Below are 123874 nucleotides of genomic sequence, written 5' to 3'. Positions count from 1 at the left end.
ATGTTCTATAGAAATAAAATTTTGACAAAATTTTCTATAGAAATAAAATTTTGTCAAAATTTTCTATATGTTAGAAATAAATTTTGACAAAATTTTCTATAGAAATAAAATTTTGACAAAATTTTTTTAGAAGTATAATTTTAATAAAATTTTCTATAGTAATAAAATTTTGACAAAATTTTCTATAGAAATAAAATTTTGTCAAAATTTTTTATAGCAATAAAATTTTGACAACATTTTCTATAGAAATAAAATTTTGACAAAATTTTCTATAGCAATAAAATTTTGACAAAATTTTCTATAGCAATAAAATTTTGACAAAATTTTCTAAAGAAATAATATTTTGACAAAATTTTCTATAGAAATAAAATTTTGACAAATTTTTCTTAGAAATAAAATTTTGACAAAATTTTCAATAGAAATAAAATTTTGATAAAATTTTCTATAGAAACAACATTTTGACAAAATTTTCTATATGTTAGAAATAAATTTTGACAAAATTTTCTATAGAAATAAAATTTTGACAAATTTTTCTATAGCAATAAAATTTTGACAAAATTTTCTATAACAATAAAATTTTGACAAAATTTTCTTAGAAATAAAATTTTGACAAAATTTTCTATAGAAATAAAATTTTGACAAAATTTTCTATAGTAATAAAATTTTGATAAAATTTTCTATAGTAATAAAATTTTGACAAAATTTTATACAGAAATAAAATTTTGACAAAATTTTATATAGAAATAAAATTTTGACAAAACTTTATATAGAAATAAAATGTTGACAAGTTTTCTATAGCAATAAAATTTTGACAAAGTTTTCTATAGAAATAAAATTTTGACAAAATTTTCTATAGAAATAAATCTTGACAAAATGTTCTATAGATATAAAATTTTGACAAAATTTCTTATAGAAGTAAAATTTTGACAAAATTTTCAATAGTCATAAAATTTTGGCAAAATTTTCTATAGCAATAGAATTTTGACAAAATTTTCTATACAAATACAATTTTGACAAAATTTTCTATACAAATACAATTTTGACAAAATTTTCTATGGTAATAAAATTTTGACAACATTTTCTATAGAAATAAAAGTTTGACAAAATTTTCTATAGAAATGACAGCATTTTCTATAAAAATAAAATTTTATATCAAAATTTTCTATAGAAATCAAACTTTCCCAAAATTTACTATAAAGATACAATTTTGTCAAATTTTTTTAAGAAATAAAAAAAATTTTCTATAGAAATTAAATTTTGACACAATTTTCTATAGGAATAAAATTTAAAAAAAAATTTCTATAAAAATAAAATTTTGACAAAATTTTCTATAGAAATAAAATTTTGACAAAATTTTGTATAGAACTAAAATGTTGACAAATTTTTTCTGAAGAAATAAAATGTTCACCAAATTTTCTAGAGAAATAAAATTATTTTACCAAATTTTCTAGAGAAATAAAATTTTGAGAAAATTTTCTAGAGAAATAAAATCTTGACAAATTTTTCTATAGAAATAAATTTTGACAAAATTTTCTATAGAAATAAATTTGACAAAATTTTCTATAGAAATAAAATTTTGACAAACTTTTTTTTAGAAGTAAAATTTTGATAAAATGTTCTATAGAAATAAAATTTTGTCAAAATTTTCTATATGTTAGAAATAAATTTTGACAAAATTTTCTATAGAAATAAAATTTTGACAAAATTTTTTTAGAAGTAAAATTTTGATAAAATTTTCTATAGTAATACAATTTTGACAAAATTTTCTATAGAAATAAAATTTTGTCAAAATTTTCTATAGCAATAAAATTTTGACAAAATTTTCTATAGAAATAAAATTTTGACAAAATTTTCTATAGCAATAAAATGTTGACAAAATTTTCTATAGAAATAAAATTTTGACAAAATTTTCTATAGCAATAAAATTTTGACAAAATTTTCTAAAGAAATAATATTTTGACAAAATTTTCTATAGAAATAAAATTTTGACATAATTTTCTTAGAAATAAAATTTTGACAAAATTTTCAATAGAAATAAAATTTTGATAAAATTTTCTATAGAAACAAAATTTTGACAAAATTTTCTATAGAAATAAAATTTTGACAATTTTTCTATAGTAATAATATTTGGCAAAATTTTCTATAGCAATAAAATTTTGACAAAATTTTGTTAGAAATAAAATTTTGACAAAATTTCCTATAGAAATAAAATTTTGAAAAAATTTTCTATAGTAATAAAATTGTGATAAAATGTTCTATAGTAATAAAATTTTGACAAAATTTTATATAGAAATAAAATTTTGACAAAATTTTATATAGAAATAAAATTTTGACAAAATTTTATATAGAAATAAAGTTTTGACAAAGTTTTCTATAGCAATAAAATTTTGACAATGTTTTCTATAGAAATCAAATTTTGACATAATTTTCTATAGAAATAAATTTTGACAAAATTTCTTATAGAAGTAAAATTTTGACAAAATTTTCAATAGTCATAAAATTTTGGCAAAATTTTCTATAGCAATAGAATTTTGACAAAATTTTCTATAGAAATACAATTTTGACAAAATTTTCTATGGTAATAAAATTTTGACAACATTTTCTATAGAAATAAAAGTTTGACAAAATTTGATGTTGATTTTTTTTTTTCACAAAATTTTAATAATTTGTACCATTTTGTTAATTCTTATTCTGTTTTTAACCCATTTGAAACAAAAAAAAAATAAAATTGCCTCATGAAATTATGAAAAAGGGAGTTATAAAAAAATTAATTAAAAAAACTTCCTGCGTAGGTAAAATAAAGAACGTCTTTGGAAGGACATTTTTGGAAATTATATTAAAGTTGGCCTTTGGAACAACTTCCAAATTGTTTTGCTAGGATATGTTTGGGTTCCTTTTCTTGGTAATACATGCTGATATTCGTGTTTCACAGAAACGAACATTATGCTTAGTACATAACATGAAACAAAACTCTTGCAGCTTTATGGAATAAAATTATCATTTTCTTTTGTCTCGCAAATATTTTCCAATTTATTTTTTCTTCTTTTCTATTCTTCAACAGCTAAATAGATAGACAACTTTAAATTCAGCTGTTGATCAGGAGCAACAGAGAATGGTATATCAATGTATGATATCCTTCTCAAACTATTTTACAGGATGAGTACAAGCAATATGTAAATTAGCCAAATATTAGATATTTCTCTTCTGTTATACACATCAGTACGGGAACACAATGATTTAGGCAAAGTATTTTTCCAGCCTAGTACTAAGATTACATTTTCGTACGGCATATCATTTCGCACAAATAAGTAAACAACCCTGTTTTGAAACCTCATTCACAGTGATAAATGCTGATATCAGGGATGGATAATGCAGTACTATAGTACTTTAGAACCTTTTCTGTATACGGTTTTGAGCCGATATCACATTTATGGAACAATAGTGTTGACAAAACATTTTAATATTTGAAAGTCTTTAACAAACTTATTGGATAATGGTCTTTTACAAATTTGGCAAAACAGACAAGTTCATGCGGGAAGATTTTGTAAAAGCCAGTGTTAGAAAATTCTATCTATATAGAAAATTTTGTCAAAATTTTTTGTCAGTAGAAAATTTTGTCAAAATTTTATTTCTATAAAAATTTTTGTCAAAATTTTATTTCTATAGAAAATTTTGTTCAAATTTTATTTCTGTAGAAAATTTATCAAAATTTTATTTTTATAGTAAATTTTTTCAAAATTTTATTTCTATGGAACAGTTTGTCAAAATTTTATTTCTATAGAAGATTTTGTCAAAATTCTATTTCTATAGTAAATTTTTTCAAAATTTTATTTCTATAGAAAATTTTGTCAAAATTCTATTTCTATAGAAAATTTTGTCAAAATTTTATTTCTATTTCTCTAGAAAATTTGGTAAAAAAAAAATTATTTCTCTAGAAAATTTGGAGAACATTTTATTTCTCTAGAAAAATTTGTCAACATTTTATTTCTATAGAAAATGTTGTCAAACTGTCATTTCTATAGAAAATTTTGTCAAAATTTTACTTCTATAGAAAATTTTGTCAACATTTTATTTCTGTAGAAAATTTTGTCAAAATTTTATTTCTGTAGAAAATTTTGTCAAAATTTTATTTCTATAGAAAATTTTTTCAAAATTTTATTTCTATAAAAAATTTTTTCAAAATTTTATTTCTGTAGAAAATTTTGCCAAAATTTTATTTCTATAAAAAATTTTGTAAAAATTTTTGTCTATAGAAAATTTTGTCAAAATTTTTTATCAGTAGAAAATTTTGTTAAAATTTTATTTCTTTAGAATATTTTGTCAAAATTTTATTTCTATAAAAAATTTTGTCAAAATTGTATATCTATAGAAAATTTGTCAAAATTTTATTTCTATAGTAAATTTTATTTCTATAGAAATTTAGTCAAAATTTTATTTCTATAGAAAATTTTGTCAAAATTTTATTTCTATAGAACATTTTGTCAAAATTTTATTTCTATAGAAAATTTAGTCAAAATTTTATTTCTATAGAAAATTTTGTCAAAATTTTATTTCTCTAGAAAATTTTGTCAAAATTTTATTTCTATAGACAATTTTGTCAAATTTTATTTCTATAGAAAATTTGTCAAAATTTTATTTCTATAGTAAATTTTGTCAAAATTTTATTTCTATAGAAAATTTTGTCAAAAATTTATTTCTATAGAAAATTTTGTCAAAATTTTATTTCTATAGACAATTTTGTCAAAATTTTATTTCTATAGAAAATTTTGTCAAAAATTTATTTCTACAGAAAATTTTGTCAAATTTTTTTTATCAGAAAAAAATTTTGTTAAAATTTTATTTCTTTAGAATATTTTGTCAAAATTTTATTTCTATACAAAATTTTGTCAAAATTTTATTTCTATAAAAAATTTTGTCAAAATTTTATTTCTATAGAACATTTTGTTCAAATTTTATTTCTATAGAATATTTTGTTCAAATTTTATTTCTATAGAACATTTTGTTCAAATTTTATTTCTATAGAAAATTTTGTCAAAATTTTATTTCTATGGACAATTTTGTCAAAATTTTATTTCTATAGAAAATTTGTCAAAATTTTATTTCTATAGTAAATTTTGTCAAAATTTTATTTCTATAGAAAATTTTGTCAAAATTTTATTTCTATAGAAAATTTTGTCAAAATTTTATTTCTATAGAAAATTTTGTCAAAATTTTATTTCTATAAAAATTTTTGTCAAAATTTTATTTCTATAGAAAATTTTGTCAAAAATTTATTTCTACAGAAAATATTGTCAAAATTTTTTATCAGAAAAAAATTTTGTTAAAATTTTATTTCTTTAGAATATTTTGTCAAAATTTTACTTCTATAAAAAATTTTGTCAAAATTTTATTTCTATAAAAAATTTTGTCAAAATTTTATTTCTATAGAACATTTTGTTCAAATTTTATTTCTATAGAAAATTTTATTCATATAGAAAATTTTATTCACATAGAAAAGTTTATGAAAATTGTATTCCTATAGAAAATTTTGTCAAAATTTTATTTCTATAGAAAATTTTGTCAAAATTTTATATCAATAGAAAATTTTTTAAAAATGTTATTTCAATAGAAAATTTTGTCAAAATTTTATTTCTATAGATAATTTTGTCAAAATTTTATATCTATAGAAAATTTTGTCAAAATTTTATATCTATAGAAAATTTTGTCAAAATTTTATATCTATAGAAAATTTTGTCAAAATTTTAGATCTGTAGAAAATTTTTTAAAAATGTTATTTCTAAGAAAATTTTGTCAAAATTTTATTTCTATAGAAAATTTTGTCAAAATTTTATTTCTATATAAAATTTTGTCAAAATTTTATTTCTATAAAAAATGTTGTCAAAATTTTATTTCTATAGAAAATGTTGTCAAAATTTTTTGTCTATAGAATATTTTGTCAAAATTTTATTCCTATAGACAATTTTGTCAAAACTTTATTTCTATAGACAATTTTGTCAACATTTTATTTCTATAGAAAATTTTGTCAAAATTTTATTTCTATAGAAAATTTTGTCAAAACTTTATTTCTATAGACAATTTTGTCAACATTTTATTTTTATAGAAAATTTTGTCAAAATATTATTTTCGCAGAAACTCTCTTAATACCAGGCAATAGATGTAAAAAGTCGCTATGATTGTGTTTAGATGCTCAGTTCAACATAGTTTTTTAACTGTTTCCAATTTCTTAAGGAGCGTAAATACGATCAAAATATTTAATATCATCATGTTTGATGTACATAACCGTTATACTTCACTTTCCTATATAACAAAGTTAATGTAAAACATCTTGTGCGAATACTTATTTCTGATCATATATGCCCTGTTCCTCTTGGGGAAAGGAATCCTGGTAACATACAACATAACTCTCCCTCTTCTATCGAACTATCCTCAATTAATTTAAACTTATTTTCCAAATTGCTTGTTAACATCCAGCAAAAGAGATATGCTGAGTTTTAATTATTTTTTTTTTATATCGAGATTTAGGCAGTATATGCGCATTAATCTAGCATTTGGTTTTCTTTGTTGGACACATGGGTTAGACAATAGTGTCTATCAGTGGATGTTGTTGGTCAATGACTAAATTTTCTTCTTTTGTTTTTATGAATTGGACTGCAAGATATATCATCATTAAGTTATTCAAACAAGCTGCTTTCTTTCGACATCATTAATATATGTATTGTATGTATTAACAGATTTAATAATCGTCAAGATCAACATCTTCCAAGGGTTCATCGGCTTGCAATGATTGAAAGTCAACTTTATATCGTAAAATTCCTAAAAGAAGAGACGAAAAATTAATGAATTATGAAAAATGTTGGGGACATTATGACCTACCTCCAATACCACCAAAACCTCGTACAAATTGACTACCCTCCTGGGATTTGTCGGTAATAATTTCAAGTGTAGCCCCAAACATTTTATAATTGTTCGCCAGCCATTCCAACAGCGGTTGCGACTCAATAAGTTCCATTTCAACACCAGTCTAAGGGAGAGATATCGAAAGGATTATTTTCTAATTTAGATATAATAAAAATATATAAGATTTCGAAAGGATTATTTTCTAATTTAGAAATAATAAAATAATATTATATTCTTTATTTTAAGAGCTTTCAACAGATTAAGATTTATTCAAGTGCAGCCCTGGATACGTTATGCACTGTAAATGACAACGCCCCATCAAGATTTAGTTCCTTGGCATCGCCTCGTAGATGATTTATTATCGACTACTGCCCGATTCTATGTGACAAGGTACCTACTTTTTATAGCCGAGTTCGAATGGCGTTCCATATTTCGGCGAAACCACTTAGAGAAGCTTTCAAACACACAGAAATGTCACCAGCGTTACTGAGAGGGTATAATCCACCGCTGAAAAGCTTTTTGGTGTTCGGTGGAAACTGGGGTTGAACCCACGACCCTATGTATGCAAGTTCCCAGAAGAAAGCCCACATGGGTTCCATTTTCATTTGGCTGAAAAAAGTTTCCGTGATGCGGAAGTCAATCCATGACTTCTGCCTTCACAGAGTCAGAGGACCAAATCAATCGGAGGAATATTATAAGTACCATCGGACTAAAACTCCTAAACCCAGAATTAAAGAATTGAATCTTGAGATCAATAAAAAAGTTGGCGAACACAAGCTGATCTCGTAGCTGTTTTGGCTGATATGTTTTAAAATTTTGATTAAAAGATCATACAGAACAAAGGTCTTCAATGAATTCTCTCTATTTTAACGGTCCTTAGCCAACGCTTTGACTTGGTTCCAGGTCATGTTACGAGATGTAAGGCTGAATGGCTTTAACCATCCGAATGCTGGTATTCCGAGGCCGTTCAGGATTTCTATGTCCCTGGGGATTCCATCCAAGGGCATACCTGGCAATATCATCGCATGGTCTTCTCAGAATATGCCCAATCCATGTTCATTTACGTCGTCGGATATCGGCTTCAATTGGCATACGTTTGGCTATCGTTAATAGTTGGTCGTTTGTGATGGAATTTGCCAGAAGGTTTTAGGTTAGGTGGCAGTCCGATGTATCAGGCTCACTTAGACTATTCAGTCCATTGTGATACCACATTGGTGAATTTCTTTCTTATCACTGAGTGCTGCCCGATTCCATGACAAGGGACCTCCTTTTTATAGCCGAGTCCGAACGGCGTTCCACATTGCAGTGAAACCATTTAGAGAAGCTTTGAAACCCTCAGAAATGTCACCAGCATTACTGAGGTGGGATAATCCACCGCTGAAAAATTTTTTGGTGTTCGGCCGAAGCAGGAATCGAACCCACCACCTTGTGTATGCAGGGCGGGCATTCTAACCATTGCACCACGGTGGCTCCCTAGAAGATTTTAAGTAAGGCTTTCTGCGGGTGTTTTGTGCAGTACTCCAAGTAATGCAGTCGTATAGAAAGACCGAATTAACGCTACTGTTGAATATTCTCAGTTTTAAATCTGTCCAGATGTTATTTGCACGCCAAACTCTGTGCAACGAATGAAAAGCATTTCTGTCCTTATTTATTCTGCCCTATATATCATCGTGTGAACCTCCATATTTGGTAATGGTGCTACCCAGGTATGAGAAATTTTCAACATCTTCGATTATTTGGGCATCGAGTGTGAGTAGTGAGTCGATATTGCTTCCAATTCTCATCAACTTTGTTTTGCTGCATTGATCTTCAGCCCAACAGCCTTGACATTAGTTGATAGGACATGGAGTTTCTTTTCAATAATCGAATTGAAATCCTTTCATATTCCAGCGTATGCCATATGGTGCTTCGAAATTTTTCTGGTGCTTTACACAGTCTAGGTGTAAGAGAAATCAGATCGGTGATAGGACGCAACGCTGTATGACGGCTCATTCTGTCTCGAATTATTCACATTCTTCTCCTTCATAGCGTACTTTGCATTTTGCAGCTCTATACAGTTCCCGTATTAAGTTCACTATTTTCGGCGGTATTCCATTGATACTTAGAGCATCCCATAGTACTTGACGGAATTCTCTAGGTATTAAAGGGATGAAGAGGTGCGAGAAGTTTTAAGGCATCGCCTGGTATTTTAGATGACGTTTCCCAGTTTATTTACTTCCCACTTACATACTATATCAACCAGAATAAAGGTTCCATGTTCATTTGTCTGAAAGGAGTTGCAGAAGCCGATCGATTCATACTGACAAATGAGCATAGTAAGACCCAACGGACTAATTCAGCCGATCCCAGTCTCCAGGAAAAAAATCTCGCAGACAAATAGGAAAATAACCATCGGAATAATCCTACTGATCCTACAGTCAAAGAAATGAATTATCAGCGGGTTTTGTAGACGAATCACATGGATGACGAGATTTCAACCAGCTTTGGCTGATCTGAAGAGGTGCGCGAAGTTTTTATGCATCGCCTGATGTTTTAGGTAACACAACCTTCCGATTTATTCAACCAGAAGAAAGCTCACAGGCCTTACATCTTCATATTGTTAAAAGGAATTTCCGCAATGTAGCCGGTCGATTAATCCACGCAGATGAAGATAAAACGAGAATCAAACAAACAAACACGATAAGAACCGTCGCAGTAATCTTGCTGTCGCAGAGCCGGGGAATTAAATCTTGCGATCAATAAGAAAATTTACGAACGTAGCGGCCTGCCATGTTCATGTAGCTGAAGGGAATTTCCGAGAAGAAGCCACTCGATTCATACTCGCAGACGAACTTAAGAACCATCGGACTAATCTACTGATCCCAGAATCAGGTAATTCATTCTGGGATCAGACGAATATGAGCGGATTTCATGGCTGGAGTACCGGAAGCAATGAACCATTGGTGTAGATAATATCTACCAAACCTCACGATGCCAAGATTTGCATGCTATTTCAGCATATATAAATAGGGGACTCAATCAGCCCAAGGCGTGTCACAAGACGGTCCTCGTGGCGCTTGACCTATGGAAGACATTCGATAAGGTCAACCATGCCAGACTTTTCGAGGACAACGAGAACACGTCCCTACCGGCAGGAACCAAGCGTTGGGTTACTAATTATCTGTGCGCGCGCCAGTCGTACGTGGATTTTTGGGATAGGAAATTAAGACCCCGTAGAGTGAAACAGGGAGTTCCCCAGGGTGGGGTGATATCTCCGTCACTGTTTAACCTCTACCTATCCTCTATTCCACCACCTCCTGACGGCGTCGAGATTGTATCGTACGCAAACGAGTGTACAATAATGGCATCTGGACCCAATGTTGATGACATTTGCGATCGATTAAACGTCTACCACACTAATCCTACCAGTTATTTCTCTGCGAGAAATTTGAGCATATCCCCCACCAAATCCTCAGCCACTCTATTCACTAAATGGACGACAGAAGTGCGACAAATTACCCCAAGATACTCGGGGCCATATTCGACAGCCTTTTCAGGTCGTCTGCCCATGCCACTGCAATTTGTAATAAGCTCCGCGGTAGAAATAAGGTCCTCAAGTCACTTGTCATCAGTACTTGGGGTACGGACAAAGAAACCTTGTTAACTACCTATAAGGCAATTGGCCAGTCAGTGGTAAACTATGCAGCGCCAGTGTGGACACCGCAGACCAGTAATACTCAATGGAATAACATACAGACCTGCCAGAACGCTGTCCTAGAACTGTGACTGGGTGTCTCCACAGCACACCCCGGGATCACCTTTATGTGGAGACAAAGTTCATCCCTGTGCGTAGACACATGGTTGGATGATTATCGCAGTAATCCTCCAAACCACCATCTCATGGATACACAACCACCACCCAGGAACGTTAGAGTTGATATACATCATATAGAGCGAGAGATCCAGCGCTACAAAAGAAAGACTCTAGATCAGACATCATACCAGACAGGTCTGAACAGGATTCATGAGGATAATGCAGCTGTAGCGATGAGAAGCTACAAGGTTTATCCTGTTCTCGGAGTCCGACCACCGCCCATACCACCGGAGGAAAGATACCTCCCACGGTAGACTAGGGTAGTTTTAGCCCAATTAAGATCAGGCAAATTCGTACCTATCAGTGATTGATAGCAGCGTAGCTGACTTATGTTCAATTTGCAACCAAGGGCCACATGACACACGTCATATTTTCTCTTTCCCAGCTAAATCAACCCGACTTACCACCAGATCACTCTGGACACACCCCACTTTAGTCACAGGGTTCATCGATCTGGCTACAAGCTGAAGAACCAAAGCGTATAACACAAAAATGGATGAAATCACAATAAACTGTTAAAAAGATTTCAGCCAACATTAGCTGATCTGAAAAGGTGCGCTAAGGTTTCCAACCATCCCCGATCGAAAGATACGGTACAGTTGATCCTCATGTGTAGTTAGAGATGGCATCAATAGCTCCACGACAGAGCGACTCTAAGAACTTCCTCAATTTCCTCCAGGATTTTTTCATATACACCTTTCCTGGAGAATGGATAAAATAAGAGTAGCAGAGACAATAGTCCTACGAAGCCAGAGATAGAAGAGGTATCGTGTCACTAACCCTGCTGAAGACTATTGTAGGGTCAATGGTGGAATTCATTCTGAAGTAAGATCATTTCTCTACCGGAACGAACGTAATATTGTGACTTGAAATGGGACGTGTATATGCGATCAGAATATAATCCCCCTTTTTATTCCAGAGATTTCTTCTATCCACTTACCTCTTTATCCGTAAAATGCGATTTATCTTTTTCTTGTTCCGGCGTTAGATGCAATACCGTAGTTGCCGTTGAATTTGCATGATTTTTCAGAACATATCTTTGTATATCCAAATTTTCCCAACAAATCAAGGTCTCAACTGAACCCAATTCTAAAGCACGCAATGTATCCTCGACTCCAAAACAATATTTGCCCGTATCCTAGAAAATAAAACAATAATTAATTACGTGTAGAATATGCATGTAGAATCTGTTTCAAACCTGAGAGATTTCATCAAAATAACGGCCAATTAATTTCTTCTCCTGTATAAATTTAACATTTTGTAATGATTCGGCGGCCAGTTCAATTGCCTGATTGAAACCATTTTCTCCGCCATATGAGACATCCACAAGTTTGATAATTTTTGATTGTAATCTCTGTAAGGGAGAAAAAGAGAGAGTAAGCAAAATTCGCATAAAGTTTAAATTCTACTATATCATATGTTTGGCGAGAAAGCAATATTTTTGCGACAACTATATTCAATGTTCCCGGTTAAAAAGGAACATTATTCTCTTATGCGTTTTACAGACTATCAGTTATTCCTGACGGAATGTCGGTGTTTGTAAAGAATCTTACAGTGTGTCGGATAGATACGACTTGTCAGCGATGGCTAAATAATCGGTAAATGTGTTATCGATCCCATAAGCATGCAGCAGTATCGATTATGACTTCGGACTTAACTTATAATGTGCAGAATATATAGGATATGTTCGACACGAGCACTGTCGTCCGGAATAACTGATAGTCTGTAAAGCGCATTAAAACATGTTTAACGTGATCATATCCCTTCTCTGCGTATAGAGAAGATTTGAAGCACTCGGAAATGTCACCATAAATAGGACAATAAAATTGTCTTGAGAGAATTTTACCCGTGTAGTTTTCCATGATGTACGAGAGAAGCATTTCTCATGCCAATCGAACTACTGGCAACACAGTGTTAACAACCCCTTTTATACAAGCTTTCATAACGATGTTGCCATCCCTGGCATCCATTAGATTGAAAAGTGCTGCCATTTTTCTCTTTAAAATTACCAGCGATGAGTCTGATTCTCTGCTATCCTTTTACCATATAGCAAGATCTCTAACTCGTGAAAGATGGACAGCGAATATTACATATTCCCCAAGATGTCCTAATCGTCACTACAATCCCTATAACGAGATCCGCCTCTACTCCTATTAGACACAGGGGTGCTATCAATATTCGGTGACAGTAATGAATGCCACGGTCCTCCAGGGAATTCAGGGAAAAGAAGTCAAACACCCGTGTAGTTAAACAGAGAGTTCCCCAGGGTGGGGTGATATCTCCGGCACTGTTCAATCTCTACCTGTCCTCGATTCCACCCCCTCCTGAAGGCGTCGACATTGTATCATATGCGGACGATTGTACAATCATGGCATCCGGGCCCATTGTTGCTGACATATGCGATCGATTGAATGTCCACCTTGCTGATCTTACCAATTAATTTCACTGAAGAAATTTGAGGATATCTCCCACCATATCCTCAGCCACACTATTCACTACATGGATTGCGGAAGTACGCAGGCAGTTGACTGGCAGAGTCGACGGCGAAGTAATTCCGACCACAAATTACCCCAAAATTCTCGGGGTCACATCCGACAGCCCATGCCACTGCAATTTGGGATACGCTCCGCGGTAGAAACAAGGTCCTCAAGTCGCTTGCCGGCAGCACTTGGTGTGCGGACAAAGAATCGTTGTTGACTAAATATAAGGCGATTGGCTGGTAAGTGGTAAACTTTGCAGCGCCAGTGTGGTCGCCTCAAACGAGCGACACGCAGTGGAATACCATACAGACCTATCATAACGCTGCCCCTAGAACTGCAACAGGATGTCTCCGCAGTACACCCCTGGATCACCTTTATGCGGAGACCAAGATTCTCCCAGTGCGTCGACACAATTACATGTTGTCAAAGATGTACCTCTTGGGTGGCTATCGAAGTTGTCATCTAACTCACCATCTTGTGGATAAGTAACCTCCACCCAGGAATATAAGGGTTGATCTTTACCGTCTAGAACGCGAGATCCAGCGTTATAAAAGACAGCCTTTAGATCTGGTTGCATGCCAGACAGGTCTGAGCAAGATTCATAAGGATACTGTAGCTGAAGCGGTGTGAAGCTACAAGGTTAATCCTGTTCTCGGAGCTCGACCACCGCCCATAGCACCGGAGGAGAGAGAGAGAGAGCTCCCACGGCAGACAAGGATAGTTTTGGCCCAACTAAACTCAGCCAAGTGCAACCGCGTCAATTCCTACTTCTCAGTGGTTGATAGCAGCGTATATGTCGTGTGTCCCATCTATAATCAAGGACCACATGGCACTCGTCACCTTTTCGCTTGACATGCTAAGCCTACCCGTCTCACCACCAGATCAATCTGGACACAACCCATCCTTGTTGCAGAGTTCCTGGATCTGGATACTAATTGAACTACCAAAGCATAGAGCAAAATGGATGAAACTTCATTAAAAACTGTTACAAAAACAACAATGGCCCTATCTCAATTGGCGAGAACTATTGCATCGAGGGAATCTGAGACACAAGAATAACGGGATGAACGTCTACGCTCCCTACTGATAAGGACGCCGGTATTGCGAGCGAAAGGCTTAGGAGCGAAATGGTTCGAAGATTTACTACTAGAGCTGCAGAACGACATGAAGATCGAACGGAGCGTCTTGATTATAATCGACAGCGAAAAGTACGATCCAGATCTAACTCATCTCTTCAAGGAATTGCTTTCCATTATGAAATGGTTCGAAGATTTACTACCAGAGCTGCAGAAAGACATGAAGATCGAATGGAGCGTCTTGATCAGAATCGACAACGAACATCACAATCCAGATCTAACTCATCTCTTCAAGGAATTGCTTTCCATTATACACCAGACACGGATTTTTCTCAGAATCGGCTGGCAGCAATTGGAGCCATGGATCAATTATGTCCTTATTGTAATGCCTATAAATATAAAAACTAACGACTCGGAGCGAAATGGTTCGAAGATTTACTACCAGAGCTGCAGAAAGACATGAAGATCGAATGGAGCGTCTTGATCAGAATCGACAACGAACAGCGCAATCCAGATCTAACTCATCTCTTCAAGGAATTGCTTTCCATTATACACCAGACACGGATTTTTCTCAGAATCCGCTGGCAGCAATTGGAGCCATGGCAGCAATTGGAGCCAATTTCCAGGAACCATAATCACCATAATCCAGGAACGAGTTGTACAAAACTTACAAGTCATGCTTCACATATCTCCCGATCTTCCGATTTAATTTCATAGACTTCTAGACATCGCAATTTGTATCCGATTTTCCTTAAATTTGAAAACTCGCGGGTATTTCATATTCACAAAGAGATGAGAGGTCTTTGGTTTATAACGGATGGCTTCATTCTCTCATTGTCTTTCTGGAGAGCTATCTATTGCTCTGCTTTTATGAGAAATAGAGCCCACCAAATCAGAAAAGAAGTGATTCGAGACCTGCTTCAGATAAGAAACAGGGACTGGGCATAGAGAGAAAGTAGTCCGAAAATTTGTGGGAATTATAACCGAACACGTACAGAACTCACCTTTGCCGAATAGAATAAAGGAAGGATGAGACGCTGAAGAACTATATATCGCTCTGCTTTAATTTGATAAGGGGTCCACTAAATCGGACAAGAGGTGTTTGAACCTGCCCCAGCTTGGAAACAGAGACTGGGAACTGGCATAGTGTAAAAGCTGGAGACCATGGAGTATGTATAATAGAGGGGAAATTAAGGAGACCTTGGAGCACTACCTCTCTGCTCTGCTTTCATTAGATATAGAGCTCATAAATCGGGCAAGAAGTGATTCGAGACCTGGCCCAGCTTGGCAACATGTGTTGGAAACTGAAGTGGAAGTACAAAAAAGTCTCAGAGACGCTTGGCTAAAAAGAGAGCAGGGATAGGCAAATTTATAAAATGGGTCCTCCCTTAAAATGATACTCGGTATATATTAAAGAGACTTCGAAAACGGTATTGGTAATTAGACCTATAACATAGAAGTAAATACCAAAAGATGCGATTAGATTAACCCTAGACAGCTAATCTACGTTTGAGAGATGTATGCCTTTTTTGTACCCTCCACCATAGGATGGGGGGTATATTAACTTTGTCATTCCGTTTGTAACACATCGAAATATTGCTCTAAGACCCCATAATATATGGGTCGTGGTGAAATTCTGAGGCGATCTAAGCATGTCCGTCCGTCCGTCTGTTGAAATCACGCTAACTTCCGAACGAAACAAGCTATCGACTTCAAACTTGTCATAAGTAGTTGTTATTGATGTAGGTCGGATGGTATTGCAAATGGGCCATATTGCACCACTTTTACGTATAGCCCCCATATAAACCGACCCCTAGATTTGGCTTAGAGAAGCAAATTTCACCTAATCCGGTTGAAATTTGGTACATGGTGTTAGTATATGGTCTCTATAACTACGCAAAATACGTCCATATGGGTCCATAATTATATATAGCCCCCATATTAACCGATCCCCAGATTTGACTTCCGGAGCCTCCTGGAGGAGCAAATTTCGCCCGATTCAGTTGAAATTTGGCACATTGTACTAGTATATGGCCGTTAACAACCACCTCAAACTAGGTCAATATCATTCTATAGTTATATATAGCCCCAGATAATCCGATCCCCAATCACACAAAAATTGGTCCATATCAGTTCATAATTGTATACAGACCCCATATAAAGCGACCCCCAGACCCCCTATATACCATATACAGGCCATTAACTGAATTATATACGTACGAGGATTTAATATGTTTTTATTTTTATTTGTCTAATATATACCACGTATGGACTAACTTACAATTTAGAAGACGATGTTTAGAAGTTTTAAGATACCTTGCCATCGGTAAGTATTACCACAACCCAAGTAATTCGATTGTGGATGACAGACTTTCGTAGAAGTTTCTACGCAATCCATGGTGGAAGGTACATAAGATTCGGCCTGGCCGAACTTACGGCCTGTGTTGTTTTGAGATAGATATATTTAGTAACAACTTACCGGATCAAACATATCCGATTGACTCAGTTCAGTTTTAAAATCAGCACTACCGGCCAATATAAGACCAGCAATATTCGGCTTATCGTTGGTAATGAACAACTGCGTGGCCACTTCAGCAACTTTTCGCACATAATTATGACGTTTCTCCATACGCAGACGTGCAAAACGCAAAGCAGATTGACCACCACGCCCATGCTTCTTCGGCAAATCTACAGTGAATTTGTGTAGAACTTCTCGAGTGTTACCCTGTAAGGTGCCAAATAAGGCACCATTACCATCCATAACAATAAAACCAAATTTATTGTCATCGGCCAGGAGAGCAGTTAAAGCTTCAGTATGGAACTTATTGTCGCACAGATACAATGATGTATTAATGGGCTTAAATGGCTCGAAATCGATGTTGACTTTCTTCTCTTTACCCTCCTCGGTGACAATTGTACCACAGTAAATGACCAAACCATTTGGAGGCACTAGAAATAAAACAAATTGTTGTTGAGGATTTTGAGCTTAATGGATGGTCTGGGACGTTAGATATATATCATACCTTTGGTGTACAATTTTAATCTATGCTGTACCGATGTAATTGCACCCAGAACCGATAGACGATTCACTCGAGATTTAATATTGGATGCTGTACCAAATTCGTCGGCTAGCATTTTGCTTACACGTGATATTTGATCCTTTGGTGGTATTATCAAGGATATCATACTGGTCCCATTGCTGAAATTTTTAAATATATTACAAGATGGATTAAAGAACTATATAATTATGAAACTATATGCCATGTGGTATTGTATGCTGAGAGTGATTCTCTTGGATGGCTTGGAAAGGACAAGGCTTCAGAAAGACCTCATCTGACAATTACTTAAGATTAATATCAGGAAAGAGGTATTTCGAGACCGGCATCAACTTGGAAACAGCGACTGAGAACTGACATAGAGGGAAAGATGTCCGGAAATTCGTGGGAATCATAATGTACGTAGAATTAAGAGATCACGTTTGCTAATTGGGGCAACGATAAAGGAAAGGAGAATATCTTGGAGGACTATCTATTGCTCCACTTTTAAGTGAAATAGGGCCCACAAAAACTGAGAAGAAGTGATTCGAAACATATCCCAGCTTCGATCAGGGACTGGAAACTGGAATAGAGGAAAAGGAGTTCGGAAATTCGTTTGTATCATAACCGAGCACATAGAGCTAAGAGCTCACATTTTCCGAATAGGAGTAGCGAAAGATGGCGTATGTTGGATAGAAGGAAGCAGGAGGCCTTGGAACACTACATATATATAGCTGCTCTCATAATATATTGTGCCCACTAAAACAGAGAAGAGGTGATTCGTGACCTGCCCTACCTTGGAACCAGGGGAAGTAAAGTTAAGCGCCCACATTTGCCAAAACGGAGCAGCAAATGATGGTGTATGCAGGATAGAGGGGAGGAGAAGACTTTGGAGCACTACCTATTACTCTGCTTTCATTAGATATAGGGTCTACCATATCAGGAAAGAGGTGATTCGAGACCTGTCCCAGCTTGAAAACAGGGACTGGTACTAACATAGAGGAAAAGGAGCCCGGAAATTCGTTGGAATCGTAACCCAGCACGTAGAGTTGAGCGCTCACATTTGCCAAATAGAAACAGCGAATGATGGTGTATGTAGGATAGAGACAAGGAGAAGACTTTGGAGCACTACCTATTGGTCCGCTTTCATGAGAAATAGAGCCCACCAAATCGGGGAAGAAGTGATTCGAGACCCTGCCCCCAGCTTGAAAACAGGGACTGGGACTGACATAGCCGTGAAGGAGCCTAGAAATTTGTGGGAATCATAACCCAGCTCGTAATGTTAAACGCTCACCTTTGCCAAATAGGAGCAGCAAATGATTATGTATGTAGGATAGAGTGAGGAAGGAGACCTTGGAGCACTATCTATTGCTCTGCTATCATAAGAAAAAGAGCTCACCAAATCGGGAAAGAGGTTATTCGAGACCTGCCCCAGCTTGAAAACAGGGACTGGGACTGACATAGAGGTAAAGGAGCCTGGAAATTTGTGGGAATCATAACCCAGCTCGTAAAGTTAAACGCTCACCTTTGCCAAATAGGAGCAGCAAATGATGGTGTATATAGGATAGAGTGCGGAAGGAGAACTTGGAACATTATCTATTGCTCTGCTATCATAAGAAAAAGAACCCACCAAATCGGGAAAGAGGTTATTCGAGACCTGTCCAGCTTGAAAAGAGGAACTGGGACTGACATAAAGGAAAAGGAGCCCGGGAATTTGTGGGAATAATAACCAAGCACGTACAGTTAATAGCTCACCTTTCACGAATAGGAGCAGCAAATAATCGTGTATATAGGATAGAGGGAGTAAGGAGACCATGGAGCACTATTGCTTCGCTTTCATTAGATATAGGGACCACCAAAACAAGGAAGAGGTGATTCGAGTGTTGCTACAGCTTGGAAATAAAGAATGGAAACTGGCATAGAGGGAAAGGAATTCGGAAATTCGTGGAAATCATAACCTAGCACGTAGAGAACAGAGGGAAAAGAAGGAGGACCCTGGAGCACTATCTATTGCTATGATTTCATGAAATATACATCATACGAAATCGGGTGATTCGAGACCTGTCCCAGCTTTGCAACAGGTGCTGGAAACAGAATTACCACATTATGGAAAGGACTGAAAAGACTCACAGACGCTTTTTTCTATAAGCTGAGTACTATGTTCAGTTTTCAAGCTGAAAACCAGCTTATTTTCACGGTTACTTTTTTAATCAATTAATTTCGAAATATTAAATTGTTCGCAACTAATACATTGGACCTTTTCCATCCATAATTTGAAGAGACTTGATAAAAATGTTATCGTCTTCATATATATTTTTGCACTTATAATTTAGTGTTTTGGTGAAAAACTCGAACATAGTACTCACATATAGGAATAAAATGTTGACAAAATTTTCTATGGGAATAAAATTAAAAAAAAATTACATGAGAATAAAATTTTGAAAAAAAATTCTATGGGAATAGAATTTTGACAAAATTTTCTCTAGGAATAAAATTTTGACAACATTTTCTCTGAGAATAGAATTTTGACAAAATTTTCTATAGGAATAAAATTTTGACAAAATTTGCTTTAGGAATACAAGTTTGACAAAATTTTCTCTAGGAATACAAGTTTGACAAAATTTTCTCTAGGAATACAATTTTGACAAAATTTTCTATAGGAATAAAATTTTGACAAACTTTTCTATAGGAAAAAATTTTGACAAAATTTTCTATGGGAATAAAATTTTGACAAATTTGTCTATAGGAAAAAAATTTTGATAAAAATTTCTCTAGGTACAATGTTGGCAAAATGTTCTATAGAAATAAATTTTTGACAAAATTTGCTTTGGGAATAACATTTTGAGATAGTTTTCTATAGGACTAAAATTTTGACAAAATTTGCTTTAGAAATAGAATTTTGACAAAATTTGCTTTGGGAATAATAGGAATAAAAATTTGACAAAATTTTCTCTAGAAATATATAGAAATAGAATTTTGAAAAAATTTTGTATAGGAATAAAATGTTAACAACATTTTCTATAGGAATAATATTTTAAGAAAGTTTTCTTTAGGAATAAAATTTTGACAAAATTTTCTATAGGCATAAAATTTTGAGAAAGTTTTCTATAGGAATAAAATTTTGACAATATTTTCTCTAGAAATAGAAATTTGATAAAGTAAAATTTTGACAATATTTTCTCTAGGAATAAAATTTTGACAAAATTTTCTATAGGAATAAAATTTTGAGAAAATTTTTATCTAGAAATAGAATTTTGACAACATTTTCTATAGGAATAAAATTTTGTCAAAATTTTATCTAGGAACAATTTTGACAAAATTTGTTTTGGGAATAAAATTTTGTCAAAATATTCTCTCGTAATAAAATTTTGATAAAATTTTCTCTAGGAATAAAATTTTGACAAAGTTTTCTATAGGAATAAAATTTTGACAAAATTGTCTATAGGAATAAAATTTTGACACAATTTTCTATAGGAATAAAATGATGACAAAGTTTTCTCTAGGAATAAAATTTTAACAACATTTTCAATAGGAATAAAATTGTGACAACCTTTTCTCTAGAAATAAAATTTTGATACAATTTTCTCTAGGAATAAAATGTTGACAAAATTTTCTCTAGGAATAAAATTTTAAAAACATTTTCAATAGGAATAAAATTGTGACAACCTTTTCTCTAGAAATAAGATTTTGATACAATTTTCTCTAGGAATAAAATGTTGACAAAATTTTCTCTAGGAATAAAATTTTGACAAATTTTCTATAGTAATACAATTTTGACAACGTTTTCTCTAGAAATAGAATTTTGACAAAATTTTACAGTGTGTCGGATCGATACGAGTTGTCGTCGATGACTAAATAATCGGTAAATGTGTTATCGATCACTTAACTTATATTGTGCACCATATATGGGATATGTTCGACACGAGCACTGTCGTCCGGAATAACTGATAGTCTGTAAAGCGCATTACGCATTATGTGAGTAAAACTATCTACTTCGCAATTAAATTAATTTAGAATACAATCGCGAATATCGAAGAAGAATGAACATTTTACTATATTATCAACTTTTTGGTCGACTTGCAAGAACGGTGGCTCATCGTATAAATTACAACCTACATTTAAGGCCATTCACAATTATCGCACATGCGAAATGACACATTCATTTCACAATCGACACGAAACCATGCAAAAAAGTAAAACGTCACTATTTTCGTCATTATTAAAGGCAGAAGTAGCGACAGCGGAACGCACTTTCATCATGGTCAAACCCGACGGTGCCCAAAGAGGACTCGTGGGCAAAATCATCGAGCGCTTTGAACAGAAGGGCTTCAAACTGGTTGCCATGAAATTCATGTTGGTAAGTTGAACAAATCCATATTCCATGGGGACGAGCACCACCACACTAATTCGATTAGAAATTTACGGTGACATACACCCAGAGAAGGAATATGATCACCTCAAACATGTTTTAAGAGCAAAATGTTATTTTTGGGTGGTGATCATGTAACATGGTTTTCGCAACCATGTTATTTTCTCGGAAATCATGTATCTGATTTCGGCAAGCAGGTTATATTTGACGAGAAAATAACATTTTAGTGACAAACATGTAACATGGTCACCATACAAAAATAACATTTTGATCTTGAAACATGTTTGAAGTGATCATATTCCTTCTCTGCGTGTGACCTTGAAAATATGCAGTAATATTAATGTTGGCAGTTTATTTGTTAGGTTATGTCTTTCTGCGAAAATGACATGTGTTGGCTGGCGACGCTGTTCTAAATGTAACAAACGTCAGTGAAAGTAACTGTAGCTAAATTTTGTGTGTTTCTTTACTTCCAAGGAATTGTTGGAGCAAGATTATGCTGATTTGTCGGCTCGTCCCTTCTTCCCCGGATTGGTGAGCTACATGTCATCTGGCCCTGTTGTACACATGGTTTGGGAAGGTTTGAATGTTTTTAAGACCGGCCGTCAAATGTTGGGTGCCACTAACGAGCAGCAATTCAAGGCAAACTGGCTTTCTGCGGCGAAGAAGGTGGACAAGGTGGCTGTACAAAATCTGATGGCAGGGGTCAAGCGTGAGGCCCGGCAATTCGGATTTGGAAAAGCAAAAGCCTAACTAAATATTTTTCCTGAATTTTATACTAATTAAACTTGAAATATAATATAATATAATATAAAATATAATTTTGAGACAATTTTCTATAGGAATAAAATTTTGACAACATTTTCTCTAGGAATAAAGTTTTAACAAAATTTTCTATAGGAATAAAATTCTGAGAAAATTTTTCTCTAGAAATAGAATTTTGACAACATTTTCTATAGGAATAAAATGTTGTCAAAATTTTCTCTAGGTACAATTTTAACAAAATTTGCTTTGGGAATAAAATTTTGTCAAAATATTCTCTCGCAAGGCATATTAAAGAGGTAAAGTCATGCAATCAGGTGACTAATATCGACATTCATCTTGTCAAAGGCTTTGTTTACGTTTAGTAGGTTTGTTTACATTCTTTGTGTACATAAATATTACAATACAACAACACTACACATACACAAAATGTCAACTTAAGAGACCTGCCATTTTAGTTTGACTTTCTAAATATCATGCGGTGTACACACGTTTGCTCGTGACTTTACCTTTAATTAATATGCCTTGATTCTCTCGCAATAAAATTTTGATAAAACTTTCTCTAGGAATAAAATTTTGACAAACTTTTCTATAGGAGTAAAATTTTGACAAAGTTTTCTATAGGAATAAAATTTTGACAAAATTGTCTATAGGAATAAAATTTTGACACAATTTTCTATAGGAATAAAATGATGACAAAGTTTTCTCTAGGAATAAAATTTTAACAACATTTCCAATAGGAATGTGACAACCTTTTCTCTAGAAATAAAATTTTGATACAATTTAAGTTAAGGGTGATACGGTCAAAATTTGGTCAAGGGAAAACGCGTGTAAATCGGTGAAATCGTTTATTTAAAAAATCAAATTAAATTTCTTTTTCAAGTTCAATTAGTATAAAATTCAGGACAACTATTCAGTTAGGCTTTCGCTTTTCCAAATCCGAATTGCCGGGCCTCACGCTTGACACCTGCCATCAGATTTTGTACAGCCACCTTGTCCACCTTCTTCGCCGCATAAAAGCCAGTTTACCTTGAACTGCTGCTCGTCCTTAGCAGTTTTTTGGTCTTCTTTAGGTTCCGCTTGACAATAGCCCAGTATTTCTCAATTGGGCGGAGCTCTGACGGTAAGTAAGTTGGCGGTTTGGAAGTAAAATTCTTGACTTATTGGAAAATATTAATTGAAGTTTTCGAAATTCGTTTTATCAGTTAAAATAACACGAAAAGAATATATGGCTTCTTCCTTTGAAGAAAGTGAAAAATTTAACTGATTTCTTAAAAACGTTTGCATTTGAAAAAATTTGCATTGGGTGTAGATGGGAGCTATAATTTAAAGCATCATATGGATCACGTCTCATGCGAATAGTATGAATAATAATGTCGTTGACTTCAGCTGGTTCAATCCAATTGTTTTCAGAGAAGGTACCCAAGCTTAAGGCCGGTACTATGTTCATTCTTGCGAAACATTTTTATGGAAACCATTATTTCGCACATAGAAAGCGGCGTTTTTTTAGGTAGCTTGGAGCGCTATTATACAGGGAGCGATATTGGATTAAGTTGGTGGTTGTTGCTTGTTTTTACAAAATAACATTTTATTTTTCCTTGGACAATTGATCTGCTATTCCTTTGATCCTTTGTATAGTTTCGGAACAAAAATATGGTCCGTGTTTGATTTATAAACCCGCACAAATAGTTTTTAATAAATAAATTATTTCTTAATTCACATTGCAAATGGCGCCGTGCTATAAACGTCAGTTTTTCAACACGAAAAAACAAAGTATCACAAATGGAATAAATTTCGCAAATTTTTCGCATTTTTTGGTTTTGTATGGAGTTTCAACGCGAAAACCGAACAGAGTACCGGCCTTTATTCAAAAACCCTTGGAAAATTTCAACATTGGGTCTCACGATAAAAATGATCGCTTAATATTTTCATCCACTGTCAATGGTGGATTTAAAAAGTTGGCAAATTGCAAGCATCAGTAATACACAATGTCATTTAGATATACCCTGACGAAAAAATACCAAATAGTGAATACGAAATTGGCTCTAAAAATTTGAATGATTGGTGAAAATCTTTTTCTAACGAGACCCATATATCTACAACACCACATTTTATAACACTAGAATAAAACTGGATAATGTAATTTGCTTTTCTATACTGTTTTTAAATTTAAAAAAGAGGAAGATATTATTAAAAAGTGCCCACAATGTCTTTTTTAATTTTTTTTTATAAAAGTAACGAGTAGTAACGAGTACTCAATTCAAAAGTAACGAGTAGTAACGAGTAGTCAAAAGTAATCAAAATTTACAACACTACTTGGAAACCACCTGCACGTTGTTAGCGGCGTACCACTCCATGGCCTTTTTACCGTAATGGCAAGATGCCAAATCCGGCCAAAACAGTACGGAACAACCGTGTTTCTTCAGGAAAGGCAGCAGACGTTTATTCAAACACTCTTTAACGTAAATTTCTTGGTTGACAGTCCCGGAAGCTATGAAAATGCTGCTTTTCAAGCCACAGGTACAGATGGCTTGCCAAACCAGATATTTCTTTGCGAACTTTGACAGTTTTATGTGCTTGAAAATATCTGCTACCTTTCTCCTTCCTTTTGCCGTATAAAACTCCTGTCCCGGAAGCTGCTTGTAGTCGGCTTTAACGTAGGTTTCGTCGTCCATTACCACGCAGTCAAACTTCGTCAGCATCGTCGTGTACAGCCTCCGGGATCGCGCTTTAGCCGTCGTATTTTGTTTATCATCGCGATTTGGAGTCACTACCTTCTTGTAAGTCGATAGTCCGGCTCGTTTTTTGGCTCGATGCACGGTTGTAGACGATACACCCAGCTTATTTGCGGCATCTCGGAGAGAGAGGTTAGGGTTTCGCTTGAAACTACTGGCAACTCTCTTTGTCGTCTCAGCGGCTTCCGGTTTTCGATTTCCCCCCGATCCAGACTTCCTGGCTGTCGACAAACGTTCCCCAAACACTTTAATTACATTTGTAACGGTTGATTTGGCAACTTTTAGCGATTTTGCCAGCTTTGCGCGCGAGTAGCTCGGATTTTCGCGATGCGCGAGCAAAATTTTGATACGCTGCTCTTCTTGCTTGGACGGCATTTTGAGAACTGAAGAGTGTATTCCAAAATCAAAATAGGAGCAACATTCTACACACACACCTTCAAAATGAGGGGTGTTCAGGTTTTTTAAATGCAAAATTGAAAGAAATACGTCAAGTTTATATTGACCAAATTTTGACCGTATCACCCTTTAGCCCACCTGTTTCCAACTATTTTTTTTATATTTATTAACCGTGAATTGTTTTCCTTGCAGTAATCCCTGGATACCGATTTTACGCCGTCAAGATGGCAGTGTAGATTTCAATCGTAATTGGACCGATTATAAGAACGGATTTGGAGATGTTAATGGAGAATTTTTTATTGGTCTTGCGAAACTTCACAAAATGACCAGCCAAAGAGCTTTTGATAATTTTAATAGATTTTGGAATCGATTTGCACTATGCGATATACGATCAATTCCAAATTGCTGAAGAATCGGAGAAATATACTTTGACAGAGTTAGGTGAATATTCAGGCAATACTGGAGACAGTTTACGTATGCATAAAAGATCAAAATTTTCAACGAAAGACCAACAGAATTCAGCATATCCTATAAATTGTGCAACACTTTTTTATGGAGGTTGGTGGTTTATGACCAGAGAATGAAGCCGCCGAGTCGAGCCGCCGATTTTAGCCGTCGCCGACCCGTTTTTAGCAGTCGACGCCGCCGCCGAATATGTCGACTCATCTCGACTCAAATTTAGCCGCCAATTAATCTAAAATATTGATTTATATCAGAAAAATTAAATAATATTTGCTATAGTTTTTGCCAAAATTTTGAACTTTCCACCTTCAATCAATTAGTATCAAGTTGATGTAATAGTTTTATAAAAATTTAGCTCAAAAAATTTGAATGTAATGTAAATTTCATTGTAAGATTGGTTGTACAACTAATCTCATTACAATTCGGAAAACTTCAAATTGATTTTATAATAGATAATTTTGCGCCGCCGAATAGACAATTTTTTATCGGCTTAGCCGGCAAGTCGTCTCCGCCGGAGGCAAAAAATTAGTGTCAGCCGCCGCCGACAAAAATGGGTCGGCTTCATTCTCTGTTTATGACTGACTATTGTTATAATTCGTAAGTTTGCGATATAGAATATACAGTGCGACCTCTAAGTATTGGACATTCATGGTCCCCACATTTTTTTCCAAATTTAATGTGATACGAGAAGTATAGTAAAAGTCTCAATAAAAGTGGCCATTTTTTGAGAGGTGTCCACGTTTTAGAGTGTCCAGGTTTAAGAGGTTTCACTGTAATTAAAAATTCTTTATACATTCCATCAAATTTCTTTCATATTGTATTTACAGATTTCTTAGTGGCATCTACAAAACTGAAAAAGGAGATGGTGGTATTATGTGGACTGATTTGAAATATGGCAACTCCATGGCTTATGCTGAAATGTTAATTCGATCGAGTTTGAAATAAATGTTATATACATTGTAACCAAAATAAGATACGAAGTTATAATATTGTAAAGAAAATACAAGGTGGCTGATATAAAATGCAGCAATGTAATTGATTAATTTTCGGAACTACTGTTGCCACAGTTGGTAGAATGCTAGATTTTTTACTGTTTGGTAGAATTCTTGATGTTTTGCTAGATTTTGCGAAATGTTTCTCTCCAACTAAGAGATACTTCAATTCTCTATAGAAAGAAATTGTTGAAAAAAATTTTAATAGGAATAAAATTTTGACAACATTTTCTATAGAAAAAAAACAAGTAAGGAAAGTCTAAAGTCGGGCGGGGCCGACTATATTATACCCTGCACCACTTTGTAGATCTAACTTTTCGATACCATATCCAGCGTTGCCAGAATTGTGAATAATGAATACCAACAGTGAGAAAGCAAAAAGAATTTGTGTAGTGGTGAGGAAGTTGAGCTCCCGATAAAGAACGCCATTGTAGAGGGGGAGGAAGAATTTATAACAACTGACCGGCATCGAAAGCGGAAGAAAATAAAGAAAAAAAGATCTTCTAGTGGGGAGTCAAAATCTCCATATGACGCATTTAAACTGGAGTTAACAATTGAAAGTCTGAAGGAGGTTATAAAGAAACATGAGGAAGAAAAGAAAATTCTAATAGCCAGAATGGTGGCTTTGGAAGAAATAATCAAAAAAAGTGAGAGAAAAATGAACATAGAAAATTGTTTCCACAAATAAAGAAAACTGGTCTGCCGAAGTAGCCGAAGACTTCGGTACAGCGATGTTGAAGAGTAATAATGGAAATGGAAATACGAATATTGAATTGGAAAACAATAAGCAAGACAATGGTGCCTTGAACATAAAGAAAAAGCCAGTAAGTGAAGAGCCAAGAGTAAAAGCAAAATCTGTAAAAGAAGGAAATAGTGCTGTGGAAAATGTTAAAGAAAAAACAAAGGAAAAATCCCCCCGGCAAAATCTGTAAAAGAAGGAAATAGTGCTGTGGAAAATGTTAAAGAAAAAACAAAGGAAAAATCCCCCCGGCAATTACGATCCATGGAGCCGTTAAAGAAATTGGAGATATGATGAGGGCATCATTCAACAAGAGCCAGTTTGTAATCAAAATGGTGAAAAAAGGTATAATTTCTTTGAGGGTAAAAGAGTTAGGAATTTTTGGTAGGATTAAAAAATTGTTGATAGATAGGGGATATAGGTTTGATACCCATACCCCGAAAGAACTATTATCATATGGACTGATAATTGAGGGTTTATCTAGTGACTATGACATACAAGAAGTGAAGGATTTCTTCAAAAATGAAATTCAATTTAAAGTAGAAATTACAATCTGGCCCCTTTGTCAGAAAATCTATGGATGTTGAAGTGTAGTAAATCGTCTGATTTATTTAAATTGTATAAGGTTGGTAGGATTTTAGACTGTGTAGTTCACCTTCGTAAGGATAAATTATGTAGTATAGCGCAATGCTTCAACTGCCAAAGATTTGGCCATGTTTCCTCTAATTGCAACATGCAATATAGATGCGTCAAATGCGCACAATCACATGGCCCTGGAAATTGTTTAATTAAATCAAATGAATCAACAAATTGTGAGGCTTCGGCTGTAGTAGAGCAGCCAAACTACCATTGTGCCAACTGCAATGTGGATGGACACTCTGCCAATTCCAAAGAATGCCCACGTAGGATTGCCATGAAGCAAAAATTGGAAGAAAAAAAGGAAGCTTTAAGGGCAAAAATGATAGAAGAGGCTGCAAGGTTTACCCAACGTGGGGTTTCTTACGCTTCTGTGGCTGCCCCAGCCCAGAGGACTGTATTTAGACCTTCTGTGAATGGTAATAGAACTTTGTCTACAGGAAGGGACATTAACAATGAATGTTTAGAATACTATGGTAAAAGTATTATAGAAATGGTTAAAGACATTGATTCTTTTGCACCCCAATTCCAGGCGATACAATCAAAAGAGGGTAGGGCAAGTGCAATCCTAGGATTGTTACTTTATATGAAGGGCCTATAAATGTTGAAATGCATAGCAATAAATGTAAATTCAGTCGTTTCTTTAAGGAGACGACATTTTTTAGACCTTTTTATAAAGGAAAATAATCCGGATGTCGTTTTTATAGTGGAACATAAACTAACGTCGAGGCATAATTTTAGTATAGATGGCTACAAAATATTTAGGGTAAATAGATCAGATGGTAGGAATGGTGGTGGTACAGCAATACTAATTAGGGATAGTATTAAATGTGAATTTGTGCCACTAGATTGTTGTGTAATGGAGATGTGTGCTGTTAAGGTATGAAATAATAATGGTAGGCAAATATTTTTCATTGCGATTTATTTTCCTCCTGGTGAAATATTTCGTGAAACACATTTCAATAGTATTTTGCACTTATGTCCGCAAGGGGACATCTTAATAGGGGGTGATTTTAATGCAAAACACCCATCATGGGGTGGTGGAGTGACAGATAGTCGAGGGCGAAAACTGTCTCAATTTATTTTAGGCTGTCCGGACCTAATGGCAGTAGGTGCAGATAAAGCAACGAGGCCAGCTCCTGGTTCAGGCGCATTTATCGACCTCTTTATTAAATCTGCAGGTGTTGAACTTCGAGGACCGTTGTGTAGGACATTGGACTATGAATCCGACCATAGGGCTATAGAGGTTATAGTTGAAACTCGAGGTGTTCATACGTCTGAGGTTCGAACCATATTCGACTTTGGACGAATGAAAACTAATCGATTTAAAACTATACTTCAAAATGGACTTGATAGTCACATGCTACCAGCGGATAGAAATGTTGATTGTGGAGAGGTCGATAGATGCGTTGAAGGGCTAGGCTCTGTGTATCGACAAGCTATAGAGGCATCTGTGCCTTGTTTTGAGGTTCGAGATAGGTCTCTGATTAAATTGCCGGACAGAATAAATAGGTTTATTAGGGAAAGGAGGAGACTTTGTCGCACACTATACCGATGTTGTGACAGAGGGCGTATTCCACTATTAAGGGCAATAATTCGGAATCTGGATGTTATAATAGAAAATTCCATTTCAAATTGCGAAAGGAATAATCTAATTAATAAATTAGGGAAAATCAAAGTGGATAACAAAATGTATAGGAACATACGGAAAACTGCTGGTTTGGCTCATAGAGCCCCTGTAGGTACATTGGTTGGACCCGATGGTTTGATGATTGGTGACGACCAAAGTAAAGCTGAATTTCTAGCTGATCATGTCCACAATGCACATCGAGCTAATGGATTTATCGACGATTTGTTTCGTTGTGCTGTAGAAAGTGCAACGGAGGGAATTGCCGATAATACGCCAGTGGCTTCTTTTAGTGCTGAATTTAGAGCTGATGCCTCTCAAATTGAGAACTTAGAATTATGGAATGCGTCAGGCTTTATAAGGCCTACAGCAATTGGTTCAGCGCTTAAAAGAAGACCAGCAAAAATGTCTTGTGGACTTGATAAAATACCGGATGTGGCACTAAAGAGAGCAGGGAATGTGTTGTATGGTTTCCTTGCGATACTATACAACCATTGCCTGAACTTAGGGTATTTTCCAAAAAGTTGGAAAGAAGCTTTGGTCGTACCAGTTGGCAAACCTGGGTCTGACCCAACACAGGGAAGTAGCTATAGGCCAATTTCATTATTGTCCCCATTTGGGAAGTTATTAGAATTTTCAACAACACATGCATTAACTGCCTTTTCAAATTATATAGTGAAAGGCCTTAACAATAGAAAAGGGACAATTGCAGCTGCCCTAGATTTTTCAAAGGCATTTGACACTGTTTGGCAAAGAGGTCTACTATACAAAATGCAATCAATTGGCTTTCCTATACAAATCCTTAAAATTGTCTCGAGTTTTCTTAGTGACCGAACTCTAAGGGTCAAAGTGGGCGATAATGTCTCTCAACAACGCTTGGTACTAGCAGGTGTGCCTCAGGGCTCCTTGCTAGGACCGGTGTTGTAAAGGGTGATTCTTTTGAGGTTAGGATTTTCATGCATTAGTATTTGACAGATCACGTGGGATTTCAGACATGGTGTCAAAGAGAAAGATGCTCAGTATGCTTTGACATTTCATCATGAATAGCCGAACGATCTGCCACAACGTCGAATTTTCAGTGAATGGGCCCTAGAAAAGTTGGCAGAAAATCCGCTTTTTTATCGACAAATTTTGTTCAGCGATGAGGCTCATTTCTGGTTGAATGGCTACGTAAATAAGCAAAATTGCCGCATTTGGAGTGAAGAGCGACCAGAAGCCGTTCAAGAACTGCCCATGCATCCCGAAAAATGCACTGTTTGGTGTGGTTTGTACGCTGGTGGAATCATTGGACTGTATTTTTTCAAAGATGCTGTTGGACGCAACGTTACGGTGAATGGCGATCGCTATCGTTCGATGCTAACAAACTTTTTGTTGCCAAAAATGGAAGAACTGAACTTGGTTGACATGTGGTTTCAACAAGATGGCGCTACATGCCACATAGCTCGCGATTCTATGGCCATTTTGAGGGAAAACTTCGGAGAACAATTCATCTCAAGAAATGGACCGGTAAGTTGGCCACCAAGATCATGCGATTTGACGCCTTTAGACTATTTTTTGTGGGGCTACGTCATATCTAAAGTCTACAGAAATAAGCCAGCAACTATTCCAGCTTTGGAAGACAACATTTCCGAAGAAATTCGGGCTATTCCGGCCGAAATGCTCGAAAAAGTTGCCCAAAATTGGACTTTCCGAATGGACCACCTAAGACGCAGCCGCGGTCAACATTTAAATGAAATTATCTTCAAAAAGTAAATGTCATGGACCAATCTAACGTTTCAAATAAAGAACCGATGAGATTTTGCAAATTTTATGCGTTTTTTTTTAAAAAAAAGTTATCAAGCTCTTAACAAATCACCCTTTATAATATATTTGTTAGTGACACTCCAGGGCCTCCTTCTGGAGGATTACTACTTATGTATGCTGATGACGTTTTAATCGTCTACTCTGGCCCCAATGCTAGATTAGCTGAATCACGATTAAATAATTATCTATCATCTCTAAGCACATATTTTAAAATGTGGGGAATGAAGTTAAATGTGAGCAAATGTATTGTAACCAAATTTACAGGCAAACATGGCCAGGTTTACCCCAATTTAGAGCGATATGTCCCTAATCTAATAGTAGAAGGCAATGCAATTCCGGTATCAGATGAACTGAAATATTTAGGAGTAATTTTTGATAGGAGGCTAACATTCCAGCGATATGTGGACTACATTTTGAAAAAATCAAAAAAATTCATACCATGGATATAGTAAGGTGCTAAGACTTCGAGATGGTTTGCCAATGAGGGCAAAACTTCTTATTTATAAGCAAATTATAAGACCCATAATGGCCTATGCCTTTCCAGTCTTGTTTTCGATATCATCGAACCAGATGGAAAGGCTTAGGCTATGGGAAAGAAGAATTTTGGCAACTTGTTTAGGCATACGTGGCAGAATAGGTGACGATGGTATTTATAGATATCCCCCTAATGCTCTACTATATGAACGCGCTAATTGTGCAAGAATTGACGTTTACATGGTTAAAAATGCATTGAAATTTTTACAAAACAGCCGAAGCCACACGAACAGAATAATACGCGACGTATTTGGTCATAATGACAATTTAAGGAACTTAAATGCCCAAAATTATCTGGCACCTATTGATTTAATTTATCTTGATGAAGGTGGACTACTTTTTATGGATAATAAACTACTTTTCTATCATCACAGGAAGGGTACATTAAATATAATTAACACTGTATACAATACGATACAATAGATTAACAAGCTGTAACAGTCAATAATTTGTAAATAGTAGGTTAAGTTTTTAGTTTGTAAGTCTTTAGTATTTAAGTTTCTTTACCTCTCTATAGATTTGCCTGTTTTTATATAGTTCTTTTTTGGGGCAATTTTTGAATAGAATTTTGATAAATGATATATGATTTGATTGCTGCATCGGCAATATTTACATATAATTATGTACACTTAATTACTTTAAGTATTTTAATTTATTGTTATGATTTTAGAGTAAGCCACCTCTATATGTATGTAATTTAATGTAATATGAACTTTTAAAAAATGGAAATAAATAAATCTGCTAAATCCGAACCCCCCGATCCAGACTTCCTGGCTGTCGACAAATGTTCCCCAAACACTTTAATTACATTTGTAACGGTTGATTTGGCAACTTTTAGCGATTTTGTCAGCTTTGCGTGCGAGTAGCTCGGATTTTCGCGATGCGCGAGCAAAATTTTGATACGCTGCTTTTCTTGCTTGAACGGCATTTTGACAACTGAAGAGTGAATTCCAAAATCAAAATAGGAGCAACATTCTACACACACCTTCAAAATGAGGGGTGTTCAGGTTTTTTAAATGCAAAATTGAAAGAAATACGTCAAGTTTATATTGACCAAATTTTGACCGTATCACCCTTTAATACAATTTTGACAACGTTTTCTCTAGAAATAGAATTTTGACACAATTTTCTCCAGAAATAGAATTTTGACAAAATTTTCTATAGGAATAACATTTTGAGATAGTTTTCTATAGAAATAAAATTTTGAAAAAAAAAATTCTTTAGAAATAGAATTCTCTCGATAAAATTTCCTTTGGGAATATATAGGAATAAAATTATGACAAAATTTTCTCTAGGTAAAATTTTGACAAAATTTGCTTTGGGAATATATAGAAATATAATTTTGAGACAATTTTCTATACACGGATGAAAAAGACTGTTTTTCATATGTTTGGCTATAAACATTATATGTTTGGAACACAAATTTTTAAACACAATATTTTTGAGTGCAAGCATATAATGTTCATAAACTAGCATAACATGTTTGGGACATATATGTTAATATGTTAGAACATATTATGTTTGGGACATAAAATGTTTGTAAATATAATATGCTTGGATGCAAACATATATTAATTTAGAAATAGCCTATAAACATATATGTGTTTAGTAGCTTGGAGCGCTATTTAACAGGGAGCGATATTGAATTAAGTTGGTGGTTGTTGCTTGTTATTACAAAATTAACATTTTATTTTCCCTTGGGCAATTGATCAGCTACTTCTTTGATCCTTACAAACTATGTGGTCCGCTGTTCGAATCCCCGTCCGGCAAAAGGTAAAATTAAAATAAAAAAATCATAAAATTGAATAATTTCTTCTACAATGTTCGTATTACAGAAAAAGGTGCTAAGACTAAAAAATCTCGTGGAAGTGAGAAAGATGTGAGGGAATATACAATTAGGCAGAAACAAAATTTTGAGCATTCAGGTCGAAAACCTATGTTGTTAGCACCTATATTACCTGTTTATTTTCATAATTCATTATGATTGTAAATATATAAATAAATAAATAAAATTTTGAGCACAATATTGTTTGGGAGAATTTTTTTAAGCATGTAATATTTTTGGGTGCAAAATGCTTTCATATTATCTGTTCACATAATAACATATTGTTTTTTGGAAGACAACATTATTGAATTTGGATGCAAAAATACAAAATGTTTGGAACTTAGACTACCCAAACATATATTGTTTAGACCAATATGCTTTCAAACATATTATATATTGGAAGAGATCAAACATATAAATGTTTGGGCAATACCCAAAAATGTATATGCTTGAAGCAAAATATGTTTGGGAGTATATGTTACAGAAGCTATTTTTTGTGAGGGTGTAGGAATAACATTTTGAGAACATTTTCTCTAGAAATAGAATTTTGACAACAGGAATAAAATTTTGTCAATATTTTCCCTAGGTACAATTTTGATGTATTGAAATAGAATTTTGAACAAAATTGTATAGGAATAAAATGTTAACAACATTTTCTATAGGAATAAAATTTTGACAGCATTTTCTATATGCATAAAATTTTGAGAATTTTGACAAATTTTTCTCTAGAAATAGAAATTGATAACGTAAAATTTTGACGATATTTTCTCTAGGAATAAAATTTTGACAAAATTTTCAATACACCCAAAGAAATTTGTTAGTAGGGACAGCAGAAAAGTCTGCTAAAACAGCAGAAAGTCTGCTGAAAAAGGGACAGCAGTCACTGTTTGCTGAAATAGCAAACATTTCCTGCTATTTTTAAGCTCGATAACACTAAAACATGTTTTATTTTGGCTAAAACAAATAAAAATTTCAACTTAGGAGCTATCCTAGCATAATTAAAACAATATTTTATGAATATCTATAGTATTTGACCAAAAATCTGAATATTTATCGAATTGAGACATAAAAGCAAACAAAATGTTTGCTGATCGTATTTAGGAACTTGTAAATATATTACAGTGCAAAATATACCAAAAACTACTTTTGGTTCTTAAATATGCTTTGGGGGGAAATTTATAACCTAAAAATTTTATAATTTGTTGTTCATTTGGCCCTGAAGTATAAAAAATATAACAGCAGACATCGACTGTTGTTTTTAGCAGACTTTTCTATAGTGTAGGAATAAAATTTTGACAAAATTTTCTATAGGAATAACATTTTGAGAACATTTTCTCTAGAAATAGAATTTTGACAACATTTTCTATAGGAATAAAATTGTGTCAATATGTTCTCTAGGTACAATTTTGACAAAATTTTGCTTTGGGAATAAAATTTTGTCAAAATATTCTCTGGTTATAAAATTTTGATAAAACTTTCTCTAGGAATAAAATTTTGACAAACTTTTCTATAGGAGTAAAATTTTGACAAAGTTTTCTCTAGGAATAAAAATTTGACAAAATGTTCTCTAGGAATAAAATTTTGACAACATTTTCTATAGTAATAGAATTTTGACAACGTTTTCTCTAAAAATAGAATTTTGACAAAAATTTTCTCTAGAAGTAGAACTTTGACAAAATTTTCTATACACCCAGAAAAAAGTGCCTTCGAAACTAAAGGAAAAAATTTTCATCAATATAGTTTATCCATTTTATTTCCATTAAGGTAAATTTTTGTGAAAAATAATAAAATTTACTCGTTTCAGTAAAAAAATCCTAAACTGTAAGCAGTTACACTGTTAGAAAAATATGTTTTTCATATGTTCCGATATAAACAAAATGTGTTTCGGGCACAATTTTGAAACACAATATATTTAAGTGCAAAATATAATGTTCCTAAACTAACACTAAATGTTTGGGACATCTATGTTAATATGTTAGAATATATTATGTTTGGGGCATGAATGCTTCATAAAAATCATATGTGTGAATGCAAACATATACACCCAGAAAAAAGTGACCCCTTCTTTAAGTTAAAATGAACTTATTGTGAAGAAAGTTGAACTTCGTATAGCGCCAAAGACATTTTTATTTGTTTGAACGATGTGATTTTCGTAGAAATTAGGAATAATGCATTCCATATATTAGTTAACATTTTCCTATATTTATATACCACTATACTACAGAATGAAAAAATTTAACTAATTTGAATTCATATATGGAATGATTTTATTGACATTTTTTCATTCATTTCGACAAATCTTACACATTTGTGGTAAAACTTTTACTTCATAATTAGAACTGCTTACCTTCGTTTTTAAATACAATTTTATTTATTTCTATAAGCAATTTTATCTTCATTAAAAGACATGTTTTATTAATATATTGAATATATTTATTAAGAATCAACAGCATCGAATCTCTTTGAAATATTAGTTTATTATTCCACTATTTCCAATTTCCGTGTGATATTATCAACTGTAAAACGCACTTTTTCTTCTTCTTGTACTTTTCACTTTTAATAAGTTGCTGCCTAACGATTTTGTCCTCCTTTTACAATTTCAATACCTACAAATATAAAAAATCATAAAACATTTTTGTTGCAAAACGTTAGCGTCACTGAATATTACCTGATAATTGAAGATTCCAAAATGAAGACAAATGAAAGGGTTGTTATTCTGCTGGTGTTTTCTTTCTTTATATACTATCACGAACATTGATAGATTTATTTAAAAAAACGAAAATTTTTCTCACTAATTTAAAATAACAAATATTTTATATATTTTATTTGTTATTTATTATATTATTTTACCATATTATTTTTTAACAATCTCTCCGTATACCAAAACAACGCGATTCCAACTAAAAAAACAACCGACGCGCAAATATATCGATTACACCCACGCGCAAACACATCGATTACGATGACAGGTATCGATTACAGGTAGACAATAGAAATTTAGGAAAATTTCCTATATTCTAACAAGTGTGTTTCCTTAAGTTTTGAAAGGATTGCATATTTCTTAGTACGAATGAACTAAAATATTTTTCTATGCCAAGTGTTGTTCGTATGTATGAAAAACTTTCTATTATAAAGGAAGTCGCAATTATCATTTTATAAGAAATTTTACTAATTTTGAGGAAACTTGGTTTTAGTTCGGTTTTTGTTTATTTTTACGAATGCTTTGTTATCGGTGAATAAAATTTTCTTTTTCAGTAGTAAATTCTTATACCCAGCGAAGAAAATAGTATGAGTAAAATTCCATGCCTTATTATAGTTAATGAACTATTCCTAACTGCTTACAGTTTAGGATTTTTTTACTGAAACGAGTAAATTTTATTATTTTTCACAAAAATTTACCTTAATGGAAATAAAATGGATAAACTATATTGATGAAAATTTTTTCCTTTAGTTTCGAAGGCACTTTTTTCTGGGTGTATATATTTACAAATTTCGACTAAACATACATATGTTGTGATATTTTATTCAAAGCGACAGAGAGAGTATAGAGAAAGAAATAGAGATGGAAACCGGGAGAGTTGACGACACAGCGAATGAATCAAAAGACAACAATTTCTGTGAAACCGCTTGTATGTTGTTTCGGAAAACTGTTTTATGATCAGGCCAAAAATTTTATATGCTTAGGTCTAAATATTATTTAATTTGAATAAAGAGAATAGACATTCGGAACCAAGAGAATAGACATTTGAAAAACAAACAGCATATGTTTTCGCCTTGAGAGCAGCATTTTATGTATGTGTGGACATGTGTTTTGTTTATCACTTTGGCATTATGGGCATAATTTTTCGTTAAAAGAAATCAGGGGTCTTTATAAAAATAACGAAAGGGCACTATAGTCTTTTTAGAGTTGGGACAGTAAAATGAAATAAGGAGGAAATAGTGAAAAATTACACAGTATTACACTCAAAAAAAAGTGAACTCTCTATTTCACTAAAGCCAATTTAACTTTATATTAGTTCATAGAATCATTATGTTTGGAAAAAGTTTACTTTACTCAAATAATTTTTTGCGTACGTTAGTTAAATGAACTAAAACACAGGAAAAAATTATACAAAAATAAAGCATAAAGGTTTCCTAATTTCGTATTTCTCACAAAATAGTTCATTATTTCTTTAAATTTGTAAATTTTACCACAAATGTGTCCATCATGAACTTCGTATGGCACTAAAGACATTCTTGCAATTTTGAACTCCAAGATTTCTCTTAAAACTACAAAATTTTCTTAAACAAGTGCAAAAACTTAGTTATGTCTAATAAATTTTCTTGAATTTGTCGAAAAATATTTACTTATTTTTACCATATCGGAGTGATGCCAGCGCTTGTAATACTGTTTAGTTAAAATTTTCTAAAAAAATTCAAAATTTTCTAAAATTAATCGAAAGTTATCTTTCCTGGTGGGTTCACTGTTTTTTCAGTGTATGTATAAAAACAAAGTTTATTTCCTCCTTATTAATAAGTAGTCCACGAAGAGTTGACGGACACCTTCAAATATAAAAGCGGGCATTAAGTTCGAGTTTTGCAGCTAAAACAATTTAAAAAGTTTATTTTCTTTAAAATGAATTATTAAAGAAAAATAAAAGGCATTTTAGAGCAATGGTGTTAAATGCTAGTAAAAAACTGTTCACGCCTAAATAAATTTATGTTTATATTATAAAATTATTTATGTATGTTAATACTCGACTCCACATTCTTCTTTTGTTAGAGTTTTTGAATTCCTTCCAACAGTTTTTGTTACAAAATTGTTATTTTTGCAATAAAAAAGTAATATTTTATCCAAAAATCAGTCAATTTCGTTTATATCAAGCACTGTTACTGACTATAAATCTTTAATAACCTCATTTCGAAGTTTCATTATAAAAATTGAATATAGTATAAATATAAATGTGTAAAAAAAACAAAAAAAAGTGTTCGGTCGGAGTAGGGATTGAACCCACGACCCTTTGCATGCAAGGCAGACATGCTAACCACTGCTCCACGTGGCAAACAAATGTATGTTTCTGTTAAATAATGTTATGTTTGCATGGGCTCGTGGGCGCTGCAAACTATGCTATATAAATGTAACTTATAACGATAATTATCTACACCCAGAAAAAAGTGCCTTCGAAACTAAAGGAAAAAATTTTCATCAATATAGTTTATCCATTTTATTTCCATTAAGGTAAATTTTTGTGAAAAATAATAAAATTTACTCATTTCAGTAAAAAAATCCTAAACTGTAAGCAGTTAGGATTAGTTCATTAACTAGAATAAGGCATGGAATTTTACTCATACTATTTTCTTCGCTGGGTATAAGAATTTACTACTGAAAAAGAAAATTTTATTCACCGATAACAAAGCATTCGTAAAAATAAACAAAAACCGAACTAAAACCAAGTTTCCTCAAAATTAGTAAAATTTCTTATAAAATGATAATTGCGACTTCCTTTATAATAGAAAGTTTTTCATACATACGAACAACACTTGGCATAGAAAAATATTTTAGTTCATTCGTACTAAGAAGTATGCAATCCTTTCAAAACTTAAGGAAAAACACTTGTTAGAATATAGGAAATTTTCCTACATTTCTATTGTCTACCTGTAATCGATACCTGTCATCGTAATCGATGTGTTTGCGCGTGGGTGTAATCGATATATTTGCGCGTCGGTTGTTTTTTTAGTTGGAATCGCGTTGTTTTGGTATACGGAGAGATTGTTAAAAAATAATATGGTAAAATAATGTAATAAATAACAAATAAAATATATAAAATATTTGTTATTTTAAATTAGTGAGAAAAATTTTCGTTTTTTTAAATAAATCTATCTCGTGATAGTGTATAAAGAAAGAAAACACCAGCAGAATAACAACCCTTTCATTTGTCTTCATTTTGGAATCTTCAATTATCAGGTAATATTCAGTGACGCTAACCTTTTGCAACAAAAATGTTTTATGATTTTTTATATTTGTAGGTATTGAAATTGTAAAAGGAGGAAAAAATCGTTAGGCAGCAACTTATTAAAAGTGAAAAGTACAAGAAGAAGAAAAAGTGCGTTTTACAGTTGATAATATCACACGGAAATTGGAAATAGTGGAATAATAAACTAATATTTCAAAGAGATTCGATTCTGTTGATTCTTAATAAATATATTCAATATATTAATAAAACATGTATTTTATTGAAGATAAAATTGCTTATAGAAATAAATAAATTTGTATTTAAAAACGAAGGTAAGCAGTTCTAATTATGAAGTAAAAGTTTTACCACAAATGTGTAAGATTTGTCGAAATGAATGAAAAAATTTCAATAAAATCATTCCATATATGAATTCAAATTAGTTAAATTTTTTCATTCTGTAGTATAGTGGTATATAAATATAGGAAAATGTTAACTAATATATGGAATGCATTATTCCTAATTTCTACGAAAATCACATTGTTCAAACAAATAAAAATGTCTTTGGCGCTATACGAAGTTCAACTTTCTTCACAATGAGTTCATTTTAACTTAAAGAAGGGGTCACTTTTTTCTGGGTGTTTATTTATTTATTTATGTTTATGCTCCACTCCACGTTCTTCTTTCGTTAGAGTTTTTGAATTCCTTCCAAAATTTCAAACTTTTATATAAAACAGTTTTTTATTATAAAATTGTTATTTATGCAATAAAAAATAATATTTTATCCAAAAGATCAGTCCATTTCGTTTATATCAAGCACTGTTTCTGACTGTAAATCTTTAATAATCCACATCTCGAAGTTTCATTATAAAAATTTAATATAGTATAAATATAAATGTGTAAATTAAAAAAAATTGGTTCGGTCGGAGCAGGGATTGAACCCACAACCCTTTGCATGCAAGTCAGACATGCTAACCACTGCTTCAAGTGGCCAACAAATGTATGTTTCTTTTAAATAATGTTATGTTTGCATGGTCTCGTGGGCGCTGCAAACTATGCTATATAAATGTAACTTATAACGATAATTGTCTACTGGTGACTGTTACAGCTTACAAATTGCATGGTTCCCGGTTCGATTCTCCGTCAAAGCGAAAGGTAAAATTTTAAAAAATTATAAAATTGAATAATTTCTTCAACATTATTTGTATTACAGAAACAGGTGCCAAGAACCAAAAAAATGCATGGAAGTGAAAATTATCTGAGGGAATGACCACAATCTTCTTTGGGAGAAAAGTCTTCCAAGCATATAATATTTTTGGGCTCAAAACGCTTCCAAACATATAATAAGTTCACATAAAACAAACATATTAATGTTTCGGTAGTATCCAATAATATACATATGTGCTTCCTGCAAAATATGTTTGGAACATATGTTAGAGAAGCGATTTTTTTTGAGGGTGTAGAAAAAAAAATTTGACAAGGTTTTCTATAGGATGAAAATTTTGACAAAATTTTCTCTAGGAATAAAATTTTGTCAAAATTTTCTCTCGGAATAAAATGATGATACAATTTCCTTTATCTATAAAAATGTTGACTAAATTATCTATAGTCAACATTAAGTCAACATTCAATATGTTGTTTGCTAGTCCATGAAGTACAAAACTATAACAGCAGGTACCGATTGCTGTTTTTTGTAGACTTTCTTTTATGAGTGTACGAAAAATCAAAACCATCAAATAACAAGTAAGTAAAGTAGAAAGTCGGGCGGGGCCGACTATATCACCTAAACCACCATTACAGAATTAGTAATCATAAGCATTTGTGGGGTAACATATAGGTCTGGGAGATAAACCGCAGTTGCATATTTATGAAAATTAAGGGGTACATGTCTATGGGTGCTTTGTGTCAATCTGACTATATCTCATAGTCAGCGTTGCCAGGGAAAATGTTCGGTTTACCCTACAAGGTCAAAAAAAGTTTCCTACTTTCCCAAACAATTTTCCCTACTATATTTTTCGTTAAATTTAAAAAATTTTACAAAACAAAAATGGTTCTAAATACTTTATTATCTTAAAACATGAATATGCAACGTATACAACTTAGAATATAAATTTGTATAGTTGGTAGAATTCTACCCAAATTAGTAATCTTTTTTGTTAGATCTCTATAAAAATAAAATTTTGGAAAAAGTTTCTATAAACAAATTTTTGTGAGAAATTTTTCTATAGAAATAACATTTTGACAATAAATTCTATAGAAATAAAATTTTGAGAAAAACTTCCACAGAAATAAAATTTTGAGAAATTTTTTATAGAAACAATATTTTGAAAAAAATTTCTATAGAAATACAATTTTGACAAAATGTTCTATAGAAATAAAATGTTGACAAATTTTTCTACAGGAATAAAGTTTACCACACATTGTTAAAGATCAAGCCTTGCCGGCTTCTAATTTCCTCCTCTAGAGCCACCAAAATGTAAAAATTATTACAAATTGAAATGTCCCTACATTGTGGTCCAACGTGCGTACAAGACGCTAAATATTAGAAAAACCCTATATATAGGGAATTTCCCCTACTTCTAGCAACACTGGCTGTAGTTGATATTGCACCTACGGAGTTAGTATGCCACCAATATTGAGCCCATTATTAAAAAAAGAGAAAATCGTTCAATTAGTGTGGGAAATAAATCCAAATTTGTAAAAATCGAGTAATATTCTTATGTAAGTGCTACAAGTACGTATAAGTACGATCGGCTAGTACATCAAAATTTGAAATTTGAGTAACATTGGATAATAAATAAGACTTCTATGGCCAAATTTGGGAAAATCGAGCGATGTATATATATGGAAGCTATATCTAAATCTGAACCAATTTGCATAATATTTTGCGGGTTTAATACCACAAAAGGTTACCTTGTGCAAGATTTGAGTAAGGTCAGTTAAGAAATGAGGCCTGTATGGTCAAACATAAGGTTATTAGGGGCGAATTTTTCAAAATCGGGTGATACATATATGGGAGCTATATCTACATCTGAACCGATTTCGATGAAATTTTGCACATATAGTTAGTACTATAGAGGACTGGATCTAGCCAACTTTGAGTAAGATCGGTTAATAAATAAGGGTTCTATGGCCAAATTTGGGAAAATCGGGCGATGCATATATATGGGAGCTATATCTAAATCTGAACCGATTTCGATGATTTTTTGCACATATAGTTAGTGCTATAGAAGATTATATTTAGCCAACTTTGATCGGTAAGATCGGTTGATAAATAAAGGTTTTGTGGCCAAATTTGGGAAAATCGGGCGATACATATATATGAGAGCTATATCTAAATCTGAACCGATTTGGATGAAATTTTGCAGACTTGAAGGGCGATGGAAAAGATTACCTTTTGCCAAATTTGGTGACGATCCGTTTGAAAAAACGCGCAACGTGACCCCATTTGTCGAAATCGGGCGATACATATATATGGGAGCTATATCTAAATTTGATCCGATTTCTTCCAAATTTAATAGCGTTCGTCCTCGTGCCCAAAAAACTCCCTGTACCAAATTTCATCAAAATCGGTTAATAATTGCGACCGGAATCCTGTGAACAACAAATACATGGACAGACGGACGGGCGGACGGACACCAAGCGCTAGATCGACTCAGGAGGTGATTCTGAGTCGATCGGTATATATTTTATGGGGTCTAAAATCAATATTTCTGGTAGGCACATTTTTTGGCCGATCAAACTTATTATACCCTGACCACTATGTGGTTTAGGGTATAAAAATGGGAAGGACATTTTCTAAATATTTTACTCAATTTAAAAATTCGTAATACTTTGAAGCATTCCCGCTTTCGTATTTTTACAAAGGAATTGGCATAAATTTGAATTGTCCTTTTAGCAGACAATCACTGCATTCCCATTTCAGCATAATGTTTTTTTGCTGTTACTACAAACATAATACTTTGCGTATAATGCGTAATATATTTCTGCCACCATTAGTCTTGCAACAACGTCTCAATGGGTAACATCTATAATTGTACGACTTACTCTACCCAATTTCTATGGTTATTAAATTCCCTCACAAAAAAATTAGGGTCTAGGGGTCATAGTTGTTTATTCATAAAAGCTACCAAATTTTCGAAATTACTCAAATAGGCCATTATAATTACTAGCATACCATGGATTCCAATGAAATCACCAAATTGTAAATGAAATGCATACCGCCCCCTTAGCTTCTATAACCTCTTTTTCTTGTCTTTCCCAAATAAATGATGAGAATGCTTATAAACCTATAACAACATATGGCTATTATTTTAGACCTGTTTTTCATACTTTGGTGCATGGAAATTGGCACATTTAGGTTTTGGGGAGGAGCCTCTGGATGGGGCGAGAACCCCCCTTGCATACTAATATGAATTTACTTCAATCCACTCACCCTCGGGCCATCTCAAGACTTTTAATTAATTTCTTAATTTTCCAGATTTCCACATTACGGTCAGCTGATGTTTCTTCTCCCGACATTATAGGGCTTTGGTTAGTTGGCTAGTTCTGGAGCAGACGATTCCCTCTTAGGTGTTGGCAACAGCAATACAAAGAAAATTTTGTTTGCTGATTAATATTCGCTTCGCTTTTTTTTATTCTCTGCTCTGAACAAAGGCTTCCTTGGGAGTTCTGACAACACAAAAGCCCTTGGATTCAGATGGCCACCACTAAATGCTTTTCTTAATTCACATATATAGTTTAAATGTAGACATATAGAATTGTTGATTTGAAAATGAATTTTCTTTTAATATTTCTATATAACAATAAAATGTCCACACGTGTGGATTTTTTCTAATCGAACGTCCTTCTTTCTTACTGTAATTTTGAAATGGAAAACAAATTGTATGCAAAGAGAAAAAATTGATTGTGCGCAAGTCTATCTTTGGCTTTTTTTTTCTTCTGGTTACAGAGGAGATAAGGGGATATACTTAATTGTTCGCTCCCAGAGATGGTTATACGAAATCATAGATAAACCACCCTCTATAAGGGGGTGGTTTTGTTATGCATTCGTAATATTTGCCAATATTGGTTGGAGATATGCAAAATCAGAGAATGAAGCCGACCCAGTTTTGTATGGCGGCGAATGAAACAAAATTTCTATCATAGGAGCCGGCAGCTTGACATCTGAACCGATACTCGGCATTGGGGTTTTACCCATATAAAGGTAAGTACTATGTTCGCTTTTCGAGTTGAAGCAGTATGAAGCAGACAAATTAACTCAATTGATGCGCAGTTTCTTGTTCCCCTAGATTTCGGCAAGACTTTACAGGAATATTTTAGTTTTAATTTATAATTTTGATTATTTCAGGAAAAGTAATCGCGAAAACAAAGTGATTTTCAACTCGAAAACCGAACATAGTACCCACCTTAAGGTGGGTATTAAGTTCGAGTTTAGCCGCTAAAAACGTAATTTTTTCACGATTACTTTTCTTTAATAATCCATTTTAAGGAATACAAACTTTGTGAAAATTTGCTTTGGGCTTTTCCCCATCAAGTTATAATAAAATTTGCCACAAATACGTATAATTTCATGCATTTTTCTTACTGATTTAGTTTTCACTTTAGCGATTTTAGCGGCTAAACTCGAACTTAATCCTCACCTATAAACAAAAATAAAAATTAAGGTTATCCCAAAAGTTATGATATTAATTGTACAATTAATCATATAATTAAATTTACAATATTAAGGTAAGTACTATGTTCGCTTTTCGAGTTGAAATTTTCGCGGTTACTCTATTAAAACAGTTCAATATAAAGCAGATAAATTAACTCAATTGATGCGCAGTTTCTTGTTCCTCTAAATTTCGGCAAGACATTATGGGAATATGTTTGTTTTCATTTATAATTTTGATTATTTAAGGAAAAGTAATCGCGAAAATAAAGTGGTTTTCAACTCGAAAACCGAACATAGTACCTACCCTTACACACAAAAAAAAAACATTTGTCTTCATTCACGAAATTTTAAATTAATTAGATCAATTCAATTAATTTTTAATTGAAATGTCTTCAACCACAAAAATGATCAAGTATCAATGAAAAAATTAATTGAAAGTCAATTAAAAATTAATTGATCCAATCAAAAAAATTAATTGATACAACATATTAATTTTTGTTATCGATTTTTGTTTCAATTAAACAATTTTTTGAATCAATTAAAATTTTAATTGAATAGTTTTTAAAACTCTATTAAGACTTTATTTGGAAAAATTTTCGGAATAAAATTTTGACAAAAATTCCTATAGGAATAAAATTTTGACAAAATTTTCTATAGGAATAAAATTTTGACAACATTTTCTAAGAATAAAATTTTTGATGAAATTGAAAATTTGATGAAAAAAAATTGGACAAAATTTTCTATTGCAATAAAATTTTGATAAAATTTTCTCTAGGCATAAAGTGAAATTTTTTTCTGTGTATTGATGCTATGCCACCCAGCAAAAAAAGAGCTTCCAAAAAGTAGTTTGGATCCCCAATCTGTGATCCGGAAGTAGTGCAAACTTGGATCATCTCCAATGAATTTTACATGGGCTTGTCATAGGACAGAAGTACTCCCTTTTTGGATCCTTTGCATTGCTTTAGAAATTGTGCCCTGGAAGTTAATTTGAATCAAGAAATTTAAAAAGCGAAAAAAAAATTTTTTTTCAACCAATTTCCCTTTTTCTTTTATCCATATGTTTTTATTACACTATTATTTTTCTATTATCTAATTTTTACAATTTGAAAAACTTTTTCGCTCCGACCAGGGATTGAACCTGGGTTTGCTGGCACCATAATAGAACGCCTTAGCACACTCAGCCACAAACGCCATTGAACATAAAGCGTCGAAAGGTCAATTCAAATGTCTGTGATATGATCGTAATACGACACCAAGGAATAACATTCTAATTGCTTCTCGAGATGTTCTTTATTAGTAATAAGAAACGAAAAAATAAGAAACGCAGGTTCAAATCTCACCAGCGGCAATTTTTTATCAAATATTTTTCTAAAAGAATTTTTTTTATGCTATGCATCGTTTTTATTTTCGGCATATATTTTCGTATAAATATATTTTTTCCATTAACCCTTATACTACGTTGGGGTCATTTGATGACCCATATCGTACACCCATTCAACACCACATATCTTACTGTTCGAATATAATTAACAATTTCTATCACTCAGTGCATTAATTGGTAACAAATGCTGAATTCATGCTGAGTAGTAAGAACTTTTAATTATAATCCAAAAGTAAGAAATTCGGTGATGAAAAATACGACCTAATACCCAACGTAGTATAAGGGTTAAAAATCAACAAAAAACAAGTATACACGGCCGTAAGTTCGGCCAGGCCGAATCTTATGTACCCTCCACCATGGATTGCGTAGAAACTTCTACGAAAGACTGTGATCCACAAATTTCAACTCACTCGGATGAAATTTGCTCCTCCAAGAGGCTCCAAAACCAAATCTCGGGATCGGTTTATATGGGGGCTATAAATGATTATGGACTGATATGGACCACATTTGGCATGGTTGTTAAATATCATATACTACCACCACTTACCAAATTTCAACCAGATCGGATGAATGTTGCATCTCCAAAAGGCATCGGAGGTCAAATCTGGCGATCGGTTTATATGGGAGCTATATATAATTATGGACTGATAGGAACCAATTCCTGCATGATTGTTGGATACCATATACTAACATCACGTACCAAATTTCAACCGAATGGGAAGAATTTTGCTCTTCATTTTTGGTCAAATCTGGGGATCGGTTTATATGGGGCCTATATATAATTATGGACCGATATCGACCAATTTTTGCATGGGTGTTTGAGGCCTTATATTAACATTACGTACCAAATTTCAACTGAATCAGATGAATTTTGGTCTTCCAAAAGGCTCCGGAGGTCAAATCTGGTGATCGGTTTATATGGGGGCTATATATAATTATGGACCGATATGGACCAATTTTTGCATGGTCATTAGAGACCATATACTAACATCATGTACCGGATCGGATGGAATTTGCCTCTCTTAGAGGGTCCGCAAGCCAAATCGGGGGATCGGTTTATATGGGGGCTATATATAATTATGGACCGATGTAAACCAATTTTGGCATGGTTGTTAGAGACCATATACTAACACCATGTACCAAATTTCAGCCGGATCGGATGAAATTTGTTTCTCTTAGAGGCTCTGCAAGTCAAATCGGGGGATCGGTTTATATGGGGGCTATATATAATTATGGACCGATGTGAACCAATTTTTGCAAAGTTGTTAGAGACCATATAGTAACACCATGTACCAAATTTCAGCCGGATCGGATGAAATTTGCTTCGTTTATATGGGGGCTATACGTAAAAATGGACCGATATGGCCCATTTGCAATACCATCCGACCTACATCAATAACAACTACTTGTGCCAAGTTTCAAGTCGATAGCTTGTTTCGTTCGGAAGTTAGCGTGATTTCAACAGACGGACGGACGGACATGCTCAGATCGACTCAGAATTTCACCACGACGCAGAATATATATACTTTATGGGGTCTTAGATCAATATTTCGATGTGTTACAAACGGAATGACAAAGTTAATATACCCCCCATCCTATGGTGGAGGGTATAAAAATTAAAAATTCTCGTAATTTGCAAAATCTTCTCAAAAGAATTTCCATGGAAGCGAAAAAGTCAAACGACACAGGTTCAAATCCCAACGGAGATAGAATTTATTTTTTTTTACTTTTTTATTAATTTTCTATTTTTTTATTAGTTTTCCATTATTTTGTAAAATTTAATTGTCCAAAATTTGCACTTAAAATAGCCTGATTGCGTTCTTCTAATACTTGTCCACAAAGACTGCATCGGAAGTAGAAAAAAATCATTGGGGGATCCCAAGATGCGCTTTAGAAGAAATGTTTGTGTACTTGTCCAAAAGGACTGCATCGGATGTGAAAAAAAATCATTGGGGGATCCCACGATGCTCTTTAGAAGAAATGTTTGTGGACTTGTCCAAAAGGGCTGCATCGGAAGTTGGAAAAACTCGATGGGGGATTCTGGGATGGGCTTTAAAAGAAATGTCTGTGTTAAGGTCCTGTATTTAACATCATATTTTAACAACAATTCGAGGAGAAAAACACATTTATACAGAAATACTCGTAAGGAAGCGTTAAATCCATTAATATTCCTTCCAAAGAGGCGCATTTCCTTCTCTCGAAATTTCAGCCCATTTTGGTGATTTTTTAATTAGCCCCCTATACACAATTTTATACATATTTAACCTACCTACGGGAAATGGATCAACCACATGACTGGTGTGCATGGACAAGTCCTAGTTCTGGTCAAAACGTATGGAGGGGACCGGTCACTTTAACATAGGTTTGTCATAGACGGGGTAAATTTACACTTTAGGACACGTCTTGGACTCGTTCCTAAGGACACGTCTTGGGGGCACTCCATAGACAGGTCCTCATGAACCAGTCTCGGACAAACTCTTAGAAATCTGTTTCAGTTTGGTAATCCGAATCGCACCAGAAATGAAAAACTTTTGAAACATGTTGAACAAGAGATTATTCTGGTAATTCTACTTCACTAAATGTGTAGATCCAATAAGATTTTTTTATCAAGCGAGTATGGAATCATTATCTAAATCATCATTAAATTATCACTATTTAAAAACTGCGACAAAGTGGATCACCGATACCAGTCCTGTTATAGGTCCGTCAGTGGCAATTTGCACCAATTTCCCGTAGGGTATCTACAAGAATTATTTAAGCAAAGAAAAAACCATTGACTATAAATTTGATCCTCACAGTAATGGAATATTGGTTTTATTTCATAGTTGAAATACTTAAAAAATTAAATATACAAAAAATTAATTGAGATTTGAAGCATCACAGGAAGTGCCTCTTGAAATATTATCTATTCTAAACTAACTACATTACAAATATAATTAATATGAAGGCCGTAATAAAGAACAATTAAATATATTCTATATTTAATAACATCATAACAAGTTCACCAGTCAGTTGAATACAGCAAAGTATGGAATATATCTAAAAATTAAAATTAAAACAAAAATAAGAGAGTCTTCTTATTCCATTTAAAACTCGAACTTCTAAAAAAATATTTTCTAACCGAGGTAAATTTTGTCTGCAATTTACGTTTTTCCATTGGATACATTTGTAGTTTTACTATTGTTTATATTTTTGGGCATTTTATCGCGAATCATATCGACAAAGGAATTCATTACCAATGTATGATGTTCCATAGCAATTGCTTGACGTCGCACAGCAACAGTTTGTCTTTCCATAGCAACCAACTGTTGCTCCATCAAACGGGACATATTTGACGATGCTTGTGATACTTGTTCTAACAATCTTGTTTGTTGGACAATTTGGCTTTTTAAAATGTTTAAAATTTCTTGATTAAAATCTGTTTCATTTTGTTGTTGTCCAAAATTATTTAAAAACATTTGCGGCTTCGATGGAGAAACCGATTGTGTTTGTATTTGTGGCTGTGAAGGAGTTGTAATGGTATATGTCAACGTGGGAGGACATCTATACAGTGGAGGTAATGGTAATTCTTTATGCGATGTCGATGGCTCATCGTCATTATTCGTTTGTGGATTTGAATTCGAGGAACTATACAATGAAAATGGTGTAACCGAATCATCCAAATTCGCATCATCACCATCATAGGAATGTTGTGAAGATTCATTTTGATAATCATCTATATCATTAAATCTGCTAGCATCATCATCGATTGCATCGTCTTGCCCTTCCATATAATCAATTGGTTCCTCTTTGGGTTTTTTGATAGATAGAAGCAATAGTTCTCGACGTTTACGACTACGCTGACAATCATTCCACACCTTTTTGGGGTAAAATAGAAAAAAACATAGGCTAGATTAATTCAATTCAGTTCATTGAGTATAGTCAAAAATATTTACCTTTTTCCATTCTGTTATGTTGCGGGTGGGTGGTCCCAGACCATTTAATTTATCCCTTAATTCACACCAGAATAGAAAATGTTCTCCTTTACTTTTCGATTGAGGATCCGACAGATGTTTGGCAATTTCACGTATCATTACATTATATTGCTTATTAGTGGTCTTTTTATAGGCTTTGCCTCGTGATCTGAAAAAGATTAAAAAAGAGAAAAATAAAAATCAGTATGTCTATTTGACCTCTAAAATATGATCGCTTGCTTTGATTTTCTTGGATCCAAAATTTATCAACTAATTTTCGAAATTAGCTGTATGCTGTCTTCAAGATTTCATTTTGTTAAATTGAAAAAGCGAGTTTGGATTACAAACACCAAAGGCTAAAATTAGTCGAAAATCGTACTGGTAATGTTTGAATTCAAATTTTTTTATTAGTACATAATACTTTAAGATGTTACATATTATACATATCCACAATTAAAAAATCTGATTTTTTTTTAAATTACATTATTTGAATCATTTTTTATATTATTTGAAAGCTCATTATATAGTTGCAATCCTTTATAGAAGAGTGATCGTTGCATGCTGATTGTTCTTACTCTCTGTATACGAAAATTGTTTGATGTACGCAGGTTATAGGGTTGCGAATAGAGTGATAAAAAAACCGGTTTTTTGAAAGTCCGGTTTTCTCAGTTCTAAAAAACTGGATTATTTTTTAAAACCGGTGGACGGCGTTTTTAAAACTAAATAACCGGCATAACCGGTCCAACCGGTTTTTTTTCCAAAAGTAGCAAAAAAGCTTAATTTAATATAAATGAACGAAAAATATTTCAATGCATTAAGGTGGGTATTAAGTTCGAGTTTAGCCGCTAAAATTGCCATATATTCACGATTACTTTTCTTTAATAGTCCATTTTATACCCTGCGCCACACTGTGGAACAGGGTATTATAAGTTAGTGCATATATTTGCAACACCCAGAAGGAGACGAGATAGACACATGGTGTCTTTGGCAAAAATGCTCAGGGTGGGCTCCTGAGTCGATATAGCCATGTCCGTCTGTCTGTGAACAAATTTTTGTAATCAAAGTCTAGGTCGCAGTTTTAGTCCAATCGACTTCAAATTTGGCACAAGTATGTGTTTTGGCTCAGAATAGAACCCTATTGATTTTGGAAGAAATCGGTTCAGATTTAGATATAGCTCCCATATATAACATATATTTCGCCCGATATGGACATATTTGGCCACAGAAGCCAGAGTTTTAACCTAATTTGCTTAAAATTTTGCACAAGAAGAACAATTAGTAGTATAGTAAAGTGTGTCAAATTTTATTGAAATCGGTTCAGATTTAGATATAGCTCCCATATATATATTTCGCCCGATATGGACTAATACGGTCCCAGAAGCCAGAGTTTTACCCCAATTTTGTTGAAATTTTGCACAAGAAGAACAATTAGTACTATAGTAAAGTGTGCCAAATTTTATTGAAATCGTTTCAGATTTAGATATAGCTCCCATATATATGTTTTTCTGATTTCGACAAAAATTGTCAAAATACCAACATTTTCCTCTTAAAATCGCGACTGCTTAGTCGAAAAGTTGTAAAATTGACTCTAATTTTACTAAACTTCTAACACATATATATCGAGCGACAAATCGTAAAGTTTCCTTAAAATTGCTTCAGATTTAAATGTTTCCCATATTTTTTACTAACATTGTTTTCCACCCTAGTGCATTAGCCGACTTACATTTTGAGTCTATAGATTTTGTAGAAGTCTATCAAATTCTGTCCAGATCGAGTGATATTTAAATGTATGTATTTGGGACAAACCTTTATATATAGCACCCAACACATTTGATGGATGTGATATGGTATCTACTAAGTGGTACTCGAACTTAGTACCCACCTTTAATGTTAAATTAAATTCCTTGGCTGTAAAATGTTGGATTTTTTAGCTGTTGGTCCCACTTGCTTTTTGTGAATATTTCTTTAATGTTACATTGAATATGATGTGGAAGAATCTCGAAAACTAAAATTTTTCTTGTTTTGGAACATTTGTTTAAGGCACAAATTCTTGAGGTTGTGGTTTTCTCGGATAGTCAGTATGCCTTTCGTCATGGGCATAATGCTACTTCAATGTTGTTAAGAATGACTGATGTAATAAGATGTAGTTTGAATGAACGTAGATTGTGTTCCGTTGTTGCATTGGATATAGCGAAAGCATTCAATAGTGTTGATTAGAGTAGACTTTTGCTAAAGCTTAACAATCAATTTGGATTTTCAGTGTCGGCATGCAGGCTTATTTTTTCTTATGTAGCAGGACGCACACAATATGTTAATGTGGGTGATAAATCGTCATCGCTACGAGCTCTTTATTCGGGTGTCCCTCAAGGTTCCGTATTGGGTCCTCTTTTGTTCATTTTATATATGGATGATTTCCATCACAGTTTACCAAATAGACAATGCGAAATTTTCTGTTTTGCTGATAATGTTTTTCTTTTATTTTCTGCAAGTCGGGAATCTCCACAGTTGTTGGTAGACAACATTAATGCATCGTTGGAACGGGTGGTAGATTGGACCACGAATAATTCTTTAAATATCAATTCTTCTAAAGCGAAGGCAATGTTGTTTGGATACCCTGAGCGAAATGATTTGTCATTTAATATATCTATTTCTAATAGTAATATTGAGATTGTGGAGAGGATGAAATGTCTTGGTATTGTGATTGACTACAAACTTTCATTTAGTGCACATATTGACATGATTTGTGGTAGGGTGTGGAGTACTTTGAGACGAATTTATTCGGCTAATATTTATATGCCTCTTTTTGTCAGGCGAACTGTTGCACATTCGCTATTGATGTCGCAGATTTTATATGGCCTGGAGATTTTCTCTGGCACTAATGAGAATTTTGTATTGACTATTAAAAGGCTGGTGAATACAGTTGTTCTTTTGTATACACGGTGCGTCGAAGGAACCATGTACGTTAAGAAGTTTTTGGGTTGTTCTTTTTCTGACTTTGTGAATATTCGTTTATTTCGACTATTCTATTGTACTATAAAAAGTGGAATCCCTGCAGAACTTTACCGTAGCTTTACCTTTAGTAGATCTACTCGCAATCCTCAAATATTTATTCCGAGAATTCGGAATTCAGTCTATGCGAAATCTTTTGTTGTGAGAATTGCGAGATGCTGGAACTATTTACCACATTATCTACGCATTTTTTCCCATACGAATAATGTTTTCCGTCTTAAGTTAGTTGAACATTATAATACCTTAGCATCATAATATATGGATATCTGAGAATGAACTATCTGGACCTTTTACTATTAGTTCTTGTAGATTTATATCTAGAAATTTTAGGTGCTGTTACTTGTTTGTTGTTGGTTGGGGAACCAAAACTGAATCTATCACTTATTGATTTATTTGTATATAAATTTATATATTTATATATTTTTTTTTTTTTTTGTTATACAAGGAATTGTTATTTTATATTACTTAGGTATATAGTTGCTTTGTAATACGTTATTGGCCAATAGGCTTTTTTTTATAATGAATAAATAAATAAAAAAAAAATATGCTGCATTTTGCCTTCGAAGACTCATTTTATTATTTTTCAAAATATTAACAAGCAGAGTTCATTTTCTACAGAAAAGTACACCAAATTAAGTCAAATAATAATAACGTAAGTAATATCATAGATTTTGTTGACAAAATATACGTTCCTAATTGAACAAATACGAATTGTTTATATTTCATTGTATTATCTCTGGGATTTCTTTAGAAAACTAACATATTTTACTTGACAGTTTGGAAGAATACTATGTTGTAAGTGGTCAGAAAAAAGTTAGAAGTGCGCAGAAAACACTTTTGTTATTTAAGTTTACATTGAAAATAAATAACCGAAACCCAGTTTTTTTTATATTAAAAATACCGGTTCTATCGGTCCACCGAAAATGTGATTTTATACAAAACCGACAATCGGTGCAAAACGAAAAACCGGTCCACCGGTTTTCACCGACCGGTTTCGATCACTCTAGTTTCGAATCCCGAACATATTCCACTCGTTCAAGTAGATATTCCGGAGATTTACCACATTTTATTTTATGAACGAAAGACAATGTATTTATAGTTATAGTCTTTGTTTTATATTTAACCATTTTAATGTGTCTAGCATACTTCTGATTGGTGTGTATCTATTCCATTGCAATATTATTCTCATTAATTTGTTTTGTAATTTGTGAAGTCTTTGATTTGGTCATCTTTACAGCAAGTATATAATATTGTCGATCCATGTTCGAAATGGTGCTTGATTATGGTGTTATGAATATTGACTGCAGTTATGGGCAAAATATTTCTAATTCGTCTAAAGAAACAGATTTTCTTTGAAATTTTCTTACAGTCGAAATTATTTTTTATTTTATCTTATCCACTTTTTTATAATTTTTTCATTTATTTCGAAGTTTATTTGAGTTGTTATATTTATTTCTAATTACGTAAAATTTCTATATTTCTGATATCGTAAGATAATTTATCGTAACATTTAGAATCGTTGGCGCCTTCAACATATATAAGGGTATCGTCTGCATACATATATGTATTTTATTATAATAATTTCACAGTATCTAAATATATTTTGAACATCATTTATGTATATAATAAATAGTAGAGCCCCAAGGATAGAACCCTGTGAAACACCTAAACCATTTTCAATAATTATTAAATGAAATAAATAAAAAAAAAATGCGGCATTAAATACCCTCAGAAATAAAATCGGAGGACTGATATTCACTACATAATTTTATGGCAACAATGAGCTTTATAAGATAATGTAGAGATATATGTCTACTATCGAGCTCAATTCGCTATATTTATACATTATGTACACTCAAAAAATCTTTTGGTTGCTGAAAAAAGGATATCAGTGGCATATAGTTATTTCAGCAAACATCAGTCAGTTGGAACAGCTAACATTTTTCTCGGCAGAAAGAGCAAACAAATGGTGCTGAATTAGCAAACGTGTGTGCTAAAAGCTTTTGGCAATTATTGATGCTAAAATGGCAAACTGCTTTCGTTGAAATAGCTGATCTTTCTTCTGCTATAACAACTGCAAAGGTTTGTCGTACTACACAGAAACAATTTCACGAACATTTTTCCAATTAAAGTCTTAATTGAGTTTTAAAAAATATTCAATTAAATTAATTGATTCAACAAATTTAATTGAAAAAAAACATCAATCACAAAAATTAATAGTACCAATTACTTTTTTAATAGACTTTCAATTAATTTTTTAATTGATACTATCATTTCTGTGATTAAAGACAATTCAATTAAAAAATAATTGAATTAATTAATTTCGTGATTGAAGACAAAAAATATTTTTTTGTGTGTAGCAAAAAACTTTGACAATTTTTATAATATTTCAAAATAAATGTCTTTTATTTATTCGGATCAGCAGAAAATTTCAGCAATCTACTGATTTGTCTGCAGTATGTCTGCTGTTCCAAAATAGCATATTCTTTGCTATTTTAGCAAAAAACAAGTACATACGGCCGCAAGTTCGGCCAGGCCGAATCTTATGTACCCACCACCATGGATTGCGTAGAAACTTCTACGAAAGACTGTGATTTAGTCCATACATGGTATATATGAGACAATAAAGTTATGTATAGTTAAGTCTACAAATAATTACGAATCGATATGGACTTTTTGTACGTAGAGAGCAAGAATTGAAATATGGGGGTCGCATATATGGGGGCTATATACAATTATGAACTTGATATGGACCAATTTTTGTTTCATTGGCGATCGATTTATCTGAGGGCCATATATAACTATAGACCGATATGGACCTAGTTAGGCATGGTTGTTAACGGCCATATACTAGCACAATGTACCATATACTAGCACAATGACTCGGATGAAATTTCCTCCTCCAAGTGGCTCCAAAACCAAATCTCGGGATCGGTTCATATGGGGGGCTATATATGATTATGGACTGATATGGACCACTTTTGCCATGATTGTTAAATATCATATACAACCACCACGTACCAAATTTCAAGCAGATCGGATGAATTTTGCTTCTCCAAAAGGCACCGGAGGTCAAATCTGGGGATGGGTTTATATGGGAGCTATATATAATTATGGACTGACAGGAACCAATTCCTGCATGGTTGTTGGATACCATATACTAACATCACGTACCAAATTTCAACCGAATGGCAAGAATTTTGCTCTTCCAAGGGGCTCTGGAGGTCAAATCTGGGGATCGGTTTATATGGGGCCTATATATAATTATGGACCGATATCGACCAATTTTTGCATAGGAGTTTGAGGCCATATATTAACACCACATACCAAATTTCAACTGAATCAGATGAATTTTGGTCTTCCAATAGGTTCCGGAGGTCAAATCTGGTGATCGGTTTATATGGGGGTTATATATAATTATGAACCGATGTGGACCAATTTTTGCATGGTTGTTATAGACCATATACTAACATCACGTACAAAATTTCAGCCGGATCGGATGAAATTTGCTTCTCTTAGCGGCCTCACAAGCCAAATCGGGGGATCGGTTTATATGGGGGCTATATATAATTATGGACCGATGTCGACCAATTTTTGCATGGTTGTTAGAGACCATATACTAACACCATGTACCAAATTTCAGCCGGATCGGATGAAATTTGTTTCTCTTAGGGGCCTCGCAAGCCAAATCGGGGGATCGGTTTATATGGGGGCTATATATAATTATGGACCGATGTGGACCAATTTTTGCATGGTTGTTAGAGACCATAGACTAACACCATGTACCAAATTTCAGCCGGATCGGATGAAATTTGCTTCTTTTAGAGGCCTCGCAAGCCAAATTTTGGGGTCCGTTTATATGGGGGCTATACGTAAAAGTGGACCGATATGGCCCATTTGCAATACCATCCGACCTACATCAATAACAACTACTTGTGCCAAGTTTCAAGTCGATAGCTTGTTTCGTTCGGAAGTTAGCGTGATTTCAACAGACGGACGGACGGACGGACATGCTCAGATCGACTCAGAATTTCACCACGACCCAGAATATATATACTTTATGGGGTCTTAGAGCAATATTTCGATGTGTTACAAACGGAATGACAAAGTTAATATACCCCCCATCCTATGGTGGTGGGTATAAAAAAAAACTGTTAAAACACAATCAGTGTTAGCTATTAACATCAGTGATTTCTATAAGTGTAGTCGGAATTTCAAGCTATCCACTTAAAGGAGCGCTAGAAGAAATTTTCACAAAAAATGCATGTTCTTTTGAAATGTTTAATAGCAAATCATTGTATTTTTATACCCACCACCATAGAATGGAGATGGGGTACAATAAGTTTGTCATCCCGTTTGTAACACATCGAAATATAGATTTCCGACTATATAAAGTATATATATTCTCGATCAGGGAGAAATTCTAAGACGATATAAGCATGTCCGTCTGTATGTCTGTCTGTTCAACTTTGAAAAAAATATTCATATAATCTCATGTGTAGAAAATTTTATTTATGCATAGGTATGTATACAATATTTTTATAATATTAAATTGAGCCGACGGGCTTTTTGGGCAGCAAATAAATCAATGATTTCTTCAGTCGGCACATTTATTCGGCGATGAACCGACATTAATGCCAATCCATTGAGTCTACTCTCGCTAGCCGAATTTCTAAGATACGTCTTTAATCTCTTCATTGTTGAAAATGAACATTCGGATGAGCACGTACACACAAACAAATTTCACGAAAATTTTTCCAATTAAAATTTTAATTGAGTTTTAAAAAATATTCAATTAAAAATTTAATTGATTTAACAAATTTTTTAATTGAAACAAAAATCAATCACAAAAATAATAGTATCAACTAATTTTTTAATTGGATCAATTAACTTTTTAATTGATACTATCATTTCTGTGATTGAAGACATTTCAATTAAAAATTAATTGGATCAATTAATTTCGTGATTGAATCAGAAAAAAAAAATTTTTGTGTGTAGTAACTGCAGGGATGGAAAATGCAGTACGAAAGTACTTTTTTCAATACTTTTTCACCCCGGTCAGTACCGTAGTACCCCCGCGAATGATTTAGTACCTTTTGTGTAGACATTTTTGAGTCGATATCAGATTTATGGTACAATAGCTTTGACAAAATATTTTAATATTTTGAGAAAGTCTTCATCAACTAATAATCTTTTACAAATATGGCAAAACAGACATGTTCATGTGGAAAGAAAATCTCGATTTTGTAAAAGACAGTCAAATACAGGATTTTATTGAACTTCAAGAATGTTTTAGTCGAAAAAAGAATGCGATTCTATATTATCGATTTTTTATTTCGGTAGAAAATGTTGTCAAAATTTTATTTCTATATAGAATTTTTGCAAAATTGTATTTTTTAGAAAATTTTGTGAAAATTTTATTTCAATTGAAAAGTTTGTAAAAATGTTATTTCTATAGGAAAATTTTGCAAAATTTTTTTCTATAGAATTTTTTTGCAAAATTTTATTTCTATAGAAAATTTTTGCAAAATTTTATTTATATAGAAAATTTTGTCAAAAATTTATTTTCTTTAAAATTCAGTCTCTTGACAATAATCTTCCAGTGAAATTTTTGTTGAAATTTAGTAAAAAGTACCTTTCCGCGCAAAAAATACCTTTTTTGTACTTTCTTAAAAATTGTATTTTCCATCCCTGAGTAACTGGCAAAGTGACCAAAATTTTTAAAAGAATATGCACGTTTGGAAATATCTCTTTATTGCACTCCAAGTGCTTCCATCGCTGAATTAGGCAGGTTCTTTTCGCAGGTTTTGCGCCATTTCATTTACACATGTGTGTTTGGCTGTTTCGTTGTTGTTGCTATGACCAAACAAAGCGAGTCATGTTCACAAAAAGAACAACAAACACACATAAAAAGCAGAAATACATTTTCCAAAAATGAAATTTGTGGTGCGAGAACAAAAACAATTTGTTTTTTTCGACCGTCGTTTGACGGGCTTTTCAACTAGTATTCTATGATTTGTGCAAGTTTTATGGGTAAGCGTTTTTCAAAATAAAACCTATGCAGCTAAAAATATATATTTCTTTATATAAAAATATTCATTCATTTCGGGGGGGGTTTGATCCCCCTCACCCCCCCCCCCTGAATACGGCCTTGTATGTATGTATTTATCTCAAATAGACCGATCTCCAGATTTGACTTTTTAAGTGTGTAGGTTAGGTTAGGTTAGGTGGCAGCCCGATGTATCAGGCTCACTTAGACTATTCAGTCCATTGTGATACCACATTGGTGAACTTCTCTCTTATCACTGAGTGCTGCCCGATTCCATGTTAAGCTCAATGACAAGGGAGCTCCTTTTTATAGCCGAGTCCGAACGGCGTTCCACATTGCAGTGAAACCACTTAGAGAAGCTTTGAAACCCTCAGAAATGTCACCAGCATTACTGAGGTGGGATAATCCACCGCTGAAAAACTTTTTGGTGTTCGGTCGAAGCAGGAATCGAACCCACGACCTTGTGTATGCAAGGCGGACATGCTAACCATTGCACCACGGTGGCTCCCAAAGTGTAGAAATCCCAATTTTTATGAGATTTGGCTGAAATTCAAAATCAAGAGGTATTTTGGGTGCACACATATCGATCGATTTTCATATATACCCCATATAGATCGATCTCCCGATTTAAATTCGAGACAACGCAGTTTTTATCCGATTTGCCTGAAAATTAAAATTTAGAGGTATTTTCGGTCCGTATAGCGAATATAGATCGGTCCACCATTTAGAATCCAAATATTCCAATCGGACATGGATCCATTGATTCATTACACCACTTTTCTTATTCGAATGCAATTCACGCAACGAAGTACGTTCGGACCTCATAAAAAATAGCCATAGCCCAAAAGCCAACACATAAAAGAGATTCATTAGTGATTCTTTATCTTGCAAAGTACTATACGCAAGCGCTATTACACTATTAACTTCAAAACCAACTAGAACCCATATATTCCAATCCAACACGGATCATTAAATTGCTCCCAGCTATTTTACTCAGTACTTTTCAATTACTTTCTACCGAATGTTTAATCATGATTTCATGTCTTAGCGCAACGAATAAATAACTGACTTCGCAAAAGATAGGAGATAGCGACAGCATAAAATTCCAACACACGAAAAAAATATTAATTTTCTATACTTACGATCTTCGATTCATGGCTCTTTTGCATACGACTACGATATTATTGTGAATATTAACATAAGTACGAATGTGTATTTTTATTGCAATAGTAGTAATTGGTTGTGTACAAATAAATACTCGATCAAATATTTGTTTATTACTTCGTCAACCAAAACTGTATTTGTTTTCACGCAAATGCAACGAAGAAGAAGATCATCTTCATTCACTTACAAATTCACTGTTTACTTTGTTGTTATTTTTCGCTTGTGACGTTACCAGATTATTTAAACAGTGTGCTGGTTCAGGCGGCCCACAATAAGGGCGGTTTGACGAAATACCAACAACAGAGAAATACTATGTTCGGTTTTCCCATCGAAAAGTAGTTTTGCTTCCCTTTTCTGTTTTGAATGAAGTCATTTCCAAAGAAAAACTTGAAAATGTTGGCGAAATTAAATATATTTTTATTTGCCTATATGTATATTTTTCGATATTGATTTAGGGGTTTGTTGCAAAAGTTCGATTTCATAGGTAAAGGCAACTAATGTGCTCGATTTTCCAACAAAAATTTAAATTAAACGTTCAAGCCCTCAGAAATGTCACCAGCATTACTGAGGTGGGATAATCCACCGCTGAAAAACTTTTTGGTGTTCGGTCGTAGCAGGAATCGAACCCACGACCTTGTGTATGCAAGGCGGGTATGCTAACCATTGCACCACGGTGGCTTAAAGTAACAGTAAGAACAAGCTGATTTTCGGCACGGAAACCGAATAAAAGTAAACGTCCAGCGGGATAATTTTAAATTACATACTATTATCAATCTACAGGTCCATAGGGATTATGGAAAGGACTTTGGACCTATGTGCAATACAAACTGATATGGAACGAGCAATCTAAACTGATGTGGAACGATCAGAGCTGCAAGAACTATGACTTTCTGATGGCGACACATAGAAATCAAATTTTGACAAAATTTTCTGAATTTTCTAGAAATAAAATGTTTGACTAAATTTTCCATAGAAATAAAATTTTGACAAAAAAAAAAATAAAATGTTGACACAATTTTCTATAGAAATAAAATTTTGACAAAATTTACTAGAGAAATAAAATTTTGACAAAATTTTCTAGAGAAATAAAATTTTTGAATAAATTTTCTATAGAAATAAAATTTTGACAAAATTTTCTAAAGAACTAAAATTTTGACAAAACCTTCTAAAGAAATGAAATTTTAACAAAATTTTCTATAGCAATAAAATATTGGAAAAATTTTCTATAGAAATAAAATTTTGACAAAATTTTCTATAGAAATAAAATTTGGCAAAATTTACTATAAAATTTTTTTTGACAAAAATTTATTTCTAAAGAAAACTTTGACAAAATTTTATTTCTATAGAAAATTTTGGCAAAATTTTATTTGTATAGAAAATTTTGTCAAAATTTTATTTCTATAGAAAATTTGCTCAAAAATTGTATTTCTCTAGAAATTTTTGTAAAAATTTTATTTCTATAGAAAATTTTGTCAAAATTTTATTTCTATAGAAAATTTTGTCAAAATTTTATTTCTATAGAAAATTTTGTCAAAATTTTATTTCTATAGAAAATTTTGTGAAAATTTTATTTCTAAAGAAAATTTTGTCAAAATTTTATTTCTATAGAAAATTTTGTCAAAATTTTATTTCTATAGAAAATTTTGTCAAAATTTTATTTCTATAGAAAATTTTGTCAAAATTTTATTTAAATACAAAATTTTTCAAAATGTAAACGAAATTTTTTATAGAAATAACATTTTGACAAAATTTTCTATAGAAATAAAATTTTGACAAAATTTTCTATTGAAATAAAATTTTGACAAAATTTAGTGAGAAATAAAATTTTTGAGAAAATTTTCCGTAGAAATAACATTTTGACAAAATTTTCTGTACAAATAAAATTTTGACACAATTTTCTATAGAAATAAATTTTTTACAACATTTTCTATAGAAATAAAATTTGGCAAAATTTACTATAAAATTTTTTTTTGACAAAAATTTATTTCTATAGAAGACTTTGGCAAAATTATCTATAGAATTAAAATTTTGACAGAATTTTCTAGAGAAATAAAGTTTTTGACTAAATTTTCCGTCGAAATAAAAATTTGACAAAAATTTTGTTATATAGAAAATTTTGACACAATTTTCTATACAAATAAAATTTGACAAAATTTTCTATAGAAACACAATTTTAACAAAATTTTCTATAGAAACACAATTTTGACAAAATTTTCCGTAGATATAAAATTTTGACAAAATTTTCTATAGAAATAAAATTTTCACACAATTTTCTATAGAAATAAAATTTTGACAAAATTTTCTATAGAAATAAAATTTTGTCAAAATTTTCTATAGAAATAAAATTTTGACAAAATTTTCTATAGAAATAAAATGTTGACAAAATTTTCTATAGAAATAAAATTTTGACAAAATTTTCTATAGAAATAAAATTTTGACAAAATTTTCTATAGAAATAAAATTTGGCAAAATTGACTATAATTTTTTTTTTTTTGACAAAAATTTATTTCTGTAGAAAACTTTGGCAAAATTTTCTATAGACATAAAATTTTGACAGAATTTTCTAGAGAAATTAAATTTTTGACTAAATTTTCCGTCTAAATAAAAATTTGACAAAAATTTATTTATATAAACAATTTTGACACAATTTTCTATATAAATAAAATTTTGACAAAATTTTCTATAGAAACACAATTTTGACAAAATTTTCTATTGAAATAAAGTTTTGACAAATTTTGACAAAATTTTCTATAGAAAATTTTGACAAAATTTTGCAAAAGTTTCTCCGAATTTTGGTAGATTATTTTTGGCCCGAGTGGAAACCGTGGTCTGGACCCGAAGGCAACAGAAGTCTCCTAACATTTTCAGTGCAAGTGTCCAGCATTATCTTTTAGAAGAAGAAAGATACAGGGCTCTTATTTCGTTCGGAATATTACCGATGTAAGGAACTGCAATCTGAAGGATATATTTGCCTTAATCAAGGCTTCCGGATGGAAGTCTCTAGGTCTTCTGTCCCGAAGCCTTGATGGAACTCGTCTGGAATCTTGACGATTGACGAAGAGGAGAGAAAACAGCTATGAGGAAAATCAATGGATCAACACGGTCTACTGGGAACCAGCCCCTTTTTTCTAAGGGTTGGCTTCATCATCTATAACCTAACCTACTTTTTCATAAGTTGTCCGTATAAACGGATCAACTCCTTTCGACTTTTCAATATTTTTATATACAGTATATCATGGAGAGTATAATAACTTTGTCACACCTTAACATTTTCTCTCAGACCTCATAAAGTATATATAATTTTACTCGTGGAAAAATTCCGAGTCTGCTTTGTTCGTCATTCCTTCTGTTAAAAAAACACTCAAACTTTCGAATAAAACAAGCTATCGGCTTAAGTACAAGTGGCAGAAGTAGTTTTTATAAAAAAAGAGCCTCATCGAAAAACTTTTGGGTATAGCCCCTATATAAATTGATTCCCAGGTTTGATTTCTTGGATCTTCGTGAAAGTTGTTATTCGACATGTGATGTCAGTATATGTCCTCTAACCATTAAAAAATTGGTTCATAATTACAGATTATTTCATATATATTGATCACCACATTTAACTTCTGGATTAGATTCGTCCCGATTGCACTTGCGGCCATATATACTTGCTTTACTCAAAAATTTCAACCAATCTGTTCCATAACAAACCTTTGGCCAAACGGCCTTTAAATGATCTCAAATGTAAATTTTAATTTTTGTTTTATTATTTTACACATTATTCTAATATTGCGAGAACCTTTATCTCACGAACTGTCGTGCCTTCGTCTTATCACTTCTCAATATGCATATCTTATACTAAGATAGATACAAGTATAATCTAAATATAAAAACTAATGATAAAAATAAGTAAAAATAATTTATATATCGAAATCTTAATCATATTAATCGAATCTACTACTACTAGGAAGTAAACCCAATGACTTTTTATCCCGAATTTTTCTTCGATTCTCTTGCCGCCTACGAAATAATTCATTCAATTCATTCGCCTTTGTTTGGCGCTCCATAAGCTTGGTTTTGCGTTCCATAATATTTACATGGCGTTTCATTAAATTTGTCATGGTAGTTGACATTTTTGTTAAATGCTCCAATAGCCTATTATGCTGTTCCATTTGCGATTGCAACGTGTATAGAACTTGTTCCACATGATTATTTCTTTCGTGATTAGTATTGAAATTATGCGGAGATTCCTGATGATCAAATATCGCAAATTGCCTATGGAATAATTTTCGATCTTGGTCCTCTAGGGGATTTATCTCAAAATTTCCAGCTTCACACGAATTATCATTTGTATCATTATCCATGCCAGCAACAGAAGTATCATTGGGATCAATTTCGGGTTCATCGTAGGCATCATTGTCAGAACTGGAACGTTGTGCGTATATTGAGTTACTCAATGCTTCCATGAGGTTATCTTCTTCGGATGTTATATTATTTGATCTACCTCGACCTTTATGCAAGGATCCATCGTTCATGCGTCTTTTAATGCGAAGTCGAACATCGGACCAAACCTAGAAATAAAAATAAAAAGTTAAGTTATTTATTGCCTATGATTCACGTCATTTTTGGGTAGACATGGTACCAAGCAATACGCCAAGGAGACTTATCTCCTACCTTAACCCTAACCCAACTCTTGACGCAATTCTTTATATCTAGTTCACCTTCCTACTTACCTTCTTCCATTCGGGCAATGAACGATATGGTGGTCCAATAGCATTTAATTTTTCCTGAATTTCTTTCCATTCTGCATCAACTTTGCTGCGATCGGTACCTGCAACATATCCCATTGCCGCTGCTGGATGTTTTAACATTTCCGATCTTAGCAACTTGAATTGTTCACTTGTTGTTGTTCTCTTGCTATTCCTTCTTGCAGAATCCTCATCATGTGCAGAACTATTTGATTGTTGTTGATCTTCTAAAAATGATGATGACGGCATTTTATAATCCTCTTGAGCATATGGTAATTGTTGTTGATTATCGTATGGCTCTTGGAAACTTTCCGATTCATTGAAATGTTCACCACCATCATTATTGGAGAAGGATTGTGAAGCATATATGGAATTAACATTATTTATTGATTCCATCAGATAATCTTCCTCTGATTCTGGTTCTATTTTTTCTGTTTTTTGTTTGCGTTTTTTCTTAATAGTTCCAGAACATTCTTCACTTAGTCGTTTTTTTATGCGCAATCGGACATCAGACCAAACCTAAAAGAATAAAGATATTGAGAAAATTTTTTATTGCGAATATTTAATTTATTATTGTTTATTTTGTTATTAATTTATATTAAGAATTACAATTGCATCTTCAACTTCAAATAGCAGAAATTTTTTACTGGATTTTTTTTTTTTAATTTTTAAAATATTAATGTAGAAAATTAATTATTAAAATAGAAATGTCGGTTATCCATTTTGAAGGCATTTGCAATACGATATGTCCCGATATTAAATCTTGATCATACACAGAAAAATATATCACCAAAATGTTTCCAATTAAAATCTTAATTGAGTTTCAAAAAATATCCAATTAAAAGTTTGATTCAAAAAATTTTTAATTGAAACAAAAATGAATCACACAAATGAATAGTATCAATTATTTTTTTTAACTGGATCAATTAATTTTTAACTGACAGTCAATTTTTTAATTGATACTATCATTTCTGTGATTGAAGACATTTCAATTAAAAAATTAATTGGATCAATTAATTTTGTGATTGAATCAGAAAAACAAAAAAATTTTGTGTGTACACAGAAATAAATATCACCAAAATATTTCCAATTAAGAAGTTGATTGAAGTTGAAAAACTTTTCAATTAATAAATTAATTTGAATTTAATTTTAATCAACAAAGTAATTGATACAATTTACTTTTCAAATCAAATCAAACTCGAAGTCATTTAAAAACAAGTAAGGAAAGTCTAAAGTCGGACGGGGCCGACTATATTATACCCTGCACCACTTTGTAGATCTAAATTTTCGATACCATATCACATCCGTCAAATGTGTTGGGGGCTATATATAAAGGTTTGTCCCAAATACATACATTTAAATATCACTCGATCTGGAAGAATTTGATAGACTTCTACAAAATCTATAGACTCAAAATTTAAGTCGGCTAATGCACTAGGGTGGAACACAATATTAGTAAAAAAATATGGGAAACGTTTAAATCTGAAGCAATTTTAAGGAAACTTCGAAAAAGTTTATTTATGATTTATCGCTCGATATATATGTATTAGAAGTTTAGGAAAATTAGAGTCATTTTTACAACTTTTCGACTAAGCAGTGGCGATTTTACAAGGAAAATGTTGGTATTTTGACCATTTTTATCGAAATCAGAAAAACATATATATGGGAGCTATATCTAAATCTGAACCGATTTCAACCAAATTTGGCAGGTATAGATACAATGCTAATTCTACGCCCTGTGCAAAATTTCAACTAAATCGGAGTTAAAAATTGGCCTCTGTGGTCATATGAGTGTAAATCGGGCGAAAGCTTTATATGGGAGATATATCCAAATCTGAACCGATTTCAAGCAAATTTGGCACGCATAGTTACAACGCTAATTCTACTCTTTATGCAAAATTTCAACTAAATCGGAGCAAAAAATTGGCCTCTGTGGGCAAATGAGTGTAAATCGGGCGAAAGCTATATATGGGAGCTATATCGAAATCTGAACCGATTTTGCTGATATTTTGCAAGTTTTTCGAGACTCATAAAATATTAGGATATACGGAATTTGAGGAAGATAGGTTGATATACACGCCAATTATGACCAGATCGGTGAAAAATATATATGGCAGCTATATCTAAATCTGAACCGATTTTTTCCAAAATCAATAGGGATCGTCTTTGAGCCGAAACAGGACCCCATACCAAATTTTAGGACAATCGGACTAAAACTGCGAGCTGTACTTTGCACACAAAAATACATCAACAGACAGACAGACAGACAGACAGACGGACAGACAGACGGACAGACAGACGGACAGACAGACGGACAGACGGACATCGCTAAATCGACTCAGAATTTAATTCTAAGCCGATCCGTATACTAAAAGGTTGGTCTATGATTACTCCTTCTTGGCGTTACATACAAATGCACAAACTTATTATACCCTGTACCACAGTAGTGGTGAAGGGTATAAATATGGGAAAAATTTAAATCTGAAGCAATTTTAAGGAAACTTCGCAATAGTTTATTTATGATTTATCGCTCGATATATATGTTTTAGAAATTTAGAAAAATTAGTCATTTTTACAACTTTTCGACTAAGCCGTGGCGATTTAACAAGGAAAATGTTGGTATTTTGACAATTTTTGTCGAAATTAGAAAAACATATATATGGGAGCTATATCTAAATCTGAACCGATGTCAACCAAATTTGGCACGCATAGCTACAATGCTAATTCTACTCCCTGTGCAAAATTTCAACTAAATCGGAGCAAAAAATATTGGCCTCGGTGGGCAAATGAGTGTAAATCGGGCGAAAACTATATATGGGAGCTATATCTAAATCTGAACCGATTTCAACCAAATTTGGCACGCATAGTTACAATGCTAATTCTACTCCCTATGCAAAATTTCAACTAAATCGGAGCAAAAAAATTGGCCTCGGTGGGCAAATGAGTGTAAATCGGGCGAAAACTATATATGGGAGCTATATCTAAATCTGAACCGATTTGGATGATATTTTGCAAGTTTTTCGAGACTCATAAAATATTCGGACGTACGGAATTTGAGGAAGATCGGTTGATATACACCAGATCGGTAAAAAATATATATGGCAGCTATATCTAAATCTGAACCGATTTTTTTTTTCCAAAATCAATAGGGATCGTCTTTGAGCCGAAACAGGACCCTATATCTACTTTTAGGACAATCGGACTAAAACTGCGAGCTGTACTTCGCACACAAAAATACATCAACAGACAGAGACGGACAGACAGACAGACGGACATCGCTAAATCGACTCAGAATTTTATTCTTAGCCGATCCATATACTAAAAGGTTGGTCTATGATTACTCCTTCTTGGCGTTACATACATTGCACAAACTTATTATACCCTGTACCACAGTAGTGGTGAAGGGTATAAAAAGTAATGGTAATTTTGTAATCTTTAACTAAAAATTTATTCAAACAATAATTTTTTTAATCAAACTAAAAAAGTTAAGTAAGTTAGGAAAGTAATTCAAAGTAGTAACGTTTTTAATGAAAAAATTTAGTTTTGCAATCAACATCAATTTAAATTTTTAATTTAATTGAATTGGATTAAAAAATTAATTGAAATTTGCTAATGAAAACAATTAATTTTTTAATCAAGTATTTTTTAATATCCAATTAAAACTGTGACTGACACTATCATTTTCATGATTGAAGACATTTCAATTAAATTTAAATAGTTCAATTAATTTCGTGATTGAATCAGAAAAAAATTTTGTGTGAAAAAAATTTGATGGGTTTAAAATTTGAAATATATTGTTGTTTTTGATCTCAGCTTAAAGCCATGCATTGACTAAACTACAAGTGTAGCTTAACCAACAGAGGAAAAGTATGCTTGTCAAATTTGAAATATAGATTTCTTTTAGATCCCAGGCGTTATGCTTAGGAAAAAATTTACGGGCCCCTATTTTAAGTTATTACTCAGACTTCTCATGTATCTCTCCCCTCAATTGTGATCTCTAAATATAGTGAAAGAATTATATCGGTTCAAACGGAGTTTAGTTGCTTTACTCAGAATAGACTCAAATATCAATGTATAAAACCATCTAATAATGAATCTACATTTCTCGTTAATTAATATGCCAATGTAATTTCATTTTTTTTGTCCTGTTCTCTTTTCCACATGAAAGAAAATTGATACTGGCCCTGCATTTCAAGACATTTTTAAAATTTGAAAAAATTTACAGGTCAAAAACTTTCAGAAAAGTTTAATAACTCAAATTCATTCGAATTCAAGTGATAACTTTTCTCTCGAATAATTTTTCATACGATTTATAGGAACAAGTCAACGATTTGGAAAACGCGTAGTGGAATCTACCCAAGTCTCCCTAATGGTGTGCCCATCTCATACTATGTGACTTTTGCCATCATACATTTAATAGTAAAAAACTGCAGTAGCAGTCATTATTATGATGACTAATTGCGTTTCAAGAGGATATATTTACATTATTGGAGTGCTCACTGTATTATTCTTACTCCAAATCTAATATGAATAACACGGCAAAGTGTCTTTCTGGGGCCGTATAATGAAAATTATTCATTCAAGTATGTTCGCATGCATGTATGTATGTATGTATATACAAATGTACTTTGTGGTTCATCACGATTCAAAAACAAAAAACAACTAGAAACGCTAAAATATTTCGTGACGTGACCTAAACGAAACGTGACTACAAAGGCAGATCAGAAAAAAAGGCTAACAGACACGCATATCACAAATGCAACACAAGCACGCACGCACATCCATAACAACTGCTAGCAGTCAACAAATAATAACTTCCCTTCAGCTAAATAACAACCATCTTAACTCAACCACCTTTTGCCCTCGTCACTCCCCCATATAGATGGTACATCGGTCTTACTCTTACCTTTTTCCATTCTGTCATTGTTCGATGTGGCGGTCCTATTGCATTAAGCTTCTCTACAATTTCTTTCCATTCCTCATCAACTTTAGCGCGCTCCGTCCCTGAACCATATCCACCAATAGCTGCCGCTGGATGTCGAGACATCTCAAATTTTAACAATTCAAATTGTTCCGAAGAAGTTTTCTTAACACACCTGTACCGCCGTTGGGAAAATTCCATAATTATTCATTCCTTAAAGAAATGTACACATTGATATTACCTTTTCATCATTTTGTTTTCGATATAATAATATTGCTTCGTATTTAAATAATAGAATAACTGTAGAATATTTATTATTGTGACGACCACTCACAGGCCAAACAACGTCGATGATACACGCTCACCAAATTTTCTTTCATTGAATTGTTAGTCACGCACATCAGATGTCGTGACTACCCAATTATGCAGCGTTGTATTTATTAAAATTATTACGGACGTAACGCAATTAACGTAGCTCGATAGTAATATGTACCGTATGCACGAACGGACATTTTTCAAATGGCTCAAATGAGTGTAAATTCAGCGAAAATTCACTTCGATTTACAAATTGATTGTATTTATCCCAAAAATACTTCAGGTTAATTATGAATAGCTAATTAACTTTTTGAAATTAGTCTTTAATTTTGTTTTCTCTCCTTTGCTCTTTTGATGAAACAGCAAATTTTGCAAAAGAATATAAAATGCTGTATATCTGCACTTTTCTATAATGCAAATTGACTAATTTATACGGTAAAGGTTGAGTTAAGGGTGAATTACATACCATGCGGTCATGCGTGCGTACGTTATTAGCCCAATTCTGAATATTCCCTAGGGAATGTGTTCCCTAGGAATTCATTTTCCTCGGGAATAAAATCCTCCTATTCTAAACAGTAGGGGAAGGGAATAACATGGGAGAAATAATTCAGAGTATTTCGTAGTTGAGTTAAACTCGAAAAACGTAAAAAATGTTTAGTGCCGTGTTTATGGTAGTAGCTGAGGAGAGGCGTATCAACGTAAGAAGGTCTAAAGGATAAAGAGGAGAAAGCTACGCGATGCCATTAACCCATTTGAGTTGCCTGAAACGTTGTAACTACATACTTGTACATGAAGAGGTTGTTACTTAGTTCATGGGATTTATGGACTGAATGGTCTAGACTCACTTAGACCATTCAGTCCATTGTGATACAATATTATAGGGTATGTATTAGCAGCCCACATTCCACCTCAACGCAAGTCTTTTGGATTATCTTCTCTAGTAAGATTAGGTGCTACGCTTCTTTGTAGAAGGTGGCTACCAAAAAGGGCGTAGGAAAAGATCGAGACGTATCTGTGGCCCAGAGTAGCCTGAGTAAAGTTCATAAAGAAGTCATAAATATATTTAAAGAACACCTATGGCCGAATTGAATATATTTCATCAAAACGGAAGAAGAAAACTAATAAATTTCCTCAGCTTTTTACGCCACGCGGGACACATGTTCGCATTATTGCTCCTTTAAGAAACAAGCACCTACATTAAAACCGGAAGGTATATTATAGTTTAAATGTAAAACCTTTATTTTCTATATAAAAAAAATTTAAATATGTACAGATCTGTGACCATGAGATGAGCATTCGGTAGTTGGATGCATCCCATCATCAATTTTAATTTAAGGTTTTTGACCGGAAATTACAGAAAAATGATGAATTTTGGTTACAACTCCCTCGATTTTTTGGGGGAATTATTTCCAAAAATTGTCATCGTTTTTCCCCTTTTTATTGTCATTTGTAATACCAAGTTTTCCCCAAAGGAAAAATTTCCCATTTTCGAAGTTGGTTTAGAATAAGGGAAAAGGGAATAAAGAAAAATTCCCCAGGGAGATTTTGTTTAGAATAGGGGAACAGGGAATAGGGAAAAAATTCCCAGGGAGTTGTTATTGAGAATTGGGCTATATATGTTATTGTCAAAAAAAGTTAAAATGTGGGAACAACAATTGTTTGAGTTACACGACAAAAGTAACGTATGCATATGACGCCTAAAGTTGACGAACTTTTAACTTTTCAATGCGTCGGGTGCGTTGAAAACATTAAATAAAATGTAAACAAATCAAGAAACGAAAAACAATCTAAAATATGGACGAGGAATTATTGATTATGTCAATTCACAATGATTTTGTTTATTTGCAGCCATAGACCAAGAATATATAAAGACATCGTTTGATAATTTACAATGATTTTGTCTATTTGCAGTCATAGACCAAGGAAGGTATAGACATCTCAGGAGAATTCACCATGGTTTTGTTTATTTGCAGTGCATGGTTTTGTTTTTTTATTGCAGTACAAATCAGTCAATTTGCATTACAAAAAAGGTGTGGTTGTATAGAATTTTATATTCTTTTACAATATTTAGTGTTTCCTCAAGAGAATAAAGGAAAGAAAAATTAAAAAATCACTCAATTGCAGACGTAAAAGAGCCCTCTACGGTGTGTAGACAAACTAAAGCGCTGTGAATTCACTTAAGATGCCTATACCTTCCTTGGTCTATGATGGTCTGACATCTGACAAATTAATTGCATTGATAGTTCATTTTATTGTTTACATGCTTACAAAAGGATTTCAATCTATTGCATTTAGTAATAAAGTTATTCGTGATGGAATTCAAGCGAGTTAGTGTGATTGCTTGATATTTGGCTGGAAATTCAACAAGTGGCTATCGTTAGATCCCTCCCAACATTTAAATGTGAGTAAATCGTTTTTTTGAAAATTTGAAGAGAAAAGGTAACAACACCAGAAATGAAGACCACATTTGATGGGAATTATCGCCGTAATGATAGAAAACTTGCTCAATGGCTCTACATATTGCGGGAAGGGATGCATTGAAATTCAATTTGCCACTAGAACTCAAGAGCCACTGACGGTAATGGTATGGGAGGCCCTGCTGATGGTTGTTGCCCGATCGTATTTATCGACCATGGGATTAATTTAAATGCCGAAAATCTATTGAAGCATTCCAAGAGGACGTCAATCAAGAATTGCATAAAAAGGATGTTCCTCACTTCATTTCTACAAGGGACATTTTGGAGAGTAATGTTGGCACCAAAAACTACCGATCATCTCAAGAGGGTGCTTCGCCGCGAATGAGCCAAAATATCGCAGAGCCACGTTTGTATATGTGAAGGCTTTGCTAAAGGTAGCCCGATCGTATTTATCGACCATGGGATTAATTTAAATGCCGAAAATCTATTGAAGCTCTGAGCATACAGATATTTTGGCCGCCGACCATGGACATTCCAAGAGGACGTCAATCAAAAATTGCATAAAAAGGATGCTCCTCACTTCATTTCTACAAGGGACATTTTGGAGAGTAATGTTGGCACCAAAAACTACCGATCCTCTCAAGAGGGTGCCTCGCCGCGAATGAGCCAAAATATCGCAGAGCCACGTTTGTATATGTGAAGGCTTTGCTAAAGGTAGCCCGATCGTATTTATCGACCATGGGATTAATTTAAATGCCGAAAATCTATTGAAGCTCTGAGCATACAGATATTTTGGCCGCCCACCATGGACATTCCAAGAGAACGTCAATCAAGAATGACATAAAAATGATGTTCCTCACTTCATTTCTACAAGGGACATTTTGGAGAGTAATGTTGGCACCAAAAACTACCGATCATCTCAAGAGGGTGCTTCGCCGCGAATGGGCCAAAATATCGCAGAGCCACGTTTGTATATGTGAAGGCTTTGCTAAAGGTAGCCAATTCGAGCTAATCTAAACTGAACTATTAATATGCGGCGCGGAAACCGAACATAGTACCCACTTATAACCAGAAACTGAAATGTGTTTATCAAATTTACCAAAAAATTGGAATCTAGGGTTTTTTTAACTCTGATAAAAAAACTAACTTCGATTCCCTTTGGTCACAAAGCAACCACTAATTTCTATGGCCCTAAATCTACTGCAGATAGTCTATATTGGTTAAAACAGATTGGAAATAGTTACGTTTTTAATTAAAAAATTAACATTAATTAAATTTTTAATTGAATCAATTCACATATCAATTGGAATTTTATAATGAAATTAATTTGTTAATCGGGTTTTTTGTTTATGCCCAATTAAAACTGTGATTTATGCTATAATTTTCGTGATTGAAGACATTTCAATTAAAAATTGATTCAATTAACCTCGTGATTGAGTCACAATTTTTTTCTGTTTATGCACATCCTCTGATTTGTAGACTCTTATGTTCTCTTAAACCCCTAAATGAAAATGACAGATTTGGTTGGACAATATTTAATGTAACCCCTACATAATCGAGTTCTACCTCTTATTTCGATTAAATATCAAAGTCTACTATATTGTTCATCATAAAAAACTCGATATAATAAAAATCATAAAAAATCAATACAGTTCAATTAAAATCATATAAAATTGGTTTTCAAGATTAACGATTTCCATCTATAAATTAGTTATATTTTATTAAAAATATATAAATTACAAAATGTTACAAAACAAATTAAATTAAAATTATATATATTAGTACAACATAAAACACACAATGGCAGAACATATGTAAAAAATTTACAAATGTTTCACATTTGACGAAAGGCACTATTATTCGCGATTAAAATTCATAGTAATATGTGATGACTTTTCATTTAAGCGCGAAAGCGTGAAGCCTTTTTGCTTTTATCCGCTTTGGGAGGTGGTGGGCCACCTCGACCACCATTCATATGACGATTATAAATACTGAAAAAAAAAAGAAATTAATATTAGAAATTCCAATTAAATGAAATCAAGCTATATGGCCTATATGGAACTTACATTTTATAAGTTTCCGTTTTCAAATATTCAATGACATGACTAATACCCAAAAGATATTGTTCAGCAATGGGTTGAACCCAAGGATTCTCCTCCATCTTCATGACCGATTTGCTACCCAACAAATCCAACTGAGCCACTTCGGGCGGTAATATTTGCAAACGATTATGTTGAATGTGTAATTCGCGTAGCCGTGTCAATTCTCCAATTTCTCTTGGCAACTCCAATAGGTCATTGTCACGAAGGCCCAATATTTGTAGATTCTTAAGATTGCCCAATCCCGGTGGTAAATATTCAAAATCATTGTCACCCAAATAAAGGGCTCGTAATGTTTCCATCATAAAGAAATTACCAGGCAAACCATTTTCATTTAAATTATTATAGGATAAATCGAGAACTTCCAATACGGGAAATGCTCCAAAGCCACGTGGCAAACTATCCAAACGATTAATGGACACATTCAATATGCGTAATTTTGGCATGGACGATAAAGAAACAGGAAGCTCACGTAGGGCATTGTTGGAAAGATTTAGGATTTCTAAATTTAAGAGATTGGCAATACCGGGATTGATAACACTAATGCGATTGTGGCTCAGCGTCAGGCGTGTGATGTTGGACATATTAACTGTAATAGAAACAATGAAAGAGTAATATAAACAATTATTGGAAAATGAATTCGTTCGATATATCCAAATACAGATAGAGGTAATAAATATTGGCATATGTCGAAATTTCATAGCGATTGGATAAACTCGTAGATTTTAATTATTTCAAATCAAGTCATATTTATGCAATTTTTAAATGGAATGATGTAACGCCTACTCGAAGAACTATTTTGCAGGCCTGGTAAAACAAAATCTTCGGAAAATATGAAAACCCAGCATAAATGTGGACTATTTCACGGTTGCCATTCGAGCCAAAAATAGTCTACTAAAATTTGGAGAAAATTTTACCAAAAGTACCAAACAAAAAAATCTTATTTCACAAAATGGTTTTTCTGTAGAAAATTGTATCAAATATTTATTTCTAATTATACAATTATTTTTCGAGCTTTATGGACAGATATAGATTAAGGAACATGGTTAATAGAGCCATTGAAAAGAAAACGCCAGATACATATCTATACACGCCTGGACTGTACATGTTTCGGTTCGGGCGAATGAATCTTTCCACAGCCTTTAGTATTGATCTGGCTGGGAGAGATAATTCAATTTTGGGCCCTTTATGCTAACTCCTTATGGAGAAAACATTTGGGAAATTTCCTCTTACAAATTGAATCATCTTTTCTCCCACTGTACATCATCTTTTCATATAACTTACAAGTCCCTTAATCTTATTTTTATTTCGTTTTGTTACATAGTAATGCAACAACACGAAATTTATTTTTAGAAAGCTAATTTGTTAGAATTCACCTAAGTGGTGAACAGTCGAACAATGCTTATTGTTTCTACAGTCAACTACAACATGTGACAATTTACAGAAACTGGTTTCCAGGATACAACTTTAATTCTAACGCGTACATTAGTCGTGTTTTTCCTAGTTTTACGACGGGCTCATCGTTGTATAATTAGATATAATGCATTTGGACGTCAATTGCCTGTTTCGGTATCAGGCTAACATGAAATATAAATATTTATTTCTCTAGAAAAATTTCTCAAAATTTTTATCGATAGAAAATTTTCTCTACATTTTATTTCTATAGACAATTTTTATAAAAAATGTATTTCTATAGAAAATTTTCTAAAAAAATTATTTCTATACATTTGTATACCCTTCACCACTATTGCGGTACAGGGTATAATAAGTTTGTGCATTTGTATGTAACACCAAGAAGGAGTAATCATAGCCCAACCTTTTATTATACGGATCGGCTTAGAATTAAATTCTGAGTCGATTGAGTCTATAGATTTTGTAGAAGTCTATCAAATTCTGTCCAGATCGAGTGATATTTAAATGTATGTATTTGGGACAAACCTTTACATATAGCCCCCAACACATTTGACGGATGTGATTGGTATCGATAATTTAGATCTACAAAGTGGCGCAGGGTATAATATAGTCGGCCCCGCCCGACTTTAGACTTTCCTTGTTTAATTTTATTTCTGTAGAAAATTTTTCAAAATTTTATTTCTATAGAAAATTTTTCAAAATTTTATTTATAGAAAGTTTTGTCAGAATTTTATTTCTTTAGAAAAGTTTTGACAAAAATTTATTTCCTTAGAAAAGTTTTGACAAAATTTTATTTCTATAGAAAATTTTGTCAAAATTTTATTTCTATAGAAAATTTTTAAAAAAATTATTTATAGAAAGTTTAGTCTGAATTTTATTTCTATAGAAAAATTTTGACAAAATTTTATTTCTTTAGAAAAGTTTTGACAAAATTTTATTTCTTTAGAGAATTTTGTCAAAATTTTATTTTAATTTAGTTTAATTTAATTTATTTATTTTCATATATAACTACGCCTTACAAAGGCCTTATACAGTTATTTAAAACATTTTAAATACTACTCAAAACAATTCTCTTATTTCCAACATTAATATACTAACAATAATACAACAACAGGATACTACTCTATTGACTATATTATTTCTATAGAAAATTTTCTCAAAATTTTATTTCTATAGACATTTTTGTATAAATTTTGTCTAAAACGGATTTCAGAAGCCCAAAAAATAAAATGTACAGCTTTTTATAGCCCTAAAAACTCAAAATTTTAAATTTCAGGCAAAGTGGACAACAACTAATGTTTCTAGAAGCCCAAAAAGTTATATCAAGAGATAGGTCTATATAGGGGCTATACTAAAACATTGCCCGATACTCACCATTTTCGGCGCACCTCTTTATGGTCATAATATACCTCTAGATTTCCAATTTCAGGCAAATTGGATAAAAACTACGTTTTATATAAGAACAAGAAGTAAAATCTTGAGATCGGTCCATATGGGGGCTACATGGACCGATCCTTACCATTTCCGGCACACCTCTTTACGGTTCTAAATACCTCTAGATGTGCAATTTCAGGCAAATTGGATAAAAACTACGGATTCTAGAAGCCCAAGAACTAAAATCAGGAGATCGGTTCATATGGGGGCTATACCAAAACACGGACCGATACTCAGCATTCTTGACACACCTCTTTATGGCCCTAAAAAAAATACCTCTAGATTTAGCCAGATTGGATAAAAACTACGGTTTTTATACGCCCAAGACTCCAAATCGGGAGGTCGGTTTATATCAAAACGAACTTGACCTGCCTGCAGACAAAAGACGAGTCTTTGCAAAATTTCAGCGCAATTGCTTCATTATTGAAGACTGTAGCGTGATTATAACATACAGACGGACATGGTATATCGTCTTCGAATTGCTCCCTGATCAAGAATATATATACTTTATATAGTCGGAAATCGATGTTTCGATGTGTTACAAACGGAATGACAAACTTATTATACCCCCGTCACCATTCTATGGTGATGGATATAAAAAACATCATATGGTCATAAAAACATTCCAAAGAGCGCCTAAATCCTATTTATGTGAAGAAATGTACCAATATGGCAACGTCATTTATGTTCTTTCACTCTCTCAATATTTCTCTCTTGCGGTTCTTTGTCATTATAACTATTGTTCAATGTATTAACTGAAGCAACAAGTCGGTATAAAATAAACAAAATTACACATTTTCCAATGTTATAAGCATAAATATTCATTTCTAAAACACCCCAACATATATTAACCGCTTATTGAAAATCTGAGGTAAGAATTTGCACATCGTTAGTTGCACAAACATATTTCTTTACATTACCCAGTGTGGGGGCTGTCAAAGATCATAGACCGGACGGACATTTTATGTATGTATGTATGTACATAAATATTACTTCATAGGAACAGATGATCTCATTTGATTTTGTTATAAATAAAAAAAAAAAAAAACATTTTCTCCGCACATCATAGTTATTAAAACTTGTTTGTATATTTTGTAATCAATTTCACAAAGCAATGTTCTTTAATATAATTTGTTTTTCTTTTCCATACCACAATATGGCAACACTTTAATCACACCCACAGTTTTTATAGAATTTTATGTGTTCATTCAATTCATTTGGATTATTTTCATTAATATTTTATTGTTTGTTTACACTGCCTGGAGAACTTACACAATCCCGGTAACTCCTCGAAGGAGCTAATGCCTTTATCCACCAAATCGAGTTCACGATTTTGTGTTTCACGCGCTTCATCCAAAACTTTCTTTGCTTTCGACATCTTTGCTTGAACTGGTAAACACGACTGACTCATTTTTGCTTATTTTTATTTGACAATAACGGCGTATAGATTTGATCTTTGACTCTGGATTCTTGGGGGATAAAAAAGATAATTCACAATGGAGCATATAGAAATTATAACGTTATTTTTCTATTTTGAACACATTACAATATCAATGAGCAAGAAAAAAATGGATGGATATATAATTTAAAAATTAGTATCATGTTGCATAATTCTGAAAAATACGCCCGAATTTTATATTGTTGTCATATGCATCAATTGTATATATCTAAGTAAGTCTGATGAAAATTGCGACAATAACTAAATTATAAACCACGTTCAGAACATCTATTTATGGTTCAAAAACAACAAAGAATTCGAATTTTCAGATAACTCGAAAATTGCAACACCATCGAGCTAAAGAAGTAAAATTGGGACCTCGGACCGATATGAATCATATTTTGCCAAAACTTTTTATGGGACCGGAAAAACTAGTCAATTCCAAATCTCAGGTGATCGGCCAGTGTGGCTGCTGTATTATAATAAGAACCTATTTAGAACAACTTTGGCATATCTATAATGAATCCAAATTTCTAGTAGATTCGAAATATCATGTGTGTTGGATGATAATTTCAGCTTATATATGATCACGAGTAGAAATCACCAGAATACTTCATACAAGGGCTATATAAAAAATTTGATCAATGTGGTGCAATGGTTTCGACAATTATCTCCTCTCAGTAATACTAGTGACAAAGCTTCTCTAAATGGTTTCACCACAAAGTGCAACGGCTATAAAAAGAGGTCCCTTGTCATTGAGCTAGACATAGAATTCGGCAGAACACACCCATTAAAAAAAGCGTCTCCAAAAAAAAGTAGTGAAAATGTTCTTTTTGGATCCGGAAGTGGTGCCAAATTGACGCAGAAGCGATGAATTTAACATGGGCTTGTCATAGGATGGATGTCCAACACTTAAACAGCCGCTGCACTGAATTTGCATCACTTCTTAAGGTGTGAGGTGAATTCAGTGTTTTGGATGTGAATTAAGAATTTTTGTGATATTTTGACAAAATTTTCTATAGAAATAAAATGTTGATAATTTTTTCTCTAGAAATACAATTTTGACAATTTTTTCTATAGAAATAAAATTTTGACAAAATTTTCTATAGAAATAAAATTTTGACAAAATTTTCTATAGAAATAAAATTTTGAAAAAATTTTCTAAAGAAATAAAATTTTGACAAAATTGTCTACAGAAATAAAATTTTGACAACATTTTCTATAAAAATAAAATTTTGACAAAATTTTCTAAAGAAATAAAATTTTTACAAAATTTTCTATAAAAATAAAAATTTTGACAAAATTTTCTATAGAAATAAAATTTTGACAATTTTTTCTATAAAAATAAAATTTTGACAAATTTTTCTATAGAAAAAAAATTGACAAAATTTACTATAGAAATAAAATTTTGACAAAATTTTCTAAAGAAATAAAATTTTTACAAAATTTTCTATAAAAATAAAATTTTGACAAAATTTTCTATAGAAATAAAATTTTGACAATTTTTTCTATAAAAATAAAATTTTGACAAATTTTTCTAAAGAAAAAAAATTGACAAAGTTTACTATAGAAATAAAATTTTGACAAAATTTTCTATAGAAATAAAATTTTGACAAAATTGTTTATAGAAATAAAATTTTGACAAAACTGTCTATAGGAATAAAATTTTGACAAAATTTTCTAAAGAAATAAAATTTTGACAAAATTTGCTATAGAAATAACATTTTGACAAAATTTACTATAGAAATAAAATTTTGACAAAACTGTCTATAGGAATAAAATTTTGCCACAATTTTCTATTGATATAAAGTTTTGACAAAATTTTCTATAGAAATAAAATTTTGACAATTTTTTCTATAAAAATAAAATTTTGACAAATTTTTCTATAGAAAAAAAATTGACAAAATTTACTATAGAAATAAAATTTTGACAAAATTTTATATAGAAATGAAATTGTGACAAAAATTTCTATAGAAATAAAATTTTGACAATTTTTTCTATAAAAATAAAATTTGGACAAATTTTTCTATAAAAAAATTGACAAAATTTACTATAGAAATAAAATTTTAACAAAATTTTCTATAGTAATAAAAATTTGACAAAATTTTCTAAAGAAATAAAATTTTGACAAAATTTGCTATAGAAATAAAATGTTGACAAAATTTTCTATAGAAATGAAATTTTGACAAAAATTTCTATGTATATAAAATGTTGACAAAATTTTCTATAGAAATACAATTTTGACAATTTTTTCTATAGAAATAAAATTTTGACAATTGTTTCTATAAAAATAAAATTTTGACAAATTTTTCTATAAAAAAAAAATTGACAAAATTTACTATATAAATAAAATTTTGACAAAATTTACTATAGAAATAAAATTTTCACAAAATTTTCTAAAGAAATGAAATTTTCACAAAATTTTCTAAAGAAATAAAATTTTTACAAAATTTTCTATAAAAATAAAATTTTGACAAAATTTTCTATAGAAATAAAATTCTGACAATTTTTTCTATAAAAATAAAATTTGGACAAATTTTTCTATAGAAAAAAAAAAAATGACAAAGTTTACTATAGAAATAAAATTTTGACAAAATTTTCTATAGAAATAAAATTTTGACAAAATTTTCTATAGAAATAAAATTTTGGCAAAATTTTCGAAAGAAATAAAATTTTGACAAAATTTTCTATAGAAATAAAATGTTGACAAAATTTTCTATAAAAATAAAATTTTGACAAAATTGTCTATAGAAATAAAATTTTGACAAAACTGTCTATAGGAATAAAATTTTGACAAAATTTTCTATAGTAATAAAAATTTGACAAAATTTTCTAAAGAAATAAAATTTTGACAAGATTTGCTATAGAAATAACATTTTGACAAAATTTACTATAGAAATAAAATTTTGACAAAACTGTCTATAGGAATAAAATTTTGCCACAATTTTCTATTGATATAAAGTTTTGACAAAATTTTCTATAGAAATAAAATTTTGACAATTTTTTCTATAAAAGTAAAATTTTGACAAATTTTTCTATAGAAAAAAAAATTGACAAAATTTACTATAGAAATAAAATTTTGACAAAATTTTCTATAGGAATAAAATTTTGACAAAATTTTCTATAGAAATGAAATTGTGACAAAAATTTCTATAGAAATAAAATTTTGACAATTTTTTCTATAAAAATAAAATTTTGACAAATTTTTCTATAAAAAAAATTGACAAAATTTACTATAGAAATAAAATTTTGACAAAATTTTCTATAGTAATAAAAATTTGACAAAATTTTCTAAAGAAATAAAATTTTGACAAAATTTGCTATAGAAATAAAATGGTGACAAAATTTTCTATAGAAATGAAATTTTGACAAAAATTTCTATGGATATAAAATGTTGACAAAATTTTCTATAGAAATACAATTTTGACAATTTTTTCTATAGAAATAAAATTTTGACAATTTTTTCTATAAAAATAAAATTTTGACAAATTTTTCTATAAAAAAAAATAAAATTGACAAAATTTACTATATAAATAAAATTTTGACAAAATTTTCTATAGAAATAAAATTTTCACAAATTTTTCTAAAGAAATAAAATTTTGACAAAATTTGCTATAGAAATAAAATTTTGACAAAATTTTCTATAGAAATGAAATTTTGACAAAAATTTCTATGGATATAAAATTTTGACAAAATTTTCTATAGAAATGAAATTTTGACAAAAAATTCTATGGATATAAAATTCTGACAAAATTTTCTATAGAAATAAAATTTTGACAAATTTTTCTATAGACATAAAATTTTGACAAAATTTTCTATAAAAATAAAATTTTTACAAAATTTTTTATAGAAATGAAATTTTGACAATATTTTCTATATAAATAAAACTTTGACAACATTTTCTATAGAAATAAAATTTTGACAATTTTTTCTATAAGAATAAAAAAAAATTTAAAAAATTTACTATAGAAATTAAATGTTGACAAAATTTTCTAAAGAAATAAAATTTTGACAAAATTTTGTAAAGAAATAAAATTTTGACAAAATTTGCTATAGAAATAAAATTTTGACAACATTTTATTTCTACAGAAAAATTTTTATAGAAATGACATTTTAACAAAATTTCTTTCACAAATAAAATTTTCTATTTTGCAAAAATTTTCTATAGAAATAAAATTTTGCAAAAATTTTCTATAGAAATAAAATTTTGCAAAAATTTTCTATAGAAATAAAATTTTGACAATTTTTTCTATAAAAATAAAATTTTGACAAATTTTTTTATAGAAAAAAATTTACAAAATTTACTATAGAAATAAAATTTTGACAAAATTTTCTATAGAAATAAAATTTTGACAAAATTTTCTATAGAAATAAATTTTTGACAAAATTTTCTAAAGAAATAAAATTTTGACAACATTTTATTTCTACAGAAAATTTTTTATAGAAATGAAATTTTAACAAAATTTTCTTCAGAAATAAAATTTTCTATAGAAATAAAATTTTGCAAAAATTTTGCAAAAATTTTCTATAGAAATAAAAATTTGCAAAAATTTGCTATAGAAAAAAAATTGACAAAATTTTCTATAGAAATACAATTTTGACAAAATTTTCTATAGGAATAAAATTTTAACAAAATTTTCTATAGAAATAAAATTTTGACAATATTTTCTATAGAAATAAAATTTTGACAAAAATTTCTCTAAAAATAAAATTTTGACAAAATTTTCTATAGAAATATATCTGAAAATCATACTACACTTAAGCGTAAAATAATAATGTTTTTGAATTCAAATGGTGTCAATACGGACTGATTGTTTCATTGTTTCGGAACGACTGTTTGTTGACGCATAACTAATGATCATTATGAATGTCATATGCTGTAATATACAATAACACCTGTATTGTGTTTACAACAAATTTCGGAAACAACAACAACATTTCCTTGGTAATGACGTTCTTATGTCAAGATATGAGATAAAAATTCAATATATATAGAAATACTATCTACTTAGATCATTTCTAGCCAGTTTTTTAAGGAAAACTTTTGGAAAGTTTGTTTTTTTAATAAACTTCAAAACAACATTTATTGAAGGTCATCCATTAATACTTGATCTGTATGTGTGTTCAAAATAGAATCCAGATCATTTATGATATAAGGCTTCATTCATGTTTCTCATTAGTGTTTTTTTTTTGTATTGACATTGACACCGATTTACAATTACACATATGGGTCAAGATTTTTGCTATTCTTTCTTTTCAGTTTTTTAATATTATTATTATCTTTGATATTTTATTATGCAAAAATCTATTTTGTTGTATTCTTTAATTTACAACACACATGTTCCACTTTTCCCGAATATAGTCTTCCGTTTCACAACACACGAAACATACGTCCACTCTCTTTGCAAAATTCACGCATACTGCAGATTCCGAAATCGTTGGTTGGGCATAGCTATTGGCCGTAGTAGTGCAACGATATCACACAAAAGTTGCTGCTTTCAGTTTTTCCTATAAAAATAGCTGCCACCCCATATACATCATATAATCAAGTAAACTTGTCCGTCCGTCCGTCCATCTCCAAACGAGATGTCGTTTAGATTTTAATGTATTTCCAATTCGATTCGAAAAATATGTAACTGAAGCTGTAGGTAGAGATGTCGTTTATATATAGAGTTGGTATATATAGGGTTGGTATTTTTATATATATAAAAATATACCTATCGATGCCTTTGGAAATCCCTTCACTAATTGGTAAAAAAAAAAACAAGTAAGGAAAGTCGGGCGGGGCCGACTATATAATACCCTGCACCTCTTTGTAGATCCACATTTTCGATAGCATATCAAATCTGTCCAATGTGTTGGGTGCTATAAAAAAGGTTTATGTTCCCATATACATACATTTAAATCTGATTTATTAGACTTCTGCAAAATCGATAGACTAAAAACTTAAGGTGGCTAATGTCCCTGGGGTGAACCACAATTTTAGTAAAAAATATGGGAACATTTAAATCTAAAGTAATTTTTGGGAAACTTCGCAAAAGTGTATTTATGATTTATCGGTCGATAGATATGTATTAGAAGTATAGGGAAATTGGGGCCATATGTGGGAGCTATATCTAATTCTGAACCGATTTCAACCAAATTTGCCATTCATAGTTACTATGTTATTTCTACTCCCTGTGCAACAAAATCGGATTAAAACTTTGACCTCTGTGGTCATATGAGTGAAAATCGGGGGAAAGATATATATGGAAGCTATATCTAAATCTGAACCGATTGCAACCAAATTTGGCGTGCATAGCTAAAATATTAATTCTACTCTCTGTACAAAATTTAAAGCAAATCGGGCGAAAGATATATATGGGAGCTATATCTGAACCGATTGCAACCAAATTTGGCGTGCATAGCTACAATATTAGTTCTACTCCCTGTGCAAAATTTAAAGCAAATTAGGGCAAAACTCTGTCTTCTTGAGCCATATGAGTGCATATTGGGCGAAAGATGTAAATGGGAGCTATATCAAAATCTGAACCGATTTCAACCAAATTTGGCACACTTTACGACACTGTCAATTGCACTCTTTGTGTAAAATTTAAAGTAAATCAGGCTGAAACTCTGACTTCTGAGGCCATATTAGTAGATATCAGGCGAAAGATATATATGGGAGCTATATCTAAAACTGAACCGATTTCTTCCAAAATCAATAGGGTTCTGTTCTGATCCAAAATACATACTTGTGTCAAATTTGAAGTAGATTGGGCTAAAATTGCGACCTAGACTTTGACTACAAAAATGTGTTCATAGACAGACAGATGGACGGACGAACATGGCTAGATCGATTTAGGGGCCGGCCCTGAGCAATATTGCCAAAGACACCATATGTCTATCTCGTCTCCTTCTGGCTGTTGCAAACATACATATGTACTAACTTATAATACCCTGTTCCACAATGTGGCACAGGTTATAAAAAACTACGTTCCATAATCGTGAACGGACGGTAACAAAATGAAATGGAAACGTTCACGACAAATCAAAACGGAATGCTCGGGGTTTCGGAAGTTCACAATTTCGTGAACAGCTTTTCTTTGGGCATGAAAGGTCTAAAATATTTGTTAGACGTTCTTAAGGCAACTCCGTCGTAGGTGCAATAGGCTAAGGCGACTGTATGGAGCAGACAATCCAGGTTCGAGTAGAGGAATTTTTTATAACCATTTTTAACCATAACGTTTGAAAATCATGAACGCTGATTGTTATTTTGACAACACATGGTGTCATTTTATCGTTGTCAGATTGATACCGTCTGTTCTTCCTTTGACGCAAAATGTGTGTTGATTCACTTTCATGAAGGGATCGTTTTGAAACATGCACGCTGTTCATGATTTTTTTCTATGGCTACTTATAAACCGATCCCCTGATTTGACCTCGGAGCATCTTGGAGGAGTAAATTTCATCCGACCCCGTTGAAATTTGGTAGGCGAACCTGGATTGTCTGCTCCATACCGGTTAACAGTCACCTTAGCACATTGCACCACCGACGGAGTTGCCATAAGAACGTCTAACGAATAATTTAAGATTTTTCATGGAAAACGAAAGCCGTTCATTAAATCGTGAACGCCAGTGGACGAAACCGTGAAAATTCCGTTTTGATTGTTCGTGAATGTTCCATTTTGTTACCGTTTGTTCACGATTTTGGAACGTAATTTTTTCTATTAGTGTGGGGGTTATATAATTATGGACAGATATGGACCAATTTTTGCATGGTTGTTAGAGGGCATATACTAATTTCGCGTACCAAATTTCAACTGGTTGAGATGAAATTTATTCCTCCTCCGGAGGTCAAATCTGGGGATCGGTTTATGTGGCCACCGATATCGACAAATCAAATCGCTTTCAAAAATATTTGTGGTTCAGGATTTTCATACATTTCAAACGCACATTTTTCTGTCCGATTTTGTACCATTTTATTCTATCTCATCACTAACAGAAACAAACCATCACTGTCTTTCGAATCATCAGCTATTACCTGCGCCGTAAATGTAAAGAAATATGCACAAATATCTAATTTGATATCAAATTCACGTTTTTCTGTGAAATGTATTTTTAAAAATTATAATAATTATTTCAAGATTAGTGTCCAATTCTAGTCTGTATTCTCTAACAAAATTTGATTTTATCTCCATCGCTACCATAGACTCTTAAGTGAAACTATAACAATCGCCAACTGTGATGGGAAATATTCCCAAAAAATGATTCGATGTAAAATAATCGCTGTCGTCATGGGAGAAAATTTCAGAGGCTCTTAGGAATTTTTCTATTTAAGCTATTTGGGAATTTATCAGTCTCTAGACAACTATTTTCGAAAAATGTGACAATTTTCGCTTGTCGCGACAAATCCCGGAAAGTACGGTACAAAGTCCCGTATTTCGGTAGCCATCGTCTGGCAACCCTATTGCTAGATGGCATATACACGCTCACAAAAAATCGCTTCTGTAACATATACTCCCAAACATATTTTGCTTCAAGCATATACATTTTTGGGTATTGCCCAAACATTTATATGTTTGATCTCTTCCAATATATAATATGTTTGAAAGCATATTGGTCTAAACGATATATGTTTGGGTAGTCTAAGTTCCAAACATTTTGTATTTTTGCATCCAAATTCAATAATGTTGTCTTCCAAAAAACAATATGTTATTATATGAACATATAATATGTTTGGAAGCATTTTGCACCCAAAATTATTATATGCTTAAAAAAAATCTCAAAATTTTATTTATTTATTTATATATTTACAATCATAATGAATTATGAAAATAAACAGGTAATATAGGTGCTAACAACATAGGTTTTCGACCTGAATGCTCAAAATTTTGTTTCTGCCCAATTGTATATTCCCCCACATCTTTCTCACTTCCACGAGATTTTTTAGTTCTTAGCACCTTTTTCTGTATTACAAACATTGTAGAAGAAATTATTCAATTGTATGATTTTTTTATTTTAATTTTACCTTTTGCCGGACGGGGATTCGAACAGCGGACCACACAGTTTGTAAGGATCAAAGAAGTAGCTGATCAATTGCCCAAGGAAAAATAAAATGTTAATTTTGTAATAACAAGCAACAACCACCAACTTAATTCAATATCGCTCCCTGTTAAATAGCGCTCCAAGCTACTAAACACATATATGTTTATAGGCTATTTCTAAATTAATATATGTTTGCATCCAAGCATATTATATTTACAAACATTTTATGTCCCAAACATAATATGTTCTAACATATTAACATATATGTCCCAAACATGTTATGCTAGTTTATGAACATTATGTGCTTGCACTCAAAAATATTGTGTTTAAAAATTTGTGTTCCAAACATATAATGTTTAAAGCCAAACATATGAAAAACAGTCTTTTTCATCCGTGTACTAACATCGCGTACCCAATTTCAACCGGATAGGATGAAATCTGAACCTCCAAATGGATCCGCAATCTAAATTTGGGGGTCGATGTATATGGGGGCTATGCCTAAAAGTGGTGCCAAGTTTCAAGTGGATAACTTATTTCTTTCGGAATTTAAGGTGACTGACGGATATCGCTAGATCACGACCCAGAATATATACACCTCACGAAGCCTGAGACCAATATTTGGATGTGTTACAAAGGAAATGACAAAGTTATGGTCGAGGGTATAAAATAAACAGGACCCCATAGGTAGTACACTTGAGCAGATGGGAGTAAACATGATTGCCGACTAACTTGGTATAATCAGTATTAATAAACCACTTCCGGACTTAATCCCTGTCAAAAATTTGTGAATTTGACGGCGCTTCTGAGAATCTCCACCACGTCGAAAACAATTTATACGACATCTAAAACTCGTCGGAAAAGCGCCGTCACTATTGAGAAGTTGTACCACGCCAAGTTATTACAAAAAAGTATCGCATGAGTGCAATTATTAGGTGCCTTTTTTAATAAATTTAGAACGACGCCAATAAGAGTCCCTTCAACCATCAGAAAAAGTGCATTTTAAGATAGTTGTAAAAGAATCATTGTGGTCAAGTAAACCACGATTGTTTAGATGTTTATTAATTTGATTAAACGTTTATAAATTCTTAAAATAAATATAACATTTATACCACTATTACAACACATTTAACATATTTTTTTTATTAATAATAGAATGATGTTGATTTACAAGTGGCAAGTTACATGTTGCAGCGTCTATCAGCCAATGTTTTTATTCTCGATGGAGGCAGCATGTCTGTAAAATATTTGAAAAATAATCACTTTATTGCATTTGGAAAGTCAAAAATTGTTCACCAATATACATTTTACAATTTCAAGCGAAATAACTACGTTTTCAGCAATTCATTATCGAATTTATTTAAATAAATTATAAGAATCTAGTTGCGCTTGGTGTTTCATATATAATGGCTCTTGAACAACAGTGATGGCAAAATACTTTCATGTACATTTCATACTTTTTCATACGCTTTCCCCATCACAGCTGGCGATTGTTGCAGTGTCACGAGCGATGAGGATGAAATGGAACTTTGAAATGCTGGCAGGGATGGAATCGAATTAAGACAACTCCTAGAGGATCAAATAAAGATCCAAGGGTTTTATAAAACTAATCTGAAACGGCATTCCTATTGCAAACGGTTCGACTTGTCATTTGCGTCTGTCGATAGCATCTTCAGTTACTGATCGCGGTAATGCTTAACATAATTTGATGAAGGTGTGTCTGTTTGTCAAACTTCTCTGAATGTGTATTTCATCATCAACATAATCGCAATAGCATTTTTCTGATCGATTTCTTTTGCCTGTACAGGCGGTTTTGGTTTTATTTACAGCACATTTCAGGTTATTATCATCATGATTTGTTATGTTGCTTACTGCAGCTTCTTCGATTCAAAAAAGGCAATTCAAGAACTGAACTTGTCCAGCTTAAAAAATCCAGCTTTTGCCTTCATCTAAATGCTGTCCAATGTTAAAGAGGTTGAGACATTAATTTGTATGATAGAGAACTGTTTAAATTTACGGCTGCAGATGTATGAGGCAGAGAATTTAGATAAGGATTAAGGGGTCTGCGACCAAAAAAATCCCAAACGAAATATTTTCCCCATGAAATCCCCAAAGATAAATTCGTATTATTATTTTATGTGTATAAATTTTATTCTATAAAAAAATAAAACAAGTAAGTAAAGTAGAAAGTCGGGCGGGACCAACTATATCATACCCTAAATCACCCCTATTGAATTAGTAAAATAAAGGATTTGTTGGGTACCATTGAAAAAGGATTGCGAGATAAATCATATCTTCATATTTAAGAAAATGAAGGGGTACATGTTTGTGGAAGTTTTATCACAATCTGAACAGAAATGCCTGATATATGGAGCTATAGTATGATTCTGCAACTACAGAGTTAGTATGCCGCTAATATTGAGTCCATTATTAAAAAAAAAAGTAAGTAAGTTCGGCCAGGCCGAAGCTTATATACCCTCCACCATGGATTGCGTAGAAACTTCTACTGAAGACTGTCATCCACAATCGAATTACTTGAGTTACGGAAACACTTGCCGATGGCAAGGTATATTAAAACTTCCTAACACCGTAATATATACCACATAGTCCATACGTGGTATATATTAAACTAAAAAGGCCGATTAAATGCGTATATAATTAAGTTTAAAGTTTCTATAGAAATAAAATTTTGACAACATTTTCTATAGAAGTAAAATTTGGAAAAAAAAAATTTCAATAGAAATAAAATTTTACCAAAATTTTCTATAGAAATAAAATTTTAACAAAATTTTCTATAGAAATAAAATTTGGACAAAATTTTCTATAGAAATAACATTTTGAAAATATTTTCTATAAAAATAAAATTTTGGTAGATTATTTTTGGCTCGAGTGGCAACCATGATTATGAACCGCTATGGACCAATTTTTGTGTGATTGGGGATCGGCTATATATAACATAAATAACTATAGACCAATTTTGGCATTGTTATTAACGGCCTTATACTAACACCACGTTGCAAATTTCAACCGGATCGGATGGATTTTGCTCCTCCAAGAGGCTACGGAGATAAAATCTCCGGAACGGTTTATATGGGGGCTATATATAATTATGAACCGATATGGACCAATTCTTGCGTGTTTGTTAGAGACCACATTCTAACACCACGTTCCAAATTTTAACCGGATCGGATGAATTTTGCTGCTCTAAGAGGCTCCGAATGTCACATCTGGGGATCGGTGTATATGGGGGCTATATATAATTATGAACCGATGTGGACCAATTTCTGCGTCATTGTTAGAGACCATATACGAACACCACGTACCAAACACCACGTACCAAATTTCAAGCGGATCCGACGACTTACATCAATAACAACTACTTGTGCCAAGTTTCAAGTGGATAGCTTGTTTCGTTCGGGAGTTAGCGTGATTTCAACAGATGGATGGAAGGACGGACATACATGGTTAACATTTCAAGTTTTTTTTTTATTATGATATATTGGTATTACTCAATTATGTATGGAACAAAATATCGGCCAAATGGGCGCCGCGACCTCGGTGGCACATCTTCATCCGAAGGTCCAAATTTTCGATGACGCTGGGGCATAATGGAGGTTCTATGCCGTTAATGTGCCGAATTATCTCATCCTTTAGCTCTTGAGTTGTTGCTGGCTTACCGACGTACACATTTTCTTTCAAATAACCCCAAAGAAAAAAGTCCAACGGTGTCAAATCACATGATCTTAGCGGCCAATTGACATCGCCATTACGTGAGACAACACGGCCATTGAATTTGTTGCGCAAAAGAGCCATTGTTTCGTGAGCTGTGTGGCAAGTGGCACCGTCCTGCTGAAACCACATATCGTCCACACCCATATATTCCAATTCAGGCCATAAAAAGTTCGTTATCATCTCACGATAGCGAACACCATTCACAGTAACTGCCTGACCGGCCTCATTTTGGAAAAAATACGGCTCGATGATGCCGCCAGCCCATAAACCGCACCAAACAGTCACTGTTTGTGGGTGCATTGGTTTTTCGACAATCACTCTTGGATTCTCATTTGCCCAAATGCGGCAATTCTGTTTATTGTCGAATCCACTGAGGTGAAAATGTGCCTCATCACTGAAGATGATTTTCTTCGAAAATTGATCATCCACTGTTGCCATTTCTTGGAACCATTTAACACGTTGCTGGATTGTGTATCTCTCCATGGTTCAAATTGAATAAGTCTGAATTAGAGAAATGTCAAATAAAATTCGGAAAAAACTGGGCGTTTTGGTGTGGTTCACATTCAACATCGGCCCTTACAATTTAACCACCCTTTATATGGGTGCTATATCTAAATCTGAACCGATTTGGATGATATTTTTGAGGTTTAGGTTGATATTACAGAAGATTATATTGTGCTAAATTTGTGTAAGATCGGTCAATAATGAAGGCCACTATTGTCAAAAATACATTTATTAGGATAAATTTATGAAAATCGGGCGGTACATATATATGGGAGCTATATCTAAATTTGAACCGATTTGGATGATATTTAGCAGGTTTGGTTGATACCACAAAAGGTTACTTTGTGGTGCATTTGAGTAAGATCAGTTAAATAAGGCTATTATGACGAAATTTTCGAAAATCCGGCGATACATATATATGGGTGTTATATTTAAATTGAACCGATTTCCATGATTTCCACATATAATTAGTACTGTAGCCGATTAGAGTACGCCAACTTTGAGTAAGATCGGTTGATAAAGAAGGGACTTATGGCCAAATTTGGGAAAATCAGGCGATACATATATATCTAAGTTAAAGTATTTCGTCCTTTTAATGCTAAAAAAATATTTAGTCGGCTACCACTGCCGACACTTAAAATTAAAAATGCAATTTAATTGAATTAGACTAATTTAAGGACAAGTTTATTATTTAATCTAAAAACGAGAATGACATTAAAAGTTAACTACACCGTATCCGATCCCGAACAACTCTGCCGTTGGCTCACTCCATTCGTTGTCTCCAAACCTCCACTTGTTGGCAGCGACGCCGATATTAAGTTGTGAAATAGCTTTCCCACAGGTGCATAATGCTGACAGTGCGTCTGGTGCACAGGTTCAGTATCCATGGGAAGGGATCATATTGCAGTTTCGCACTGGATTGCAAAATGCTGAATTAGCGGCACGTGTAGTTTTGAAACGGGGTAGTACAGTGGTTTGTGGGGACTGAAATGTGTTAACTTCTATATTTAAATCTGAACCGATTTGATGAAATTTTGCACACTTAAAGGGTGATAAATTAGATTACTTTGTGGCAAATTTGGCGCTGACCGGTTAGTAAATGAGCGTAATCTGACCCCATTTATCGAAATCGGGCGATACATAATATATGGGAGCTATATCTAAATTTGATCCGATTTTTTTCCTGTGCCAAAAGAACGCTATATCCCGTATAAAAATCGGTATATACCAAATGTCATCAAAGGCGGTTAATAATTGCGACCGGAATCCTGCGAACAACAAATACATGGACGGACGGACACCAAGGGCTAGATCGACTCAGGAGGTGATTCTGAGTCGATCGGTATTTATTTTATGAGGTCTCAAATCAATATTTCTGGTAGGCACATTTTTTGGCCGATCAAAGTTATTATACCCTGACCACTATGTGGTTTAGGGTATAATAAATAAATTTTGTTTTATTTGGTAGTTTTTTTGTTTTGGTAAATTTTTCTTCAAATTGTGTAAATAATTTTTGATTCGAGTGGCAACGGTATTGTAAGTTCAGAAATGAATATGTAACAACGACATCTATTGGGTGTTGTTTGCTGGCGATGTACAGGCGACATCTTTGTTTTTGTTCAGCTTTGCTGTTTATGTTTGTGTCTTAGCTACAATAATAGAACTGTAAACACATTAGCTTGAAACCTGTTTGAACACAGTATGAATTCACACCTTAATACTTAGACGCTTACAGCCGCATTGATTAAAAGTTAATCGACGTTAATAAACTACAGAAAAACTCTTTCAGACAACACATTCACACAAATACAGTCGAAGCTCGGATATACGAACGTTATTTAAAAAATTCGTTAAATCGAACGGAAATATCAAATATTAACTTTTCTTGAAAATCTTAGTTTTTTTACCATATGAGAAATTCTTAAGCACTTGACAAAATTAAAGTACTACAGGACACTTAAAAAATTCAAATAATCCTTAAACACTGATGATGAAATCAGGCATATAGGGTTCATAGTAACATCCTAACACGTCCGACATATACCATTATTCACTGCTCCTGTTTAGCATAGATGTACTCTCAACGTTAGATTCTCGTTTCGAATATCAAACAAGGATTTCAGCGTTAGTTTATCCCTCTCAGTTATAATGCGGACATTCCTTGTATTTTATAGTTTCTCTTCGGATATAAGAAGGAGGTTCCTTGCCATTAAGCGAAATATAGAATCGGGTAGCACTCAATAATAAGAAGAAAGTTCACCACGTGTGGTATCACAATCACGGTTGCCAAAGTTGGTAGAATTCTACCAAAAATGGTAGAATTTTTACTGTTTAGTAGATTGGTAGCATTTTCTATAGAAATAAAATGTTGACAAAATTTTCCATAGAATTAAAATGTTGACAAATTTTCTATAGAAATAAAATTTTGACAAAATTTTCTATAGTAAAAAATTTTTTACAAAATTTTCTATAGCAATAAAATTTTGACAAAATCTAGAGCAATAAGATATTGACAAAAATATTTTTAGAAATAAAATGTTGGCAAAATTTTCTATAGAAATAAAATTTTGACAAAATTTTCTATAGCAAATAAAATTTTAACAGAATTTTCAATAGTAAAAAAATTTTGACGCAATTTTCTATAGAAATAAAATTTTGACAAAATCTTCTATAGCAATAAAATATTGACAAAATTGTTTATAGAAATAAAATGTTTACAAAATGTTCTATAGAAATAAAGTGTTAACAAAATTTTCTATAGGAATTAAATGTTGACAAAATTTTCTATAGATATAAAATTTTGACAAAATTTTCTCTAGAAATAAAATTTTGACAATATTTTCTCTAGAAATAAAATTTTAACAAAATTTTCTATAGAAATAAATTTTTGAGAAATTTTTCTATAGAAACAAAATTTTGACGAAATTTTCTATAGAAATAAAATTTTGAGAAAATTTTCTATAGAAAAAAAAATGTTTACAAAATTTTCTATATAAATAAAATTTTGGCAAAATTTTCTATAGAATTGCAATTTTGACAAAATTTTCTATAGAAATAAAAATTTGAAAAAAAATTCTATAGAAATAAAATTTAACAACATTTTCTATAGAAATACAATTTTGCAACAATTTTCTATAGAAATGCAATTTTGACAAGAAAAATTTGAAAAAAAATTCTATAGAAATAAAATTTAACAACATTTTCTATAGAAATACAATTTTGCAAAAATTTTCTATAGAAATGCAATTTTGACAAGATTTTGTATAGCAATAACAGTTTTTCCACCTTTACCCGCACTTAATATTAAAACATCCTTGTTGTCTTTCAAATATTTCTTCGTCTGAGCCACTGTACCTAGTATAAATTTATTTCTTTTGTTTACGTTTGTCTTGTGAAATTTGAAAAAATTTTCTATAGAAATAACATTTCGACAAAATTTTGTATAAAAATAAAATGTCGACAAATTTTCTATAAAAATAAAATATTGACAAACTTTTCTATATTTTGACATAATCTTCTATAGCAATAAAATATTGACGAAATTGTTTATAAACTTAAAATGTTGACAAAATGTTCTATAGAAAAATTATAGAAAAAAAATTGACAAAATTTTCTATAGAAATAAAATTTTGACAACATTTTCTATAGAAATAAAATTTTGACAAAATTTTGTATAGAAATAAAATTTGGACAAAATTTCGTATAGAAATAAAATTTTGACAAAATTTTCTATAGAAATAAAATTTGGACTAAATTTTCTATATAAATAAAATGTTGCCAAAATTTTCTATAGAAATAAAATTTTGACAAAATTTTCTATATAAATAAAATGTTGCCAAAATTTTCTATAGAAATTAAATTTTGACAAAATTTTCTATAGAAATACATTTTTGACAAAATTGTTATAGAAATAAAATTTTGAAGAAAATTTCTATAGAACTATAATTTTTTAACAAAATTTCTATAGAAATGAAATGTTGATATAATTTTCTATAAAAATAAAATTTTGACAAAATTTTCTATAGAAATAAAATTTTTTAAAATATTTTTGAGTGTTGTTGACCTATTTTTTGTTTATTCTGATTCTTAATTTTGTTCGGCTTCACGTCATAGAAACAATCGATTATTGATTTGTTTTAATATTTATTTCCAATATTTCGGTTAGTGCCACTAACCATCTTCTGGGATTTTGTATCTACATAAAATACAAAAATTAAATTACTTTTAATGTTCACAAATCACAATATTATTTTAGATATAATATATTGAAAATAACTAACTTGAGTTCGTGTGATGATTTTCGTTCTGCAAGTCACCGTACACTAAGCTTCGTTTGTGTCGATGCTTGTTTATGATGTGTCGATACATTCTCGCGCATTCTTCCGTGTCTTTTTTGAAATGCATTCTCTTGTCAGGAGAGAGATCTATTCTATTAAGCATCTCAAGAGTGTATCTGCGCCTATGATTATTCTCTTGAGCAAGTATCTCAACGTCTGTGAAGTTGGGTTTGTGTCCTGTTGTTGCACAGTGAGCTGCAAGTGCTGTTTTTTGCTCTACTGATTTGTCTACAGCTTTAAGGTCTGATTTATGCGACGAAAGTCTTGTCTTAAGTTTGGTCATTGTAGTGCCAACATATGCCATTGGGCATATGTTGGACTTGTCTCCATTACATTTAATTTTGTACACTATATTACTCCTGTCCTCATTCTTTATTTTTGACTTTGTGTTGCTGAATAATTCCTTTACTGTTCTCGATGTGCGTGAAGCAATTTGAATCTTGTCCTTGTTATATACGTCCGATTTGTAAAAACGCTCTGAGAATCCTTCAACGTAAGTCATGGCTTTGTATGACTTATCCTTTTTATGTTCCGGAATATATTTCTTCGTCTGAGCCACTGTACCTAGTATAAATTTATCTCTTTTGTTTACGTTTGTCTTGTGAAATTTGACAAAATTGTCTATAGAAATAAAATTTCGACAAAATTTTGTGTAAAAATAAAATTTCGACAAATTTTCTATAAAAATAAAATATTGACAAACTTTTCTATATTTTGACATAATCTTCTATAGCAATAAAATATTCACAAAATTGTATATAAACTTAAAATGTTGACAAATTGTTCTATAGAAAAATTATAGAAAAAAAAAAATTGACAAAATTTTCTATAGAAATAAAATTTTGACAACATTTTCTATAGAAATAAAATTTTGACAACATTTTCTATAGAAATAAAATTTTGACAAAATTTTGTATAGAAATAAAATTTAGACAAAATTTCCTATAGAAATAAAATTTTGACAAAATTTTCTATAGAAATAAAATTTGGACAAAATTTCCTATATAAATAAAATGTTGCCAAAATTTTCTATAGAAATAAAATCTTGACAAAATTTTCTATAAAAATAAAATTTTGACAAAATTTTCTATACAAATAAAATGTTGCCAAAATTTTGTATAGAAATTAAATTTTGACAAAATTTTCTATAGAAATAAAATTTTGACAAAATTTTCTATAGAAATTAAATTTTGACAAAATTTTCTATAGAAATAAAATTTTGACAAAATTTTCTATAGAAATACAATTTTGGCAAAATTTTCTATAGAAATGTAATTTTGACAAATTTTTCTATAGAAATAAAATTTTGACAAAATTTTCTATAGAAATAAAATTTTGACAAAATCTTCTATAGCAATAAACTATTGACAAAATCTTCTATAGCAATAAACTATTGACAAAATTTTTTATAAACTTAAAATATTGACAAAATGTTCTATAGAAATAAAATGTTGACAAAATGTTCTATAGAAAATTTATAGAAAAAATTTTGACAAAATTTTCTATAGAAATGCAATTTTGAAAAAATTTTCTATAGAAATACAATTTTGACAAAATTTTCTATAGAAATAAAATTTTGACAAAATTTCTATATAAATAAAATGTTTCCAAAATTTTCCATAGAAATTAAATTTTGTCAACATTTTCTATAGAAATAAAGTTTTGACAACATTTTCTATAGAAATAAAATTTTGTCAAAAGTTTCTATAGAAATAAAATTTTAACAAAATATTCTATAGAAACAAAATTTTAACAAAATTTTCTATAGAAATAAAATTTTGACAAAATTTTCTATATAAATAAAATGTTTCCAAAATTTTCTATAGAAATAAAATTTTGAAAAAATTTTCTATAGAAATAAAATTTTTGACAAAATTTTCTATAGAAATAAAATTTTGATAAAATTTTCTATAGAAATAAAATTTTGACAAAATTTTCTATAGAAATAAAATTTTTGACAAAATTTTCTATAGAAATAAAATTTTGATAAAATTTTCTATAGAAATAAAATTTTGACAAAATTTTCTATAGAAATAAAGTTTTGACAATATTTTCTATAGAAATAAAATTTTCATTTGTTTTGTTTTGTTATTGTTGGTTTTGTTCTTTAAGCATTGTTGTCGTTTTTTTATTTCAGCTTAAAACCTTACATTGACTAAACTACAAGAGTAGCTTAACCAACAGAGGAAAAGAATGTTTGTCAAATTTATTTGGGCAAAGCCCTATAGACTGCAAGATGGTTGGATGGACGCACGTTTCGGAATTACCACATTCCTCATCAGCATCCTCTACTTGCAGCAAAACTATCAACCAATTATCAGAATAAATTCAGGCAGTTTATTAAACCCAACAAAAACCACACTTGAACCCTCCGAAAAAAGGTTTTACATTGATAGCCGGCTTATGCCAAATAAATTCGAAACAAACATATCTCACAGTGGCATAGGAAAAGAGATATGTTTGTTTCGAATTTATTTGGCATAAGCCGGCTATCAATGTAAAACCTTTTTTCGGAGGGTTCAAGTGTGGTTTTTGTTGGGTTTAATAAACTGCCTGAATTTATTGTGATAATTGGTTGATAGTTTTGCTGCAAGTAGAGGATGCTGATGAGGAATGTGGTAATTCCGAAACGTGCGTCCATCCAACCATCTTGCAGTCTATAGGGCTTTGCCCAAATAAATTTGACAAACATTCTTTTCCTCTGTTGGTTAAGCTACTCTTGTAGTTTAGTCAATGTATGGTTTTAAGCTGAAATAAAAAAACGACAACAACGAAATAAAATTTTGTCAAAAGTTTCTATAGAAATAAAATTTTAACAAAATTTTCTATAGAAACAAAATTTTGACAAAATTTTCTATAGAAATAAAATTTTGACAAAATTTACTATAGAAACAAAATTTTGAGAAAAAAGTTTTATAGAACAAAAAATTTTGCAAAAATTTTCTATAGAAATAAAATTTTGCACAAATTTTCTATAGAAATAAAATTTGACAAAATATTTTATAGCACAAAAATTTTGAAGAAAATTTCTGTAGAACTAAAATTTTGAAGAAAATTTATATAGAAATAGAATTTTGACAAAAGTTTCTAGGAAAATGAAATTTTGACAAAATTTTCTAGGAAAATATAATTTTGGCAAAATTTTCTAGGGAAATAAAATGTTGACTAGGGTAATACAATTTTGACAAATTTTTCTATAGAAAAAAAAAAATGTTTAAATTTTTTTTTATAAAAATAATATTGTGACAAAATCTTCTATAGAAATAAAATTTTGATTTTATAGAGATTTTTTGTTTGGTAAATATTTTTCCAAATTTTGATAGATTATATTTGGCTCGAGTGTCCATCGTGAGCATAATAGACTGAGTACCTTCTTAGAGTATTCATGTCCTTTGAAATGAGTCCAAGCCGTGTCTTGCAGTGGAATTTATCCCGTCAATGACAAACCCGTGTTACAGTGGCCGGAGCCACCGTGGTGCAATGGTTAGCATGCCCGCCTTGCACACAGAAGGCCGTGGGCTCGATTCCTGCTTCGACCGAACACCAAAAAGTTTTTCAGCGGTGGATTATCCCACCTCAGTAATGCTGGTGACATTTCTGAGGGTTTCAAAGCTTCTCTAAGTGGTTTCACTGCAATGTGGAACGCCGTTCGGACTCGGCTATAAAAAGGAGGTCCCTTGTCATTGAGCTTAACATGGAATCGGGCAGCACTCAGTGATAAGAGAGAAGTTCACCAATGTGGTATCACAATGGACTGAATAGTCTAAGTGAGCCTGATACATCGGGCTGCCACCTAACCTAACCTAACCTACAGTGGCCGGTTTCTTCACACCTTAGGGTAGTCCTGTAACGGTTCTGGGGTTAATGTATTTCTCGTAGCGGTATTCGTTGTACAGAGCTTCAATTGTACATACATTTTTGGGTTTGTTAGGATTTTTTGGTTTCTCCGAGTAGAATATTGCAGTGGTATTGTTGCCACAAAAATGTTGTTTTCTTGCCAAACATAAAATGGTTGCCGAAATCAAATACATAATGTTCGATAAAATAACATGGTTGCCCACATCGTGTTCACCGACCAAAAATATATAATTTTACTCTAGGAGGTGATCATATTCCCTCTCTGGATATAGATAAGGCACAATTCGTGTATTTTAGATTTGGTTGTGGTGAGCCATTCTTGACGTCCTCTGAGTTTCTGTTGAATTCATCTAGAATATTAACCATTAGTAATATTCTCATGTCATAGCCTTTCTCTAAGCTGAAGGATGAAGGATGCTCATAATCAGTCAAAGTGCCATCTTAGGTTTTGCCAACATGATCTGTGGTTTGGTCAACTTATTACTCTTTTCATTCACATTGAAGGACTCATATTAATTATTGCATTTTATACAACATTTTAATTGTATGGCTTTCATGTTGCTTAGCAGAAGGCTTGCGACATATTCCATAATTTTCTATTCAAACTTTTGTCCAGCAAATAGTTTTTCGTCGTTTTCTTCTTCTGCCCTTTACGATGAGTTTTTGTTAGAAAAACGAACAAAACTTGTGCAAAAAAAAAAAAAAAAAAAAATTAATATAAAACATCCTAATGAAAATTTTATGAAAATGTTTTTCTCCTACTACTACTTTTTCGCTGGCCTTGGAATTATTTTTTAGTTGAACTGAGTATGAAATGAAATGTGCATGAATTGTCCAAAGTGCCACAGTTGCATTTTATGGTTTAACAAAAATTTTTATTCGACAAAAACCTAAACTCTACTCGTTGGTCGAATTCAGTAATGGCAATCATAAATGGTAAATATAGAGGAGAGATTAAAAGTGATGATGATGGTTTATAGAGATATCATTGTGTTTAGAGTGATTTCAGGTCCCCTTAGGGGACTTAGTGGCACAGCAATTCGGAAGAAATGATGTTGATGACGGTTTTCTCAGTATTGTAATAATAATTTAAAAAACGAAAATCCTCATTTCAATTAATCAAATTCTTGCAAAAAACGTCCAAAATTCCACTAATCGATCAGAACATATACGACACCGAAAGAAAGTAAACTGTTTTAAAGGAAGAATGAACTAACTGGTGCGAAAATTTAACTAAATTGTACTCCAATTTTTTTTTATAGAAAATTTTCGCAAAATGTTATTTCTAGAGAAAATTTTATTCCTATAGAAATTGTTTGCAACATTTTATTTCTATAGAAAATTTTGTCAAAAGTTTATCTCCATAGAAAATTTTGTCAAAATTTAATTTCTATAGAAAATTTTGTCAACATATTATTTCTATAGAAAATTTTGTCAAAATTTAATTTCTATAGAAAACTTTGTCAACATATTATTTCTATCGACAATTTTATTATTATTATTATTTCTGTAGAAAATTTTACTTCTATAAAAATTTTTCTCAAAATTTTATTTCCATAGAATATTTTTCAAAATTTTATTTCTATAGAAAGTTTTGTCGAAATTTTTTTTTCTATAGGAAATTTTGTCAAAATTTCTTTTCTATAGAAAATTTTGTCAAATTTTTTTTTCTATAGAAAATTTTCTCAATTTTTTTTTTCTATAGGAAATTTTGTCAAAATTTCTTTTCTATAGAAAATTTTGTCAAAATTTTATTTCCATAGAATTTGTTTCAAAATTTTATTTCTATAGAAATTTTGTCGACATTTTTTTGAAAATTTTGTCAAATTTTTGTCCATAGAAAATTTTGTCAAAATTTTATTTCTATAGAAAATTTTGTCAAAATTTAATTTCTATAGAAAACTTTGTCAACATATTATTTCTATCGAAAATTTTATTATTATTATTATTTCTGTAGAAAATTTTACTTCTATAAAAATTTTTCTCAAAATTTTATTTCCATAGAATATTTTTCAAAATTTTATTTCTATAGAAAGTTTTGTCGAAATTTTTTTTCTATAGGAAATTTTGTCAAAATTTCTTTTCTATAGAAAATTTTGTCAATTTTTTTTTCTATAGGAAATTTTGTCAAAATTTCTTTTCTATAGAAAATTTTGTCAAAATTTTATTTCCATAGAATTTGTTTCAAAATTTTATTTATATAGAAATTTTGTCGACATTTTTTTGAAAATTTTGTCAAATTTTTGTCCATAGAACATTTTGTCAAAATTTTGATTCCATTTTTTGATAGATTTTGATAGATTATATTTGGCTCGAGTGGCAATCGTGAGCACAATAGACTGAGTACCTTCTTAGAGTATTCATGTCCTTTGAAATGAGTCCAAGCCGTGTCTTGCAGTGGAATTTATCCCGTCAATGACAAACCCGTGTTACAGTGGCCGGTTCCTTCACACCATAGGGTAGTCCTGTAACGGTTCTGGGGTTAATGTATCTCTCGTAGCGGTATTCGTTAAATAGAGCTTCAATTGTATATACATTTTTTTGAAAATTTTGTCAAATTTTTTGTCTATAGAAAATTTTGTCAAAATTTTCTCAAAATTTTTTTTCTATAGAAAATGTGAAATGATGTTGATGGCGGTTTTCTCAGTGTTGTAGTAATGATTTAAAAATTGTTTTTTCAACTAATCGACTTCTGGCCAAAAAAGTTCCACTAACCGATCCGAATATATACCACACCGAAAAAAAGTGAACTGTTTTAAAGGAAGAATGAACTAACTGGACTTCCGTCCTATGACAAGCCAATGTTAAATTCATCGCTTCTGCGTCCACTTCCGGATCCAAAAAGAACATTTTCATTACTTTTTTGGCGACGCTTTTTTTGCTGGGTCATTGCTGTTCTTCTTCGTCCTCCTCAATCGTTTGAGTTTGCAGGCGAGTTCCAAAGAAAGTTGTCCTAGGTTTTCCAGCCTTTATGAAGGCAAGTATATCCTTTATGTTGCAGTTCCGTACATCCGTTATATCCTAAAAGAAAAAAGAGCCCAGTATATTGTTTCTTCTAAAGGATAATACTGGACACTGGCACAGAAAATGGTAGGAGTCTTCTGTTGCCTCTGGGTCCAGACACCATGTGCAAATATCATCAGTCATTAAGCCAATCCTTATCATGTGTTTTCCAAGGTGTCCTGTTATGCTCTTGTCGTCCCAAATCAGCTTGGTTATCTCGCAGGTCGAATAGGAAGCCCAACGTTCCTTCCATAAATCATCGTATCTTATATTGATCTTGTAAGTATATAAGGATAGCGGGGGAAGACATCCATAACGATGTTGTTCGTCCCGCATGCGCCTTCTTTAGCCAACACATCAGCCTCCTCATTTCCCTTTATTCCATACTGTCCAGGTACCCAGCACAGAGTGATATTATGCTGTTCAGTGAGAACTCTAAGCTCTCTACGACAGCGGCTCACTATCTTCGACGTTATGTTCGGGTTTCCTAAGGCCTTAATTGCTCAACAGTAGTGCAGCAGCCTTCGCAATGGCAAACACCTCTGTCTGAAAGATGTTGCGTCCGTCATCCATCTTGTATGAATTTCTGATACCCAGCTCTTCGCAGTAGATACCACTGCCCGTGCCCTCATCCATCTTCGAGCCGTCCGTATATATATTCAGGTCTCCAAAATGTATGCGTCCCTCTTTCCACTCCCTATTCTTGGTATAATCGATCTCAGCTGTCCCTCATATACATGCTGAGTCGTCATAAAGTCCGTCCTAATATCTCGCCCAACTAAAGCATCGAGTTCCATGTGTCTGCTTACCGCATTTCCGAGCGAGTCTAGGCTCTTCAGCCACATGAGTATAATCTCGGCTGTTCTTCTGATATGCAGATCCAGCGGGGTGACACCAATCAGTACCTCTAGTGTTGCTGTGGCCGTTGTCCCCATTGCACCAGTCATGTAAATAAGGGCCGTCCTGTTTATCCTGTGGAACTTCTGTATATGATTCTGATGGTTCTTAATCGTCCACCAGACGTGGCATCCGTAGGTGGCCACAGGTCTCACAACTGCCGTGAACAGCCAGTGAAAGAGGGAGGGTTCCATTCCCCAACGTCCCTCAACCAGCCTTTGGCACGCATAAAGTGCCGCGTAGGGTTTCTTCAGTCTAACTGCCGTGTTCTCCAGCCAGTTTAGTCTTGAATCCAGGACAACTCCTAGGTACATAGCCGATTTCGAAAGGCTCAATCTCGTCCCTTGAAATTGTGGATCCTCCCTTGAAATTGTGGATCCTCCCCCTAGTGAAGAGCACTAGCTCGGTGAGTGAAAATTGTACTACATTTTCTCCACTTTTTATACCCTGCTCCACACTGTGGAACAGGGTATTATAAGTTAGTGCATATGTTTGCAACACCCAGAAGGAGACGAGATAGACACATGGTGTCTTTGGCAAAAATGCTCAGGGTGGGCTCCGTCTGTCCGTCTGTCCGTGAACACATTTTTGTAATCAAAGTCTAGGTCGCAGTTTTAGTCCAATCGACTTCAAATTTGGCACAAGTATGTGTTTTGGCTCAGAATAGATCCCTATTGATTTGGGAAGAAATCGGTTCAGATTTAGATATAGCTCCCATATATATATTTCGCCCGATATAGACTTATACGGCCCCAGAAGCCAGAGTTTTACCCTAATTTGCTTAAAATTTTGCACAAAAAGAACAATTAGCACTATAGTCAAGTGTGCCAAATTTTATTGAAATCAGTTCAGATTTAGATATAGCTCCCATATATATCTTTCGCCCGATATGGACTAATACGGTCCCAGTAGCCAGAGTTTTACCCCAATTTGGTTGAAATTTTGCACAGGGAGTAGAATTAGCATTGTAGCTATGCGTGCCAAATTTGGTTGAAATCGGTTCAGATTTAGATATAGCTCCCATATATAGCTTTCGCCCGATTTACACTCATATGACCACAGAGGCCAATTTTTCTCCGATTTAGTTGAAATTTTGCACAGGGAGTAGAATTAGCATTGTTGCTATGCGTGCCAAATTTGGTTGAAATCGGTTCAGATTTAGATATAGCTCCCATATATATGTTTTTCTGATTTCGACAAAAATGGTCAAAATACCAACATTTTCCTTGTAAAATCGCCACTGCTTAGTCGAAAAGTTGTAAAAATGACTCTAATTTTCCTAAACTTCTAATACATATATATCGAGCGATAAATCATAAATAAACTTTTGCGAAGTTTCCTTAAAATTGCTTCAGATTTAAATGTGCATTAGCCAACTTAAATTTTGAGTCTATAGATTTTGTAAAAGTCTATCAAATGTTCTATCAAATGTCCAAATCGAGTGATATTTAAAGGTATGTATTTGGGACAAACCTTTATATATATGGCACCCAACACATTTGACGGATGTGATATGGTATCGAAAATGTATATCTACAAAGTGGTGCAGGGTATAATATAGTCGGTCCCGCCCGACTTTAGACTTTCCTTACTTGTTTTTTACTAATTTTTTACTAACATTGTGTTCCACCCTAGTGCATTAGCCGACTTAAATTTTGAGTCTATAGATTTTGTAGAAGTCTATCAAATTCTTCCAGATCGAGTGGTATTTAAATGAATGTATTTGGGACAAACCTTTACATATAGCCCCCAACACATTTGACGGATGTGATATGGTATCGAAAATTTAGATCTACAAAGTGGTGCAGGGTATAATATAGTCGGCTCCGCCCGACTTTAGACTTTCCTTACTTGTTTTCTACAGAAAATTTTCTCAAAATTTCATTTCCATAGACATTTTATTTTAAATTTTTTTTCTATAAAAAATTTTGTCAACATTTCTATAGAAAATTTTGACAAAATTTTATTTCTAAATAAAATTTTCGCAAAATTATATTTCCATAGAAAATTTTCTCAGAATTTTATTTCTATAGAAAATGATGAGATCCTCACTGTTCTGCACAACAAAGGGATAAAGATAGTGGTGTATGCGGATGATATTGTCATAAAGGCATCAGGCAAATTTCTGGACACGATCTCGGATATAATGAGTGAGGCCCTGCAAATTTTATCCCACTGGGCCATGCGGTGCGGATTAGGCGTTAACCCAAGGAAAACCGAGCTAGTGCTCTTCACTAGGGGGAGGATTCACAATTTAAAGGGAGGATCGACAATTTCAAGGGACGAGATTGAGCCTTTCGAAATCGGCTAAGTACCTAGGAGTTGTCCTGGATTCCAGACTAAACTGGCTGGAGAACACGGCAGTTAGACTTAAGAAAACCTACGCGGCATTTTATGCGTGTCAAAGGCTGGTTGGGGGACCTTGGGGAATGGAACCTCCCTCTTTCACTGGCTGTTCACAGCAGTTGTGAGACCTGTGGCCATCTACGGATGCCACGTCTGGTGGGCGATTACGAACCATCAGAATCATATACAGAAGTTTCACAGGATAAACAGGACGGCCCTTATTTACATGACTGGTGCAATGAGGACAACGGCCACAGCAACACTAGAGGTACTGATGGGAGTCACCCCGCTGGATCTGCATATCAGAAGAACAGCCGAGATTATACTCATGTGGCTGAAGAGCCTAGACTCGCTCGGAAATGCGGTAAGCAGACACATGGAACTCGTTGACACATGGAACTCGGACTTTATGACGACTCAGCATGTATATGAGGGACAGCGGAGATCGATTATACCAAGTATAGAGGAGTGGAGAGAGGGACGTATACATTTTGGACCCTGAATATATATACGGATTGCTCGAAGATGGATGAGGCCACGGGCAGTGGTATCTACTGCGAAGAGCTGGGTATCAGAGATTCATACAAGATGGATGACGGATGCAGCATCTTTCAGGCAGAGGGTTTTGCCATTGCGAAGGCTGCAGCACTACTGTTGAGCAATTAAGGCCTTAGGAAACCCGAACATAACGTCGAAGATAGTGAGCCGCTGTCATAGAGAGCTTAGAGTTCTCACTGAACAGCATAATATCACTCTGTGCTGGGTACCTGGACAGTATGGAATAAAGGGAAATGAGGAGGCGGATGTGTTGGCTAAAGAAGGCGCATGTGGGGCGAACAACATCGTTATGGATGTCTTCCCCCGCTATCCTTATATACAGGATCAATATAAAATACGATGATTTATGGAAGGAACGTTGGGCTTCCTATTCGACCTGCGATCTTCGACTTGCGAGCTGATTTGGGATGACAAGAGCCGCAAGAACTCTGATTTCCCGCAGAGATAATCTGAGAGCATTGATAGGCATCATAACAGGACACAACACCCTTGGAAAACACATGGTAAGGATTGGCTTAATGACTGATGATATTTGCACATGGTGTCTGGACCCAGAGGCAACAGAAGACTCCTACCATTTTCTGTGCCAGTGTCCAGCATTATCCTTTAGAAGAAACAAGATACTGGGCTCTTTTTTCTTTTAGGATATAACGGACGTACGGAACTGCAACATGAAGCATATACTTGCCTTCATAAAGGCCTCGGGATGGAAAACCTAGGACAACTTTCTGTGAAACTCGCCTGCAAACTCAAACAATTGAGGAGGACGAAGAAGAACAACAATGACCCAGCAAAAAAAAGCGTCGCCAAAAAAGTAATGAAAATGTTCTTTTTGGATCCGGAAGTGGACGCAGAAGCGATGAATTTAACATTGGCTTGTCATAGGACGGAAGTCCTCCATTTCAACAGCCGTTGCACTGAATTTGCATCACTTCTTTAGGTGTGATCCGAATTCAATATTTTGGATGTAAATTAAAAAATTCTGTGATATTTTGTCAAATAAATAATTTTTATAATTTTTTATAATTTTTAATGGATTCTAACGCTTGTCGGAAACGTTTGACCTCAAATATTTTCAAAAATTCGCAATTTTTTTAGATTGGATTTAGCATTTTTTTCGACAAAATTTAAATGATTTGTACCATTTTATGAATTCTTAAACTGCTTTTAACCAATTTGAAGCAAACAAGTTAAAATTACCCATTAAAAGTATGAAAAAACCAAGTTATAAAAATTTGAAATTAAAGAACTTCCTGGATAGTTAAAATAAAGAACATCATTGGGAGTGCATCTTCTGGAAGTGCTTTTAAAGTTGTGCCTTTGGAAGAACTTCCAAATTTTTTTGCTGGGGAGGAAACACAATGGATCAACATGGTCTAAGTGGGAGCCAACCCTTTTTGTTACGGGCTGGTCTCATCCTCCATAACCTAACCTAACCAAACCTAGAAAATTTTCTCAAAATTTTATTTCTATAGAAAATTTTCTCAAACTTTTATTTCGTTAAAAAATTTTCTTAGAATTTTATTTGGTTAGAAAATTTTCGCAAAATTTTATTTTTATAAAAAATTTTCTCAAAATTTCATTTCTTTAGAAAATTTTCTCAAATTTTATTTCGTTAGAAAATTTTCTAAAAATTGTATTTCGATATGGTAACATGAACATTTCACAATTCTATCACTCAAAATCAGCACCGACTTTATTACTGAGAACTTTGGTGTAATGGCTACTGCTATCGTTCTTGTTGTTGTTTTTTTTTTTTATTGGATTTTGGATAACGAAGGAGTTTCTTGCTTGAATATCCTAACTTATGCGCTGCTGTATACACTTTGCTTGGTTGCGTTTCCATTTGGACCGCATAGTGTTGGTCGTTTGTTGTTGTTGACTATAAATGGTTGGCTAATATTAATTTAACACGACTGCAAAATAGTTTTTCTTTCATTTTGGCGGTACTAATTAAAATTATATGCTACTTAAGTCAAATAATAACATTTATACGAATTTATTTATGATTTATGGTGAGTTGAAAAAAAAATCGCGAAAACTTTTGTGGTCGTAATTAAAAATGTCCCCCCATAAAAGATGAACGCAATTTGTTCGCAATTATAAATATCGAAGTGGTAAAGTTTTGGTATATAGAGATTTTTGGAATTTAAAACCAAATTGTATTATTTAACATAGGTGGAAACCTAGAATAGTGGTTAACAGGGTTAACAGGTTGTTTGATAAGGCCTCGGTCTAACAAAGAAAAACAAATTTTTTTGTCAAAATTCGTTTTTATTATTCAACATAGTTCCCTTCAAGAGCGATACAACGATTAAAGGGTGATACGGTCAAAATTTGGTCAAAGGAAAACGCGTGTAAATCGGTGAAATCGTTTATTTAAAAAATCAAATTAAATTTCTTTTTAAAGTTCAATTAGTATAAAATTCAGGAAAAATATTCAGTTAGGCTTTCGCCTTTCCAAATCCGTATTGCCGGGCCTCACGCTTGACACCTGCCATCAGATTTTGTACAGCCACCTTGTCCACCTTCTTCGCCGCAGAAAGCCAGTTTGCCTTGAACTGCCGCTCGTCCTTAGCAGTTTTTTTTGGTCTTCTTTAGGTTCCGCTTGACAATAGCCCAGTATTTCTCAATTGGGCGGAGCTCTGGCGTGTTGGAGGGTTCTTGTCCTTGTTGGCGGCGTACCACTCCATGGTCTTTTTACCGTAATAGCAAGATGCCAAATCCGGCCAAAACAGTACGGAACAACCGTGTTTCTTCAGGAAAGGCAGCAGACGTTTATTCAAAACACTCTTTCACGTAAATTTCTTGGTTGACAGTCCCGGAAGATATGAAAATGCTGCTTTTCAAGCCACAGGTACAGATGGCTTGCCAAACCAGATATTTCTTTGCGAACTTTGACAGTTTTATGTGCTTGAAAATATCTGCTACCTTTCCCCTTCCTTTTGCCGTATAAAACTCCTGTCCCGGAAGCTTTGACGTAGGTTTCGTTGTCCATTACCACGCAGTCAAACTTCGTTAGCATCGCCGTGTACAGCCTCCGGGATCGCGCTTTGGCCGTCGTATTTTGTTTATCATCGCGATTTGGAGTCCCTACCTTCTTGTAAGTCGATAGTCCGGCTCGTTTTTTGGCTCGATGCACGGTTGTAGACGATACACCCAACTTATTTGCGGCATCTCGGAGAGAGAGGTTAGGGTTTCGCTTGAAACTACCGGCAACTCTCTTTGTCGTCTCAGCGGCTTCGATTTCCCCCCGATCCAGACTTCCTGGCTGTCGACAAACGTTCCTCAAACACTTTAATTACATTTGTAACGGTTGATTTGGCAACTTTTAGCGATTTTGCCAGCTTTGCGTGCGAGTAGCTCGGATTTTCGCGATGCGCGAGCTAAATTTTGATACGCTGCTCTTCTTGCTTGGACGGCATTTTGACAACTGAAGAGTGAATTCCAAAATCAAAATAGGAGCAACATTCTACACACACACCTTCAAAATGAGGGGTGTTCAGGTTTTTTAAATGCAAAATTGAAAGAAATACGTCAAGTTTATATTGCACGCAGAGAAGGAATATGATCACCTCAAACATGTTTTAAGAGCAAAATGTTATTTTTGTATGGTGACCATGTAACATGTTTGTCACTAAAATGTTATTTTCTCGTCCAATATAACCTGCTTGCTGAAATCAGATACATGATTTCCGATAAAATAACATGGTTGCGAAAACCATGTTACATGGTCACCACCCAAAAATAACATTTTGCTCTTAAAATATGTTTGAGGTGATCATATTCCTTCTCTGGGTGTGACCAAATTTTGACCGTATCACCCTTTATAACGACCTTCCAATTTTTTGATACCATTTTGGTAGTACTCCTTCGGTTTTGCCTCAAAATAGGCCTCAGTTTCGGCGATCACCTCTTCATTGCAGCCAAAATTTTTCCCTGCGAGCATCCTTATGAGGTCTGAGAACAAGAAAAAGTCGCTGGGGCCAGATCTGTATTCTCCAGGTGGGTGGGGAAGTAATTCGAAGCCCAATTCATGAATTTTTGCCATCGTTCTCAATGACTTGTGGCACGGTGCGTTGTCTTGGTGGAACAACACTTTTTTCTTTTTCATATGGGGCCGTTTTGCCACCGATTTCGACCTTCAAACGCTCCAATAACGCCATATAATAGTCACTGTTGATGGGTTTTCCCTTCTCAAGATAATCGATAAAAATTATTCCATGCGCATCCCAAAAAGTAATGGCCTCTGTCATTACTTTGCCAGCAGACTTTTGAGTCTTTCCACGCTTCGGAGACGGTTCACCGGTCGCTGTCCGCTCAACCGACTGTCGATTGGACTCAGGAGTGTAGTGATGGAGCCATGTTTCATCCATTGTCACATATCGATGGAAAAACTCGGGTGTATTACGAGTTAACAGCTGCAAACACCGCTCAGAATCATCAACACGTTGTTGTTTTTGGTCAAATGTGACCATTTTGCACAGAGCTTCCGCATATCCAAATATTGATGAATGATATGACCAACACGTTCCTTTGATATCTCTAAGGCCTCTGCTATCTCGATCAACTTCATTTTACGGTTATTCAAAATCATTTTGTGGATTTTTTTGATGTTTTCGTCGGTAACCACTTCTTTCGGGCGTCCACAGCGTTCACCGTCCTCCGTGCTCATTTCACCATGCTTGAATTTTGCATACCAATCAATTATTGTTGATTTCCCTGGGGCAGAGTCCGGAAACTCATTATCAAGCCAAGTTTTTGCTTCCACCGTATTTTTTCCCTTCAGAAAACAGTATTTTATCAAAACACGAAATTCCTTTTTTTCCATTTTTTTTCACAATAACAAAAGTTGCTTCACAAAAGATGCTCTATCTCACAAACTAATTGACTTACAGACGTCAAATTTGGACACGAATCATTTGAAGGTTGGTAGTATATAAAAATAATATGCATTTAATACTAGCGACGCCATCAGACCGGGGACTTATCAGCCAACCTGTTAGTTGCTAACTAATTTCAGTTACTAACTCATGCCAGCTCCTATCTTACGTCCATTTCCGACTAATGAAAGTTCTTAAGGGCACTAACTAACTGACTGTTTGCAGGTTCCGACTGTATCCCTTTCTTATCTTATTTCTGTTTTTATACCCTCCACCATAACTTTGTCATTCCGTTTGTAACACATCGAAATATTGCTCTAAGACCCCATAAAGTATATATATTCTGGGTCGTGGTGAAATTCTGAGTCGATCTAAGCATGTCCGTCCATCCGTCCGTATATTGAAATCCGAACGAAACAAGCTATCGACTTGAAACTTGACGCAAGTAGTTGTTATTGATGTAGGTCGGATGGTATTGCAAATGGGCCATATCGGTTCACTTTTACGTATAACCCGCATATAAATGGACCCCCAGATTTGGCTTGCGGAGCCTCTAAGAGAAGCATATTCCATCCGATCTGGCTGAAATTTGGTACATGGGGTTGGTAGAGGGTGTCTAACAACCATTCATCCGATCCGGTTGAAATTTGGTACATTTCGAATGGACTAACTTACAATTTAGAATATGATGTTAAGAAGTTTTAAGATGCCTTGCCATCCCCAAATAACCCAAGTATTTTTTATTGTGGATGACCGTCTTTAGTAGAAGTTTCTATGCAATCCATGGTGGAGGGTACATAAGATTCGGCCTGGCCGAACTTACGGCCGTATATACTTGTTGAGTTATGGCTTCAGACAGTAGTCAGGTTCTGTAGTGAAAATTTTCTTTTTGGATCCAGAAGTGGTGGGATGGATGTATTCCATTTCAACAGCCGTTGTACTGAATATGCATCACTACCTACGATATGATCCGAATTCAGTGTTTTGGATATGTATTTAAATTTTTTTTATATAATTTTTATAATTTTCTATGATTTTTAATGCATTCTAACGCTTACTGTCTGAACTCAGTTACATACTGATTTCAGTTCCTGGCTGAACTTCTGATTGAGCTCAATACCGTAATGAACTGAGTTATAGAATAAACTCAGTTCTTCACTGAACTAGGTTAGGTTAGGTTAGGTTATGTGGCAGCCCGATGTATCAGGCTCACTTAGACTATTCAGTCCATTGTGATACCACAGTGGTGAACTTCTCTCTTATCACTGAGTGCTGTCCGATTCCATGTTAAGCTCAATGACAAGGGACCTCCTTTTTATAGCCAAGTCCGAACGGCGTTCCAGATTCCAGTGAAACCACTTAGAGAAGAATTGAAACCCTCAGAAATGTCACCAGCATTACTGAGGTTTGATAATCCACCGCTGAAAAACTTTTTGGTGTTCGGTCGTAGCAGGAATCGAACCCACGACCTTGTGTATGCAAGGCTGGCATGCTAACCATTGCACCACGGTGGCTCCCTATGAACTAAGTTTCTTACCGAACTCAATGACTGACTACATTAACTCAGTTATTCATGGACTTTGTCATTGACTGAACTCAGTGAGTGAACGAACTCAATTTCTTACTGAACTTTTTTACTAACTAAACTCTATAACTGAGTAAACTCAGTTACTGGCTGGAATCAATTTCTAACTGAACTCATTTATTGTCTGAACTAAGTTACAGACCGAACTCACTAACAGACAAAAATCGTTTACTGGCTATGTCAATTTCGTACAAAACTCAGCTACTGGCTGAACTCAGTTACTATCTAAACTCAGTTACTGACTGGACTCAATTTCTAACTGAACTCATTTATTGTCTGAACTAAGTTACATACCGAACTCACTATCAGACAAAAATCGTTTACTGCCTATGTCAATTTCGTACTAAACTCTGCTACTGGCTGAACTCAGTTACTATCTTAACTCAAATACAGACTGAACTTATTGACTGACTCAACTCAGTTACTGACTGACTCATCTCAGTTACAGACTGAACTCAATTTCTTACTGAACTTGTTTACAGACTAAACTCTATAACTGAGTGAACTCAGTTACTGATTTAACTCAATTTTTAACTGAACTCATTTAATGTCTGCACTAAGTTACTGGCCGAACTCAATAACTGACTGAAAGCGATTACTCGATAATTCAATTTCGTACTAAAGTCATTTACTATCTGAACTTAGTTACTGACTCAACTCAGTTACTGAATGAACTCAGTTACAGACTGAATTCAATTCCTGACTGAACTCAAATTCTTATTGAGTTCAGTTTCTGAATCAAATGTTTTACTGACTGAACTGAGTTACAGAATGAACATAGTTCTTGACTGAACTAAGTTTCTGACGGAACTATTCTTACGGAACCATTCAGATACTGACTGAACTCAGTTACTGATGGACTTTGTTACTAACTTAACTCAGTGGGTGATTGAAGTCAGTGATTAACTGATCTCAGCTACTGGCTGAACTAAGTTACTGACTGAACTCAGATACAGACTGAATTCAGTTCCTACTGAACTCAGCTTCTGATTGAGCATAGTTCCTGAATGAACTCATTTATTGATTGAACTCAGTTCTTGACTAAACTAAGTTTCTGACTGAAGTCAGTGACTGACTCCATTCAGTTAATGTCTGAACTCAGTTACTGATGGACTTTGTCACTGACTGAACTCAGCGAGTGTCTGAAGTCAGTGATTGGCTTATCTCAGCTACTGGCTGATCTCGGTTAATATCTGACCTCAGTTACTGACTGAATTCAGTTCCTACTGAACTCAGCTTCCGATAGAGCTCAGTTTCCGAATAAACTCATTTACTGACTGAACTCAGTTACAGAATGAACGCTACTAGCTGAACTCAGTTACTGATCTCAGCTACTAGCTGAACTCAGTTACTGTGTGAACTCAGTTACAGAATGAACGTAGGTCTTGACTGAACTAAGTGGCTAACTTAACTCAGTGACTTACTGATGGACTTTGTAACTGACTGAACTCAGCGAGTCATTGAAGTCAATAATTGACTGATCTCATCTACTGATTGAAATTAGATACAAACTGAACTCAGTGACTGGCTCAACTAAGTTACTGACTGAATTCAGTTACAGACTGAACTCAGTTACTGACTCAACTCAGTTACTGACTGTCTGAACTCTGTTTCAGAAACTGTCTGACTTCAGTTACTGACTGAACTCAGCTTCTGATTGAGCTCAGTTCCCGAATGAACTCATTTACTTAATGAACTCAGTTACAGAATGAACTTAGTTCTTGACTGAACTAAGTGGCTGACTTATAACTCAGTGAGTGACTGATGTCAGTGTTTGGCTGATCTCAGCTACTGGCTGAACTCAATTACTGTGTGAACTCAGTTATAGACTGAATTCAGTTCCTACTGAACTCAGCTTCTGATTGAGCTCAGTTCCCGAATAAACTCATTTACTGACTGAACTTAGTTCTAGACTGAGCTTAGTTGCTAACTTAACTCAGTGACTGACTGAACTCAGTTACTGATGGACTTTGTAACTGACTGAACTCAGTGAGTCATTGAAGTCAATAATTGAATGATCTCAGCTACTGACTGAAATTAGATACACACTGAACTCAGTGACGGACTCAACTCAGTTACTGACTGAACTCAGTTGCCGACTCTACTCAGTTACAGACTGAACTCATTGACTAACTCAACTCAGTTACTAACTGTCTGAACTCGGTTTCAGAAACTGAATTCAAACAGTAACTGAGTTCAGTCAGTAACAGTTTCAGAAACTGAGTTCAGATAGTAACAGTTTCAGAAACTGAGTTCAGACATTAACTGAGTTTAGTAAGTAACTAAATGGGGTCAGTCACTGATTTCATTCAGAAACTTAGTTCAGTCAAGAAGAGAGTATATTCTTTAACGGAGTTCAGCTAAAACCTGAGTTCAGTCAGGAACTGAGTTCAGCTTATAACTGAGTTCAGTAAGTAAGAAATTGGGTTCAGCCAGTAACTTAGTGGTAGCCACCGTGGTGCAATGGTTAGCATACCCGCCTTGCATACACAGGGTCGTGGGTTCGATTCCTGCTTCGACCGAAAAAGTTTTTCAGCGTTGGATTATCCCACCTCAGTAATTCTGGTGACATTTCTGAGTGTTTCAAAGCTTCTTTAAGTGGTTTCACTGCAATGTGGCGTTTCACACTGCAGTGAAACCACTTCGGACTCGGCTATAAAAAGCAGGTCCGTTGTCATTGAGCTTAACATAGAATCGGGCAGCATTCAGTGATAAGAGAGAAGTTCACCACTGTGGTATCACAATGGACTGAATAGTCTAAATGAGCACGAATTATCGGGCTGCCACTATAGCTAACCTAACTCAGGTACAGACTGAAATCATTTACTAAGTGAACTCACTGATGGTCTAATCTCAGTTACTTTCTGAAGTCAGTATGATCGGGCCCGAAATTTCCACCTGATCTTGATTTTAGTATCCGGTCCTTCGTAATTGGACCTTGCCTAAAGCAAGCTTGCGAATTTAAATAAATTCAACCCTGAAAAGAGTCAGATACCCTTGAAGTTATCTCCTCAGTTAATTAATTAATTTATTTATTTATTCAGCTATGGTAAGCCAGATTGAAGATAAATTCAATAATACAATAAGTTTATAATTACGTTAAAGTTAAAAAATTACGGACCAGAAAAATAATTAAGGATAAAAAAACTGGGTTTTTGAACAAAATAGATAGATTCAACTTCTTTAAAATGTGACTATTACAACCAGAAAAAAAGAAGTTGAGAAGAAAAAAAAACTGGTGTACGTTGGCATAATAACGGAATAGTCACAAGCAGGAACAACAAAATGTAAGCCGGTGACAGGAACAATTGAAGTGATCAGATTACAGGAAATCGGTGAGACGACAATCAAGAAACAGTAAATAGAAGAGACAAATGGAACGGTAGAGGCAGGAACAATTTGCTGACAGATGAGATAGGTTAGCAGGAACAACTTGGAAGGCAGGAACAGTGATACGATCCGAACAGGAGAGAAGTTTACTGGAACAATTCTCGAGACAGCCTATTTTCAAGGTACAGAGAAAAAAGACTTAGGTAGAATTATAACGAAGTTCCATGGCAAAGCTTAAAGTGGTGTTCGATGCTGGGCGACGTGTATCAAAACCCGTTTAACAGTATGTATCGAATCAGATAAATCAAATACGTTGCTAAATTCATTATAATGTTTACAGAGCCGGTAAAAGGAACTGTGTTCCTCTTAATTATTTCTACAGACGGGTAGTTTCAATGGAAAATATTGTCGCGTAACACGTGAAGGATCATTAAATTCCTTCGACCATCTCTTAATGAAACCCAGTGTGGACATAGCCCTGGAGCAATTATTCAGAATATTTAAGTTAAATGTTTGAATAACACGAACAAAACTCCATACTATTCCACATATTCGTAGTTTTACTTTAATCTCTTTATACAAAAATGTTATAGTCACTCTATAAACTTATAATCACAATATTGAAATATCTGTTTTTTTCCTTATTGTTGTTATTCAATTTCACTACATCCAATGAAATAGTTTAGAAAATATTTCAATGCAAAACTAAAATATGGTAGAATAGGTGACAATTTTATGTAGTTGATATGGTCACTTAGAATCTTTATCATCTCTGTGTTATCTCCATCAGTTGCAGCATCACCAACATTGGTCATAGTTGTGAAATAGTTGTTTAAAGACTTACCGATTTACTAAATTATTGCACCTCATAAATTTCTCGGATAACAGCAACAGCCTTATATTCAGTACATAGATGACTATGATAAAAAAGGAGAATAAAAAAACAACAACAACGAGGAAACTAAACTTAATGTACATAAAAAACACAATTTCCAATAGAAATGGAAATTTTATTATTTATACAAAGATTTAGAAGGGAAAATAAAATTTAGGTTAAGGTTAGTTGGAAATTGTGGTGGAATTTGATTAACTATACAATCCCCAATTTAATTGTTGGTGGCTATAGATTACGTAGAAGAAATTATTTATGACGAATTGTACCGATCTCTTGAATAGATTTATTCTAGACTGTCCGTCCGTCTGTCTGTACCACTATTTGCTGTACTGCCAATTTTTTTTTTTTGGAGGATGTGAATCCAAGCTGCAATAAAGACGAAGTCCGTACCATTTGTATTTCTTTTCTTTTTTATACCCTCCACCATAGGATGGGGGTATATTATATTTGTCATTCCGTTTGTCCGATCCGGCTGAAATTTGGTACATGGTGTTAGTATATGGTCTCTAATAACCATGCAAAAATTGGTCCACATCGGTGCATAATTATATATAGCCCCCATATAAACCGATCACCAGATTAGACCTCCGGAGCCTCTTGGAAGACCAAAATTAATCTGATTCAGTTGAAATTTGGTACGTGTTGTTAATATATAGCCTCAAACACCCGTGCAAAAATTGGTTGAAATAGGTCCATAATTATATATAGGCCCCATATAAACCGATCCCCAGATTTGACCTGCGGAGCCCCTTGGAAGAGCAAAATTCATCCGATTCGGTTGAAATTTGGTACGTGATGTTAGTATATGGTATCCAACAACCATGCAGGAATTGGTTCATATCAGTCCATAATTATATATACCTCCGGTGCCTTTTGGAGAAGCAAAATTCATCCGATCTGGTTGAAATTTGGTACGTGGTGGTAGTATATGATATTTAACAACCACGCCAAAAGTGGCCCATATCAGTCCATAATCATATATAGCCCCCATATAAACCGATCCCGAGATTTGGTTTTGGAGCCTCTTGGAGGAGCAAATTTCATCCGAGTCAGTTGAATTTGGTACGTTGTGCTAGTATATGGCCGTTAACAACCATGCCTAACTAGGTCCATATCGGTTATATAGCCCTCAGATAAATCGAACCCCAATCACACAAAAATTGGTCCATATCAAGTTCATAATTCTATATAGCCCTCATATAAGCGACCCCCATATTTCAATTCTGGCTCTCTACGTACCGTGCAAAAGTTCATGTCGATTCGTAATTATTTGTAGACTTACCTATACATAACTTTTTTGTCTAATATATACCACGTATGGAGTAACTCACAATTTAGAAAACGATGTTAAGAAGTTTTAAGATACCACAACCCAATTAATTCGATTGTGGATGACAGTCTTTCGTAGAAGTTTCTACGCAATCCATGGTGGAGGGTACATAAGATTCGGCCTGGCCGAACTTACGGCCGTATATACTTGTTTCAGTGTAATATGCTTCAACAAAAAATTATAAATTGAAGAAGAATACCCGCACTGAAAAAATTTACATTATATTAAAGATTACGCAACCTAAATTTTAGGATGCGAAATTTACAAAATATTTAGGACAAATTTCTTTAAAATAATGAAATTTTAATTAAAATAAAGTTTATAATCTTTATTTCAAAAATTTTTGTTCATTAAAGTTAGGACACAAATTTTGTAAATTTGCGTCCCTCCGTTAAAGTCGCCTGTCTTTGAACTAAGACTAATTTTCCTTAAAGTAAAGAAACATATTTTTGATTTAAAGAAATTGTCCTTAAATTAAGTGAAATGTTGAAACTTTAGATTTAAGACAAAAATGCTTCAAATATAGGCTAAGACTTATTTTGAGGATTTAGCGTCTTTGGTTTAAAGTTTTGTTTTTTGGAATTAAGAAAACATTTTTTACTTTGAAGCGACCGTTATAATTTGGATTTTTATACCCTAACCACATAGTGGTCAGGGTATAATAAGTTTGATCTGCCAAAAAATGTGCCTACCAGAAATATTGATTTTAGTCCCCATAAAATATATACCGAGCGCTTGGTGTCCGTCCGTCTGTCCATGTATTTGATGAAATTTGGTACAGGGAGTTTTTAGGGCACAAGGACGAACGCTATTGAATTTGGAAGAAATCGGATCAAATTTAGATATACACAGTCTCACACAAGTTTACATACCCCCGAGTTTCTTACCTCTTGACTAAACCTTTTTCTTTTTGTTGTTTATAACCCACACCAAAAATATCTTCTTGAAAATTAACAAATACCTTGTTTTTCAAATTAATTTACTAAAACTAAAGGATAACATATGTATATTTTTTAAAATTTTATTATTTAAAGAAAATATAAATTTTTTAACCGTATGTAAACTTGTATGAGACTGTGTAGCTTGCATATATATGTATCGCCCGATTTCGACAAATGGGGTTACGCTGCGCTTTTTTACAAACGGATCGTCACCAAATTTGGCAAAAAATAATCTTTTTCATCGCCCTTCATGTCTGCAAAATTTCATCCAAATCGGTTCAGATTTACATATAGCTCTCATATATATGTATCGCCCGATTTTCCCAAATTTGGCCACAAACCCCTTATTTATCAACCGATCTTACTCAAAGTTCTCTTCTCAAAGCGAAGTTTGCGTTTTTGTTCAATTCCCTACCAGGACATGTCTCTTTCTCTATGCAATTTGTACATTTTTATTGGATATGGTGTAATGAATGGTGGATGAGTTTTTGGAAAAATATTGTTGTGTTGCACAAACATTTTTATTTACGTTACGTGCTGTGATGCAGCAACAATGTGGAAATGTCAATACAGCTAAAAAGGATTCTTCGAGGAGCGTATGTGACACTGGGTTAAATAAAAATTTTATTTCTATAGAGAATTTTTTCCAAAAATTTATTTCCATAGCATTTTTTTTCATTTCTGTAGAAAATTTTTCACAATTTTACTTCTACTGAAAACTTTTTCAAAATTTTAGTTCTACAGCAAATTTTGTTAAAATTTTATTACTATAGAAATTTTTGTCAAAATTTTATTTCCATGGAAAATTTTGTAAAAATTTTAGTCCTATAGAAAATTTTGTCAAAATTTTATTTCTATAGAAAAATTTTCGAAAATTTTATTTCTATACCAATTTTTCCAAGATTTTAGTTCTATTTGATCAACATTTAGTTCCATAGAAAATGTTTCCAAAATTTTATTTCCATAGAAAAATTTTCAAAATGTTATTTCCATAGAAAATTTTATCAAAATTTTATTTCAATAGAAAATTTTTCAAAATTTTATTTCTATGTAGAGTTTGTAAGGCTTGAGGTCATGTTGTAATAAAACAAAATAAAATCTTAGTTTTTTATAGTGTTAATTTAATTAGTTTTAATTCTTTCCAATATTTCGAATACCATCGTTGTCCGTCCTCAGGGAAATTAACTTTAACAAAAGAAAATAAACACAAATTAATCAAACAGAAAGACAAATATTTAAAAATTATGTTACAAAAATTTTTACTAGGACATTTACACTTTTAATATTTTTAATAAGACAAAGTGACTTGCTCGCCACTGCGTTTGAGTTTACACTAAACACTATTACTTTTTGCTGTATTTTTTAACTATGTTTCTATATATATGCGCACAGTGGTCCGTGTCAGTCTTATAATTTATTCTTTTTTCCGTCGGTACATTTATAATATGTAGCATTTCTTACATATATGTCCTTTTGTGATTGTTCTCCTGGGCTAAAATATCTACATCTTGCAGATTGGGTTGAAGCCCCGTCGTTGTACAATGTGCTGAAAGTGCCGTCTTCTGCTCCAATGGCTTTTCTGTTGCTTTTTGGTCCGATTTATGACCAGAGAGTCTGGTTTTTAATTTAGTTATTGTAGTACCGACATATACCTTCTAGCATATGTCGGACTTGTCTCCATTGCATGTGATCTTATACACCACATTCGATTTATCGTTGGTTTTAATTTTTGATTTTGTCCTACTAAAGAATTTGTTGACAGTGTTGGAAAGAATTAAAAACAAGTATAAACGGCCGTAAGTTCGGCCAGGCCGTATCTTATGTACCCTCCACCATGGATTGCGTAGAAACTTCTACGAAAGACTGTCATCCACAATCGAATTACTTGGGTTGTGGTATCTTAAATCGTTTTCTAATTTGTGAGTTAGTCCATACATGGTATACATTAGACAAAAAAAAAAGTATGTGTAGGTAAGTCTACAAATAATTACGAATCGATATGGACTTTTGCACGGTACGTAGGGAGACAGAATTGGAATATGGGGGTCGCTTATATGGCGGCTATATAAAATTATGAACTTGATATGGACCAATGTTTGTGTGTTTGGGGATCGATTTATCTGAGGGCTATATATAACTATAGACCGATATGGACCTAGTTAGTCATGGTTGTTAACGGCCATATACTAGCACAATGCACCAAATTTTAACTGACTCGGATGAAATTTGCTCCTCTATACTATAAAAAATACACTATAAAAAACTAAGATTTTATTATACCCTCCACCATAGGATGGGGGGTATATTAACTTTGTCATTCCGTTTGTAACACATCGAAATATTGCTCTAAGACCCCATAAAGTATATATATTCTGGGTCGTGGTGAAATTCTGAGTCGATCTGAGCATGTCCGTCCGTCCGTCTGTTGAAATCACGCTAACTTCCGAACGAAACAAGCTATCGACTTGAAACTTGGCACAAGTAGTTGTTATTGATGTAGGTCGGATGGTATTGAAAATGGGCC

The 123874-nt window shown here is 32.8% G+C and overlaps 5 protein-coding genes and 1 long non-coding RNA gene across 10 annotated transcripts; 2 read left to right on the top strand and 4 right to left on the bottom strand.

Moving 5' to 3' along the window:
• Positions 1 to 6453: 6453 nt before the first annotated feature.
• Positions 6454 to 45018, bottom strand: LOC142224023 (eukaryotic peptide chain release factor subunit 1). Its single transcript, XM_075293835.1, has 7 exons — positions 44584 to 45018; positions 17330 to 17505; positions 16786 to 17255; positions 11949 to 12104; positions 11691 to 11888; positions 6874 to 7021; positions 6454 to 6813 (listed from the first exon to the last, which is right to left on the bottom strand). Exons 1-7 carry the CDS (start codon positions 44667 to 44669, stop codon positions 6734 to 6736), a joined length of 1314 nt encoding a protein of 437 aa, XP_075149950.1. The 5' UTR covers positions 44670 to 45018; the 3' UTR covers positions 6454 to 6733.
• LOC142227490 (nucleoside diphosphate kinase-like) lies at positions 21243 to 22528 on the top strand. Of its 3 annotated transcripts, none has more exons than XM_075298044.1 (3): positions 21243 to 21316; positions 21567 to 21698; positions 22185 to 22528. In XM_075298044.1, exons 2-3 carry the CDS (start codon positions 21600 to 21602, stop codon positions 22458 to 22460), a joined length of 375 nt encoding a protein of 124 aa, XP_075154159.1. In that variant the 5' UTR covers positions 21243 to 21316; positions 21567 to 21599; the 3' UTR covers positions 22461 to 22528. The 3 variants fall into 3 exon arrangements, with proteins under 3 accessions (XP_075154159.1, XP_075154158.1, XP_075154157.1); XM_075298043.1 differs by having other exon boundaries at positions 21257 to 21316; positions 21426 to 21698; XM_075298042.1 differs by lacking the exon at positions 21243 to 21316 and having other exon boundaries at positions 21327 to 21698.
• A 4947-nt stretch (positions 45019 to 49965) lies between the features above and the next one.
• Positions 49966 to 61550, bottom strand: LOC142224022 (uncharacterized). Of its 2 annotated transcripts, XM_075293834.1 has the most exons (4): positions 61339 to 61550; positions 51121 to 51307; positions 50307 to 51042; positions 49966 to 50224 (listed from the first exon to the last, which is right to left on the bottom strand). In XM_075293834.1, the coding sequence occupies exons 1-3, from the start codon at positions 61350 to 61352 to the stop codon at positions 50329 to 50331; spliced, it is 915 nt and encodes a 304-aa protein (XP_075149949.1). In that variant the 5' UTR covers positions 61353 to 61550; the 3' UTR covers positions 49966 to 50224; positions 50307 to 50328. The 2 variants fall into 2 exon arrangements, with proteins under 2 accessions (XP_075149949.1, XP_075149948.1); XM_075293833.1 differs by having other exon boundaries at positions 49966 to 51042.
• Positions 61551 to 65087: 3537 nt separating this feature from the next.
• On the bottom strand, positions 65088 to 71407 carry LOC142224021 (uncharacterized). The gene is made up of 4 exons (XM_075293832.1): positions 71253 to 71407; positions 70997 to 71186; positions 66076 to 66609; positions 65088 to 65913 (listed from the first exon to the last, which is right to left on the bottom strand). The coding sequence occupies exons 1-4, from the start codon at positions 71261 to 71263 to the stop codon at positions 65287 to 65289; spliced, it is 1362 nt and encodes a 453-aa protein (XP_075149947.1). The 5' UTR covers positions 71264 to 71407; the 3' UTR covers positions 65088 to 65286.
• A 4009-nt stretch (positions 71408 to 75416) lies between these two features.
• ics (ras suppressor protein 1) lies at positions 75417 to 85574 on the bottom strand. Of its 2 annotated transcripts, none has more exons than XM_075293830.1 (4): positions 85466 to 85574; positions 79962 to 80158; positions 75810 to 76431; positions 75417 to 75734 (listed from the first exon to the last, which is right to left on the bottom strand). In XM_075293830.1, the coding sequence occupies exons 2-4, from the start codon at positions 80098 to 80100 to the stop codon at positions 75644 to 75646; spliced, it is 852 nt and encodes a 283-aa protein (XP_075149945.1). In that variant the 5' UTR covers positions 80101 to 80158; positions 85466 to 85574; the 3' UTR covers positions 75417 to 75643. The 2 variants fall into 2 exon arrangements, with proteins under 2 accessions (XP_075149945.1, XP_075149944.1); XM_075293829.1 differs by having other exon boundaries at positions 85344 to 85517.
• LOC142224019 (uncharacterized) lies at positions 79453 to 91288 on the top strand. Its single transcript, XR_012718999.1, has 2 exons — positions 79453 to 79560; positions 90959 to 91288. It is a non-coding gene; the product is annotated as an uncharacterized LOC142224019 (long non-coding RNA).
• The last annotated feature ends 32586 nt before the right edge of the window (positions 91289 to 123874 follow it).

Source organism: Haematobia irritans, chromosome 2 (assembly GCF_050003625.1).
Source record: "Haematobia irritans isolate KBUSLIRL chromosome 2, ASM5000362v1, whole genome shotgun sequence".
Classification (NCBI taxonomy): domain Eukaryota; kingdom Metazoa; phylum Arthropoda; class Insecta; order Diptera; family Muscidae; genus Haematobia; species Haematobia irritans.
Note: the sequence above shows the minus strand (reverse complement) of the source record. Positions and strands in the feature narration are given on the sequence as shown.

Excerpts from the sequence above, each read along its gene's own strand:
- LOC142227490 (XM_075298043.1), top strand. The coding sequence starts at position 21,492 with ATGACACATTCATTTCACAATCGACACGAAACCATGCAAAAAAGTAAA. Across the intron at positions 21,699-22,184 it reads TTGCCATGAAATTCATGTTG|GAATTGTTGGAGCAAGATTA; the intron begins GTAAGTTGAACA and ends TTTACTTCCAAG.
- LOC142224023 (XM_075293835.1), bottom strand. The coding sequence starts at position 44,669 with ATGTCGGGAGAAGAAACATCAGCTGACCGTAATGTGGAAATCTGGAAA. Across the intron at positions 17,256-17,329 it reads ATTAAAATTGTACACCAAAG|TGCCTCCAAATGGTTTGGTC; the intron begins GTATGATATATA and ends TTTTATTTCTAG. Across the intron at positions 7,022-11,690 it reads CGCATTTTACGGATAAAGAG|ACTGGTGTTGAAATGGAACT; the intron begins GTAAGTGGATAG and ends TCTCTCCCTTAG.
- LOC142224022 (XM_075293833.1), bottom strand. Across the intron at positions 51,043-51,120 it reads ACATAACAGAATGGAAAAAG|GTGTGGAATGATTGTCAGCG; the intron begins GTAAATATTTTT and ends TACCCCAAAAAG.
- LOC142224021 (XM_075293832.1), bottom strand. Across the intron at positions 66,610-70,996 it reads CAATGACAGAATGGAAAAAG|GTTTGGTCTGATGTCCGATT; the intron begins GTAAGAGTAAGA and ends TTATTCTTTTAG. Across the intron at positions 65,914-66,075 it reads CATTGCCCGAATGGAAGAAG|GTTTGGTCCGATGTTCGACT; the intron begins GTAAGTAGGAAG and ends TTTTATTTCTAG.
- ics (XM_075293830.1), bottom strand. The coding sequence starts at position 80,100 with ATGAGTCAGTCGTGTTTACCAGTTCAAGCAAAGATGTCGAAAGCAAAG. Across the intron at positions 76,432-79,961 it reads CGAGGAGTTACCGGGATTGT|TTAATATGTCCAACATCACA; the intron begins GTAAGTTCTCCA and ends TTTCTATTACAG. Across the intron at positions 75,735-75,809 it reads AAAACGGAAACTTATAAAAT|TATTTATAATCGTCATATGA; the intron begins GTAAGTTCCATA and ends TTTTTTTTTCAG.